This window comes from Plectropomus leopardus, chromosome 15 (genome assembly GCF_008729295.1).
Source record: "Plectropomus leopardus isolate mb chromosome 15, YSFRI_Pleo_2.0, whole genome shotgun sequence".
NCBI lineage: Eukaryota > Metazoa > Chordata > Actinopteri > Perciformes > Serranidae > Plectropomus > Plectropomus leopardus.
In genome coordinates, this window is record NC_056477.1 from 15,429,001 (window position 1) to 15,573,179 (window position 144,179).

General features: G+C 40.6%; 5 protein-coding genes and 2 long non-coding RNA genes across 7 annotated transcripts; 3 read left to right on the forward strand and 4 right to left on the reverse strand.

The window, feature by feature from the left end:
• The first annotated feature begins 20,831 nt into the window (after positions 1 to 20,831).
• Positions 20,832 to 37,196, forward strand: golga7bb (golgin A7 family, member Bb). The gene is given in 7 exon segments (XM_042502595.1): positions 20,832 to 20,868; positions 21,563 to 21,608; positions 21,610 to 21,673; positions 27,887 to 28,012; positions 28,893 to 29,045; positions 33,216 to 33,317; positions 35,017 to 37,196. Coding segments are annotated over 7 exon segments (615 nt in total). The 3' UTR covers positions 35,104 to 37,196.
• An 11,306-nt stretch (positions 37,197 to 48,502) lies between these two features.
• On the reverse strand, positions 48,503 to 70,257 carry crtac1b (cartilage acidic protein 1b). Its single transcript, XM_042502812.1, has 14 exons — positions 70,073 to 70,257; positions 67,270 to 67,466; positions 66,754 to 66,890; positions 63,611 to 63,767; positions 60,435 to 60,569; positions 60,190 to 60,332; positions 54,238 to 54,374; positions 52,166 to 52,248; positions 51,832 to 51,932; positions 51,556 to 51,724; positions 50,088 to 50,233; positions 49,163 to 49,205; positions 48,911 to 49,054; positions 48,503 to 48,630 (listed from the first exon to the last, which is right to left on the reverse strand). The coding sequence occupies exons 1-14, from the start codon at positions 70,255 to 70,257 to the stop codon at positions 48,503 to 48,505; spliced, it is 1,905 nt and encodes a 634-aa protein (XP_042358746.1).
• LOC121955028 lies at positions 60,293 to 116,220 on the forward strand. Its single transcript, XR_006106585.1, has 4 exons — positions 60,293 to 60,345; positions 60,487 to 60,603; positions 101,063 to 101,136; positions 116,142 to 116,220. It is a non-coding gene; the product is annotated as an uncharacterized LOC121955028 (long non-coding RNA).
• Positions 89,737 to 117,699, reverse strand: loxl4 (lysyl oxidase-like 4). Its single transcript, XM_042502810.1, has 15 exons — positions 117,625 to 117,699; positions 116,155 to 116,498; positions 113,854 to 114,149; positions 113,557 to 113,771; positions 104,903 to 104,941; positions 104,437 to 104,650; positions 104,161 to 104,338; positions 99,255 to 99,409; positions 99,007 to 99,174; positions 98,431 to 98,593; positions 98,091 to 98,334; positions 96,978 to 97,093; positions 96,518 to 96,654; positions 93,598 to 93,709; positions 89,737 to 92,511 (listed from the first exon to the last, which is right to left on the reverse strand). The coding sequence occupies exons 2-15, from the start codon at positions 116,465 to 116,467 to the stop codon at positions 92,441 to 92,443; spliced, it is 2,421 nt and encodes an 806-aa protein (XP_042358744.1). The 5' UTR covers positions 116,468 to 116,498; positions 117,625 to 117,699; the 3' UTR covers positions 89,737 to 92,440.
• Positions 117,700 to 124,782: 7,083 nt separating this feature from the next.
• Positions 124,783 to 134,030, reverse strand: zgc:123010 (uncharacterized protein LOC641500 homolog). Its single transcript, XM_042502813.1, has 16 exons — positions 133,845 to 134,030; positions 131,456 to 131,538; positions 131,289 to 131,369; positions 131,111 to 131,167; positions 130,834 to 131,022; positions 130,523 to 130,636; positions 129,195 to 129,240; positions 128,900 to 128,990; positions 128,660 to 128,801; positions 128,438 to 128,542; positions 128,140 to 128,233; positions 127,967 to 128,000; positions 127,708 to 127,785; positions 127,392 to 127,494; positions 126,582 to 126,703; positions 124,783 to 126,446 (listed from the first exon to the last, which is right to left on the reverse strand). The coding sequence occupies exons 1-16, from the start codon at positions 133,900 to 133,902 to the stop codon at positions 126,311 to 126,313; spliced, it is 1,533 nt and encodes a 510-aa protein (XP_042358747.1). The 5' UTR covers positions 133,903 to 134,030; the 3' UTR covers positions 124,783 to 126,310.
• Positions 134,031 to 135,582: 1,552 nt separating this feature from the next.
• pyroxd2 (pyridine nucleotide-disulphide oxidoreductase domain 2) lies at positions 135,583 to 142,874 on the reverse strand. The gene is made up of 16 exons (XM_042502811.1): positions 142,741 to 142,874; positions 142,315 to 142,334; positions 142,120 to 142,213; positions 141,654 to 141,727; positions 141,409 to 141,564; positions 141,015 to 141,168; positions 140,838 to 140,899; positions 140,659 to 140,756; positions 140,048 to 140,189; positions 139,807 to 139,941; positions 139,630 to 139,702; positions 138,560 to 138,713; positions 137,267 to 137,418; positions 136,905 to 137,011; positions 136,413 to 136,533; positions 135,583 to 136,142 (listed from the first exon to the last, which is right to left on the reverse strand). The coding sequence occupies exons 1-16, from the start codon at positions 142,856 to 142,858 to the stop codon at positions 136,072 to 136,074; spliced, it is 1,731 nt and encodes a 576-aa protein (XP_042358745.1). The 5' UTR covers positions 142,859 to 142,874; the 3' UTR covers positions 135,583 to 136,071.
• LOC121955029 lies at positions 137,390 to 142,127 on the forward strand. Its single transcript, XR_006106586.1, has 3 exons — positions 137,390 to 137,457; positions 140,549 to 140,583; positions 142,047 to 142,127. It is a non-coding gene; the product is annotated as an uncharacterized LOC121955029 (long non-coding RNA).
• Positions 142,875 to 144,179: the final 1,305 nt, after the last annotated feature.

Genomic DNA, 144,179 nt, shown 5'->3' on the forward strand with positions numbered 1-144,179 from the left:
TCACATAATTGGATATGTAGAATAAATAAATGTGGGGCTTTTTGAAAAGCTGATTTATTCAAATAAAGGATGTCGAGTGTTTTGAAAGCTCTCCAGGTTCCTTCTTTGACCCCAACTGTTTGACTCACAATCTGTATTCAGCTACTGTATAACTGAGCATTTTAGCACTGCTCTTAGTTTCTGGTGTTGTTCCAAGTGTTACTGTTTGTAATGTGAACCCAACTGTGAGTGAGTTGTGTGTTTCGGCCGTGACTGCGAGATGTGCTGTGATTTATGAGCCGTAGACTTCATTGTTAAACACTTTCCTGTCACTTGATCTGTTTGCTGTTTCTGTGTGTGTGTGTGCATGTTTATCCATCCATCTGCTTGTCTTTCAACGTATAATCCCAAATATGTCAGTGAGGACAGTGAGAACCCATTTTCCTCTTCACACTATCGCTTCATCTTTGTGTGTGTGTGTGTGTGTGTGTGTGTGTGTGTGTGTGTGTGTGTGTGTCTACATGCCCTCTGCTCGTGTTTGTAATGGTCGGGGTCATCAGTTAAGGATCAGACCTCACCTCTGTTGAGAAATAGGGAGATAGGAACAGGGAAGGATTTTCCCATATCTCAGTGAAAGATCGCATGATAACATTTTTGGCTGATGGGAGAAAAGGTCTTTACATTAATGTCAGCCTATGGCTGTCATTATTTAAAAACTTTGAGAAAGGTCTCCCACACTCTGGCCTACTGAAAGCCAAACAATCTATCACAGTTTGGAAAATATTTTTTTGATTATCCTAAGATTTATAGCATCATGTGTGCACCAAGAATCTGATGTTCTGCAGACAGAAAGTTCATAAGGGTCTCTTTCTTTGAGGGGCAGTTAACTCCAAAATCAAACATTTATATCTCTTCTCTTACCTTGAATGCTATTAATCAGTCTAGAGTGTTTTGGTTTTAGTTGCCGGGTGTTGTAGATATCAGCCGCAGAGATGTCTGCTGTCTTTCTAATGTAATGGAACTAGACGGCACTCAGCTTGTGGTGCGTCTCATTATATTGGAGAGAAGGCAGACGTCTCTACGGTCGGTATCTCTCAACACTCAGCAGCTCACATCAAAACAATCTATACTGATAAAAAGAACTACAGGTAAGAGGAAAAATATGTATTTTTGTTTTGGAGTGACCTATTCCTTTAAATGAGCCGGAACAGTTGAATGACACCATCTGAATGCATCTGATAAAACAAAGCTGATGGTTGAAATGAGTTTCATGTGGCTCACTAAACTTGGCTCAAACTTTAGTTATCACTTAACAAAGTTTTTATTGTAATGGTTTCCTGTGAGAACATCATTTTGGAAATAGTCTGATATATTGCCCAGGCCAGTGACATTGTGTAACTGCGTATTTCTAATTTCCTCCTGCACTGTTTTATGAGTAGTTTGTTATATAAATTGTCATCTGCAGAGCAGTCCTCACAAGGTTATTTTTACAAACCTTCCACATTTATCAACATGAACATTTCTGACACAAAGTTAAAAACAAGAGCGTAGGAGCTTTTTTTATGGTGCCATCACAATAAAAATTCTGGACGTTCTCCAGCAATCAATTTTATGGACGCAGGGACACCACTCAGGGTTATTCGGGTTCAAGATGACACTGAAATGAAGCTCAGTTAGATGAGAATAGAAAATGTCAAGAAAGTCAGATTTATCTCTGGCAGACAAAACATTTAGGTTGACTGAAATGTTTGTTAACACTTTATTTGAACCCCCCTTTTATTTAGCATTTATGAGCAGCATTTTAACAAAACTTCCTCAAATAACATACATGTGGCAGATGCTTTTGTCCACAGCAGCCTAAGGTCCGGACCACCTTATCTGTTAAAGCCTTACCTTATCAGACAGCACTTTTTGCAGCTTATGGCATCTTTTTTTATTGTTGCTGGGCAACCACTTAATCACCTGCCCTTAGCTTTATGGCTACTTTGCTGTGAAGTAAACTCAAATCTGTGCCTTCTGCATAAAAATGCACAGGCAGAGGGCATTTTAAGACTGGACACAGGGAAGCAGAGATCTGTTTGGGTACATTAGACCTTCAGAATGAGGAGAAATCATGTGGAGTTCCATCAGCTGGTTCAGGAGCTTCGTCTGGATGATAATAGATTCATTTTTAGGATCAATCAGGGACAGTTTGACAATCCCTGTCAGTCATCAAGCCTAATTACAGTTGGTAATATGTTGAAAGAATGGTGGTATTAGTAGGCTACAATTAGTTCAGATATGTACTGCAGCTTGCATAGTAGGGCGACAACGAAAGTGATCTGATGTTAGCTGATGTCTGCTTTGCTTTTTAAGTTTTCTCAAATTGTGTGGTTCCTGAAAAACAAAAGGCGCAGAGAGAGGAGAAATGCAAGGTACTTAAAAACGCAAAAGCAGCAGGTAAAACGTTCTCACTAAAAGTGGTTACAAGAAGCTGTGCAAGACTACTATCACATCCTGCGTCTGATCGTGGTTTTAAAGAAGCAGATTCAAACTTAAAATGAACAAGTGCTGGTTGTCATCAAAAGTTAAAAATGCAACCCTCCCACACTGACAGCATTGAAGCGTTAATTGTCTTTGTTAACAACTATAACTCCACCTATGAAGCATTATTATAAGACGCACACACTCTATAATACAGTTTTTGCTGATTCATACTGTATGTCTTTAGTATTTTTTAGACACATTTATAAATGTTTTGAACGAACCTATGAATGATTTGTACACGTGTATAAACAGTTAATTTGTCATCTAAAGTGTTACCATTTTTTCTATTCCAGTAGTCTGATGTGTGAAGTATAAAAAATAACGTGCCCATTGTTTTGACAGTGGGCAACCATGCCTGGGATTAATCCATTACTTACGTTCTTCCATAGCAACTACTGTATATTTAAGCTCTCCTTGAGAGAAGCACATAATTGGAGCTGTTAGAGGCCAGCAGCAGGAGAAGTACAAGTGAACTGGGCATAACTGAAAGAATGTGACATATTGCATAAGACCATGTGTCCTGAACAAACTCTGCCCAGATAAATGAAAGTAAGAACAAACTAGTTAATTGTTAAGTACAATGGTGCTTTTCACTAATCCAGCAGGCAGACAGGCTACTGTACTGTGTTAATGGAAGAACAGCAGTCTCACATTGGCAGCGAGGCGGCTGTTCCAAACCACTTCATCTGTCCTCTTCCAGTCTGGTTACCATACACCTATGCTGGTTTTGGACAACACAATCTTTGGAATAGGAAAAGCATAATTCTCTCCTCTCTTTCTTTCACTTACTCACTGTGGCTCTGTGTCTCTCTCTCATGCACATTTACCCCACACATACCAATTTGCACAGATGAAAAATGTCAAGGGCAGACCACCTGGCTATTCCATGCCTGGTCAGAGGAAAATCTTCCCGTCTTCATCAATGAGGCGCAGTGTGCAGAGCGTGCTCTGTCCCACTCACATATCACAGCCATTAGACAGGCATGTGTTGGGCTGGCTCCAGGGCAGTGCCTGCTGCTCCGCTCACTGAAGTCCCATTCAAGGTAATCTACACCAACCCAACCAATTTCACAGGTGCAAAAATGTGTAACAAGGAGAACTTAAAGCATTATTGCGCCGTTCAGGTGATCTTTGGGCGAATTCAGCTGTGCGGAAAGGTCTGTTTTGCAAGCCCAGAAACTGTTGTGTCACCTGTGAAAAAGCAATGAAGGACATCAGAGGTTCTTAAACTTTACACTCAATGACCTGACACCTCGCCTCATTCATGCTTCTGCCATACAAGAGAGGCAAAATAGAAACAGAAAGAACAGCTGTTAATTATATCTCCTTCCAAATAATATGTTGTTACAAAATTGGTGATTCAAAATTATTTTTTTCATTCTGGTCCTCTAGAATTTTATGCTATATACACACACCACATGAAATGAAGACAGAAAGACTGAAACAAAGCATAGTTGCAACAGGTCTGTAATTGAACTTGTGGGTTATATTGGTGGGTGAACAGATGTTTGTTATTCGTTACAAATTTTTTTCGTTACAAAAAAGTTTAATTTGTAACCATGTTTTTCCTTACTATAAAATAACCAAGAAGTTTCCCTTTCCGTAACCCATAACTTGGCAATTTTGGAACCCATTAGCTATCAGTCTGTTGACAGCAAGTCTCTTGGGGCAAAAGCCAGCACAGGAAACAAACAGCGGCCTCCTGAGTACTCTGTCTTTTTGACCCATCTATCCACCCCGACGGAAAGTTGATTTCAGTAAATTTTATGAGATCTTGAGTTTTATGTTGCCCTCTGTGTGGCCGATGATCGGCCGTCTGTTTTAGATCTTGTCCCAGGTTAGGAATCATTGCTACACAAAACATTCATAAGATATTTGCATTAAATGTGTATTTTATTTTGGAAACAACTTTTTCATACCATTTTGTGTCCTGTGACTCATACTGCCCACTGTCAGAGTTTGATTGCCTTTTTTGTGGGCACACACACATGCTCATACTGACAGACACACTAACATTTTCCTTTCCCCCACTAATTTTTGATCTACACTGAATCATGGGTGACCTGAATAAGTCCGAACCACAAAGAATAACCCCCTAAAAAATAATGAAAACAATTTAGTTTGGCAAGAAAATGTGTGCTTTTACATGCATGAAAATGTCTTTGTGTGCACGTTCTGTAGGTGCGTTGATTTAACACGACCCCCCCACACTGTATGATGTTCTGCCCCAGAGCTTCTACATGTGTAGATGTAGAGAAAGAGCTGCCGGCTGTAGTGTGTGTGAACCAGAAGTCCTGGTTGTAAACAGACCTGTCTCAGTGAGGTGAGAAAGCAACCTGAGCAGCTGTGGTTCCCTCTACGGTAGAAACAGACTTTTTAAAGCGCCAAAGATCATACAGAATAAGCTGGTTTGCGACGGAATTACAATATAGCTTTTATTGGGGCGCTGTTAGCATTTCCCACACAAAAGTTAAGAATTTCTCTTTCTCGCTGTCTCTCTACACCGTGTCATTTTAGATTAGCAGGCTAAACTCTGTACTTATAGTAATTAATCTAAATCCACCCAGATGGGGAAAGGTTTCACTTTCATCTACTACAAGAAAGAGCTATTAGATGTTGTATCCTTTGGGTATTTACCCTCATTTTCTTTCTTTTTTAGTGACAGTACCAGTGTCCTTCTCATGACAGCAGATTTAAGTACACACTCGGAGTCACAAGACAGCTGTTCTCCCAAAATGTATTCAATTCCACTGCGGGTGCTGACAGATACTCTCCCTGTCCTTTCTTTTGTCAGGCGATGAAGCGCTCTCTTGATCTTTCTCTTCACCTTCATCCCTGACCCCATCCCTCTGTGATTGTCTTTGTTTCCTGTGTCACTCTTTTGATTACCGTTGCAAGTCTGGTTACACTTTGTGCCATTTGAAAGTTATAATTTCCAGAGTCCTCCCTTCCTGTACCCGACTGCTGTCATGTTGCACGTATGGCTTTTTTATGGAACTAATTGTTTCCATTGGATACGGTATATTACACATTAGCCATGGTACTGTGGAGCTATGAACATACAGTAACCACTTTGTCCTGTCTTTACCAAATGTCATATGTTCAGAACCAAACCCATTAATACATCAACATTTCTCTACCTGGAAATAAACCAAAAATGAATTCTAATATGGGTTCGGTTCTTTTTCTTGATGTTTTTCAGTTGCGCAAACTCGACAACCGTCTGGAAAAGCTCATCGATTAGATTGATCATCATTGCTGGAAAGCTTTCACCTCTATAAAAATTCTTTCAACTTGAAAGTAGAGTCTTGGCAGAACCCCTGCACAGCTACAGGAGCACATTCAATAACCTCCTTTCATATTCTGCAAGATCCCAGACAAATTTATTAAGGTGTGTTTGTGCTTCCACATGAAAAGGTCTCAGTGTTGGATCCAAAAGTCAAACAATCTGCCGTTTGTAGCATCGTGCTGCTTCTCTTGTCCATATAAGATGCAAACCATGTTTGACATGTGGACACTGACACTGTGCTGCCAAAGTATTATAACACAAATCTGTCTCCTTCTCACTATAGCTCCTTTCTTTTCTCACCCCCTCACTCCCTCTGTGGTCTTACCTCTCTCCCTTCCTTTACTCCCCTAAAAATGTCAAATGGATGTCTGCTGATGGCTGACAAGTGCGCTAGTTTGTCTCCATCACTGTTAGGTGATGGGACATTTGGAGGACAGTTAGAACTCATGTTCCTTTGAGTCGGAGAATAGGAGAAGGTGTAATTTCCTGAGTCTAAGACCCAGGTGGGCTCTAAAAATAATCTGGGCTCGCTGTTACAGTTTGGAGAATGACTTGATTAAAGGTACCCGAGCCAAGAAAATCTGTGATCTGGTCTGGGGCCACCATGTGCAGCTCGGCGGGCAAACCGTGGCACTAACACGGCCAAGTTTATGGATCATCATAACAGAGCCGCCACAGAAAAAAATCATATGTTAAAATACTTTTCGAGGATGATCACAAGGAGTGGGAAGTGACAGGAGAAGACATGACATGGTGTAATTAGACGTAGTGAGGCTAGGGAATTGATGATGAGACACATGTGCAAATACACACACACACACACACACACACACACACACACACACACACACACATTCACTGCTGTAATTAGCCTTATTTCTGTGTTGGCCCTTCGCTGTCAGACCCGGGCCAGAGCTCAGCACAGGGCAGGAAGGCTGTCTCAATGTGGAAAGCACAAAGCACTTCAAAGCAACAGAAGACTGGCAGAGACAGCAAGATGACTGGGGAGATAGAGAGGGAGAGGCAGCACATGAGGAGAAACAAGGGAAGAAAAATATCACTCTAAATTGCACTCCAGAGAGAGAAAGAGAGGAGACGGGCAGAAAAGTGAATACTGAAGCTCTTTACATTTGTGCTCAGCCAGAGCTGATGTTCATATGATTAGGGGAAGCTTTCTGGTAGATTATTCTTGTGTCTGCAGTGAATTTTTATGAGAAGAAATTATTGAAATCACAGATAATGTTAATGCATGTCTGCCTCTGTCTCTCACACACAGTTCAGCTCCTCTGATTAAGCTCGAATAAAGTAGCCAGCAGTTCTGGGAAGAAGTGGGCAGTGTTCTGCTCCACGTGCCTGTTTCCAAGTATCTGTGATAATACAAACCCCGTGTGCATATGAGTGTTTGCGGGTGTTCGTGTGTGCACTTATTTGTTCCTTCGTGTAATGATGTCTGACATTCACTTGTACAGATAGTGTTCATTATTTCACCTTTAAAAGCCTGCAGGCTGTTGAGAGTTGCTTTTACTGTGCTTGTCATCTTTGTTTTTTTTTCCCCTCGTTATCTTGGATGAGAGTTGGTGGATGAGTCTGAATCTGTTGTTTTCTAAATCTCTTTTTCTGACTAGTTTGATAAGAGCTTCCTCAGGACTGTCTCTCCATGCAGGTGTACGACAGAACAAAAGTTATAATCTATCATCCCTGTTTCCTTTCAGAACGAGTTTGATAATACCAATGTGCCGACTTGTCAAACAAAGTATTCAGTGTCCTTGGCTCACATGCTCAGAACTGAGGCACTGTTCCCCTGGTTCAAAATGTATGTTTTGATTAAATCATTAAAACATTAATTGTGGCACTGAAACAGAGGATGGCGGTTTATTAAAAACAGGCAAAAACAATCCTGTTGGCCATATTAAGTTCCTTCTGCATTTTTGCCCAGATGATAGAACAATATGAGCCCTTCTGTTCTTTCCGTTATTAGTCTCAAATTCTGCTCTTTTTCATGTTGCTCATTTCCCAAATGCTGATGCATGGAAAAAGAAATACAGATATTGTATATCAGATGATCAATCACTGATTAAGTTTTTCTTTATCTGAATGATTTTTTAACAAACCACATCCCTAAATATTAGGATGTTTCCTCCAAGGAAACAGGATAAACTTCCATTTATTGTATCTTCTTGTCCTCCTTTTCCAACTTTTGTCCATTTTCATTCGTCTACCTTCAGCTGTGGGTGTCCACTAGAGGGAGCAGTGGACAAAGTTGATCTTTGGCCTCTGGCCCAGCTGTCCATGGGCAGATTTTGAGACAATGGGGCCCTGGGCACAGACATGCAGAGGGCCCCACCACCTCTTCTGTATAGACACACCAGATTTACAATTGTTGAGCCTATTTTTGTTGTTGTTTGCATCTCTATTCTGCGTCTGTTAACAGTTTGGCTGTGTGACTGTGGTTGTTTTGCCCTGTATTTTGTAGTCGTTATGAGTCTGTTTGTAGTTGCTTTCTATCTTTTTGTAGTCATTTTAAGTCATTTTTAGGTGATTTTATCTCTTTGTTGTTATTTTAAATCTCTTGCTAGTTGCTTTGCTTCTCTCTGTGGTCATTTTGTGTCTCTTGGTGGATGTTCTCCCCTATTTTGTAGCAATTGCGAGTCTCCTTGTGTCTCTTTGCAGCTGTTTTGCTTATCTTTTTAGTCATTTTCCCCTCTTTATTATTAATTTGTGTTTCTTTGGCGTATTGAGTGTCTTCACAATCAGTACATGTTAATTTGAGAGACATTTTCTTGGTGAAAGAGAGGTATCCCCTGAAATTTTGGGCATCATGGCCTGGGCCCTATAGGTCTAGTCAGTAATTCATCCATGCACCTGTCCTGCTCGCAGGACCGTAGATCAGTGGCGTGACTATTTCTTACAATGCAAATTCACCTTGATACCTCTGAGGCAGTGAAACAGATTTTCTTAAGCATGCCAGAACTGAATTACCATGCCTGGTGCTTTATGAAGCGAACAGACCTTGACCGGTATTGCATGTGTTTTTGTGTGTGTTTGTAATCAAAACACCTGAATTAACACCTTGTGCTGTACCTAAGCAGTGCTAAGTCATATTTGCTGCCACTAAATGATGAGGAAGTGAGTGTCGCTGATGTAGAGTTGGATGACAGGCTGTATCATTGGCCCTCGGGACACTCGCCATCTGCTCCGCAATCTGAAGGCAGGAAACTGGCTGGCTTCATCTTACCTTCTACTATAGACTCCACCAGCCTGTTCTGTTCTTCGGCCACAGCAAGAAATGAGCTTCCCAACAGGCTGAAATTCTGCTCTCACTGTGGGCTACAACAAGGCGCACTTGGCAACTGGCCCGAACCCTCACTTTCATTTATGATTACAGTCATTTTCATATGGTAAGAGTGAGAGTGGTGTTACTGTCTGATTTAATGTTGGAGACGTGCATTAGTCTATTTCTCTGGAACCTGATCACATGCAATTATGGGGCTCATTTAGTGAAAGGAACATTAGCATGACGGTAATAAAAAATGTCTTCTCTTCTACCAGCTGTGCACCTGGTGTTTCTTGTTGTCTGCTCTCAGTCCTCATTGGTAAAGAGCTGGATTCTTTCACCCTGTAAACAAACAGCAGCCAGATAACTGGCAGGCTGCTTCGCTGGATGTTTGATGGAATAAGTGCATTTTAATCTGTGCAGAGACTTGGCTGCGAAAAGCAGAACCACAGCCAAACAGCACATCAGAACTTTGAGGGGGGATTTTTTTCTTCTTTGTCTGTCTTTTTCTTCTGTCTTTTTCTTTTCTTTCCCCTGACAGGCTCATTTTTCTTCTCTCAGTAGGACGGCTGCTTGTGGTGGTATCATTACACTCCACTACATTATAGAGCACTCTATCATGGGGGCTCAATCCTACAGCTTTCACACTGGTTGCTGTCAGTATTACTGACAGGGGTTTACTGAGCAAAGTCCTGAAAGCTCATAAATTCGGTATGTTTAACAAGTCAACCTTTTGTGTCTGGTGTGTCTTTGTGAGCTGCCAGTATTATCAGAGCACCATACCAGGACAGGACCTCTGTGGACACAAAATGCTTTAAAACCTTGGCTGTCATCAACCGAGTGAGAGCTCTTTTATTTCAGTTTTTGTGTCCTACACTCACCCCAGCATCTATTTAAGATGGACTGGACATAGGAGACTTGATACTCTTAAAATCACACATTATGTAAGAAAAAGAGAGACTTCTCTCTTTTCTCCCCCTCTGTCTCTCTCTCTCTCTCCCATCTCCCCCTCTTGGCAGTGAAGACTAATGCAGCATCATCTGCCTCCTGGCAGGACCCTCTCTCTTCATTATTGGAATAAGGCTCCTTTTTCCTGTCATGTTTTCGCTTCTCTGTGAGTGAATCTGCGTGTGTGTCTGCATAATTTACTCACTTCCTCTCATCTTAATCAATACAGCAGAGCATAATCTGGGTTAATACCAGCAGGCAGAAAATGGTAGAAGCTGTAGTATTCGTGGAAACTCAAGCCCTGTTAACACATAAATTGCACTATAGCAGCTAAAGTCCCTTTTTTATACCACCTTTGCATTTTTTACAAAGAGCCAAATAACAGCAGCATTGTGCCACTCCAATGTGTGATTTTAACAGCATCCCAAGAAGCAAACAGGCGTGACGCATAACACAACAGTGTCTGCTTCTTGTGTGACATATAACATGCGTCAGCAGCACTTTATAAACAATAACAATGGCATTACATGGCAATAAATCATTTGCCATCTCTGTTATATGGCGGCTAATCTCGTCTTCTGCTCAGAGGGTAGAGAGCTCCCAGACCTCAGTGCTTTCCCAATTTGGGACCATTTTTGGCCACTGTTTTTCTTCTTTGAGTTAGCCACTACCTGCTATTAGTGGCTTTTTGCACATTGCCAAAACATCGTCAAAACACCACACCCGTTCGACCCATAATCCCATCCTGCCCGCTGTCCCTTCTACACAGATCTTAATTCGTCACTCTTATTACCCCCCATGCCAGCTTATCATCATCATCATCATCATCATCATCATCATCACTATTTATTTTCACATGTCAAGGAAAATAAAATAATGGTACAGAATAGAATGCAATACAATATAAGAAATGTGAAGGGACACCCCAAGTAAGCTACCTAAAGCTTTTGGGAGGGGGCGCTGGCATAGAGGCAAGGGCTTAAAGTGGGACAACTCTGTCACACGTTCCATGACTGTACCTTTTATACAGAACAGCGAGGCGGCAGAACAGCGTGATATTCCCACCTTGAACAGGCAGAGTAAAAGACTATAGTTTTAGCTCTATTGGAATCAAATGTGCTTTTTAATCTGTAAAGTCAGTGTGAACAAAAAAAATCCTGAGGAAAATAAATCATATTGATACAGTAAAAGTGTAAGAAACTGTATTTTGTTGGGCAATGTTTCACAAGTCTTTCTCCACATCTAGTCTTAGTTCTTTTGTTTCTCGAAACCAACTATTTATAACCTCACTTCTCTGATCCAGAAGACACAGCACAGAAATTTAAATCAATCCGACCTTACTAATTTCTGTGCAACACTTTATACACGGCAGATTTAGCTGACATCATTCGTGTAAGCAAAAAGAAAAAGCAAATTTAGCTGAATCCTCAATTAGCACTTACAAGCTTAAAAATGCCCCAACCAAAGCATGAAATCACATCATGGCATTACAGCCATTGATATGGCTTTTGGTGAGTCCATTGCTGCTGTTTAATAATCGTGCACAGCAGCTTTGATGCTCGGTTCTGAGGGATGTCAGTGTAGCTTCTGATCAAACAGCACCGCACACACAAAGGATTTATTTTGGTTCCTGTGGCTCAAATCAAACAGTGCTGAAAATATTGTAACATATAGACAACAAGAAAGAAACACTGTAGCAGAGCAACACCGGAGTGAATGTTTTTCTGAGAAAGTTAACTCATTGATTATTCATTAATATATTTCCACTGCAATAGAAACTATTTTAAAAGGAAAAATCCCCTCATGCCTGGTAATAACTTTTATTTTGGGGACTTTTTTTTTTTTTTTTACAAGACACAGTAGCTAAGGTGAGTGAAACCATGGCAACAAAGCAGACATGTACGTATGTAAGCGTGCTGTGAGTTCCACTAGCTCAGGGGGAAGCTATGCGAGCAGGCTGGGATGTTTTCTCTGCTATAAAAGCCTTTTCCACATGTGTCCATCTCTGAGCTGAGAGACCTGTGGAGCAGTTTAAAGAACTGTGAACAAAGTCACAATAATAATCATTAAAGAGGTACTTTGCTGATTTTCAGCCAGCTTTGTATCAAAACAGTGTGGGTAGTATGTTTAAATGAACTGTGTTAAACTTACCTCCATCTAACCAGTGCCGAGAAACTCTGCCAGATTACGCAAATTGGTGCAAATAATTTCATTCGGGTGCATACTTCTGCATTTTTGTATTGGCCGCCACCGCAGACACAAAGAGTATAGAGGCAGATCAAGAGACAGAACCCTTACTGTCTTTCTCTCAAAAAAACCCCATAAAATTAGGCACCAAAGTTATGACATAATTGAAAATGATGCATCTGCACTGCCTATTTCTGTCTAATGTGTTTAAGAAATACATTTTAGTGCCCCGTTTAGCTGTAATAGCGAGTTTGTGAACAGGAAGTGGGCGCCATACTGCTCCCTGCACAGTAAACATTTTTTTGTTTTGTTTTGTTTTTTAAGATATTTTTGGGGTGTTTTTGCCTTTAATTGACAGGACAGCACAAGTGTGAAATGGGGTGAGAGAGAGGGAATGGCCACCACTGTGTCACATGTACGAGTTATTTGGTCTGGTGCGGCGCAGTGCATTCTGGTAGTTGTAGGTTTTCAACCCCTTGAGCAAAAGTGCCTTTTTCTGTGGGGTATTTCTGGTCATGTAACACCAATTTCAAAAGTATTTGCATCTTTCTACTGCATAGACATCCTAGTTTTATTAAAAGGGCAACCTTCCAGCATTGAAATACTTCTTTAAAGGGCTCTGAAAAAAGTCACATCGTTTATATCATTATGGTCTTTGCAGTTATAGTGAGGTCATCATCTAATTGGAACCGAGAGAACAAGTCTGGTGGATTTTAGGATTTCACTCCACTGTGAGATACAAATCTAGCTTCATGATTTTACAAAGCTCCAGATTAAAGCTGGATAAACACAGGCACTGAATAACAATGATCCAAGACTGGCATGTTGTGACTTTCTGCAGAGAAGAGCAGCTATTCTCTTTGTGTGTCTCTTTAAACAAAACTGAATGTGTCTTTATATGGCAGTGCGGCCGCGTGCATATGAACCATCGAGGCAGGAATCTGTTGGCTCATCTCATTTCTCTTATCCCTTTCCCTCTGGCAGTGGCTCCACTGAAGGACCACAGTTGTCACCACAGCATACAGTCAGTATATTATTATTCAGTAAGACAGTGGAAAGCCTGTTTGCCATCACTTTAATGGAATTGCAAGAATACAATGGGTGGCATTTTCAAGTAGGAACAAGAAGACATGTTTGTGTCAGTCTCAATGAAAATATGGAGCTGTAAAACCATTGCTTGTCATTTGTCATTATTAAAGGGAGAAGCTTATAAATCATGCCTACATGGTGCAGTGCGCAACAAGCACTAAAGTAATATTTATGCTTAGAACTGAGGTCACTTCATGACAAAAGCATTTAAATCATTTCTACCCCTTAATCTACTCTATTTATTCCTACAGAATTTGCATAATGTCGTTTCCTCCTAACTGGCAGTGGAATTTCATTTGTTGCGTGTTATAATCTTCTTTGCCGCTAAATGAACAATATAGTCACTCACAAGGGATTACATGCAGACAAATCACACCCTCCCTGTGTTTCTGCATCTCTGTTTTTATCTATCTTTTTCCTCCTCCCCCCATCTTTTATCCTTTGTAACCCCTGCCTGTGATGCCCAGAGGAGCTAATCCTGCTGATATCTCTCCCTTGATCTGAAATTTATTAGATGAAGATCTGTCTCCCTCCGGCATGTCACTGTGCCATTCCAGGTGTCCTATCCAATCATGTTTGTAATATCCTTAGCCTGGCTTGAATGCTTATTTGTATATAGCTGGATTAATACAGTTCAGTTGTTTCTTCTGTGCCTGTGAGAGCCTAATTTTCACTTCTCTGCTGTTATTGGAGAGTAGTTGTGAAATCATGTTTGGATTATTACAAGGAGGAAGTTTTTCATCACTTCTGATTGTGTTTTGGCCCATGTAAGACATAATAGAGAACATACAGAGATGTTTGGTTTATCTGTCTGCCTTAGCTGCAGCCAACTCGTCCCTGTTATTTCTCAGGCACTTAAATGTTTCACTTTTATGTAACTCCTTAATCACAGGTCTTCCTCTTCTCTACTGGTGTCCTACACTCTTTTCTCTTTCAAATATCCTATAATTAGCTTCTTTCTTTCTTGCCATCTGTTGTCTGTCTTTAACTGTTCTTTGCTTTTCAGCTCTTTAGTCAGTATGGGCCGATTATTCTCCTCCAAATATCTTTTTCGCTTCTCCAAAGTTTCTTCCCTGTAATGACGTGTGAATCGAGATGATGAGGTTGCTTTGTGCAAACCAATATCCCAGCTGGTATGCAACTTTTAACCAGCCAGAATTGATATCTGATACGAGAACATCCGCTGGCTCGAAAATAAAAAGTCTTCAACTCAGATTTGATTGCCAGAGAAGAGGGACAGATCATTCCTGCAGGACCAGGCCAACTGTTGACAGGACACACAGACACCAAATAATCCAGCCTGTATTTATGAGAGATGGAGGATGTGTGGCAGACAGATCCGAAATGCAGACTCACCGAAAAAAAGATGACTTGTGGAGTTCTATTTAGTCCGACTTTGCTATCCAAAATGTTGGAAGGCATTTGAGGAGATGTTTATTTGCTTTTAAAGATTCCAAGTTAATAAATGTTTTTGGTTAGAGAGTTCTCATTTCCTGTCATGTTGGAAGAAAACAAGATCTCTTTCAATGTGCTCCTCTGACAGTATCTGTGTATTTGTGTGTGTGAGAGATTCTCAACTTGTGGTTAAGTCAATAGGAGGAGGGTGTTTGCTCTGGCTTAATGCCTGGACAACTTGGAGATAGAAAACACGGCGCGCACGAACACAAATCTCATGCATCACTCCCTTGTACAGGTAGCATGTGCATGCAAAAGCAGAAGCTGATGACACCGTGAGACACGTACAACCTGCACTGCATAAACAAATGTGCTCCAGTCCTAAGACCTCGCCAGCAGAGGATCAGTTAGACTGTCTGCAAACCTCCCAGGAAATACAATCTGTGCAAAAACTTTTTCAGCACTTATTTGATCGCCAGTAACACGACAGGTCAACATTCCAGGCGAGCATAGTCACATACGGAGACAAGAGTTCTTTGTATGACGACCAAACATACAAACAAACACATTGTTACAGATACATTAAAGGTTCAGTGTGGGGAGGGATTCATTGGCAGGCATAGAATATAATAAGTATGATAAGTACAATAAGTATGGTTTCTTTACTGTGTGATCACATGAAAATAAAAACTGTTGTGTTTTTGTTACCTTAGAATGAGCCATTTATATCTATATAGAGATTGGCTCCTCACCCATGGAGTCTGCCATGTTGCAGCTCCATGTTTCTACAGTAGCCCAGAGTGGACAAACCAAACAACAGCTCTAGATAGTGCCATTCGTATTTTGGCGTTTTCGTGTTGGCCACAGTAACTAGTAGCCCCAAAGCAATGAGCAGCGTTTGAAAAATCAGATACACTTTTTTTTCAATGTTTTTACTGTTTTAAATAACCAGGTCAGTTTGTTTTGTAGAGAAAGAGACCTCTTTTGATAATTAAGCTTATAGAAAAACCTCCTGAACGTCTGGATCTTAACTTATTAGAGAAAATGGATAAGCATTAGCAGGTGCTGGGCTAGCGGCCTGTCTCTGACATGCCAAACAGCATCGCAGAAACACTGATCAGTAACGTGAAACTTTTTTATTCAGTGTTTTTACCAGTTTTAATCACCTTGTCTGTTTGTTTTGGAGAAGAGGAGACCTCTGCATGAAGTTTCAACTGATTGCAATCTGCAGTCCGCACCATTAGATGCCACTAAATCCCCCTAGATTTTACACACTGCTTCTTTAAGGGACACACAGGCGCAGGGTCATTTAAGCTGCAGTAACCACCAGCTGTCCTGATGTCTCCATTTTGTTCCTTGAAAACGGCCAAAATATCTGGAATCTGTTGTTCTGTGTGGTCACATGCAACTAAAAGAAAACTAAAATTGACAGTGAACAGGAATATAATAGCCTCATATGTTTATCAGCACATGTGGATTTGTTTATATAAGTTTCCAGCACACTTCAACACAAAGTAAAGCTCTCAGAAATATATGAAAAAAGGCAACATTTGCTGATTAGAAAATAAATAAATAAAGAGTAGTATATGGCTTTAATCAAAAGTGAAGAAAAATGCCAATAGTTATCCAAAGTATCATCAAGTTAGGATTTTTATTATTGTCTAAACATGTCTAAAGGATGCAAGCAAGAATATATTTAATGTGTTTTTTGAAATGTAGGGACACAGCACAGGTGAAAATTTGATTAACCTGACAAGTCAAAGCCACGTTAACCCAGAATCCCTGACAAAATGCTTAATGCTACCTTAACATTGCGAGTGTAAGGACATGAGAGCAGAGAAACCACACTTAGAGTTGGTGTTTTCTTTAGGTCTTTTTTCCTTCTCATTGCAGGGTCAGTATCACCATCTTCAACATTTCACAGCACAGGCTTCAAATAGAAACTGGCAGTTTTTGGAGTGAAGCGGAAACCAAGAATGTTTTGCTGAAATAAATATTTCATGAAGTATGAAATGTGAAAAAGGCAATATTTGTGTGGTGTGTGTGTGTGTGTGTGTGTGTGTGTGTGTGTGTACAGTGCTTTGGGTCATTATGATAATTTAAGGCTGCGGCAAAGTTATTATTTTCTGCTGAAGTGCAGATTCAGACACGCTGGAACACCAGAATGAGATGTAATATGAAGGCATCTTCTTTCATTACATTCTCAATATGAATAGGAATGCATATGTTCAGCCATGATGGAAGTTTGACTGTAACAACCCAGTAATTTTCTTCAGTTTGCTTGCATCCGGAGGAAACCCAAAAGACAATCAAACCCAAACCAAGACCCCAACATCTTTCCTATTTCAGTCATTATACTGTGTAACCAAGTATACATTTCTGTGTCAGTCTCATGACCAAATATAAATATCTGTGAAAACCCTCCATACACATACATACAAATATGCATACACACTAATTAGCTGAAGTTATAACTCTGCCATATACTACTGTCCTGTAAAGCACTTCCTTCTCAGCCATGGTAGCAGCGTGGCTTTGGGGATGCTGATGTCAATCTCTTTGTTCAACTCTTTGGTCCAGAATAAAATTATCTTAATAGCTGGATGGTCTGTAGGAAATTTGGTAAAGAAGTGGTGAAACCCCAGTGACTTTGGTGACTTATTTAACAAGATACCTCTAAACTTAATGAATACATTCTTGGCAGATTCAGCTGCTAGCATTGCATGCCAAAATACTGTCTTTGCTTACACCAAGCATTTTAACAAGCTTACTGTGAGCATATTGACAGAGGTACATGTTGTGCTAAGCCATATAAACACGGAGCAAAGCCTGAGAGGCTGAGTTTGATAAGTTTTGATAAGTGAGTGAGTGTATTCAACAACATGGCTGAAGCTGGCTCACCATAAAATTGACACTTTTTGCTCAACCTGCCTCATCCCTACCCATCATGTTTTGGCAACCTGGGCTAAAACCCTAGGTGTTTTTATAAGGATGCCAGGGGCAGTCCTTTTTGCATCTTGTTGCATCTTGATGCAAAAAGATTACTGGTAAGTTACATGAGTGGACTCATGTCACTAAGAAGGCTTGTGGTTCGGATTAGGCAACAGAACTACTTGGTTGGGGTTAGGAAAACATTGTGGTAGAAGTTAGTCATGTCAGATGAATAATGTCAATAACTACTTTTGTGACTAAAAGTTGACTAACTACTCACGCTGATTAACAACTGACATGAAAAAATAACTCACCGTTGACTTTCACTTTCACATAGGACACCAACCTTCGTCTCCTGGGTCGAAGCCCTGGCCTTGTTGGACCCATCCACTTATGGCATGTCCCTGGTATAGCTACGTATTTTGATGCCTTAGGAGTGAGACCAGACTGTTTTGCTGAGATTGCTCTTCCAAAAATAGCAGCAGAATACATATTGTGTTCAATTGCCCAAAACCTGACTTCCTGTATGTTCATATTTACCTGACAAGGAACTCTAGTGGCTGTGTGAATTACTATTCTGTATGTCAGGATTAAACTCAGATGAAGCATGACATCATACTGCTGCAAAACATTGTAGGAGATGGTTGGGATAGATAGGTTTACAGAGTGGGCTTTGACATGGGACACCACACATCTGGTTTCCCACCAACAGTCAACATGGGTTTCTTTAAACATAACAATAATCATTGTCGACCCAGAATCAAGTAGATCTTCTTTGACGACCATGAAAATTATTTCTTAACCTTACTGGATTTCTTATGCTTTTCCTCATTTTCTGTCATATAAGGTTACAATATTAGATGTTCTTATTAAATGTGACCAAACTTTTAAATAATTAGGTAGATTTATGTCAGTGTAATCCCTTTGAAAAAAACATGGCAGAAAAAAACCTCAGGCTTCAGACCATTCTAAATACTCTGTTTTTAATCTTTCTTTTTTTGGTTGTTGTTTTTTTTTTCTGTTTTTGAGACAAGCTGATGTCAGCTTGTGTAGGATTTCCTTATATGGTCATCTGCAGCTACAGACACACTTCTGCAAATATTAACACTAGCAGTTTACACTTGTAGTAACTATTACATCTCCTACACACTGCTACATCTAGCAACATGTTAATGTGTTGCTGCTAATGTGTGTGATGTTTTTAATTCACATTTTTAAATCAGATTCCTACTGGAACATGGCAGGTTGTGTTTAGAAGCTTTTATCTGTAATATTTCAAGGTAGAAAGTGTAACTGTTAAAGTCATTCCTCAGCTGCAGTGACAGTTCAGAGATGCAGAAGACCCTGGGAACATGGACCACTCAGAGAAGACTGGGCTTTTTCCGAATGGGGCTTAAAGAGACAGGCACCAAAATAGTGCATTTCCAAAAGGCTCTCATCCCAAGTCGTCACATTTCACCGCTCTGTCAGTGGACTTACGGGTCTACATATAACGCTCTCAGTATCCTTCTGTGTCTGCTGTTGGCATGCTGGGATGCTGCTACGGATGCCGGGATGTCAACAAAAGCCCATGCTTAGGATTAGGCAAAAAAAAAAGGCACATTGTTAGTTGCAGAAAAAACATCATCACGTTCAGACAGAAGGCAAACACCAGACTCCTGAATGAAAGTCTCGGGTTTGTTGGATTTGTTCGACAATGTTACTGGCAGCATTTCAACCTGACACCATCCAGCGGCATATTATGTGCACGTAACAGGTTCCATCTTTCAGTGTTCTCATCTGATGCCAACTGTCCACGTATCATGCTGCAGCAGCAAGTGCCGTCCAGCGGAGTATCATAACACCGTGAACGTTTCTGTTGGGCCATGTTCTCAACTGACGCCACCCGGTGGCGTATCACAGCTCTGGAGGGTGGCTTTTGGTGTCAGAATCTTACACTGAAATCACTGCGAAAGGCAGTGAACAGACTGGCATTTCAAACAGAGGGTGAATACAGGTGATCCAGCACAGACAGGGGTGACAGATCAGATAACACTCATATTAAATATTTTCATGGCATGTCGTTTGTATCGTTTTTGGAAGGCACTGACAAAGATGTCTTCCTGATAATATGGGCATCAGATCATGTATCATATCAGATGTATTTTTGGAAGGAAATGATGAACTTTTGTTTTGTTTTGTTTTTAGGCCCTGCCATAGTGGCAAGAATCACAAGGTTTAACATCAGTCCAATAGTTCTGTTTTCTTGTACGTAATGAGCATTATAGCCTCACATAGTAGAGGTTTTTAGTTCCACTTCCTATACATTATGCACATATAATGAACACTGATGATGAGCTCTAGCTGCTGAATAGATTCCTCAGACTTAGGTTTATGTCATGTGGTTAGTGCATACTGTGTGTGTGTGTGTGTGTGCGTGCGTGTGTGTGTGTGAGACTGAGAGCCTTGAGGAGAAAATACACTGGAGAATCTGGAATACACACACATGCATACAAGAACATGTGAGTATAAATACACACACCCCAAAGGGATCTCTGCCAGCGTGTGATTAGATACGCATCTTTTCAAGCAATCTGGAGCAAGCAGCAGGATCCTGGCAAATAATATTAGTTCTGCATAATTCTCATTTTGTTAAAGCTCTTGCATCTTATTTTTGGATTCTGTTTCCATTCATAAGAGCTGGATGCTGCCGTGCATTTGTGGATATATTTGTGCGTACATTTGGGCGTCTCTGTTAGAGTGTGATCTGAGCATACCTCGGGGACTGTGTGTTGTAGTGATGGAGAAAGTGGCTAATTTCAGCACATCATGACTCATGATGTCAAACAAGTATAAGAAAATGAGAATTTCACCCCCAAAATAGCCTCATCAAATTGATTTCCCTTGCTATCTTTCTTCTGAGTCTTTTCATCTAATAATCAAAAACAGTTTCCTGTCCTTGGAAGCGCAAAGAGCACAAAAACATGAGCTTTTATCTTAGCTGCCACATTTTTTTTTTCCATAGTCATTTTTATGAATTTTATGTCAACCCTGTAAAAAATTCAAACCAAGTAAGACTTTGATCTGTGCATGAACTTGAAGAATTTTGCTATTCTTGAAAGGATTTTAAAAAAGCAATATATAACACACCCAAGTGGGCTCTGATGAATGTTTAATATGAGCACTCTCTAATGGTGCATTAACTATATAGAGGAGAGTATGAGTCCCTGCAGCATGACCACTCTGCAGAACCAAGGCAGTGTTGGCTACAGTAAACACCTACTGCATGACTGTACAGCATTGCCTAAATGTGAAAACAGGCTTCCATTTGAATAAATCTGAGCTGCATTTGATGCTGGCAGTAACAAGTGATTCATGCTGAAGAATAAATTCACTGTAATTTTTCCCTGGGGACTTACATTGTCACTCACTGGTGATTTAATAATGACATAATATATTTTTATCTCATGGGTATCAATATTGCACTTCTGTATTCCTATAGAGCTGCCATAGAAATATAGATTATAGAGACTGCTTATGCACAGGGCCCAGTATTTGGTGCGATGCCCCTGGTCAGAACATTTATTTCTGTGCCTGTTTGTACACTCACCTCCTGCCTTTTAGTGTAGAAATGTGAGTTGTTGTTGTTGTTGCGCTTGGCTGGTCGCAAATAGAACCAGAAACCTAGGCACTTTATTTGAATTATTGATAAGCAAAGAAATTATTAATATTTCACAAAAAAGAAACAATAAATGAACCGCAAATAATTGTGAAAAAGTCACTAATTTGAGCTTTGATAGTCTGACCTTCAGCACTGAATCTAGGGCAAATGATTCCCGCTTTATGAATTAATAAAAAATCCTATTTAATTAGCACAAACCCCCTTTTTGCCCATCGCGCGATAACACTCGCAGGGTGCGCGCTCAGTCACGCACTCGCACGTGCACGCGCGCTCGTGCCTCCAGTCTCCCTGCCAAAGCTCTATAGTCGCGTTGTCCCGCACAGCACGAGCAAACGATTGTCGTTTTCAGCACGGGACAGATCCTGCACCCTCTCGCTGCAATATGGCGACAGAGGTAAGAAATTCACCTACTCCGCTGCCTTTTTTGTAATATTTTATGAACAAAACCCGGAAAATTATTCTCTTCTTCGGTTTTTTGTTTTTTTGTAAGAAATGCAGGTTGAGAACTGCAGTCTTGGAAACTGAATGTCTTGCTTCTCGTGCCTCCGATTTCTGTTTATCGTGGTTTGTGTTGCCTTAATTTAATCAAATCAGCCGGCTAGACGTGGCTCAGTGTGAATGTGAAGTCGAGTATAGAGAGGCATGTCACGTAAAGAGAATATTTTTCATTCGGGGGCTTACTTCCATCACACTTTGTGAGCTCTGTAATCACACTCAGACATCCTCAGAGTTTTCTTTTCATTTTCTTTTACCATACATAGTGTTTTTTGTTTGTTTGTTTTTTGTTTTTGGTTGGTTTTTTTTTTACATTTATTGTCTGGTAAGAAAACAAAATGTCAGTCGTGTAGAGAATATCCAGTCAAAGCTGAGGAGCCTGATGTGAGTGTTGGTGATGATGATGGAGCAGTCAGCACCATGGACAGGGACAGTCTCTCTCTGTCATACTTTTAAATTAGCTTGACATTGCTTTACTCTTCAAATGAGCTACAGATTGAATCAGCATTCCATACCCGGGCTCTCTTCATGCCTGTAATCAACACAGTCAACACGATTGGCAGATCTATACATCAAGAGTATGAAGCGAGCCCATCACGGACTGTATTGTTCTGGCAGTGTCACATAAGTAGTTACTCCACAAACAGCATCAACAGTGTTTGCTGGAGTATTTTTAGCCCTAGTGATGCCTGGAAGCTCTCAGGGCAGCAGCACATCTCCCCCTCTCCCCCCTTTCTGTCCTTGGTGATGTCACCATAATGCTGAAGACATAGCTGCCTTAGTTATCATAATAATGATCCCACTAGAGGAGACAGGTATTACTTTGCAAGTTTGAGCCAGCATATTATCATGCAAGCAATGTTTGCTTGTGTGTGTTAATTTGGGTGCTACATACACCTTAAACTATCCAAATTATGAGTGAGTGAAGTTGTATTTCAAGCCTAATGGTGCTGCAGGTAAAGTTGCAGTGGACAGTAAGTTGGACAGGATTCTTGATTATGTTTAGTTTTTTTTTTTCCGTCTGAGTCTGCAAGATATTGGCAGAGTGGCCCTGATTTCCTCTGGTGGTCTGCCAGTATCCCTGTCCAAGCCCCATCAATTACACACACACAAACACACACACACATGTGCACGCAAACACATCCAGTGTGTGCAAACCAGGACAGATTTTATGTCCAAGGTCCATCAATTATCCATGGCATATTTAATGCAAACAGGCTGCTGCAGTTTGTAACCATCAGTGTTCGGAGTTTGAGATGAGCAGCACAGTTTACTTCCTCTCTGTGCTTTTATCCACCTGCCTCTCTCTCTGTCTCATATTATATTAGAACTCATTTTGTGACATTTATTGTATGCCAAGTCAGCAAATGACTACGTACGTTAAGTGACTGAGTAACACACTGCAGACTGTTTGTGCTGCATGGACTGTCTCTGGATCCATTAAGTCCACTACTGCCAGATCCTCCTCTCAGTCTGTAGGCTAGCCCTGGCTCCAGTATTACACTGTTGACGAATAATGTGTGGAAGCACAGTAATCATCTCAGATGCTGGCAAAGGCTCAGCTCTTTACTGAAACAATGCTCCACCTGCATCCAAAAGAGATTTCCTCTTCCAGCTTTGGCCCTATGCAGTCGCTGATCTTCCACCTAGATGTCATGGAAATTTGACTATTTTGTCAACACTGTACAAACTTAAATGATTTATAGACCTCTGGCGAGCTCAGCTTGGCAACAAACATGAAAAAATGCAGCTCCCAATGGCAGAAAACCCGCTATATTATGAGGAGATGAAAAGAAGCTGAAAGTAAGAAAAATGCTGAAAGAGCTTTGAGACGAGAATGAAACTCCTGAGTGTATTTACTGTGCGTGCTGTAATTGTGTGTGTCCTTTGCAATGTCTGCCCACTGGCAGCACTCACCCGGGCTGTCGCTATGTGTTCCTTGAGTCGGGGTGACTAAACTATGAAGCATGTCAAGGCAATGAGAGTAACACACACTCACAGATTCAAGCTGGAGGAAATAGAAGGAGTGTATCAGAGTAGGAAAAGAAAATATGTTCAAAGTGGTGTTTTCTTTTTCATTTTAGGGACATCCTTGGTAACGAGATGCATCATGTGTCATCTTTTACTTCTGGTTTAATTTGACATAGGTCTTTTTTGATCTTTACCTTTCATTTTTTTGGTCAGCCAGGGACTATTTCCTTTCATAAAATATAAAATGCATAATTTTTCATACTTTGCTGTTTTGTTCCTTTATTTATGTCTTTTGTTTGTTTTAATGAGCTTCCTAACTGGTGAATATCCACCTTTAAGTTATTTTCACTGTTTTTATTTAACTTGTGTTTAATCATTATGCAAACAGATATAAACCAAACCAAAAGTAACACATGTGTGGGTGGAAGGAGAAATCAGATGGTGCTGCATGATGCAGAGCTTCTTAATAGAGTCTTGTGTGATCCGTATGACATTTTAACTTTGCTGTCTGCTTGTGTACTATATTTAGACACAGTAATAGACTGAATTTGAACCCTGATCTCCCACGCAGGAAAGTAAACATCAGCACTCTGCCAACAGAAAACATTTATCTTAAGGGCTTAAATGGACACAGACACGACCCCTCTGCCAGAAACATCAACACCATGTGACTGAAGAAATATTTTATTATGTTCTTTAGTATCAAAGTAGGATAACTGTTGGAGGACTTTGGTGATTGTAAATAACTTGTAACAACGTACAAGCTTCCTGGTTAATTAGGGAGAAGTTGGCTGACCTAAAAGGAATTCACCCAAAGGGATCGTTTGGATTTTAATTACCCATCCCATGTTATGTTGAATTTGTTCAGATTTTTTTTTGTCTTGCATGCTTCCACAGTGAACATAGAAACCAAAAACTGCGAAAACATTTGATGAATTGGAGCAAAAAGGGGCTGCATTTAACAACAGCAGAACTATATGAAAACATCTGTTTACCTATTTCACAAAACCTGTGAAGTATTAGCCCAGTTTCATTTATCCAGTGGTATGCTCAGCACTTCCCAAACACATTCAACAGACTAGACTAAAACATGAACAAGTATCTGGCCTAAGTAAAAGCGTGCATCTGAACGCTGCTCAATGGAATACGCAAGCAGAGTTCAAACGCACGTCCTTGTCCAGGCGCACTACTTTTATTTAAATTCTTTGTTCATTGTGGAGGCATGCAAGAAAAACAAAAAAATCTTCTAAAAATTTAACGTAACATGGGTTTGATATTAATAGATATATAAATGATCCTTTTGTGGATGAAGTATTCCTTTAAGCAACAGAAAAATATATATTTGAAGTTTTATTTCAAGTTCCATGTTGATTTAGTTACTGCTGCTACAGTTCGGCCCACATCTACTCACCACACAATGACAACACAACATGAAATGATGCAGAATAAATTAACTGGCACAACATTTTTTAAGAAGCATCAGTTTCAACATTCAACCACGACATCCCCATTAGACCAATCACTTTAAAAATCTGGAAAATCTGTTTCCAAGTTCATTAAAATCAAGGGAGTGGTGGGAGAAATGTCCTCTAAGATCCTATGTCTGGACAAATAAATGGACTCAGTGTTTGACAGGCTGCCTCAGAGACACATGACTCCTGCCTGCTTTGCTCAGCTGCAAGCTACATGCAGCACAGAGATGTAAGACAGAGGTCAGTAGGTCACCAACAAGCCAAAACACACCGTGATGTCCCACTGGCCTGAATGCAGTGCATGTGACGGTGAATGGCAAGCTGGCGAGGTTTCACCCTCTTTTAGCTGGACTTCTGTCAACTAAAATGTCTGCATCCTTTTTTTCCTCTGCCTCTCTTTCCCCAGCTCTTTCTTTCAATACTTTATTATTTTCCTTTCCTCAGATCTTGTCTTATCTAATTTATTTCCCTCTTTTGTTCCTTACTTATTTCCATATTTCCTCCTTTCTTCCAGTACTATTAATCTCTTTTTTCCATCCTGCTTTTCTACTTTCCTTCCCTCTTTGTCTTTTTCCTGTCCCCCATTTTCCATCCTTCTTCTCCTCTTCCCTTCCTGTTTTTTTTTTTCAAGAAACCTGAAAGTATTAAAACCTTAAAAACTGGACATTTGACGTTTAAATTTGGCAGCAAAACTCCTACGTTGGATCCTTGATTGCTTTTTACTGCCAACATCTGTTTGAAGTAAACAAGTTTAGCCCCTCTGGTCAAATTCTGAATGCAGAACTTCTGCTTTTAAAAGAGTATTTCCCCCTGTGGTATTGCTACTTACACATGTACTTTCATATTATACAGTATGTGCACGTATACATACAATGGCATACACCCACACACATTCTCACTGTGACATCAAAGAATCTGCATGATCTGAATGAATCCACCTCGGCCAGCTGATCCTTACTTGGATAAATGATTCTCAATCGTGTGCTGATAATTGCTTCTATTAATAGAGTGACTTGTTGTTCATCACGATGGCCTGAAGATAGGGAGGAGGAGGAGGAGGGAGGAAGAGAGCGGGGGGCAGTGGTAGAGACGGAGAAGGCAAAAAGAAGGATATTTAAAGCACTGGCAGACAGAAAGATCTAGTGACTGTGAGATGATTTTGGCTTTTGGCTGACAGAAATAGCAGCTTGGATGCTATTCTTGGTTGTGAGTGATATACCCTATATAGAGATGAAAGCCTGGCACTGTACTGTGTCTGCTTACTTGGAAATGACTCTCCCGGGCTCATACATGCAGGTAACCTCATAAACAGAGACTCTGCTTGCTTTCAATTATAACAACATTGCAGCAGCTTGCCAAACTCTGGCTGTGATATCCTTAGATTACAATAGAGTGATTATAAAAAGGCAACAACTGCACAAATTCTGTGGATTTTATAACATGATTCAAGGCTCTGAAATGAATACATGCATGTATTTATTCCCCTTCTCTCTCCCTCTCTTTATTGTCCTTCTGTATCTCTAATTACCATCCTCTTGAGGAGTAATTTAGATCAGCAGGGGGTAAGTTACACTGGCCCACTTGCTTGGGAAATGACTGTTTGGGTGGAAAACACACCACTCAGCACCAAAGTGCTGTAAAGGGGTGTCTTTCAAAGTGTTCGTTATTGCTGCAATTGGGCCTGTTGACAGTGGAGGAATGCTGTGGGAGCGCTGTCTACACCTGCAAAGCTGTTGACATAGTAACAGAGTACCATTCTCTCACTGTGTAGCCCCATAAACACCTGCACGTAAAAATACAACTCAAAAGTAGCAGGAAATATTAGATAATTTTGTGTACTGAGATCAAGACCGTAGCCATGCAATCAACATGGACCAAATCTGGTCCCCAGCCTCCAGAAAACAATGAAAAACAAATGTCCATATTATTATTATTATTATCCTTCTGTATTATTATTATTATTATTATTATTATTATTATTGTTGTTATTGTTGTTGTTGTTGTTGTTGTTGTTGTTGTTATTGTTGTTGTTGTTGTTATTACTATTATTGTTATTTACAAAGAATTTTTTTAATTGATTTATTTTATATAATGGCTGTACCACAAAGGCCGTTCAACATACCCTGGCCTAATTTTGACTGAGCTGACTCGACAAACTCTTCTCTGTATCACTGATAAACTGTAGGTTCCTGTGTAAAATAACGTTAAATGGAATTAAACAAAACATAATGGGATGCATATAGTAAGCACTACTGTAACTGCACAACTTTGTTTGGTGACATTTATACAACATTAAGGCGCTGCAATTTAAATAGAATGAATTTGTAATGTTTTCTCTCAGCTCAGAATCTGTGTGGCTCAAATACTGACACTCATTACAGAGTGATTACAGCTGTGAAAGGAGCTTCTCAGCTGATTTCAGATTAAACTGAGAAGATAACCTGCTCCCGACCGGATTATGTTTTCCACATAAATTAGCATGGTGGTCTAGCCAGGTTAAAAGAGAGCAACTGTCTCAGGAAGGAAAACCCTGGCTTTAGACTCTTGCTAAGACACTAATCTTGCTCTGTGGTGCAGTCCTCTGCTATTCTTGTACCTGCATGAATATAAATGTATTCTGGACCACAAATTTAACATGTGTGCTTCTCCCCTGTTGTGTAACTGCTCAGTTTCATAACCTCCAGGAGCTGAGGCACAATGCGTCGCTGGTTACAAAGGTGTTTGTGCAGAGAGACTACAGCGAAGGAACCGTCTGCCGCTTCCAGACCAAGTTCCCCTCAGAGCTCGACAACAGGGTGAGCACAAACACACACTCGCATATACACATCCAGGCAAATCATATATGTTGGCAAAATCCCAGCTCACCTGAAACAACACTCTCCAAAACAAAAAGACTGATGGCTCAGTATATCTTAATAAGATTAAGCACCCTGGATGACAAAGCACGTGTGAATGATGGATATTGGCTTGCGCATTAACTTGAAAGTTCTTGCTCCTTCCATAAATGGAAACAAACTTTTGCAGCATGACCTCTAATATCCTGCAGTTCTAACTCAACAATAGCTGAATAAGATTTATAACTATATTAAAAATATTTTCACACTTCACACTTCCTGTGGGCAGCGGGAGAGAAAGTGCTGTTTATTTGCTCTTTTCATCTTGCTGTATTAGCATCTGTGAATGCTGTTACAGTATGAGTATTACTGTAGATTTGTCCTGCAATTAGCATCTGAAGCAGACAGTTCACACACAGAGCAAGAAAGAAACATAAACACAGAGAGAAACACACAGGGAGTCGGTGCAAAGGGACCATTAGTAAACATCTTCTTAAATCACTACTCTGTAAATGTTCTCCGTCAGATGTTCAAACCACTGCTGTCACACTCATGATTAATTTTTCATTTTAGCCTCAAGTTTATTCTTATTCTTCAACTGAGGTGTGTTGATGAATTATTCGACAAAGTAGGAGTAATTTGGGTTGAGCAGAATGCAGCTGATATTTTTGGCAGGCTGTTTTATAGCCGAACAGCTTGCTGCCACAGTTCTGCCAGAAATCTTTTCACTTTTGCAATCCTTATGGTGTATTCATGCCTTCATATCCCTACCTGGATGTTTGTGTGTGTGTGTGTGTGTGTGTGTGTGTGTGTGGGTGTGGGTGGGTGGGTTTGTAAGTAGATTGAGCGAACCTTACTTGAGGAGACGGTGAAGACCCTGAACTCATATTATGTGGAGGCTGAAAAAATTGGAGGTCAGTCGTACCTGGAAGGATGTCTGGCTTGTGCAACAGCTTATATCGTCTTCCTCTGCATGGAGACACGCTACGAGAAGGTAATACACCTGTGCACACCTAAATGCAAGCACACAAAATGATCACATGTGTATCAGACAGATAATTTACCAATACAAAGAGGTTTTATCTATGCAGCAATGGTTGCTAATTGGGGAATAAACACATTGGATGAGATCATACCTCAAAGGAACAAAATGCTTATTAATTTTTTCTAGAGATTGGCTTGGTTTGGTTACTGAGGTGTGTCTTCATTCTGCAGCTAAACGAGACCTTCTGCAGAAAACTTTATCACTGAGCAAAAGGCAGGGTACAGGTCACAAATCTTTCACACAACTGTGGACAAACAAGCATTCACAATCACATGCATGTATATGAGACAGAAACAGCAACACCTGAAAGAAACTCAGACAGGCCCTAGGAGGACATGCAAATTCTAACACGAAAGGGCCCACAGTGCTGCCACCGTGATAAATATTTCAACATTAAATCATTTAATATTAAATGCATACTATGCAGGAAGTGTTAGTTAGGATTTGTAATCAGCATCGCCTGTGAAAGTGAAAACCAATCCTAGATTCACTCTTGTTAATGGAAGACCTTTGACTGCTGAGTTTTTCGCTAAATTTCCCTAAATCTCCATCCCAAAGATTTATTTACTTCCATATTTGTCCATTTTACAAAAGCTAGCTCTCCCTAAAAAATGTTCCAATGCAGTTGGGATCTCTGAGGACAGAACACACAGTTATTTACACCCATTGACACAGGCCGGCAGAGCGGGAAAAACTGGAGATACGATCTTATTCTTTCTTGCACAGCTGTCCGTTCACTAGTTTTTACAACTGGCTCAAAAGCCCACACCTGTGTGCCGCTGGGCAAGGCATGGCACGTCAACTGTAACATATTTACCTTCAGTGCAACCAAGATGTCCATCTCAAAAGGGGCAGGTGATTAAACCTCCGCATGTCTGTGTTGCAGCTTGTCGCTCCGCAATCACATCCACAGTCACATACGCAGTGATTAATGCTCTTGTGAGTGTGCGCCAGTGTTTTAGATGAGAGTGAAGTGGCGTAAAGTCCCAGCATGCCTCTGTGTTCTGATCTCTGTCACCCACAACATTCATCTCCCCGGTCTTGTTGCGTTTTGTAAACATTTCTTTATCAAAGCAGTACAGAGGCACTGGGAGCTTGACCAAGAAGCACAAAAGGACTTGTTGGTGTGTTGATGCCATACACGAACGTCCTGCTCTGAGGCTCCTTTCATCTCCCTGTCAGCTGGGTGCCGCTCCATTGGGACGCTGAGAAGCTATCAGCCCCACAGGAGAGTTGTTTATTCACTTGTTTAACTTTATCATCTTGGCTGAATGACGTTTACGACTGGCGATGATCAAATATACCCACCCAAGTTGATGCTGTGTGTGCACATATGTGTGTGTGTGTGTTTGAGTGCTGATAAAGAGGCCACACACCAGTGAGCGTGGATCAGTGTGCAGATTCATTGAAGCCCTAGATGCTTACATCTCACCCTATCAAAAGACACTGATTGCTCCCAGCATGTCCGAACAGATCCATGTGCGCAAAAGCATTCATAAAGCTGCCCTCACGCATACTATGTGCCCTCCATCTCCTGCTTTTCCTCGTCTATTATTCATTAGAATGTGCCTGCACATATGGGACTCACTCAGACACATGTATACACACATTTCCCTTTATATTGCACTCTGTGACATAAACAACTTTCATTCTAGCGGAGGAATACACACTCGTGGCATGCATGTGAAACAGACTGTGACACCTTTGCTTCTTAGGCGATATACACACACTCACAAAGCTTTTCAGGGCTGTCACAGACATGACAGTGCAGCAGCGGCACAGCTTGTATGCTTGACTGTCATATTGTTACGCTGAAGAGGACTGAGCTGCCCTGAGAGCTCGCTAGCAGTGAAAGGATCGGCCTTTTCCCTGGACCACGCTAAACCTATTAGTCAGGCCTCTGTGTGCCTCTTCTCTGTAATGCTTCATTCTCTTTGATGGAGTTCATAACAAAAGACAGCTTGTATTGTGTTTTTGGAGACACTGTCACTTTTCAAAGCCGATTATTGATTGCTTTCTGATTAGGTGTACTTGACATAGATCTGACTGATTTAAAACAGTGCAGTGGAGCAAACCACTGCATTTTGATGGCTTCGTCAATGTTTTTTAACTGAGGAATTTCTTGTTGCTCCCCGATTGTAATATTTTCCAGACGTTTCATTGCAAAAGTCTCTTCTTCTTCTACTTCCAGTGGGAGAAAGAAAGAAGTATTCTTCTGTGGTTTAGTTACCACTAGCAGGGGTCACTATATTAGCAGCTGTGCCCGCAGCTGTAGCAGGCCTTTGACATCCCAGAGGAGTGCTGCTCAGTGTGTTGCTCTGCAGACTCTATTGTTTTAATCTCTCAAGGCTGAGTGCTGCAGTGACCTTTAGTTAACTCACAAAAGAGGAAGTGAATCTGTCATGTTTAATAAATCAGACAGAAAAATGTTACATCCCAATACACAATACTTCAAAAGATAACTGTAGCTTTCAACTCAGGTCAGTTTTTTGTAGTTTTAAATGTCCAGTGAGTAGGATTCAGGGGGATATATTGGCAGATATGGAATATAATAACTATGTTTTCCTTAGTTTATAATCACCTGAAAGTAAGAATCTTTATGGGGTTTTTTTTACTTTAGAATAAACTGTAACTACATGCGGAGCAAGTCGTCTTTCACAGAGATGTTGTTACATATTTGACAAGAACTGACAAATAAAACACCTGCTTTAGACTAACTGTTTGCTTGTCACTGTGATCTAATCAGATCTAAAAAAAAATTAAAGATGCAGTTGGCAATTCTGGAGCAAGGCAGCTGACATTTGCGTCTTGTTCCCATGTTGTCAAATTAAGAATTCTTTATCAAGAATTACATACTGAACCTTTAATTTGGCTACTAGAAGCAAATGCCAAAGCTTTAAAACAAAGACTTTCATCTTTAAGTGATACAGTTGTTTTAGTACAGGTTCACAGATGTGCTGAAGATTGTGTCTCCTTTATTGGGAGCTGTGACAGCTCTCTCAGTGTATATGAGGCCCAATGGAGCATGCTTTAGCTGATTGACATGGTTAGGCAGAGTTTCGGAGACGCATGGCACATTCAGCATTGTTGGTGTCCACAGAGGCATAGCTGAGGCTGAATAAGCTGCTCTAATGATGCCACTTTAGCAAATATCTGTCCATTTAGCATCGGCACACATCAGTCAGCAGCCATTTGGTTGCTATCAGCAGCAACATGGGACTACATCAGAGTGCTGAGGCTTTCTTAAACACTCTGCTTGTCTCCAGGGCAAACTGTGTGTGTAGTTGCAAAGCGTAGGAGGATGTGTACAGTCACAGGCATGCTTGTTTGAATTTGTGTGCCAAGGCATGGTCTGAACGTAGCGCTCAGCTTCACTCCGCTGCTGCTCTGTGGTTTTTAGCACATTTGATGCAATACTCACTTGCAAAGCTGAGAAATAAGTCCAGTGCCAATGCAATCCAAATAAACTGTCCACCTCACATTTTCGAGTGTTTCCAAATTGCCCCGACAGTTAACCAAGGCATGACATTTAGCCTGAGAGAGCCATCTTTGGAATTAGGAACTAAAGCTTCCAAATGGAAAACTTCAAAAAGAGAAAAGCTCATGCTCGTCAATTTTGGTAATTCAATTCATACAGCCTTGCTTGACATGAGTGGCTTGGAACTATGTATGAAAATAACTGCCGTACTTAGAGCATAATGGAATTACTTTGAGTTTAGATTATAATGTTCAGGAAAAATAAAGACGGGCAATGACTCGATAGAGTCAGTATCATATGCCGTATGCTAACTATGCGCAGAAGGACTGCAAACTCATTTCTTCCATTTTTCATTTTTTCCACCCAAGACAGCACAGGAGGAGGTTAAAGTTGCTGCAGCCCTGCCCTCACTCAGCCTCTTTTGGGCACATATTATTACATCTAACACAGCATGCACTTCAAAAAATAACATGCAGGGAATAGATCCCTGGTTGGAATGTGTGTTTAGATTATTTTGTGCTAGATCACATGTTCTGCTTTTGTTTTTAGGGTTTCATCATGCCTCCAATGGTTCTAATCAAATCTGGATTATCTCCAAATGTCCTTCTCTAACCCCTCTCCGCCCCCCTGTTTTACTCCAGGTTCTGAAGAAGATATCAGGATACATCCAGGAGCAGAACGAGAAGATCTACGCTCCTAGAGGTCTACTGCTCACAGACCCCATAGAGAGAGGGATGAGGGTTGTATCCTTTGCTCATCTGCTGCTTTATGTGCATAACAAAAACAGGATAAAGGCCCGAACAAGACAGCCAGACATATAGAAGACTGACAAAAGGTGGCACTAGTTTCAGGGTTGTAGAAATCAGCCTCGAAATCACCAGTTCAAATGACTGGAACTGCTATAAACATCTGGACTGGATAAATGAATAAGTTATACCCCTCTTCCTTATAAATTACCATCAAGGTGCCCTTGAACAAGGCACTTAAACTCCAGCTGCTGCAGAGAAGTCGTCCAGCGGCAAAACTGTCGTTCCCAAGAGTAAATCTTAAACAGAACAGGGCTGAAAAAAGCGTGTGAGCTCCATCAAATGTCCTTTGATAAGAAAAGGTGAAAAAGTAACAGCTTGATGTGATGAATCAGCAGCCTAAGGTGTGAACACACGTGTGACGTTGTGTTTCGTTTGCTAAGGCCTTCTTGTTCTGTTGTATCATTCCAAAATAAGGTGCTTTATCACAGTCTTTTCAAATGTTTCCAGTTCATCACATGGCTCATCACATATTCTGGTACAGTTTTTAGAAGTGGCCAGATGTGTGTCTCTCTGTGTCAGCGGGAGAGATCCCAGTTCAGGTCCTCATGTAGTTAAAAGGCAGCAAGAGAGAGAGAATGTGTCCAGTAGACCATCACACAGGCCTGGCCCCAGACGGGCTCAAAGAACAGGCTCCAAGTCACAGGGCCAACCTATTACCAACACTTATTAGTCAATACACTCCTATACAATATGGTCTGTGTTTGTGAAGGCTGGTTGGAGACCTCATTCTTCCAAATTACAGCACAATATGTGTCTCACTCACATTACTTTGAGATCACCATTTTTAGACACACTTTAGAGTGGGCAAATCCACGCATCTAGTTGGAGCGGTATCTTCACCTCATCACAAGCGCTTTTACACTCTTCCAACTCTTGTCAAGCAAAAACAAGAAGCAGTTATTTTCTGAGCACCTTGGAGATGAGTCAGTCACAGGAGATTGCACTTTTTAGGACTTGAGACTTGATTGACTAAAATTAAAAGCTCCCATCCCTTAGACTTAGACTTCAGATAAATGACTTGAAAGGACTTTTTAATAATATTTGCAATTTACTAGGTATTGAGAAGTTATGTTTTGTATTTTTAAACATGGTCAGACAATTTCTAGTGCAATTCATGCAAATCTGGCAACCTGCAAGGTGTTACCAGCCTGGCCTCTCCGTCTTAAGTATGCTTGCTCATTGTATGCTTCACTTACATAAGGGACCTGACTTGACATGCTCGATTTTTAATACAGTAACTTGGTCATTGCTTGAGTCTTGAAGATTGAGACTTGAGAGTTCCCTGTGACTCACATGTGTCTTACTCCCACCTCTGGTATCCAATGAGAAAGCAACAGGGACACAGGGAGCAAATACACAAACAGTCAGTTCTTGAGCGTTGTTGTTGAATTTTGAAACTGTTTATACCAGTTTCTGATCCCTCCACTTAGAAAAATCTCATGAATTGTTTGGGTTGTGCACCCCCATGTTAACATGACAACACTCTGGGACCAAAAGTGTAGTGTCAGCAGTCCAAAAGCTTGGCTGGTTTGGGGGATCGTTGACTTGCACTGCTCTAGGATCTGCCAGCCCTTTTTTCAACCCTGTATTTTAATACTCTCTCCTTCATGATGATCCTTGACCTTCTCTTCAGCTAGAGATCAGTGTGTTTGAAGACCGGGGCTCGGGCAGCTCCAGTCCCAGCAGCAGCATGTCGTCGGCAGGCAGCAGCGCTCGGTGACTGGAGGGGCAGCGCCAGGCTTACGGGTACCACCACAGGGGCAGCGGGACTCTTACCAACATCCGCATGCTGAAACATGAGAGCACCAGGTTCTAAGACGAGTGGAGAGCAAAAGGCGAGGAGGTGATCCACAGCATTCACACTCTCCCTGCTGGGGCCTACAACGTACCACCACGAGAACAGGAGCTGTCTTACACAAACATACTGGATAACCGAATAAACACAACAGAACCCACACATAGGCAGTAGACACATGCACAAGCCAAAATCCAGAGTGTCTGTGAGGGAATATCTTTCATTCTCCAACAGTCATCCAAACCAAAATCTTTTGTTCCAGTTCTTTCTTTCACCATTTCTCTCATTCCATCACGTCTGTTCCATGAGTCACACCATCTCTGTTGTATAGCTGATGCAGCGGGCTTACTCTTGATTAGACTGGATGTCAATGCTTGATTGTTTCCAGGGGGGTCACTGTCACTTTGTCTCTCTGCTGACGCATATGCAGTGTAGTCTGATGTCTGTGCAGCAGCTCTGACAACTTAAAGGAGGAAAACTACTAACCTCCTGGGAGACCCAGTGTTCTCCGGTCTTGCTGAATGATTGCATTCATGTCAGGTGGTTGGGGTCAAGCTGCTTTGAATGCTGGCAAATTGGGCCTGCTGTGGGATCGCTCAGTTCTATGCTCTGTTCACATGCATTTGGCTTCAATATCAAACAGCTAACAGAGAGCACCTTGGATTATTTATCCCTCTCATTCACAGCAGTGGATACTAGTGATCCACATCGCAGCTGCAGGTCACACTCCTACATGCACGCACGCACACACACACATGCATATCATGTACACAACCCTGCCCAAGTACTCATGCAGACCTTAGCGAGGAGACATGCACGAACATGCATACTGTATATACACATAACTGTGGCTAGTGGCCATGCGTTCCTGCACACAAAATTCTGGCAGACGTGGAGTTGGAGTCAATCCTACAGACAATATTCTCTGTGGTCTCAGCTCATTGGGAACGCAAGCAAACTCAGGCCCTGTAAGACTATGCTTGTTTCCCTGGTAGTGTGTACGTATATCTGGTCTAAGGTCTAAAAATATCTTATATTCAATTTTTTATAAATATAAGCCTTAAAAGTCTTTGAGTAGTGTTAAACATGATAGACAGGAATTCGATCCAGGCACACCAAAACACATTTCAACCACTACTGGCCTTTGTCAGGGTTTTAAAAACAGTTTTTAAAGGCCTGATGAAGACCTTCAGTGGCCGAAAAATGTTGGCTCTTTTAAAGATTTAGCCAATACAATAAAGTCTTTTTAATCTTTCCCTCCTTGTTGATATATTTTTGGAGTTCCTGGATTTCTTTTCTATGTATCCTTTGTTGTACCCTTTGTTTCCCCATGAGCACTCAACATAAGGTTCTGATTTATGTTTGATCATACAGAGCAAACAGTCATCTTTTTTTCAAGTGTTAAATATTAATTTCAAAGTCTTAATTGCCACAAACACTCTATCTAATTTGATACATCCACCTTTTAATTTATTTTTGTCAAAATGAGTCGAGCTCTTCTGCATCAAAGTGCACATTTCTGATGTTGGAAATCTTAAAACCCACCATTAAACCTAAATTGTGTCTTTATACTTGCACTTACGTGTTTGTAAAACATAGATTAACCTGACTCACTCTAATAACCATATTCCTACATAAAACCGATATCTACACAGAAACACATAAATGCTACTTACCTTCAAGAATACCTGCACTGGTTGAATTGGAAAAAGATTTACCCCCCAAAAGAATTTTAAATTTGGTTAAAAATTATTTTGATAAGGTTTTAGAAAGCATTAAAATGAAGGGGCTGATAATTGTGTGTGTGTGTGTGTGTGCGCCATTAGTCTTTGCCTTACCTAGTGTGAGATGAAAGCTTGCTAATCATGAAGGAAATGTCAAAAAGCAAGGATTGGTGTCTCAAATGACCAAAATGAAACACACAATGTATGTTAACCACTACCAGTACTACCAGTGTGGATGACAGGGTTGTGTGTGTGTATGTGAGTATAGGTGTTTGCAGGAGAATCAGCACGCACAGAGCTCAATACCTGAACTTCTATTAGTCTGTTTACACTGCTCATGCAGATGCAGGCTATTTCTAGTTATACAAAATAAAATGTATTTGACATGCACACAACGACATTAAGACACACTGATGTTGATGCAGATGATTTCAGATCAGTGCTGTCTGTCATTTGTCAGTTGTGTATCATCAGAAATATGAAGGATCAGATGTTAGTCATTTTGACAGCTGTAGCTCCCTCTAGGGTCCCACTGAGGAAGTTCTGCACTTCTGTGAGAAAAATCATTGGAAATATTTGAATGTAAGGGCAAAGATAATAATATTCAACCCTAATAATCTCCTTAATTTAACCTAATATTTCTCTCACACTTATATTTACACTGCTGCACTGCCCAGCAGGTTTCTTTCAGGTACAATATCTTCAGCTCACACAATGCAGCCTGAGGAGCATGAAATCTGCCTCTCTTTGTGGGAAATTATGCGCCCTGTCTGGCTTGTGTGTGTGTGGAGTCTGATGAGACAAAAGATGATCATTATGTAGCAAAAATGTTGATGTCAGGAGACAGCACGCCCACGCAGCGACCTGAAAAAACTTAAGCCCTGTTTCAGCGTCTGCATATTTTTATTTCTGCTCCCACAGTTTCTGTCTTCTTCTTTCCTTTACCATTTTGTTTTCTTTAACCTCGCCTCATAACATGATCTCTGCATCAACCCCAGGAGTGTGGCCCTTTGCCTCTTCATCAGCCACATCGTTAGTTTCAGAGCAAAGCCCTCAGCAGAGCCTCTGTATCACAACCAGCCTTGTGTACTTTTACCAGAGCAGTGTCAAGTTGAAGTTAAACTGTTCATGGGCTTCAGTCCAGTGGACAGTTTGATTCCAACTCAACATTTTGAGTGAGACGAACCTGCAAAGATGTTTTCCCACAGCGGTTGAGTTGTGCTCGTGTTCTGCCTCCAGTTCTTTTTGATGCCTTCATGTTTCATCCCAGTGGAATGGATACTCGACCTGGGGCTGATGGACTGACCAATTAAAAACTGACTCAACACTGCCAATAAGCGAAAAAAGGAGCTCATTGGACAATGTATAAAGAAAAAATGATGAGTGTGTATGAACTGTACAGAAGAAGAACTGTACATGCTTGTCAATGATTATCTATGCTGAGTTTGTCAAGTGTAAAGATGTGGATGGAAGCACCATAATGCTATTTAATTCCAAAACATCACTGTTGCCCAGTATTTATCCCTAAAGACATTTTTGATGTTTTCGATATCCTCTCTAATGTGGGCATCAAGTGACAGAGCAGCTATTAAGCATATCGTCTGTACAGCTGTGAGCTGCTGTGTATTATCATTTGTAAAATGAAGATATTTTTAGTTTTGTCCAAAAAAGAGTTGATAATGTAGCTTATGATATTGTTAGTAATAATAACAATGTCAGTTATTATTGTGGAGGTAAACAGATGGGTGATGATGATGATCCTCAGGGGGAAGTCTGAAATGTGCCATATTTAAAGGGTGGAGTTCTTAAAGGATAAATTCACATTTTTAGTCAAGCTAACAGGTGTAGGGATTGCGTTGTTAGTCGCTCTTCAGACTGAATACAATATATCTCATCAAATATTGGATGGATTGACATGAAATTTGGTTAATATATCCATGGTGCCCAGAGAAAGTGCTTTATCTTGCATTGCTATTTCTCTATCGCAGCTATTCTGTATCCAAGCAACCAAAACGTGATAAAACGCTGCACCTCCAAAGCGCTCTCAAGCACTCCCAGCTGGGTATTACCTGAGAAGCACCTGGCATTTTCACCTGGTAAAAAATCTGCTTTTGTGGACACAGAACCTTACAGTGTTGACCAAACGGTTCAGAGGACTCCCTGAGAGGAGCTGAGCTCCCCTTGGAAACTACATATGTTCAGTGGCTTTATTTCTGTTTGCGTTTACACTGCCAAAAAGATCCACTGTTGCATTTAGGTTCAGTGAAGTCTGGACTTCACTGTCGGTGCATTTGTGCATGTTTTCCTCGTTCTTTTGTTACAAGCTGTTGTTTTGGTCTTAGGTTCTCTGTTGTTCTCACAATGAAACACTTTTCAAAAACTGTGTTTGCCAGTGCTGAATTACCCCATGTGTTTGACCAATCAGTGTACACTTGGGACACTCGTAGTTCCTCTTGTGCTAGGAAAGTACTAACTCTGAAATAAGACATAAAAAAATCCCTCAAAACAGCATTTTACGAACTAATATTCCTACTTCTTGTGGTGTGGATACAATAAAGAGGGTAGTTCTTAGAACCGTGAAAAAGTTACTCCGGTTCAAAAGTGTTTTAGTCGTATTTTAACTTCCCCCATGTCATTGAAAGAGCAGAGAAAGTTACAGGAGAAGTGTTTACACAACCTATAACTCTTTCAGTGTCTCTGTTAATGAATAAATTGTGCGCTTGAGTAGTGTATTTAGACAAACTTTGAAAAATTTGAACCTATCCTTTGAAGCTGAGGTGAAAAAGCATCGTGCCATATTGTAATGTGTTATGTAGCTTGTTCCATCAGGAGCAACATCTGTGATTAATGAAGACAACCAAGGGAGTGAAGATTATGATATTAAATGTTTTCTTGTAAAAAGATGTACATTGAGATATAAGAGTACATTATCACGCAGCAGATTAAACCCCATGTCCTTCATCGTCTATTATGCTTACTATCGAGATGACCTCCGTGCCAAAACTTGCCTTTGGAGGAGAATCAAAGATAAAAAACTTGTTGGACAAGTGATGATGTATAGTCCTTATCTGTTTGTAAATTCCCACATGTCCTATATTTATCTTGTACTGTATTTGAGAGTGCAGCAAGTTTGTTCAGACACGTTGAGTCACGAGTACTGTATGTTGTTACAAATGAGAGATTATTCATGGTGCAATATGATGTCTTCCTGAAAATGTATAATGATGATGTGTAAAGTCTTGTTACCAGCCTCTTTAAGATGCTCCGAGTCCTCAGAGAGACTAGAACTGCATTGATGTTTAATGCTGCATGATGTGTGTATAAACAAAGCGAGATGACAAGAAGTGAAATCCCTGATCAACAGAGTCGCTCGGTAGTGCTGCTAAGAGAGAGGAATTTATATCTTATCTTGATGCTATTTATGTGTTTACATCAAAATATTTACATATTAATTCAGATGGATTCATGTATTTTTTTCCCCAAAGCTGATAATTATTCAAAGCCTGCGGAGACGAGTTTCAGCTGTCTCCTAAAGGTGAATAAAGTGTCTGATGAAGTTGATGGAATAAGAGTTATTGTGGCTGCAGACTGTTTGAATCTATCAACGTTTAATTCATGTTGTTGTTTAGAAACTGGATCCATGCCATGTGTCTGCTCTGAGTTCATGTGAGGTAATGCCAAGTCTCTCTCTTACACACATTTCTCAGGATGTCCACAGACGGGAACTCCACAATGAGGCTGAGTCACCTGAGGCCAGGACGTCCAGGTGGTCGGATCTGGAAGGTAAACTCTTCAACGCAATGTTAAACGCTTCATCTGCCTCAGACTTTGGCAGTGGTGAAACCTAGCTAGGTACATTTACTGAAGTACTGCATAGAATTTTGAGGTACTTCAGTACACTTTACTTGAGTATTTCTATTGTATGCTATACTTTTGGTACTACACTATATTTTTGAAACCAATTTTATGGTACTTTTTACTCAACTACATTTATTTTACAATATTAGTTTACTTTGCAAAATCAGGTTCTTACTTCAAGGAAAGGTCCTGCATTCAAAATCTTGCTTCAGTAAAAGAAATTCTGTTACTGGTAAAATACCATCATCCATAGGTCTGCCCAACATATTCATGGGGGGTGTTGCCTTGTGTCTCATCATGACACAGAGAGACAATGTCTCTTCCTCTCCTCTCCTCTAAATAATTATTCCAACAGGTTCTCACCCAAGTCATCACATATTGTCTACACATCATGCTCTAGGTATCCTTTTTGCGTCTGCTTATTGACATCCAGAGATCCCGCTACTGATGCCAGGATGTCAACAAAAGCACGTGGTTATATTTAGGCAGCAAAAGCACATGCTTAGCATCAGGTTAGGTGTAGAAAGAAAAAAAAAAATCACATTCATGGTGGTGGTAGTATGCAACCTCAAAAGCAACAGTTGTAATCTGCCAAAAAGCAGAAGACTCAACTATGCACGACTGAAGCGGGAAGTATGTAGACATTCAACCACAAATTGATGCAGAAAAGGGCACAAATTGGTGTATCAAAATCCACCAGAATGCAGGAAATGAAGTGTTTGGAATTTGCTTTTTTCCAGGGGGGTGAATGCCCAGACCTTTGGCTTGACGTGCATGTAGTTGAAATACCATCTCTATGTCAGTGTCAACAAAAACTGACTTTATAATATTCCTGTACTGTATGTAGAATTTGTGGCAGATTTGTTGTATTGGACTGCATTAAATTTGACAACTGTGCCAAAAAAATGGCCAGCGAGTGTGTGTTAAAGGAGTTTTGTAAAGAAGTATGAATAATGATAATAAGCGTTACACATATAGGCCAAGACTAATTAAAAGCTTTTTAAGCCCTTGATCTCCTTTGCCCCTTTAAACGGCCCCTGTGACCATCCAAACTGCTCTCTGTACCCATGTGTATGTGTGAGCATGTGTGTATAAGAGGTGTACAGTAGATCCGTCATAGCCTGCTCATAAGGCCAAAAATTAGCGATAACATTCTGGCAGATATTGAGGCTTAGTGTTGATCACAGGAGTGGAGACAGAGGAGAGCGCTGAGAGTGAACTGATATTTTCTCAAAGACAGCAGAGAAGTGAAGCAACATCTCAACACCTGTGGGAAAAGGTCACTCTCCACGCTAACAAGCTACTCTCTCCCTCTACACAGACCTCCTTTGTTGCATAAAAACCCCCCCCCCCCCCACAACACCCCCCCCACACACACACACACACACACACACACGGCCACACCTACCTCCTGCTACAGGTTGTTGCTACAATTGGTTTTGACTTTCCAAGTTTTAAAATTCCTGGTTCTTTGGCTGCACGACACTTTCTCTGTCCGTTCTACTTCCTCCATGCCCTTTCTGCTCTTTCGTTCCTTGTTCTCTAAACAGGAAAAAGAAATAGTTTGCTCTACCTTTTCCACAATTTCTTCTCAGTCTGAGTCACGAACGCCCAGAAGGGGGGAAAAAAAGTCACTTTCTGGTATTGATTGTTTAAAATGTTTATTCCTGCAAATGACAGAGAATCAGTATCCCACTGCTGCCTCTGTGTTCCAGAAATATTTTGACTGGCAGCGGTGCCTGGCAAACACAGAGCAGTCATTATAGTGAAGTTTACAATTGTGTGCTTGCATGTAATGCATCAAACATGAAACCCCTCAGGAGAAGCACTTGGCTTCGGAGAAAAGTCATGCCTGTGGTGACATTAGAGGAGGATGTTCACTCCTATATTCGGCTTTGACAGTCATCTGACTGGAACCACACACAGACACACATTTAGTTCATTCCCCTCAATAAAAACTAACAAAACAACAGGAATTCAGTCAAATAGAATAATTTGTTAGCTCTGGCAGTCTACCACAGAGTCTCATGAGGCATCAAAACTCTGGCTGTGCTCACTCAGGCCCACCAAACATTTATCCACATCTGCCCAAATTCAAGATCACGGTGAGTTATGATTGTGCATTAAACCACTGTGATGCAGCAAACGGAAAGATTCAGCGCTACTGATCCCTTCAAAACAGTCTGTACACAAAGTGCCACCCACACACAGAGCCTTTGTGTACGGATGTTGTATCTGATTTTCAACATTTGTTTTGAAATTCTGCCGTGAAAAGCCACAGCGCTGAGTCGCTCTTTGAAGAGACAAAGAGGTAAAACATGGTGGAAACTGCAGGATTTGTTTGTCTGTGTTTTGGCCACACTTGATTTACTGTGCTTAGCCTGGTTTTGGAGACTCTCCTTTAAATTGATTTTTTCCTCGCTGCCCTGCGTGTTGGCTTTGGCATGAATATCCGCTTCGTTTATTTAACCTCAGTGTGACTGACAGCCTTTGTGTTGTGTTTGTAGCTGGACCTCCCCCAAGTGCAGCCCATAATGCTACATAAAAACACAACGTTAAGCATCCGAGGCTGGAAACGTGTGGTTCCAGTTAAAATGTCACTTCTGATCACCTTGGTTAATTGTGAGACAGAGGTTATTGTGTCCTTCTTCTTAGATTTGCTGCTGCCGTGCCAGTCACTGCCCTCCTAACTGCTTTTAAGTGCTGAACAGAAACAGAGAAGAGATCTAATGGGATATAATAATAACGTGATGTCAAATGTCAGCCTCACTGTGACATAATAAAGTTCTGCAAAAACTCTTTTCTGGCCATTGTTAAATGACTCAGGAACATAACAGGGACATTTGGTCAAGTACTGAATTAGTGACAATAATAATGGGTGTCTACCTTCAAACTGAGCTGAGATTGTTTATGCTGGGGGGGAAAATGTATGTGAAGCATTCATGTTTGTACAGACATGGATGTAAACTCTAATCCTCCGCGAACATGTTGGTTTGCTGAGACTTACAACAGCAAGGCAGTAATTCTAGTTTTCAGTCAGAGTAAAATAAAGTAAAAAAGCCTCATCCGTGGTTAGCTCTACTGCCTCACATCCAGACTGACCCATGCACTCCAGCTTGTGCAGGCATTCATGTTCATTTCTTTGTAAATTTGGGCTTTTTCTGATCAGTCGTAATACCGTGACAGTCACCAGGTTCATTGTTGAGATCTGCAAACAGCAGCATCTCTAAAATTAAATCCAACAGGGCAAGAAACACAGCAGAACAGACAACCATAGATGTTAAAAACAACTGTTTGTAAATATTCATTACAGACTGACGTCCTGGTTCAATTCTGACCTGCTGTATTTGCCACATTTGTGCTTGCACACAGCTTTTCTGTGTTGCCAACATTTTGGATGGTTTAGATATAATGGCCAAACTGTTTGCTTGGTTACAGTTCATCTGACTACTCATGTGTCTCCCTTCATAGCTCCTTAGCAGTCATTTTAGTGAGTACAGTATTATTATAATGGGTAGAAATGATTGGCAATAAAAAAAACGTGTATGCCTTTTTCCCCTTGAATACTGAGATTTGTTCCAGCCTCTGGTGACCCTGCAGATAAAGGAAATGAATAAATTACAATGCATTTAATAATGTGTTATTATCTCTTATGTAATTATCGTTGACATGTTGAAAAATGGCTTGAAATTAGCAGCAATTACAATAAGATACAACCTACTTAACAGCCAGCTGTTGTGTGTGATGGCATTCATGCTCAAGTAGTTGTTGAAGGATTTTAATCTGTAATGTCATTGACTTGTTTTAGTGCTCTGGCGCGGTGAAATTAGTCAAATAAATTGAAATCAAACGACTTGAGATGTGCAGAGGCAATTGTACTCTAAGCAAGGATGATGAAGGATTACTTTGATCGCAGGCTGCAATGAACCACAATGCATTGCTAGAATTAGGCCTGCACTGGCCTGAGGACACAGCAGACTTTGAACACTGCACCAACCCAGCCTGCTCAGTTGTTTGCATCAAGGACAAGGTCGTTTTCACCAAACTAAAGAGAACATAAACATACTTTACTTTACTCTCTGGCTGCGACTAAAAAGAAATGGCCACTTCAGTGTATACATCCACATTCATGCAACTTTTTCTTCTCGTCTCCTTCCGCTCCTTTTTTTCTGCTCATTTCCGTACAGTACAAATATTTTCTTAACATATCCCTCTACTGTATATCTGATCTTATGTCATTTTCGTAGCATGTGTACATTGTGCAATTGCAGTTTATGGGACATTTTGTGATTAGTGGTCTGAAGCATGCAAAAAAAAAAAAAGGCATTTTGGGTTATTTTTCCACTATGAGCACATGTCCACACACACACATGCCGGTCCAAATTTCCCTGAAACACACACATTGAGCATTGTGTTCCAGGTTTTATTTTATAACAGGGACATCTCCACTTTGCAGTTCATTTCAGCAGAAAGAAACACAGCTGGAGCCTCTGGGACGCTGGCAGTGACCATGCCAGACACACACACATACACAAAGCACCCATCCTGCAGGTTGTTGGGCATCATTCAATGACACTGTTAAGGTACATTACACAATTTTAGAGTCACAGAGTGAAAAGCTTACCTTGCTCTGAGTGGATTCTGTTTAGATGTTGTACTTACTGATAATAGTGTCAACCTTTCTGATACTTCCACTCTATTCCAGAAATGTGTATGCTGCCTCCAGCTATGTCCAAAGTGGTTAAGCTAAGAAATCCATCACTGTAAATATTGTTTTCATTAATTATCTTCAGCATTGCCTCATATTTTGAATAAACTCCAGTTTCAAGCATCAAATCTAGTTTAGTATGATGACCTGTGATTTCAGAGACCCCCTGCGTGTTTACATGGGCAGAGTAGATGCTGTCAACAGTATGTTTGATTGGGTATTGCATGTACATATGGTTAGGAGTTGTCAAAGAGTCAACAATCTTTAGTAGTATTCTTTCTTTGCTTACAAATGTCAGAATTAGCTGAAATGCCACCATTTCAACACATGTATAGGAAAAGATACAAACTTGATTCACACAACCATGTCTTTGACGTACGATGACTACATTGCTATATGGACTGCGGCGGTTAAGTAGAAGAATGTGAGCAATAGGGTCCTTTTAAAGCGTGCAGTTTTGATAAACACTTGTGGATCTTATTGTTCATGCAAACTGTGAGCTCACATATCAGTCCAAGTCTGACCCAAGAGCAAAAAAGTTTCCAATCTGACCTCATAATCTTCACAGCAACCTCTGTTGAACCTCTTTGACTTATTTGTTTATGAACACTTTGATTCAAGTGGATAATCTTGCTGAACCCTAGGTCTCTCTCTCTTCCACAGTCTTTGGCTTACACAGAGAGCATGACAACATCGCCGACATGGATCCAGCACAGATCCGTGGTGAGTAATTTTAATTGCTTTAACACATCCATTACTGTTTGTTTATTAGTTCTTCATGCTCTGATGCCTCTTAGTTTTCATTAAAAATGTCTCAGAGAGAAATAAGCTCAGTCTCTAAGTCTCAGCTGAAATGTTTGATATTTACAGGTGGCATCTGTGGTTCGGGTCCAGCTCATTAGCAGGCTCTGGGACTGATGTCAAGGGCCCTAGTTTGGTGCTGTTTCTTAAATGGAATGTGTGAGGGCTTTTTTGGCCAAATATTTCCAAAATATATAACACTTGCCTCAATGAGGGAATAGGGAGAAATCCATAAATCACACACACACTCACACACACTCACTACTCTGGAGGACGGTACTTGCCAACACTTGATGAATCTGTCCTCTGCTATGACAGTGATCGCGGTCTAACTCTGGATGAGATGGTTGTGTTGTGCAGTTTCTGCAGTGGGATTGCAAAGAGGACAGGGATTGTCCCCTGCAGAATAAAGTGGGAGCAAAAAAATCTGTCCGTCAACATGCTGTCAACATCTTGTTAAGGATAATGTTTTCACTTTTTGGTCATCTTCTCTGCCAAAATATTTGTTAATTTCCTGAAATGTTTTAAGAAACATGTGGCAACGAGACAAATATTATGTCTCTAGTGTTGAAAAAAAAAAAGAGTTTCCTTGTGCTTTATGCTTTTTACAGGACTACATCGATGAATGTTTTGCAAAACCTAAAAAAAATGAGGTTTGATTTCATTTAATTCAGAAAATACAGCCCCTAAAATATCCTATCAAGGGTGCCAAGTTGAGATTAAAAACAAATGTTTTGATGTTCATTTAATATTCATTATTTAAAGGATAAGTCTGGTGATACTTCAGATCTTCCTATTGCCAACCAGAAGTGTAGACTCGAGTCACATTGCTTGGACTCGAGTCACAATTTGATGACTTTAATCTGCAGTCGACAAAGTCAAAAAAACATCATATCAAAACAAATTATTGATTTATGATTTGACTTGGACTTGAGTCGTTTGACTGGTACCTTCCCCAAAGCCCAAATATTAAGAAGTAAGTTTTGTAAATTTAAGACATTATTCAGTCTACTCCTTTAAATGGCATTACATTTGGTGAAGAGCACACCTGTCTCTGAAAAATTTAATACTTTGGCCATTGAAGGGTCAAATTTTGTTGACCGACCAACAAACTGACAGAGCGAGCAATAGAGCTGCTGGTCCAACTTCTGTGCTTAAATATGAAGAGACATCACCAGTGCTACATTAAATCAGCTGCTGAGTTTTGTTTTAGGTGTTTTTTTTTAGATTATGAATTTATTTTAGAAAAAGTCATGTTCCATGAAAATCCATAAGCTCTACCATTTGTGTTCTTGTTATTAGCTTGTTATATTATTTAAATTAGAAAATGAGCAATAAACACTAAGTTACTGATTTAATATTAGTAGTTGATGTAAGCTGATGCTCATTTAAAATTTACAGTTCTGCATTATGCGGCTAATAGTTAAGAATAAATCACTCAGTAATTGATGTTTCAAGGACACCTCTCAGTTAGTACTGGACTTATAATGTTTTAATTTGTTCCTGCCTATTCTTGTGTTCACACACACTTGCATGTGTGTTTATATCCTTCACTGTGCTGCTGTATTATTCAGAGGTAACAAAATGTAACCTACCATCGGAGACAGATGGTCTGGCATATGTTCCTCTCCCCGACTGCCTCTTTGGATGCAGTACACTCTCACACACATACACACACACTCGCACACAAACACAGAACCTAAAGCTGGAGACCTGGTGTTCCTCAGCATCTCAGTAAGCCCATAATAAGAATGACGGTGACATTGCAAGGATTAACATCGTGGCATTATGGAGATACAGATGGGGGTCTCAGCGTGTCTCTAATGAATGTGGTCTGTGGAGCCAGTAGATCTGTCGGCTGGACTGTATGTGCAGAGGGTTACACGCTGCAGCTCCACTTATTGACTTGGCCTCAGTTCAGGTCCCACTAAGATAAGTGCCAGGTGATGACGTGAGGGCTCTGCGGGTGTGACACACTTAGTTCTGAACCCCGTAGCTCCCAGCGAGCATGCTCCCTGTGTGTGTCTTTATAGTCCAGAGGGGGCCGGGAGCCAAGAGGTGACACATAGCAGCGGTGAGGAGGGGGCAAGGCTGTAAATAACTGATGGAAAAAGATAGCAGAGATCCACGTAGGAGAAGAAGGAGTAGATGTTTCAGTGAAAAGTTTGCTCGTAGAGTCTCTGTACATCCCCATTTAGCAGAGAGAGTTAGGAAGGGGAGAAGACAGTGATGGCTACAGTAGTCCAGTCTGGAGATGGGTAGAGATGAGTGGTAGCACAGAGACAGGGAGCATCCAGAAAGAAAGACCTGAACGCTCACGCTCCCCAGACGACCGCGTCCCCCCAAAATAAGCCACCTGGGCTGCAGAGAAAGAGGCGAAACAGAGGGCAGAGAAAAGTAAGCCAACATCTGCGTCTTTATGGCTGAAAGAGAGCTCATTCACATGGGTGAGTTAGTCATGCAAGACAGCGGGGTACAGAGAGGGGACACGGTCAGAGGAATGTTAGCACCTCTAAGCCTTTACTCCAAACCAGAGTAATTAAGGCAGCTTAAGGCATCTCGTTCTCTGGCAGTGCTTCCTTTGTTCTCCTGAGCTTGGTAATCCAGCTAAGTCTACCCTGACTCTGCCAGGACCACTCACCCACACAGGCTGACCCATCATCGTTGGGCTCAAAGCCCTGGTTGCATCTCCTCTTGGCGCGGCACTTATAGCTGCCATAGGTGTTGGTGCAGACGGGGCGGTCAGAGGGGCACACAGTGGGGAACTGGGTACACTCATCTTTATCTGAGGGAGGGGGAGGCGAGGGAAGAACAGACACTTTTTGTTTTGGTTTTAAACAAGGATGCAACAAGCACAGAGTGGTTAATACACACATGCACCTTTGCAACTTACCTGTGCAGCGGCCATTCTCATTCAGAGCAAAGCCATGACCACACTGAAAGACAAAGTCAGTCTTCTTAGAAACAATGTTGAATGACAAATCTTTTAAAGGAGCTCTATACAATATTCAGAGCATGTCCTTTAAACTCACTACATGTAGAATTTATGTGATCACACAGACAGTTAAAAAATAATGCTTCCAGATGGGGGGCATTTGGCTCTCATGATTTGGATCCAGTAAAATCCTTAGAGAGAATGATAATTGCTAATCATCACAAAATTATTCTGAGTGAGACTGTTCATCTTTCCATTTGACTTCCTGAGATTTATATAAGCTGTGCCAATGAACATGGGAGCTGTTCTAGGCTTGTAGATGCCCAACACCTAACTTATCACGATACTTTATGTTGTTTTTTCTTTTATCATCCATCTGTAGCATCTTTAAGTTATTGTTTCCACTCTCTGTGCAAAGTGTGCAGTCTTTCATTGCTAGAACACTAACTGACCTCAAGTTTGTGCTGCTGCAATTTGACTAGACACAACTTAATTGTGAAATATGCAACGTATAAGCACAAAATTCAAGTAATCTTAAAACTAGATTTTGAGGTGAGTTTAGGTCATGAAGCAGATAATGCATGTATCGTATCAGTTAATAATGTGCCTCAGTGGTGCTCCTACTCCCAAAGACATTTTCACTTTAACTTACACAAAGCAGGTCACAAACTGACGGCCATCATTGAGTCTTTGTGTACCTTTGAGCCCTCTCATCTCAGTGCAATGCTTAAATTACTTGTTTGACATAATCTCTAAGAACCTGAAACATTTTCCAATTCTACACCTGGTGGCTAAGACAATTCTACAAAATCTAACAATATTATTTTGAGATGATGAGAATTGAGGACTTGCACTAAAACTACTATTGAGTACTATGCTGTACCTCTATTTCCACAGTAGGAGTGACTTCCTCCTCGTCTTGTGGATAATGGATTTCCAGCACCGTGTTGACGTCTGAAGGCTCCAGGGGTCGGGCTGATGAACGACCATCTGGCCAGTACACCTCGACATTGGTGGCGACGTCCTTACCTGGTCAGACATACAGCGCACACATTCATATGTCCTTTAGTGAGTCTCTAGGTTTCATAAAGCTCTCCTGTCTTTTTTCACTGACAGAGCAGCACTCTCCTCTCCTCTCTCCATTAACTATTTTAATCAGGCATAGAGAGAGCCCCTCTCCAGAGGGCCTCTGCAGCTCTTAATTAAAGTGGCATTTCTAATGTAAACAGATCTTGAGTTACCTTGCCAGACAGTGATCGCCTCAGCAGGTGTGCTCCCCGAGAGCCAAAGAATATTTCACCTGTTCTGCACCCAGGGAGCGCCCTCTCATATAGTGGCAGGGCATGTATCTCACATTTTAACATGCTAACAGTAGTGCTGCTGTTTGTGGAGGTCTGTCCTGAAGCTACAGTGGTGTGGAAAGTTTGCTTTTTGAGTTTTAGTAATCCTGAGATGATCTGTGTTTTGGACAGTCCTGATCCAGAACAGAGTCAGGAAGCAGCAGAAGAGCTACCAGGCCTGGATGACCACCAGCTGACACTCCTGTGGGGGCAGAAGGAGACAAGGAGCTGGTTCCTCACCAACCAGGCCGGCTTCCAGCTGCTGCACCTGTCCGCCATCTCTCCCCACTTTGTCCACCAAGCTCCCTCTCAAAGTCTCCCACGGGTGTCCAATCAGGCTGGAGGTATTAAAACAATGCTTTCCACATGGAGCTTTCTTTTTTCTTCTCGCTGCTGCTCTGTAATGCTCATTCTGTCCATTTCTCTTTGTCTATACATCCCTAACCCAGTACTGAAATCAGTCTAATAGCAGAATAGTCAGCAGAGGGTAAATCAACAAAAAGCTCTGTTTTCCAGGAAAACTGCCAAACATTTGCTGGTTTCAGTGACTTAAATTTGAGAATTTGCTTTTCCCAGATTTATATGATTGTAACGCATATATCATTTGGTTTTAAGCTTTAGGTTAAACAAAAGATGCAATCTGAAGATGTCACTAAGAGGTTACAGCTTCTGATATGATAACTGAGATGATAACTAATAATGATATTACCGTTACATCTACAGGAAATTGAAAGTAATATTAATAATGCTATCAGTCAAATTCTTCTTTATCTTTATTGATTGTATGTTTAGTAACTTTTTTGGCAAATAAATTACAATAAAAATATGAGTGTAGGCAGGTGGAGAGGGAGACAAAGCAAGTACGGATTTGGGATATGTGTATTATTAACATGATATCAATATCTCTTGTTTTAAATATCAAAGCTATGGTCAATACTGGTATATTGAGACCCCCTAGTTCAATCCCTGCAACAATTTTTATTTCTTGTAATTGCTGTAATAAAAATGTACCAAGGCCAAAGTGGGCGACAGGCTCCATCTCACACAGATACCCCGAGCCCCCGTCAATGATCCGTGTATGTGGGCCAGTCTTTTTAGTGTACAACACCACTTTAGCTCCTCTGGCAAAAGCACCAAACTTAGTTCGAGGAATCACTCGCAGCCAGGCATTAGTGGCCCCCTGAGACACAGACAGAATGAGAAAAGCAAGGGTTTGGGTTAAGATTACAATAAATTGGGTGTCAAACTGATCTTTTTAAGCTTTTATGGTGTCTCAGAAACACTCACCTGGTTGACTTTGTATATAGAAAGCGGCTGTGCTGCACTTTCACCATGAGATATCAGCAGTTCCAGACGACCATCGCCGTCAAAGTCTGTGGCTACAGCTCCTGGTGATTCATCACAGTAATAATGCAATAAACACTTCAGGAAACAGTCTACGTAACATTTACTATCCTCATGCAGGGAAACATAAAGCCTCAACAGTCATAGAACTAATTATGTGGAACAAGTCTTTTCTCTTTATGAAGCGCATGAGGAAACCCCAGTGGAGCTCTGGTGCCATCTAATGGTGACATGTTGGAACAACAGATATAAGACTAAGCTGTCCTTACAAACTCACCGGTTCCTCGTCCTTCAGGCTCTGACGCCTCGCCAACATTCAACTCTTCTATCTGGGGGTCTCCGTGCTCTCTCCTGCTCACTCTGTCAAATCAACATCACAGCAATAACACCCCAAAACACTGTTAAACATTAATACCAGTGACACCATAAATATATAAGCAGTGCTGAAAAGAAGTTCATTTACTCAAGTTCTGCACTTAAGTACAACTTTTAGGTACTAATATTTTACTTGAGTATTTCCATTTTTTCCTATACAATACTACTACGCAACGATTCATAGAGAAATACTGAACTTTTTACTCCACTAGATTTATTTGACAACTAGTTACTTTTTACTCTACAGGTTAAGAGTATATAAAGAATGTAATCAGTTTATAACATATGATAAACCATGAAAAATTAAACCGCTTACCAGTATGTAAAATAGGCCAAGTTAGCTCCCCCATAACATTATAATGTTGCTTACATGTTTATGCATCTGTGATAGTTATCCAATCATGTAATATACAATAATATTTTAACACCATGGGACCAGTGGGACCCATCCACTGTTAACTTTTGATAGTATACTTAAAATACATTTTGCTGACAATACTTACTCATACTTTAATTTGCATACATTTTAAATAGAGACTTTTACTTGGAATTGAGTATTTTTTTGCAGCGCGATATTTTATTTCCTCTCAATACTTTTTCCACTATTGTATGAAAAACAATAAAATATCATCTTATGTGGCTTTCCAAGTATACGTATATAAGTAATCATTTTTTTATTGTAAATTCTATATACAACAGAGATGCCTCACATAACCTGCACACAAAAAAACAGAACAAATCATAGTACACACACAGAAAAAGGGCATTATTATACAAAATTTCCTTTCATCAACTCTCTCTTTTCTGTTTTCCACTATGTAGGTGTAGAATGAAATCATTAAAGTAGCAGAGGACTTCTACATCAGAGGTGTTTGTGCAGTTATGCTTGCCATAAAAATGCTTGACAAACAATGAGCCACAAGTGCCCGACTTTCTTTTCCCTCACCTCAGAAGTACATTTACTTTGTGTCCCTTTTGTATTTAATATAAGAGGGAACCAAGTCTCATGTGATTTTTAGTTTTTGTTGGGACTTACTTGATCAATAATTATTGATTTTCATTTTTAATTATTATTATCATTATTATTATTATTCAACTCGTTGATATGTGGATTAAAAGTTGTTGTTTCTAAATGTGCCCTTGAGTTAAAAGACATTGTGCACATTACCTTTAGTGACAAAGCATCTTGATATCCAAGTTTCCTCAAGTTATAATTTCATTTTACAGCGCACTAATGTGCTGATCCTGGCTGTTAAACCCCTCAGCTCAGCTAAATATTGATTAGCTGTATTGAATTAATTATCTTGGGCACAATAGTTTTTTTTTCAGTGCCAGAGAGCAGAGTTAAATTAGCTGATTCATCTTCACACTAGACACCGGCAGAGCCAAGGGCTGTGGAGCAGTGACCCCTGTCGGACATCCTCGTGTCCAGAAAGACGAATTCTCCTCCAGTGACCTGGCCTGTGGGAATACTGTGATCCAGGAAACCTTTGGGGCTTACACTGATTATTTATATTCAGTATGAATTGACCCACTAGCTCATGGCAACATTCATCATGATGTCTGCATGCTGTTCGGAAAAATATGCCAGATCAGATTTTTATTCAGACGGGATGGGTTTATTCTACTATTAAGTCCTAACAATTGATATGTATCATATATTGCATTTTGAAAGCTGAGTTCATTAATATTATCTAGAGAGGAAGCCAAACCGTGAGCCAAAAAGAGACCTAAAACTGTCTTAATGAAAGATTCATTCATGTGTGGAGGAGGAGGCGGGATGCCAGACTAGATAAGTATCCTTGGCTGGGAATTTTAAATTCTTCTCAGCTTCCAAGCCCAGTTTTAGAATATTAAATCAAGACGCAAGAGTAGTCTATTAAGCTCTTGATCAAAGTGCTATTAAAACTTACTATCATACTTATATGTGTGTGTCTGTGTGTGTGTGTGTCTTGTATTTTTCAGTATGAGTACCTAAAGATTCTGTTGGCGGAGGGGCCCCTGTAGGCGATGTTATTGAAGAAGACCTCCAGCTCGTTGTCATTGTCAAAGTCAGCAACCATGACTGTGCGAACCGGGGACGGCATAGAAAACTTCTGGGATGCTATGTCCTGAGGAAAAAACACACGGTAAATCAGTGAAACACAAACACATGCATACATGTGCAGAAGTCAAATATATGCATAAAGAGGTTTTTTCTGTTGGGGGGAAATATTTGAGAGCCCTTTTTATAACTAAATTGTGATCACAGACTTGACCTGTACTACAGGTGCATTAATCACAAAATGTTTATTTTTTATATAGTTTATTGTAATGTTTCTTTAAACATCTTAAAAATATTTTGTACAAATGATTATGTCAAGTGCATTGCATAACTTTTGCTTTTTGTGTAAATTAAAGCTTCGTACATAGAGACAAGCAACCGTAGATGAGTACATGAATAAAGAAAGGATAAAGTGCAAAAATATTAAAAAATGTATTGCCCTCATCATTAATAATTATAAAAATATAACAATAAAAGCTATAATAAAAAGGAAAAGAAAGTGGGAAAGTGTTTCATACCTGTCTAAAACAGTATGAAAGTTAATTTTTCATTTCAAGATTAAAAAACAAAATGTTTCTTGACTGCCACACTCATCACATATTGTATGGGGACATTAACTGTTCGTCACAAGTAAATTTATTTTTTTTTCTCATAAAAATCTGTTTTGTTTTGGGTTTTTTTTTCCTTTTTGGTTGAATTTAATAATTTATTATTGACATTTTTGGGGTTAGGGCCAGAGACTGAATGAAATATGGATGAAGCTATTGTGACACCACCCATTGATTTATGGACTCCTGTTTTAAAGCCTCAAGTTTGTCATTTTGGTCGCAGAAATGCAGCTTAGCCTTGCTTCCATTTTTTTCCCAGTGGCCACTCAAGATATTGCACCAAAAAAGTCCCATCTGACCCAAAAAGCATTTTCCCCATAGATCACCATGATCAAGGAAATGTCTGCAAAAGTGTCACAGGACACCTTGAACTGCAAGGTCAGTTATGACTTTTTTGATTATGAGTTTCTGACCATTGAAGTTTAATATTTGTAAAACTTTCCCCAAGAGAAGCAATTTAAAAATCTTTGACATCATAATGTCAAGTCTAAGAGCTGAGCAGGAATTCGGGGCCAATGGGAGAAACACTACAGCACATTTTCAGTGGGCCACATACTGTGCAAGTAAACCCAACAACTAAAATCTTGTTTTTTTGGCTTGTTTGCCAGGCAAGCAATTCCACTGGATTGAATGTTTTAATAGACGCCATCTCAAGGTCTGGTATCTAGTTGTTATATTACATCTATGGATTGATTTGCATTTGCTGCCAGCCTCAAGTGGCCATTCAAGAAAATGCAGTTTTTGGCACTTTGCATTGGCTTCATTTTTCAGCCCTGAAGGCTGCCACCTGGTTAGAGCAAGGTTTAGGGTTATTTAGTAATAACCCAACACTTCATAAACATATCGTAAAAGTCTTTTTTGTTACTCTATATGCTGATGACTGCCTATTGGAAAGATGAAATTGATGAACTTTTCTTTTTTTTTGGTCTGTTTTGTTGGTTTTAATCTACAGAGTAGACTGTGTTTAAGTGTTTTGCTCATGGGCATAACATTTTTTTTGCATAAAATCAACAGAAAAAGATATTTGATATCACAGATCACCACAGAGACCACCATACATAAAAGTCATGTACCTAGAACCTGTCGTTATTACAGCTTGCATTATAGATGTGTTCAGATCAACATGTCAACAAGTGATGGGTGCTGAGTCAGTGGCTAGAGGGCCTGTTTTATAACCTGAAGGTCACAAGTTCAATCTCCACAATATGCCTATCAGTAATCAGTCCCTGAGTTAGACGCTGTCATCTGCTCACTCACTCACTGTCACTCTCGCTCAGAGTGTCATCTAAAGCCTAAAGATAACAACAAAGAGTCGTCTTCCATCTTCCGGCATCAGAAAAGTAGACTGCAGCTCTCCTGCCCCCCAAAAAACTCTCCTCAGCAGAGGAGTTTTTGCACGAGAAAGTAACGGATATCTCCCCGCTTCAGTGACACGGTGATAAGTCGGGAAGAGTTATAGAGCAGCCCTTCACTCCCTCCAGTATTTACTCCCTGTTTTAATTATAAGGCTCATAAAGCTGGGGGTGGGGAGGGCTCACAGTGACCTTCTGCCTCTCAGGTGAAGGAGAGGGGATGGCCAATTGAGGGCCACAAGGGAGGGAGGGACAGTTCTGCATTTACTATATTACAAGGTGGATGAATAGATGTGCCATAAAGAGAGAGAGAAAGGGACTCACCAAAATAATTATGGAGCACAGAAACATGAGTTTATAGGATCAAGGGAGAAAGTTTTAGGTTTAGGTTTGTTTCTCCCAATAAGGATTACTTTAATAATAAATTAATATTATAAGTAATATTATAAAAGTATATTTTTAACCCTACAGTACTTTGCTATATTGTTTGATTAGAATAATAAAAAAACAGATAAATTCTGCTCTGAATTTTGTACACAATTACCAAACAAATCAAAACGTATTTTACATCTCTTTAAATACCTATTATATATTTGTGGGTGAGTTTTTGCACGAGTGCAAAACCTACTACAAGGGAAACCTCAGCAGTGGATTTTAATTAAAGCACAAACAGGCCTAATCGGCACTTTCCACTACCCAGGCAAGCTGCTGTTTCAGCCCAATTTAATTAGCGGTTTACTGGAGTGATACAACAGCTTCATTATACATGCCAAAGGTCAACACGGCTAGTAGGAGTGTCAGTTTGTGTGGGGGAACGGGGTCTAAGATGTGCTGTGGGCTTATGATTTAACAATCTGGGTTTAAAAAAACATCAGCTAGCTAATTCAATTTGTCTTCTGTGTGTTTGTGTGTGTATTAGAGTGTATTGTGCGTGTGTGTGTGTGTGTGTGTGTGTGTATATGTGTATGTGTGTCTATGTATTAGAGTGTATTGTGTGTGTATGTGTCCCGCTGATTGAATTGTCTCTGGGCTAAGCATCACACATTAACCCCTTATTTGACCCCTATAAAGATGTCCGTTTTGACGTTTATCTCTTTGGTGAAAGATGCAGTCGCAGGTGCTGACAGATAGATCACCAAGTGCAAAACCCTCCGCAGATTTACACGCGGCGGAGCCCGTCTCTGTCTCTGCCGCTATTAACCCACCACACAAACACATGCACACTGCTGGCTGTCATGCAGGAGGAGTCTGCGGTCGTCGATTGAGTAAATCATTGCCCGTTGTCTTTGAATTCCACTCAATCCCAAAGTGGGCCGGCACTGACTTGTGCTAATTCACTAGACATCCATTAGTATTGATAACTCTCGTGATTCACAGAGTTAATAGGTGAGAATTGCTGTCTTTGTGCTGCTTGTTCAATAGACATTGACTCTGGAGAGAGAAGAAGAAGAAAATAGAACCACAACCTCCATCTGAAACTCTTATGCATCATTTGCAGCGCCTGACTTCCTGATAGGGGCATTTCTCCACACAGAGGACTAAGACTAGATTAGACCACTACTATCAAAAGAACTGCTGGTCACTCTGGATCAGTGCTGGACAAAGTACACAACTTAAAGTCAGAGTATAGATACTTCAAATATTATTCTAACACAAGTGTAAGCTGCTGAGTCAAATTATTACTTTAATTTAAGTACCATAGTACTTGCTTTTAAAAATACCGAAGTACTTTTTTAATCTTAATGCATTGGTGAATCCACAACTAAGGTGAAAACACTGATTAAAAATATTTGTAACAGTGCACATCAACTGTGCATGCAAATCCATTAACATTCATTTGACCAAAAATTGCACAAAAACTGCAACTACTACAAGCACAGACAACTTTGTTTAAAATATTTATCTGGGGCACCTGGTGGCTTAGTGGATAGAGCCAGTGCCCCATGTATGAAGGCTAAGTCCTCGCTGCAGCGGCCGCAGGTTCTATTCCGACCTTGACCCTTTACTGCATGTCGTCCCCTCTCTCTGCCCCTTTCACGCTTCACCTAGCCTATGCAATAAAGGCATAAAAAGCCCCAAAAATAATCTTTAAAAAAAAAAAAATCTATGTGGAATGAAGCAAATGCATACCTCAGTATGCCACAATGAAGTTCATGTGCAGTAAACAGAGCAAATATTTGATCATTTTTCATCTCAGTAACTTTAAACATGTACCGTACTTGAGGTGTTGCCATATTAACACCACATAACCAAATACAGCCCCCTACTGATGACCTCTGCTCTCAGCCAATGTGCTGCCCAGTCTGAGTGGTGCATGTGCGAGGTGGAGGTAGAAGAACACCACTTTGACAAACAAACCACATGCAGAAGTGCATGATCACAGCTTATGAACAAATGCAACAAGTAACGAGGCCCTTCATATAAATGTAGTTCAGTCGAAAGTACAATATATGTCTTTCAAATGTAGTGTCAAAGTAATAAGTTTTAAAAAATAATAATACTCAAGTAAAGTGCAGATACTCAAAAACTGTACTTAAGTACAGTACTTTAACTTTTAAATGTACTTTCCACAACTGCTCTGAATTATCCACAAACCTACCTGTGAACACTTTTCATTAAAGAACTACTTTCTACAAAATAACTTGTCCAAGCTATTGACTGTTTTAGACACCACAAGGTTTCATGATCCTGGGTTTTTGTCCGTTTCCTGTTTTATTTTGTAGATTCACTCCAAATGTGGCATGCCTTGTTTTACTTCCTGCCTTTGTGTGTTTTCTGCCTGCGTGATCGTCTGCCCCTCCCTGATTAGTTTCACCTGTCCCTCGTTAACACTCTGCTTCTCCCACACATTTAGCCTGTGTGTTTCCCCTGTTTCAGTGTCAGGTCAGTTGTTTTTACTCCTTGTTTTCAGTGTTATTTCCCACTGTGCTGCTTTTTCCACTTGTGCTCCTCATGCCATCCCGGTTTGACCCAGCTTAGTTTTTCTTTCTTTGTTTTTGCTTTTTTGTTTTCAGCTTGCTCCTTTAGTTTTTTTTTTTTTTTTTTTTTTTTTTTTGCTTCTTGGTTTTGTTTTCTGTCACCAGCTTTTACATTTACAGGCTTTTTGCTGCTGATATGGAGTAATGCTATTGGATCTTCTTTTAAACTGAAATCTGACAACAAGGTATCTAACATATGCATTTTGTCATTTGGGTCAGCTTATATTAAAGGCCTCAGTATGTTTCAAAAAAGAGCTGTCAGACTGTCTAATGGTTCTGTAACATTCTTCATGGCAGTGAAATCTAGAGGGCTGCATCTGATTTTTTTTTAACTTTTAAAAACCAACAACCAGATGATTCATCCATTTTTCATGCAATTAATTTGCACGTCAGCATAATTTTCCAAACTGTTGTCATGATTACTTTCACACCCATCATGAATATTATGCAGAAAAACTGTGACATAAACCTTTTTTGGGAACATCTTTCATTTTTCTGAACTTTCGCACAACAAATAACCAAGCAACCAACCTGCTGTGCAGAACAGATGACAAATCACAATGGCAGACCTGTTAATAATTTATTTCTTAGCACCATAATATTACAATTCATTATCAAATTGTTATTGTTATATGACATCCTAAAATATGTCCAGAATCTGCCGTCACAGAGCTTCAGCTCCTGTATGAGGCATATGAACTCCCCCTTTCTTTTTCTGCCTTAAAAAATTTTTTATTTTTTTTTTACTGTTCATACAACTACTTTTGTCACTTATTTTTGGGTGTGCCCACATTCACATTCCTTTTGACTTGCCTCTCTCTTCAAACTTACCTTGAGTGTGAACATTTGGAACAGGTATATACACATGTGACGCATCATATTCATTTAAAGCGTATAGAGTGATTAAAGTGTTGGTGTTTGTTTGCATTTTGAGTTGGACCAACCTTGAACTTCTGTTTGCGATTATTCAGCTGCATGTACAGCCGATGAGGTCCATTCCAGTTCCCGTAGACGATATCTGTCTTTCCATCACGGTTGAAATCTGCCAGAGCAACCCCTCTGCCGTGCTGCATGGGGTCCTCCACACCTACAGGGATAAGGTAATACACTCAAGCTTGGATGTTGTGTTTGTGTCTACAATTAACTGATCTAAGGCTATGATCTGTTTAACTGCACTTGTTCCTCTCACCAGCCTGCTGCGCCACATCAGTAAAAGTTCCATCTCCATTGTTCCTGAACAGGAAGTTGGGTCCGTACTCGTTGTCGCAAAATACATCTGACAGGCTTTGGCTGACAATGGGCCCCACAACGACCCCTCGCCCTCCTGCACAAATGGAGACGGAGAGACGACGCTCAAGGTAAGAGAAAATTAGTCAGTTAAAAAGAGGTTGAATAGACTGTTTTAGACAGAAAAAATGAAACTGGATCGGTGAAACAACAGAGAACGGAGGGAGAAAGATCAGCACCATAACAAAAGTGAACGGCGAGAGATCATTACTGTCTTTCCAGGCCATTTCCTCTAAGCAGTGCAGGTCTTTCTGCTGACACAGACACTAACTCTGATGGGCTACACACACACACACACACACACAAACACACACACACAAACACACCTAAGCACAAAAAAATACAAATATGGACACATGCTGAGAATCTTTTGCGTTAACCAAAAGCTAACAGTAATTTTCTTATGAAAAGATCTTTGCGACTGTTCAATACGCTATCAATATCACCCCAGGATTTTCCAATGACATTCTATAAAGTGAAGTGTCTCACTAAAGTGTCTCATCTGAGACCAGCGGAGTCTAATTATGGAGCTGAAAGGGCTTTGATTGCCCTTCCAGTATGCAGAGTCAGTGCTGTGAGTCAGGACTCGCTCCTGATTTACTGGCCCGCTCCATCAGCCCAGACAAATATCACTCGCCCCCTATGGCCATAAACCACTAACGTCTCTCCGGAGATATGTAACCATTAGATATACAACTTCACTGCCTGTCCCTCTGCTCTGATTAACGGCAGTTTGATGACAAAGCCATCCCCCGTACATCATTCACAGCGATTCTGGGCCGGCTCACCCTGCCCCTTCAGTGGCTTAGATGACATCCTGCATGTAAAAAGAGCCGTAGATGATGAAGATTGATTCTGTTATGCTCAAACACAAAGTCATCTCCCATTTTCTAAACTTACTTGGACATCAGCGCCAAGGACTTTTCAGTGGTTACAACGAAGGACCATAGAGGCGCCGCTATTATCAAAGAAACAAATCACGGTGAAATCATTCATTTTGGCATTTATTGTTCTCCTCTTCTATACCAAAACAGGTATCCATCACAGGGTTAAGTGAAGTGTTGATCCAAGCCAGGGAAGAGAGCTGAGGTGCAGTGATGAATTTCAGTACTACATGTGAAGCAAAAAATCCATTTCAAGGTCATCCATTCAGTTTCAAAAGCGTTTAAATGGCAGTTCAGATGTTTGTTTTCCTGCATGAGCTTATGCAGCAATGCAGTTTGAGAAACAATAAAAACACATGCAATATTTAAGACATCGGGAAGCATTAAGTAGTGAACACAATAAAAATAAAAGAAATGGTCAGTGAGATAAAAAAAAAACAAGAAATAAAAATATATTTTTGCAGCAAATAAGATACAGTGCTCGGCTTCGGTAGGACGTGAGACTAGCTTTGGGGAGTTAGTACCATACCTGCAATTGAATTATTGGTTTAAATACATTTTGCAGCTGTTTACTGGCAGTTCAACTACATTCATATTTGTGCAGTAATTAGTTAGTTAATTAGTTAACTACTAAGGCTATAAACAATGTTAGGCCATAAAAACGAAAGGAATGATTTTTTAAAAACAATTTACCATCACTTTCTTCTGAAATTGGGCCCTTTTGATCGCAATGAGTCATAAGTATTGATTATTGTTTTTTATTTGCAAATGTTCAGAGAAGTTGATGCATGCTTTTTTAGAAGTTGTCTGGCTAACTGAGTAATCCTGACTGACGGACATCGTATATAAAACCAGAGCTGCCATTCCTCGCATTTTCTCATGAATTGTGGGATATTTTATTTTTATCTCTCCTTGCTGACATCAGCTGTGGCCAGAGGCATTATGTTTTCGGAGTTGTCTGTCTGTTCATCCCATTCTTGTGAACACGACATTTCAAGAGACCCTTGAGGGAATTTTTTCAATTTGGCCAAATGTCTACTTGGACTCATCAGTAGGTTAATTAGATTGTTTTGGTCGGAGGTCGACGTCACTTGGTCAGACACTAAATTGGTGACACTATTCTTGAGAGTTCTTGAGTGGCATTTTTCTGCTGGCATGTGACTTTTTTGTATTCTTTATAATTTAGCATCACACGCATATTGTCAGATTGAGTTTTTTTTATTTTTTTAAGAAGTTTAAACTATAGTAGCTTTAAATAAGTAAACTAGATTTCTCCATTGAACAGCTTTGGTAGCTTGTTAATCTATGCTTTCAAAGCTTCCCCAAAACTGTGTGAGAGGCATTTTATGGTATATATGCACATGGAAAACATGAAACCGCTCAAACTTAATTTTCAGAAGTCTAGTCTTTAAAGGGAGGATGATGTGGAATTGTTAAGATGGATTTGGCTTTTTATGTGATTTGTGGAAGGTGATTTGGGAAGGCTGCTTCTCACTAGTGATTTTAATGGCCACTTACATCCCCTTACAAACCAATCAGTAGGAGGGTCTGTAGTGATTTTAAGACAAATCTGTAAGATAACACCAGCAACTTCCTGTCAACACTAACAACATTTTACCTCTGCAGAAAACACAGTTTCTGTTTCCACTTCTGGCATGTGCCGTAACAATTTGATCAGAATGACTGAGCCTTTTTTGCTGTAGTGACATCCGTGCACTTGTATTCACACCTTCAGACGTCTGGGGGAACCACACCTAGCTGTGATAAATGCCATCTCTGGGCTGTTGAGCTGCTCTGATGTATGTGTATGTCGCCCTTTGCCTGTGCTTCCCTGTGACTTTGACTGGAGTAAACAGCTGACAGAGCCAAAAGAGCCCACTAACACTACACTCTCTCTCTTTCTTCCCTCACACTTACACTCATCATGTTCTCTTTCATCTCCTACTTTTTCCTTTTTTTTCTCAGCTGGCATCTCTCCAGCTCTCCCTTACTCGCCTCCCGTCTAGCAGCCTCTCTATAGTGAAGTCCTATATTTCAGACTCCATGGGTACAAAGAGCACATGCTCCTCTGAGGATGTCTCTGTAAATCAGACTGAAGGTCCAGTAGTGCTGGATGATGGTCTATGTCATACACACACACACACACACACACACACACACACACACACACACAGAGTAAGTTGTTCATACCCACCAGTGAACTTGTTGACTCCAGCCTGCTCTGCCACGTTTGAGAGGGCAATGACGCCCTGTGAAAGATCACTTGCTGTCTCATCCATTTCAATGAGAGCGTGAGGAGCCACGTTGCCACTGGCGTAGTTGGCTATGTAGATGGCGTAACGGCCTGTACCCTGGGGAAAAAACAAATATGATTTACATTAATTAATATGCTCTACTTATTTATTTAATATACTTTGCATATTGAGAACCCCAGAATGGCATGTGTAGCTAAATGTGAGTTGATGAATAATTTGATGATTCTGCAAACTTCCTAAAGGGTTGATTCTCCCAATTTCTCAAAAATCAAAAAAAATCTCAAATCTCAAAAAAAACGCATTGCTGCTGATAATTGATTTGACATAAAATGTTTTGATGGCTCTCAAACATTATTATTGTCTGCAAAGACAAATCCCAGCAATCTCTTATCAGCTCTTGCGTGTGTAAATTTGGCCACAAATATATTAATTGAAGTCTGAAATAACCAATTTTTGGGCCACTTGGGGGCAACGGAAACAATTTGTGAACTTTTAAGGTGGAATAGTGAACTACATTAACAGCTGATTGTTTACACATCCAGCACAGATCAACATTATCATTCATTTGGAGTCAGTTTTGTATCCACCTGATGTGTGTAAGTCTAATATTCACTCTTTTAGCTCTGTTAGGGTCAGGTCTCTACCCATTCTTAAAGGAAATATCTAACTTTTCAGCAGCTAAATGCTCCTAATCTTGTACTTTTGTTACATAAACCTAAGGAAGCAAACCTAAAAAAACTTTTTTTAACTAATGTTCTAAGTTAGAAAAGCGTTAGTATGCCTTTAACGAGCAGAAACTTTACATATCCTGTGAAGACAGAAGTTTATTTTGAAAAGACACAATGCTTGCAACGAGCATAAATTGACACGCCGTCCCAGAATGACCACAACTGATGCTGGAGGGGTAAAAAGACCACCATAGTTAGACATATTAGACAACCGACCAAGTGTCGAGATCTGACTAGTTGGGAAAGAAACCGTGTGGGTATAGTGAATTTTCCAGAGCCTTTCCAGTAAAAAACAACTGCCTGCAGACGCTGAATATGATGCTAAAAGATCAGTGAAAGTGAATCAAAACAGTAGACTGCAGTAGAGAGCCAAACAGCTAAGCAAATATCTGAAACTGACTATAAATTTCAGTAAAGCCGAGTGGATTCACTTGATAAATCTCTTTATTCGTCATTACGAGCAACCTCTTTAAAATCTGTCAAATTGTTTTCGCATTATCATTTGATTTGGAAATTATAGCTGCTTTGAATAAAAAGCACAAAAAAAAACTGTTCGCATGATTTTTAGTAATCTATAACAGGAAAAAAAAAGGTTATTGTAACAACAAACGTTTACTCGAACCTGTGTTTTAATTGCATTTGCTATCTTGTTGAATATTATTTCACCTTTTCCCAATCAGACCTTTTTCTTTCCCCTTTATCTCCCTTTCCCTTGTTTCCTACCCTTTACACCCTCTCTTGCAGCCTCTCTCCCTGCTCCTTCCTCTGCCTCCCTTTGGAGATTAATTTCACACTCCATTATCAGTCAGAGTCCCTGCAGACACAAACTCACAGACGGAACCACACTAATAGACTACACACTGGATTTCAATGAGCTTTTCCACCAGGCCTAACATATTTCAATCAATACAAACACATGCACACATGCAAACACACAAGCCATTTTACCATTTGTGTTAGCTTTACTACATTGTTACAAGACAGGAGAAGCACGTGGGTGTAGTTGATGTAAATGTCATGAAGCATGGTATTATGGCCCGCTGTGGTGGAAGGAGTGAGGCACACTTGGACATACATACACACACACACACACACTTGACAGAATGAGAATGAACTACAATGAAAGACCTGAAGGCCACTGGCAGTTACTTAACAAACTTAAAAGTCAACGATTTTCCAATAAGTCTTCACCCAAGGCTAATTTCTGTCACTGAAATTGGCATTGTGAATAGTGTGACATGCATGCTTGCAAAGTGCATGCCGGTGCAGGGATATGCGATTGCATACCCTCTACATGAGTCTTTATCACTAAGAAGCCTGAATGAGTTACAGCCTCTGATGTAGCATTTTCATTTATTTTGTTTTCAGAGGTGCTTTTTATCATTTCAATTACTCTAGCTTTTAAAACCCACTTATTTTCAGGAGCTCCATCCTGCCTGCCAAATGCAAAGTGAGGTGATCCATCAGTTCAACATGAGACCCCTCAATATGTCACCTTCATCAGTTTGCATAAGACTAATGATAGGACGTCTCTTTCAAGGAGACTGGGAGAGATGAAACAGTTGGATGACTAATTATCCCTCTTTTTTCCTGAATGATAGCACTTTATTTATGAGTAAACAAGACACTTGGGTTTCGGCCTTTGTAACCTTCTGCTGTCGTTCCAGATCTGTTCTAATAAAACTTGTTCAGCAATAGGAAAATGAATTCTGCTGCATGGAAGAACACACATCAGGGCTTTGGCTTCCTCTAAAAGCATTATGCCATTAAAAGCAGATATCTTTCCAATCGGTTTGGCAGCTGCACAACCTATCAGTGCTCACTGAGATGGGACTGTGGTTAAAAAAAAAAAAAAAACTATTGTAATCCCTACTGTCCTCTTCCACTATTACTTTCTTTATCCTGTCCCCTGATTGGAAGTGAGAACTGTATGCGTGTGATAAGAGACAAAGAGAGAGTGTGAGCGTGTCAGTCAGAGAGAGAAAAAAGGAATAAAGGAGGTGGAAAAAGGGAAGAAAACAATAGAAGAGGGAGTGAGAGAGAGAGAAAGAAAATGCTACGGGCAGAAAGCAGTAGTGTGCAGTCATCACTCCTCCCCTCGTACGATGTTCTATAAAACAAACGAGCCCTGGCTTCTGTAATTACACTGGTGCGATGGACAGAAGAGAGAAAATGGCACACCATTCCCCCAAATGAACTGTCATAGCACATGCTGAGAAGGGCGGCGTAGGCAGGGCATGAGTTATCACTGGTAAACAAACAGAAGCACCCATGCATGTACGCAGAAAACACTCTGGGGAGTTTGTGTGTGTGGTGTGGATCTGCATACTCTGCTGTGTGTGTTTGTGTAGTACCTTTCTGTCCACACAGGCCACTGAGCGCCCAGCCATACGGTTGGCCACATCTCTGTGTTCGTTAATGTCATCGTTCAGCAGATCTTCAAAGCGTCCATTACGGAACTTAAACAGCTTGTCAGAGTATGTTGACCGACCTTGATGCGGAGAGAGTTCAGCAGAGGCAAAGATTGTGCGGAGAGTAAAGAGGTGTTATGCAATACAAGAACCGTGGGTGATTGGAGACAGAAGAGGCTGAAAGTGACCTCTGTCATTTTTATAAAAATAATAGGGGTGAGGCGTAGTAGTTTTGGCAGTGTGCGCTCCGTAGCTCTCAGATTGATTAATAGCAGCACAAAGCTTATCTGTTATCTGATGAAGACTCAGATGAGATAAGCTTAATATCTGCATACTGATTCTCCCGCTTTGTCTCTGTACAAGAGGAGAGGCACAACCCCTGTGTGAGTGTGTGCACAAACACATTTGTCAGTGTGTTTTTGTAAAGTGTATCCGTGTGTGTAAAAGCATGTACTGTACCCGAGAAGGCGTTATTGGTGTTGAGAACATAAATCTCCTCCCGACCGTCTCCGTCGATGTCACACGCTGTCACTCCGATGGCGTTGCCTTGACGGTCTCTCAGGGCGTAGAAAGGGGAGCTATGGTTGTCAACAGCTATGTTGAAGAGCCTTTTCTTCTGCTTGTCATACTTTAGCACCAGGTTTGGGCCATTGTAGCTGTCAACAGGCACCAAAGGCAAGCTGTTACATCTTCATTACATGAGACTGTCTGCAGGAATTTTGAAGTTTAAATCATATTGTGCTGTTTATGTTTGTAGGTGCACTTTTCAAATATTATGTTAGATGGTATTAAAAAAGTGGACTTTTAAAGGCCCTGAGAGCTTTCTAATCTTAAAGGGATGGTTTACCCCAAAATAAAAATACATGTTTTTCCTTACCTGTAGTGCTACTTATCAAGCCGCTTCGTGTTGAAGATGTTGGCCGTAGACATGTCTGCCCTCTCTCCAGTGTAATGGAATAAGATAACACTCGCACTTGTGGTGCTCACAGTGCCAATTTTTTAATTTTTTTATTTAAAAACTCAACAGCAATGTCTCTTTCCAGAAATCGTGACCCTGTTACTCAAGATAATCCGAAGAACTTGTTGTAAGCAGTTTCATGTGGAATTATTCTTTCTGAACAACACCAACCAACCTTATCACGGAAGGAAGATATCAAGGAGGTGCATCTTCCGCTGGCTCTCCTAGCTCTAAAGTTGTCCTGAGCACAAAAGGCTCCTCCATAGGTTGATGCCATGGATGTGTAAAGAGACCTGGATACAGAGACAGACCCTGTTCATTCCTGTTGAAGTTACTCAGTGGTGCATGAAGCCAAAAAAGTTTAAGTACAGGGTGTAAAATTACCCAGATTCCCATTATTGGACCCATAGAGCAAGCACATTAGAGAAAACACTTGCTGAGCGATTAACTTCTACCAGCTTGCTGCTTCCAGTTTAGCCCCCTGCTAACTTTTTTAAAGGGCCTATGTGATAGAGCAGCTGGAGAAAGTGGAAAGAGGAGGGGGGGATTACACGTAGATTCAAACCTGGTTTCTGCCAAGGACTTTAGCGTACATGAGGTGCACGCTCTACCAAGTGAGCCAGAGGTCGCCCCTGCACTTCACTGACTTGAATGAGGATAAAAATCGTGTGGCTCCTCTAGACTTTAGAAATGTTTTTGGACCAAATGAATTAAAGTTGATAGTGAAACAAGTTATTTTGCAGGGGTTGTGATGCTCAAAAAAATGCATCCACTGATTTACAGACATCTCTCTCCCAGCATAAGTCTATGGGCAAAGGTATTTTTTTTATTTCGACCCAATGGTATCATGTGACAGACTCGTAAGTTGTAGTTACATGGTTTGGCCACTATGTTAAATTGGCTTCAAGGTCTGCCGCACTTTGAGGGTGGTGAAACAGTTGGTGAGTGAAGTTACGTAAAAAGAAAATAGTTCCAACATGAAACTGCTTACAGCAAGATCTGTGGGTTATCTTGGGTAACCAGGTCATGATATTTGAAAAGACACATTGGTGTTGAGTTTCTTAAATGTATTTTTTGGCGCATTGAGTACAAACACAAATCTCTACAGCTGATATATCCAACACTGCAACTCACACCAAAACATGTAGACTGGTAAATAGCATAACAGGTAAGAGGAAAAGTATGAATTTTTAATTTGGGGGTGAACTTTCCTTTTAAAGGGGAACTTTGATTTTAAACAAGTAACTTACTGCAAGTTAGAAAATGAAAGAATAAATGAATAAATAATCCTGGGGTGTAGCTTAAGTTTACAGATCTGCACCCTGTTGCACATTCTTGCTTGCGGCTAGCAGCTCAAAGTTGCATAGCCTCTGCTGGCCATAGAAACATATGCAAAAAAAACAACAAACAAAAAACTACCAAATCTATCAATTTAAATAATGTCTGCTGAAAAAATATGTATTCAGGAGATTTGACTACTGTAATTCTAGATTTTCTGGGAACCAATTAAATGAAATCTATGCTATTATTCCACTAGGAAAGGAGAAGCAACAACTTGCAGTCAAAATCTAATTTTACCTAAAAAATTACCCCCCCCCCCCCCCACAAAAAAGATATGTTTTTATGTTTTTGACATAATCTGTTCATGGCAATAAGAGAGGCACAGACAAGAGGTCAGCAGAAGAACCAAAATTTTTAACTTTTTTTTTAACTTTAACTTTTAACATTGTCACACTGTCTGATTCTGAGTGAATTGTCAAAGTGAGACCACAGTGACTTTACGTGACTCGTCCCACTGTCATCTACTGTATAATAGTAGTGTAATGTACTTTAACCATGCTATACTTCAGTACTTTATGAGGTTTTGTGATGCCCTCCTGTCCAGGATACCTGCTGAATATGGTGTCTTGGCTAAATGACATTTACTAAGCAGGGTCATTTCGGCCCATCTATACTCTGTTAAGCATTGGGAAATTCATTGCTGCTCCACTAGATAGAGGCAGGCGTGCCAAACTGTTCCCATCAATGACACTCCATCCAATCACATTCATTCTCATCAGCTTAGTGAGCCTCAGGGCACTCTTACCATCTCTCGCCTTTTTAGTTTTTTGCCTTTGTCTTCAACCTTTAGCTTGGAAAAATGAAAGTGTACTTTTATTTTAGCCTCTGATTTTGTTCTCATTGCACAAGAGGAAAAAACATTTGTGCTTGTAACACTGTGAGACAGGATCGTCGAAGATTTAAGTAAAACTAACTTTGAGCAACTAAAGACTGTTTTACAGAACTTCCTCCCCCCTTTCTCACCCGGCTACAAATATCTCCAGGTCTCCGTCCCCATCCACATCAGTGACGGCCACGCCATAGTTGAGCTGGGTGGGGTTGTTGTCGTAGTCGGGAGGGAGGGTGCTCTTGGTTATAGCTGAGAACATGGGCTCTGATCGCTGAGCCAAGGAGATGGCAGGCAGGAACAAAACCAGCCACAACAACATCCTCACCTAAAGGGAAAAACACACCATTTGCGACAGCTGAGTTTGAGTAATGCTACCATCAGTGCTGCTCGTCTTTTTTGCTGCTTCTGCCACTTTCACTTGAATGCATTTTCCAAAGAGCAAAAGTGCAGCAATAATACGTCCAAACACACAATTCCCATCCAAAAGATTCACACGCAAAACTGCAGCACACTTTTGTCCCGCCAGTTAAGGCAAATGAAATAAAACCTGTAATTCACACACTTCTTAACTGCAACACATGCCCTTGCTGCTAATTCTCCAAATCCATCGCGGGGCAAACATCAGCGGGTTCGTTGGCAGAGCTTTCTCCTATACTCAGACATAAAGATGAAGATATACCGCCGCAATCAGCAGTGCTCCGCAGGGTTAGATCTGAACGACCCATCACAGGCAGACGGGCTGAAGAATCACAGGACAGAAAATCCATACATGGAGCAGGGCATTAGCCAGAGGCCAAGTGAACACAGGGGAAACCAATACGATCTGATATAACAGACCTGAGGTGCTGTTTCCTCAGAGACAGTGACCAACTCTAAATTGGGGAAAGCTTTTTTGGATAAAAGGGCTGTGTGATCTGTAAGTGTCCTTTCAGTAGTCAGTCAGTAGATAAAAGGTGAACATTGAGGAATTGATCCAATCGACTTGTGAAGTGCAGGTGGAGGCTTTCTGATGCTCAAATTGAACAGAGAGAAAGGAAACAAGACTGAGGGGAGAAAGTAAAGGTCACCTCATTAAGGCTAAAATAAAACACTCATCTTCACACACAAACACACACACACACTAAATGGAGTTTACAAGCTGACAACTTGATTTGCTCTGCTCGTGGATTTATGAACGCAGCCGTCGTCATATAGTGCTCATTCCATCCGAGCTGTTCCCATCTCTGCTTCTGCAGATTCTCCCTTTCTTCTCTGAGTTTCCAGGTGATGTATGGCTCTTTAACATCTCCCTCAACAATTCAATTTAAGATAAAACCGCATTGCCGTTTGAGTTATACTCTCAAGAGCACGTCGGCAGGGAGAGGAAGCACCTCCGCTGACACCTGCAGAAATATGGCCAGGGCTAATGCTAGTTGTGCTGGCAGGCGGCGAAGTGATAACGCTGGCAGGAGAGCTGGTAGCAGTGTCGACTGGGGCTGTTACCAACAAGGGTTAATTAACAACAACCAGGAGCTCGGGATGAGGCAGTTTCTCCACATTAGAACGAGGTGTAATGACAAATGGGCTGAGCAGTTTCAGACCACAGAGGGAAGCTTTACGGACTTGCTCATATACTCTGTGTTAGATAGGAGCGGTGAGCTATAAATTAAAAAGAGGAGTGAAGGGAAAAGTAAAAAGAAAAGTGTGGTAGAGTATTTTTACTGTGAAGATGCACTTGGAGAATAATTTTAAAATAGAAAACTAGAGGACATAAGTACTTTTACATATTACAGTCACAGGTGGGCAGCCTAATGTCCATACAAATGAGGATGAAATATAAGACAGGGCTTTGTTCCCATACTGCAGCATATATCAGTTAAAAAAGTCTGAAAACCAGAGAAAAAGTCAATTATTCCCAATAATTCTACATTAAAATAGCCATGCGAAGTAATAACTGGAAGAAAGATGTAGGAAAATGGGAGACTGAAACCATTGGGGACTGGCCTGATATAATGGAGGGGTACATTATCCAGTCAAGGACACACAGTCACTTTGCCCTGCATTCACTGCAGTAAAAACCAAGACACCCCACTTGAGTCGCCAAGTAAAGTTGCGATGTGACTTTTCCACGAGCGGGAACCCACAAAACAATCGTTGGGGTTTAAGGATCTGCGGTGTCACCAACAATCTGACTATAAGAATAAAAAGCATCAAATAAAGTTATTTGTAGTAAAACAGCCATGAAATAGCAGTGGGGAAAAGAATAGTCGTTTGAAGCAGAGAAATGTTTTCGATTTGGTTATTTATGTTGGCATTAAGAGGCCATTACCACAGCGTGCAACATCAGCATGTGCTTTCTGGAGCGTTCAAGCCCGAGCTCTGATCCTGATAACACTGCGACAAAGAGCCAGGCAACATCTTCAGTTTCAAACACACAGCTTCTCCAGAGGCTCTTCTCTGTGAAGGACACCCTCACTGCAGAACACACACACACACACACACACACACACACACACACACGCGCACACGCACACGCACACACACAGTGCTGTACCAGTCCAAGTGAATTACACTTAGCAGTACTTCTGAGGAATCAACAATTGCTATTAATTTTAAGCTCCAATTCATCCGTCATTTACCACAGTGGATAGCAGTCAATAAAAATCTAATTCCAGCAAAGACACAGAGTGCAACAACTCACTAAAACGCCTCATCTGCTTTACAACAAAACAGTCATGTCATTTAAAGCATTTCTATGAATAAAAAAAAAAAGGAAGAAAATGCTGAAAACGATTTTGACAGTTGTAAGAGTAGAAAGTGAATAAAAGTTTCTGGAAAGGGTCACCAATATGATACATAATAATAATAATAATAACAATATGTACTTTTTCTGTAATGTATTATATGTATTTTTCAAACATAAAGTTAGATAATATCCATAACTCTTAATTAAAATAAGCACCCCACAAAAGCAAAAAACAACAAGAAATTGGAGAAAAAATAACAAAAAAGAAATCTTTTTAAAACTAGAATAACTGCTGCAGTTAATAGACTATTAACAACAGAAACCTTGTGTTTTCTTTACTATCTGCTCATCGGCTTTTTTCAATTCACTTTGTCAAGCAACATTTAATCCGCTGTATTCACTGCAGCTGATGATAAAACAATCATGCGGACTATCTGACTGGAAACTGATGATCAAGCGTCTAAAGTTATGAATGTGCTCTGAGCAGAAAGTTGCAGTCAAACCCGGACGGACATCAACTTTCTATCGGCTCTCATCTCTGCAGCAGATCCCAGCGGAGCGCTACAGTCATCCTGAAGCCAAAGCAGCAGCTTCAGCAGCAGAAAGCAAACTCAGGTTACTCACAGATGCAGAGACGCTCGGAAACTCCGACAAATCCTCCAGCGATTGACAGCGAGGAGAGAGAGGGGGAGGGAGAGAGAAGGAGATCCAGTCAGCCAATTGTGCGGTGTATGCCGCAGTTATCTCAAGGGTTTTTCCCACTTATTCCCTTTACACAACTTCCAAAAGATTTGCTTTATGAAATCACTTGTGTGATTTTTGAGCCAATCGACGAACAGCTTGCGAAATATTTAAACGCGGAGCCAATGAGAGAGCTGGGAAGCGGTGGGTGGGCGTGTCCCCAGGTGCCCATTATGATATGGCAGTGAGGCGCAGCTGGATGAGGATGCGGAGCCTCTTCCAGTTGATGCTCCGACTCCTGCTCCATCCACGTGCGACCATACGTTAAGCGTTTTATTTATTTATTTACTTTAAGTATTATAACATGCATGCCGATTGACCTCTAGTTTGATAACAATTTTTTTATATATCAGATTTACTCAAATGATGCTTATAAGTTGATTAACCCTGTTTTTCCCTTAAAATGTATAAAAATTGAATACCTAATTAGTAATTAATGCTTGAATATAAACTGTTAGAGCAACATTGTATTTTGGGCTTATCACAATAACTTCAGATCAAAAATCACGAGGGTAAAATCTTGATGCATATGCAACCTGTGCTGTTTATATCATCAATAATAGTCATGTTATCACTCCATACTCCATGCCTCCCTGTCTGAACTCTGGCCCCACCCTACAAGCACTGCCGCTGCAGCTTGTTAACAGAACAGGGTCAGAATACGATTTATTATCATGGTTTTCACTTTTAAGGAATTTGCTTTGGTGTTTGGTGCATATATTAAACATATGATAAACATATTAAGAGGAACTGCAACCAGTGCTGCACTCAAGCACACAAAATGTGGCAAATATTCTAAAAAAAACACTTTATTATTAAAAAATATAAAGAATATTTGCAGTATAGCTGTTTCAGAAAACATGAACAGTTTTGTGCAGGATGCGAAAAATATAAGACAGTGGATGGGCAAAAGTTCACAGTAGAGCATTGTGAAGACACAGTGTTTATTTCTATCCTCAAAAATTTTATTTGTGAATATACTTAATAATATATCCAACAATATATATAACAACTTTTGGCACTTTTAGGTTTTGAGTTTGATGGATCAAAACCCTGACTGAGGAAGTAATTAAAGTAATTAGATGCACTGAATGCACATGAGAAACTCTTTTACATTATCTAAGAACAACAAGAGAGCTGTTTCAGCCCTGTGTGAGGAGTAAAATGAATAAAATAGCATCACATTTGCATCGAGCAGAGTAACAAGCATCAACAGCAAATGATCCTCAGAAATAATAAGTAATTCTTTCTGAGAGTGATGAGCAAAAAGTTAGGGTTTGTCTCTTCACAGTCACAAGTGTGTGTAAGAAAGAGAGGGGGGGGGGGGCAGAGAGAGAGTTTGCAGGTTTACTGCTGCCAGATGTATAATTCTTATGTCATGCTCCACTGAGTCCAGCCTCCCAGAGACCCCCAATGAAATGAGTTGTGTGTGTGTGTGTGTGTGTGTGTGTGTGTGTGTGTGTTGTGTGTGTGTGTGTGTGTGTGTGTGTGTGTGTGTGTGTGTGTGTGTGTGTTGGTGTGTGCGGTTGCTCACAGCCTGGTGAAATGAGATGTTCACATCCCAAGGACGTCTCCCACCATAATTTAAACTCACTGGTGCTGGAAGGCTTCAAACTGAAAGTGCTGAAGTCATAAACCAGTGCACTTCTGTCTTTACTGTTATTGTCTGTGATCTACTGGTGTAAATCCACAGGCAGGTGGCTGTGACTCAAACAATGCAAATACTATGACAGAAATGTTAAGCGTCTCCATGCTGTGATTTCTGCCTATTGTCTCCGGGCTATAAAATTAAGTTAAAGACCCAAAGTTAACTCTGCTTTCACTTATTTTGATCTTGTGTTGTGGTTCATAAGCTTGATTTAGAGGTTGCAGAGTTCTGGGACATGGTCGCAAAATCTGAAGGGTTAGAAAAAGAGAAAATCCTCCAGGCTTGACGTACTGCAGCGCATGATACCTTCAGCTATTTACAACCTGATCTACAGTCTCTCACACAGCAGAGACCAGAGTGTTTTTATTTATGAGGGGACAAAGAGACATCTATCAGCACTCAGCTGAAGCCAGTGACAGTGTGTAGTGTGACTTTGAGGCGGAGAGTGAATTGTATTCCTTCCCCCGGGGCACACTGGGACAAATCCCAGACAAGATGTTGTGGTTTGTGGCTCTCTACACACACTCATCCGGCGCTTCCCACTACCTTATTTCACCCTCACCCGTCGCCAAGGTCGTGCCACCCCTCCCTCCTTAGACGCAATGATCTTAAAATAGAGCGTCTTTAAGGGAAGATGAGGAATGTAGAAAGCTCAGGGGAAGAATGGAGAAGGGAGGGGTTTTTACTACAGCATGAAGAAATGTCCCCTTTCCTCTTTAGGGGCTGTTGAAAGATGTATAGTGCTACAGCATCGTGATGAATCCCCTCCGCGGTGGATAGGAGAACACTTCTCATATCATTAAGCTTTAGTAATGGTCCCAATGCCACGTCCCCGCTGGCAGGGTTGCCTGGCGTTCACTCCTCTGGCTAACAGGCCTGCTGGCTACTGACGGAAACCTCAGATAGCCTGTAGCTGTTTATACATTCCTGGAACTGCTAAATACATCATATGTTCGTAGCAATTTAATATCATATTTGAAGCTTTAATTCTACACAAAGAAATGTTGCTTTTAGATGTTAGATCTTTCAAAAATATACACCTCTATGCCAGGGGTGTCAAACTGATTTTAGTTCACAAGCCACCCACAGCCCAATTTGATCTCAAGTGGGCCAGACCAGTAAAACCATTGCATAATAACCTATAAAAAAAGCGCCTCCAAATTTTCCCTTCATTTTAGTGTTAAAAAAAAAAAAGTATGTTCATCCACTTACAAAACAGATGATGAGCAGCCCAAAATGTTTCAGGAAAAATGAGTTAAATTTGAAAAATATGTCAGTTTTTTCACATTCAGTTAGTCTACTACTCATTGTTATTATGTGTGTTTTTCCATATATTTCCACTCCTTGTTAATGCTGGCATCATCACACTAAACACTAAAAGTACAAGCTATGGAGGAAGCAGGTTAAGTTATTCTCTACCTCACAAAACACTTATAAATCTAAACATAAAGTTATGGAGGTTAGGATTAGGCAAGTAAAGTAACAATGTTTAGGTTTGGGAAAAGAAACATGGTGAGGACGCACATCAAAGTTCACTCAAAGTCTACTCGGTTTTGAACACTGGTCTCCCGGGGGTCCTGTTTTTGTCTGTGACCGTTCTCTTCTTTACTCCTGTCAGCACATTGGTAAAGTGCTTGCAGCCTTCCAAAATACAGTTTATGTAAGAATTAGTAGCTCAGCCTGTTTCAGGACAGAAGTCTGATACAGATTCTTTTATGCTGAAACTGCTGATTGATGATATTTTTCACAATATTAAGTAAATCTTTAAACACAATGCAAATAAGTCTTGTTTTTTTCAGAGAACTGTATTCTGCTGGAAAAGTCACTGAAGCAGCATTTTATAAGCAGTAGGCTACTCACCTTGGCCTGCTTCTGAAATCTGACACCTCTTAGTCCTCACATGCACACCAATATTTGGTGTGCAGAGTCATGAAGTGAGCTGGATTAGACGCCAAGTTCTGGTCCCCAGGCCCCAGTGTGTAACACCTGTGTTGTATACTCTCAATTAGCAGAACATTAAACCGTATTTGCTATTATTCATAATGAGCAGCTCAAGCACTTGGTTGACAAAACACACACGCACTGTGCACACACGTATACAAGGTATCTTATTTAGAATCTTTGGCAGAAGGAACAAAACTTCTGCAAAATTGGGCTGTCTTTTATTTAAGAGTCCTGTGTGAAATGTTACATGACAAATTGGTGGAGGTGAGTGCCCCTTTAAATGTAACCAAAGATCCTGATAGTGAGCAATTTTAAAAGGTGGTATTCTTCTCTCTAGCTATTTGAGGTTGGCAGATTGAAAAATATTGTGGAGGAAAATAGACTGTGTGAGCTGTTACTGGAAGTGGATCCCATTTTCTGTTATATTAAATCTCACCTTAAGTCTGCTTTGCCTCAAAAGCAACAAAGATGAACTTTTTAATCAGTTTTGACATTGGCTGTAATTATATTTTCTTTGTAATTTAAGGGTTTTGTTGTTGTAGTCTGTGATCTGGTTATGTAATTGAAATGCTTTAATTAATCACTGTTGTGATTTTTTTGTGGCATCATTGACAAAAATGTTAACTATAACTTAAAACTAAACACCTTTTTCTGTTTCATATACTTTTTTCCCGGAAAACAAGCAGTTTTTTACAGTTGAACAGTTTATTTGTTGTTGTTTACCCTCCTACAGTTTTTTATACTCTGTTTCATCTCATGCTCAGAATACACATTTGAAATCATTTGATTTTCTGTGTCGATGAGCTCTATCTGTGATCTTTGAACCTGTGCACTGAGACTGCTCTACTATACTCCCCCTCCAGGGTATGAGCGCATGTGTTACAGCATGCGTTGGTGCGACTGCACTTTCCATCGCACACACACATATCCTCAGATGTGGGGATATAGGTTTAGCCAACAGGGTCCTTCATAGATCAGCCTTCCCTGACAGCTCTCTTAAATGTCCTTGGCAGCCCCCCAACCCCCAGCTCCCGTCCCCTCTCTGTTCCTGCACCTTTTCCTCTCTGGCCCAGCCTCTGATGGATGCTGCCATATTTCTCTGCCTCTCTCCTCTGGAATGCTCCCATAACCACTGGGCCCTGTAATGCATGACACAATCTGTATATATCCCATTAAGTGTCACTTTGTGAATGAACCTGTTTCTCTACACACACTTCGCCTTGCAGAGTGGCATGCACAGGATTGTGGCTGGAAGCTGACCAGCTCCTTTAAAGTCAAGATAAATGTCTCTTGGACCCTATTAGCCTTTTTGCTATTCTTCTTACAGCCTCTATAGTGGAGCTGTACAGTAACACCAAGTTTATATTTGATGCTGATAATTATTTACATGATCTGCTTCTGTGGCTACAGTTTTACCAACTGTCAGTTTTCCAACACATCTCCTGAACTCAGACGTCCTCACAGGACTGTGAAGAATTACACTTGAAAAACAGTGTTTGTTTTCTCTTCACCCTCCGCAGTCCCCAACTAATATTTGTTTTTTTTTACATCATGAGGTTTTGTACACACTCTCTGCATTGCTATCAATCACATTTTTAATTTAATGTATGAATATGTGATTTATGTTGCTCAGGCAGAAGATATAAATCTATTTTGTGGAGAGAGGGGGGGGGGGGGATAAGAGCACTGATGTCCCTTATTGATTGGCTGGCTTAATAGTGTTTGTTCTTTATAGCTGATCTCAGGAAATAAAGCAAATAAATAGTTGAGAATGAGCTCAGTCACTGCGATGCTCACGAGGATGCGAGAGAGATGAAGTAAGGAGAAAAGTGCAGCAGCAAAAGAAATGATACAGCAGGAAAGACAGGAAGTCATTGTGATATGTGAAGGATATATATTGTTGATTGGTTGTATGCATATTGTCACATTTGAGGTGGTGCAGACAGTTAAACCAGGACACAAGTCACATGACGTTTTCATCACTTTTAGATGAAGCTGGTGACTGCATTGAGCTATCATACACTTTGCTTCCAGGTCTGGCTGTCCTTTGTGTGTTCAAATGCTAACCTTTATTGACATCTCACCATAAGAACATGCTGTTTCTGTGTAAACCCAGGAGCCACATGGAGTTGGATGTCAGTCTTGAGTCATATCTTTTCTGCTAATGCAGAGTGTCAGGCCATTATTTGCTCTAAGACAGTTTTACAATTCTCAGAGGATTTGTCAAATTGATTTGAAAACCAAACTGTGGTTACTGCCCAGCACCGGGCTCCTTGGAGGAGTGATGAACGAAATTTGTCTTGACGTGTCAAGTTAGGGGGAAAGGAAAGAAATTACTTTCGGAAAAGTACTTGTTATATAAATGCATTAAAATGATAACACTGCCCGGATTTAAGATTAGATTTCACACAGGGACAAATCATAATTTTTAAGTTTCTCCAAGGCGTAGATCTTGCATCAGCTCTCTGTCTCCACACCTTAATCTAAAACCATTGAAGAAAGCACTGAAAAGACCTCAGATCAGTGACTTAAGCTTCTCCCAACTTGGTTCACACTGAGAGGAGGAGAGGGGCGCATAAATCCAGCCCATTAGCCCTGAGGTCTTCTGATGACAGTTCCCGCCCCATGGCTGATGTAAACCAAACTTCCTGTTTGGAGATGAAGAAGCCTGTCAAGCAGTTGCAGCCACCTCGACCCCCTGTCACCCTCCCTCTGTGATGCTTGGGCATTAATAGCAAATCGATTCTAAATGAGGGACACGGGAAACAAGTGAGAAACAAAAGGATGCGTCCATCTCCGGTGGAGGGATGGGCAGAGGCGAAGATGCTGGAAGAGCAGGCTGGTTTAAGAGAGCTACACTAGGCGTCTTTGAAGCATGAAAACACTTCCCCTGACATCCCTGTCCTCTCTCTGTAGCTCTGTGTCAGTTGCTTAGGATAAATAGCAAGTGGTGTGGACAGCGCAAGACAGATAGCAAGGTGGATACAGTCCAAAAACAAAGAACACTGCAAGTTTTCTATTATGCTTTTTGCTTTCCAAAATGACTGCAACAACTGGCCATTAAACTGGCCATAATCTCAGATTACAGGATGCACATCTTTACTACACCTTTTTAAGGAACCTTTTCTACTTCCTGTAACACTCTTCCTTTTATGGTTCTTTTGAGCATTCTCCTAAACTTCTTCTGCTGTATTCAGACACCTTTTATAAGCACATAACCTAAGAAAAACTGGTTTGATTTCCTTCAAAAGTATGGAAAAAAAACATAATAAGAAACTTGCCAAGAAATGTCTGGCAAACTTTTTTCTCTTTCTCTTTTTTTTTTTTTTTGTACTTTTGGGGCGAGGGGTTATTGTCAGGTAATGTTCTTATGTTTTTGGATTTTTTTTCTAATCTCTTGCTACTTTGGGGGGCTACTTCTTGTTCAGTTGCTTGTCACCATCCTCCCATGTTTTTGAAAGAAATCAAGTCAATTTGCTCAGGTATCAAAGGGTTAATTACACCAATCAGCCAAAACATAAAACCACTGGCTGGTGAATTGAATAACATCGCTCATATTGTTTCATTGCAATGTTCTGCTGGGAAATCTTGGATCCTGTTATTCATGTGGATGCCACTTGGCGCACTTCACCCACCCAAACACCATTACAGACCAAGAACACCACCTCATGGCGACGGCGCTCCCTGATGGTAGTGGCCCCTGCAGTAAAACAATGCATCATGCCACACCATAAAACTGCTCAGGAATGGCCCAAGGAACGTGGCAAAAAGCTCAAGGCGACTTCCCCAGATCCCAATCTGATAAAGAATTAATGGTATCCCACTTTACAACCCACAGGGCTCAATGGATCTGCCACCAACGCTGTGGTTCCAGAAACCAGAGGACACCCCCCGAGGTCTATTGTCCATGCTTCGACAGGTCAGAGCCAAGTCCGATATATGGGAGCCCCACTGTTGATCACAAGTACCTCTAGGGTACTGGCACACCCAACAAATGCTTTTTCAGATTAGGGTCGGGGTGGTTTAGAGGCCAGTGCAACGCCTTGAGCTCTTTGTCATGTCAGGCCATTCCTGAGCAGTTTTTATGGTAAGGCATGGTGCATTGTCTTGTTGGAGGGCTGCTGGGTCCTGTGGGTTGCATCATGGCAGCATGTCCCATTGATGCTCAATCAGATTGGGATATGGGGAAGTTGTAGGCCAGGTGGAGACCTTGAGCACTTTGTCACATTCCTCAGGTCATTCAGTGAATGTCCTTAGGTTTCTGGCAGCAGGGTGGCATTGGTGGCAGATCCTTTGAGTCTTGATGGTTGTGAGGTGGAATATCGGCACGTCCCATCGATGCTTAATCAGAGTAGGATCTGAGGAACTTGAGTTTCTTAAGCCATTTCCGGGAAGTGTTTGCTGTGTGGCATGGTGCATTTTCATGCTGGGGGGCCACTGTCAGCGGGGAGTTGCAATAAGGTTTTTTTTTTTTTTTGGTTTATAACAGTGTTTTGGTGGGTGGTGTGTATCAGATGGCATCCACATGAATACCAGGACCCAAGGTTTCCCAGCAGAGCATTGCATTGTAACAAGATGATCAATGTTATTCACTTCAGCTGTCGGTGGTTTTAATGTTTTGGCTGATCGGTGTATTGTGTTGTGTTTTTCATCAGTGGAGGTCTTGCCATGTGACCAAAATCTCCTGGTCCGCAGGCTTCTCCGAATGACCCAATGATAGAAGTTATGGGTACTTTTTCATCTCATCATGCCTAATAGTGTATTGATCTCAGTCCTGAAAAAAATGACTACATCATCTCCTTAGTTGGCCTGTGTCATCATGAACAATCGCACTTGTTACATTGCAGACATTTAGTATTAAATCTCTCAACCTATTCAAGCTGTAATATGGGATATCGGATAGTGTTCAATGGTCATATGAGTGCAACTAGTCCTGCTACAAGAATTCAGATGTTTTGCTGAATTTATATTGGTGTTTGAGGGTTTGTTTAAACAAAGTTTTAACACATGTGCCATGTGTTTTGTGGTCTGTAGCTGTAAAAAAAAAAAAAAAAAAATGCAGTAAAACTATCCTCGCATTGACTGCCAGCCACAGTCAAGCAGTATGCCTCCTCCTGCGTTTCTGTCGCTGTCTCAGTGGGATAATCAGCCATTCTCCTGCAAGGTAATTCCTGCTCAGGAGTGTATGTGGCCGACACTGCGGAAATTCATTTTTTGGTTTAATTTCAGGCCTATTGATCGTGGAGCGCTTTACGGCTGCATGACATCCATAATCACAACAATGGTGTGACAGCGGAGATAAATAATGTGGCAAAGGCACGGAGAGAAGGAGGGATGTAGGGATGAAAGGGACGCAAATTGAAAAAAAAAAAGGAAGAGCCAGGTTCCATCTCTTACTGCATTCTGTATTAATTACCGAACGCCACACTTTTACACCCTCCCAACCCCAACCCCTTCACCTGATTGATCTCCCCTCAGAGGCCATAGATTAGTTTTCTTCCCAAACTTATCTGAAATCTGTTTGTTTAAGCATCCATTAAAAGATAGGAGCCAGTGCTCTACAGTAATTACCAAGGATACTGTAATATCTATAATTATTATGATTAGTGGAGCAGAATTAAGTCACTGCCGTAGAAACCACAAGGGGCCAAAGCCGTAGCATGATTATGAGGTTTTGCATATACTAATGCTGTCGAGTGCAAACCAGAGTGATGTCGCTGAAATGAAAACAAGTTGATTCAGGGAACAGTGGATGCATACTAAGAGCAAAAATTATCAGACCAAACATTTAAGTTGTAGGAGCATGAAATGAATTAGTCCTGGTGGAGCATGTTGACCAATATACAACATGCCACTGGCTTTTTCATTTAAAATTAGATACTTCCACGTTATTTGACACTTTTTTATAGGATTTTTGTGGAAATATGCACACATTCCCAGCACTCTATTGAGTCATTTTCTTCTCAGTAAGCATAAATGGCTATTTCAGAGACAGCAGGGGCCAGTGCGGTCAGTGTTTGCGTGGGCAGAAACTTTAAGAGAGCCCAGAGAGCTGGTTTAGGCTGGCAGCAGAGGCCACAGCAGGTCTTCTGCCTCAACTAGGTGTGTACACATGGCTGTTTTTATGTTTAACTTCACCACAACTTTGCTCATTTCTACCTAACCCCCCGCTCAGGAACAGCTTTAAAGCTGCATTATAAATATATCACATAATGAGATGTGATAAATTGAAGTCCAAAATGTGACCTTTCGTAGTGTACATGCCGTTAAATGATAATAGTTTCTAGTAAACAGTGGTGGCGGTGATGCAGCAGTGCGTAAAGCATGGCTCTTGTTGTTGGAGTCTGAGGGGACTGAGGACTCCCGCTCATAAAATGTCTCAAGTCAGAAAGGTGATAAGGATGCAGAGTTAATGCGGCTTGGCACACAATTTTATTTGTGCAGAGGCGGAGAAGTCCCGCTACTGGAGAGGCGTAGAGCGGAGTGGATACTGTAGCAGGATGGGAAGCAGTGGGGCGATGGAGGATGCTTTGCTGAGGCAGAACTGGTAGGCGGGAGACAGGAACTGACCATTTTTATTACAGCCATATGAGTACTTTGCAGGACTGAATCAATGTATGAAATGTCAGAGAAACATTAAAAACTAATTTTTAGTTTTAAGTTTAATAAGTATTATACAATGTAATGCAAAACTGTGGAATACAGTTAATGGCATGAAACACCTGTTTGAATAATGCACAAGTTTTTGCATATATTTGACATACCATAACAAAAACAAATACAAACCATGCTAAATGATGTCATCTTTGGCAGTTTTCAAGTGACTGTTTTCATTTCGGGTCGCTATCTCAAAAAGCTGCAATATGTGAAGACTAGGGATGCGAACATGCTAAGTGTGCACCTGCTGTTCAAACATGATTGGTCAATACTCCTCGGATTGAAAACGGAAACAGAACAAACTCTATCCTGTCCTCTGCAGACTCTGTCTTCTAATTAGGATATTAAACTGTGGGAACTGTAATGTTCTGTCCATTGCAAGGGCACCAGATTTTATAGAATCCAACTCTAAATCACTAGACTACACTGATTGAAATATTGACTTCAAAATCCCTGATAAAACTGGACATACTTATGTCCTCCTTTCACAGCAAATCACTGTTCACATCAGTTATGTTGCACTAAGTCACTGCAAAAATATCACCGCTTGGTGTCTTTCTCCTGAGCTGCAGGAATTCTCCGCTGCTCTACATGCATACATAATGAGACAAGGCTTGGTAACAAAACAGTTTCTTGTTGGTGTTAGGGATGAGCGCCACTGGGAGTAAATTGTACAACAAGGCTGCACATCACTGATCAGCTATAGCTATTTGTATGTGAGTCAACACTCAGCCTGCTGTCTTTTTAGGGAGGGCCAGTGACCCTATCATGGACAAGACCTGTTAAGAGAAGCAGCCTTTTCTTATCTGCATGCCCTTGGAGTACGCGCCCATTGATATGCCACCTTGACTCTATCTTCATGCCAAGATGCTTCCAATTATGCGAGCCGCTGGAGTGAGGCAGAGCGTGGGTTTCTGTACGATGAAAACTGGTCCATGGGTAATATGATCCTGCTGCTTTTCCCCCCACAGGGATGGTTTCTGCTCATGGAGGAGGGGGTTGAAAGAACAGCCCATTCTCTACTCAACACATCCCAGTTCAACTCTTTTCCCACAGTCTCATGACCCCATTAGGTAGGCTGATCTATTTAGTAAATGGCTCATCACCGGGGCCTGAGCTCTGCAACAACTGGCATCTATTATATACAGCACTTCCATACATCATACGTGGGAATTTTTGCTGTGGCATCAGTTCCCGTGTTATCAATCTTTCTTGAGATGCGGCTTTTTATGCAGCTTGATGTCGGCAGACAGCCGGGCGGAGGTGACTGCACAGTCGGGGCAGCCCTGTGACTGACAGCAGCCTGTCACTCAGCTGAAGTGACGAGCTCAGTGTTGACCGCCACTGGAAAAGTGAGAGATAGATGCAGAGGAAGTATGGAGGCTGACTGCTTGTAGCCTGTGGAAGTTTCTTCACATTTGTGTCAAACATCTGGCCTCATGCAGGAGCTGTTATAATGTTCTCTTATTTTTGTTTGTAGCTAGGATTTGCTCTTATTTTGTAACCCATTGATATCTGGGATTTACCTTTGTTTTCTTGTTTTTACTATTCTCTTAGGTTGAAAATTTTACTAGTGGTTGATAGCACCTTTACCAATATAAGAGAAAACATCTTATTTTCATAGTTCACACATTGCTCGTGTAGTGCAGAAACATACATTTTATATTTGAGGAACCTCTTTAGAGAAAATTTAGGTACTTTTACTTGAGTGTATTCAGGGTTCTCACAGTTTTGGAAAACCTGGAAAAGTCATGGACTTTCACAGTCTCATTTTCCAGGCCTGGAAAAGTCATGGATATAGAAATAAATGATTTTTTTGGGAAAGTTGTAGTAGTAGTAGTGTGATGTGTGGCAACGTTTTGAATGAAAATGTGTGGGAACCCTGTTTATTGATATCATGCCACTTATATTCAGCTACACTACAGAAGCAAATGAAGACCAACAAGATTAAGAAATTAAAATCTTGTTCCATTTTTTGTTTGTTTGTTTTTTCCTGAAACACCAGTGCTGACACTTTAAGTTAAACAGTACATCAGTTTCACTGCTGTAAAAGATCTTATGACAGCTTTTTTTTTTTTTGGTGGCAAATCTCAAAGGGACAACAATTGCCCTTATATTGTGTTGAGGTGGTGTTACGAATATTAATGGTAAGAGCAGATTTATATTCTGACAGTTTTTGTCACATCTGGAGTTGACTTGACACTCCAATGGATGGTTAATTAAAAAAAAAAACCTGAGTAAGGTATGAAGCTTTCTTGTGATATTTTGACATGTATAAGTAAAATAATATCATGTGTTTACTTTAAAAACTGTTTAAACACAAATATTCTATTCTAACAATATGTTTTATAGACTGACATGTTTCTTGCACTTCCGCCTTTCCTCAAGGGCCGCCATGCTTGTTAAAAAAGGGGGGCATGTCTTCACTGCAGTCTACTTCAGATGATGTGCAACACCGTGATTGGCTTAAAGACATCCCATCAAATAAGTCTGCGCATTTGGGCGGAGTCAGATAACAGTAATTATACATAGAGGCATCCAAGGAAAGCTGTGATCGACTGAATGGTCGGGGGATCTGAACGGGTTCAGAGAAATTACAGGAAGAATTTAGAAAGGTGTTGCTGCATGAGGTCCTTTATTCTCTGCTTTTGTGTGTATTTACTTGTCAGGCTCTCAGAAATCTATTTGCTTTCCTATCTCAGTGTGCACTGTGGACAATTTATACAACAAAAAAAAATGATCTGCATGTTGTTTTTTGTTTGTTTTGTTTAAAAAGAAAATCTGAACATTTTTGATATGGAAATGCTCCGATGGTCACTTTTTCAACTTCTCCTTGATATTCCATTTATTTTTCTTCCCTCATTTCCAGAAGAGGGCAGCACCTCTTTACCAAACGTTATTGTAACTGGTGCCATGTACAGTAATCTTGCATGTGAAGCTGTGTAATTTATCGAGGAGAAGTATGCAGACAGAGGTCATCATCTTCAAAGTCAAGAAGATGCTGCTCATTCCCTGCATGCTTCTCATCCCTTTAATCTCATCCCTCCCACTTCACTATTTCAAAAAGGAAGCTGTTCAGACTAAAGCGTAGTGTGTCACACACACTGTGATTTATGAAAAGTGCACAATACAATTTACAGCAGACTTCAGCCACTTCCACTTGTATTGCCTGTCGCCCTTCTCCTCTCCCTCTCCCTTTTTCTCTCAACTTGCCTTACTTTTTCGTCCCCCCTCCTCTCTCCCTCTTTGCTCCTGCTCCACCCTATAATCACGCCGGTTCATGGCTCTCATTTGGAGCGGTATATATAGCAGTAATTGTCAGGGTGCAGTACGGAGACTGGGCAGAGCATGTGTACTCTCTCACAGGGCTGTTTTGCAATAAATCTCATAGTGTAGAGGAGAGGATTGGGGTGGTGGGGGGTAAGTACGTGCATAAGCACACACACACACACACACACACACACACAAAGATACATTCACCTCAATGCTCGCGCAATAAGCACATAAAGAAGAAGATAACATTTTACTAGCCCCTATGAAAAGGCATTGTACTAATTTGCAAGCGCTCTCTTTGCTTCTATAAGTCATTATATCTCACTGACTATTCATTTAGTCTCTCAATGGGCCTGACATTAAAATTGAATGTGTCTCATAATGTGTTTTTCACTCAACTGGATGGGGCAATTATGCAAATGCATTCATTATTCAGGAGAGCATCTCCTTATCTGCAAATATTAACAATTGCAGGTGATGAGTTACATCAGGTGTTCTGCTTATGATCCATGAGCACATGGAAACACACTCACATACTGTACACATGCAACATAACAATCAATTATAAGTGGGAGAAAGCGCAAATGAGCATTCTCATCAGTAGCAGCTCATCATGCGAACGTGATATAAAGCACGTCATCACAAAGATGGCACAACAGTTCGTATTATCAAAACAGCCATCAGTGAAGACAGTCCTGCTCAATAATCTGAAATTTGATCACAGAAATCCCTCTTCATATCTGTCTGCCTCATAAAACTATGGAACACTGCTTCCAAAAGAGATGATTGCAAAACCTGTTATGCACTGCAGTTGTTTGTGTGTGTGTGTGCGTGTGTGTGTTCGAAGGGAGGGGGGTTCCTTAGCTTGTATGGACAGGTCTGTCATTCAGGGAGCACACACAGTCTCCATTGTGCAGCCGTCTGTGGTCCCCATCAGGTCAGGGTGGGGTGGCAAAGGGGGCCTCCCAAATAAAAACACGTGCGGCAAACAGGAAGTGGGCCTGTAAGGATAAAATGAGAACTGCAGAGCAAAGGGTTTATGAGTGGTGTTTGGTGGTATGTCCTCAACTCTTTTTTTAAAAACTCAAATTGCTTTCTTTCTTCTATTCTGATTCATTTCGATTGAGCAATTTGGTTTGCTTGGGTTCACTTTGGATGTCCATGCTGCGCTGGAGATGTAATCTTACAAAATCACATTCTCTTGAGGCCAGTCCCAGACACTAGTATCTAGTGCAGGCATGTCAAACTGGTCCACAGGGGGGCCGGTGTGGCTGCAGGTTTTGTTTCCAACCAAGTAGCAGCACACCAGACTTGACCCATTTAACAACTGATCTCCGTCTTCAGACAGTTGATTGGTCAAACTGTGTGCTCTTGGTTGGTTGGCACAAAAACCTGCAGCCACACCGCCCCCCCTGTGGACCAGTTTGACATGCCTGATCTAGTGTCTGCAAGTGTGATGAGATAATTTGAGCTTCCAAGGTAGTGAGATGTTCCCAAAGAACAAGAGAAACTGCACGATGTTATCTCTACCTTGCATTTTCTCTGGTTAAAAAGTTCAACAGAATAAAAAGATTTTAAGACCTAATATTAGTTCAGATAATCTGTGAAGTCCGCTATACTTGCTCCCAGTATGTGTGCACCTCCATGTGTGTTTATAGAAATACAGTATGCTGAAAGTGCATGAAAGGATGCTGAATGTGTGTGATTACACTCTGTGAACCCAGGTGCTTTCAAGTATTTCTTTCCTGTTTGCGCAGCAGCTGTTTCATCCTAGCGAGTGACCACTTCACAGCTTCACTGTTTTCTTTCTGGGTGGACTTGTCAGCTGTGATCAAATCAGACTTTTGTTAAGAGTAAATTTCCTTTCCAGACATAGCTGATTACTCCACCCCATTTCTACCATATTTGATATGCTTGAATTTAGTCATTAATTCCTGGACACATTTTGTGTATTTTTGTTGCTGAAATAGTTAGGCGATTTCTCAGTTCCCATGAGGGGCAGTGTTTGCAAAGGATTGAGTCACAGAAAATCTAACGGCTTGAAAGGGTTGTCTTTGGGCTGCCTAGTTGTTTTCGGGGAAACCTTGTAAAATAAGGCTCCAGTATTTCACAGGGCTTTAAGTACATAAAAACCAAGAGCAAAGTGTACTTGAGTAGCCAGTTTGGAAAGATCAGATCTTACCACAAAATGAATGTCATGTATCAGAGCAGGTGGAAGGAAAATGCTGCATATAATACAGCATCTATGATACATTATGAGGGCATTCATAATGAATTATAAGGCATTCATAATGCTTTATGACTATATTCATAAACACAAATAATGCTTACCGATGCACTGTATCAACACTATAGATGTGACTTATGATAAATTATAAGCATCAAGTGTCTTATGGATGCTCTTGACTGATGGGGCTTACAATGCATTATGAATACTTATACTCACCTATACACACATCAACAGTCAACTGTAAGGACTCATGGTATGCTACAACAGTCCATACAGTATCATAGTTTATAACTACTCAAAAGCATCCGGAAGACATTTATACTTACTTATAAGTCACATCTGTAATGTTTTATGGTTATTGATATAGTACATCAGTAAGCATTATATGTTTATGAGTGTAGTCAGAAACCTTTATGAATGCATCATAATTCACAATGAATGTCCTCATAATGCATTATAGATGAGGTCTACTGTCTTTTTGATGCAGAGAAAAATTGCTGTTTGAGCCACTTTCGCATCGACAAATATTCTGCAGCGTCATGTATTAGCAACAAGAAGGAGGCAGGAAGCGGAGGACAGCTTAGTATGTGATGAAGTTTTATTGATTCACAGTAATGATGAATGAATGGATTGTGATTTGGTCTTCTACTGAAATTTGCCTCTGATTCAGCCAGTGTGTATCCACAGTTATGTCCACTTTCCTCAAGGAAAAATGTTAACAAAGCTTATCATCTTCATACCTTCAATTTTTACCTAGAAAATAAACATGTGGGTATTTTTGTAAGAGTGTGAATCACAGCTAAAAGCAACCCTAATCACATCACATGAAACTTTTTTTTTCTCTTTAGATGAGGTTAAAGTCCCTGAGAGCACAGCTTTCTATGAATATGATTATAGATAAGCACCATGTAGCTCACACTCTCAGCTTTAAAGACAAAATAACTGGCCATGGAAAACAATGTCCCAGTGCTATGCACATAGCATGGGTACAATACAGTAATGTGAGAGTGATGAATATGAACCAACTTAAGATATGGAATGAAATATTATTTTAAATAACACAGAACAGACCATAATATGTCAACAGCAACTGTACACAAGCACGAAACAACAGAAAAGCAGAAACTCATTTTAGACTTTCACATCTCTCTGCTAACATCTCCAACAGTTTTTAGTAATAGGGCTGACTCTGTTCAATCAGGCGATTAGAAAAGGTTATTCTAAAAAGCTGCACGTTCTTTTTAAGCCTGCTTTGTGTAATCAAAATCATGAAATTCCAGCCAAGAGGGAAACAATGTGCTAAAGAAATTAATGAAGTCTGCAGTTGTCTTTATGAGTGACTTGTCCTTTCCACGACGAGTCCTGGAAACTGGCCATTAGAAAAAACGTCTTAACAGGTTTAACCACTAAGACATTAAGCCAAACACATCAAACACATTAATGGAGTAAAACTACATGATTAACACAAGTTCCATGTTGTAAAGAAAAAGGAGTTGCATCATGGTTTGGTGTGGAGCTAAAATGTTAGCAAAGAGAGAAATACAGTATATTTTAGAAGGCCCAACTTTAGTAAAAAACAAGGCCACTGTTTACTGTGTCAAAGCGTGAATTGAGGAGTTTATTTTTTCTCCGAGACAAACATGTTGTTCTCATTGGGGAGCTGAAAATGCCAGCTTGTGGTCTCTGTATGGCTGCCTACAAAAAGGCAGCTATGATAGTAAAAACTGTATGTCTGCTTAAGCCTCTCTCCAAACTTCATCTCTCGTTCTGTCTCACTTTCTCAATCTTTCTTTCAAACACCTTCTGAATTTCTAAGAAACTCAGAATCTTTCTCGAAGTTTGGGTAAAGATGGATTCTCGCTTGTCCCGTTATTCCCTAAGTAACAATTCCATAGTGTTTCTTTATAAAGCACATGCTATAGCCCTAACCTTAACCGTAACCTTAAGTCTAACCCAAACAGACGTAATTAAAAGGCTTTTTATACGCTCTCAAAACCCAGCCTGCATGCCTGCCACAATACTGTGGTTTCTCCCTCCCATCACAGAGGCTGGAAGAAAAAACTGTACAGTTACAGTTGTTTTAATAACAAAAATAAAATAAATCAACAATTATTCATCTGTATCATGGAAACGTTCTAATATTATGTCCTGTATTAAATAATTTTCTCTCCCTGGTTAATGATGTCAGAAAAACAAAAAAAATTCAGTATTGTTAATTGAGCGCAGGCTAACAAACTCTTTACTGAGCATGCTGTGTATGTGTGAAATCCATGAATAAATAAAGTTACAGTATAAATAGTACATTGTATATGAAAACTAAACACAAACCTTATGTTTCACTTTTTGCAATGTAAAAAACAAAAATATGTTTTTTAGATAAACACCCTAAAAAGTCAATTTGAAGGCTAATTTTAGAAAGGGGGCAAAAATAGAATACTGCTGTTTAAAAGATAAAGTGCTTTGTTCCATAAAAATCATTTGAGCTCTTCTTACCTATTCTAGGTCAGAAGCTTAATGCTGAAGCACAACTACACTTTATAAAATAATGATTTTGTTAAAACCAAAGCAATGTTAAAATACCTAATTAACTGTCAAAGAAAAAGCTACCCAAAATGCATTGTACAACACTGTTCACCTGAAACGTTCTGAGGTTAATACAACATATTGTTAAAGAGCACCAATATTGAAGTAATGTAAAAGCACAACATTTTCAAAATTCAGTAAGGAAAGAATTTGGATAAAATAGTACTTTTGCTGAATGTGCATTAAATCAGCCTTTTGCAACAGAAATTACGCAAACTCACCAAATTATTATTTTTTAGAGAGTTTTTCATATTTTGTGGGTTGGGAATAAGATTTCCCAACTGTACCAGCCTCCCTGTTGTCTTTGTAACGGATTAGTTATAGAGATAGTTAGTAATTTCATGCGTATACATTTTGAATAACTAATTTAAGTTACTAGTCGTCCACATTCACAAAACAAAAAAAATCTGCATAGTTTGAATCCAATATCTTCTTAATAAACTAAAGTAAAAGACATGTTGCACCGTCGGGCACCTGTTTCACTCTCGTTGTCAGTGAAGTCTCTGCAACGGTCGCTACTGTGATACAATGCGCTTTTGAATGTTTTATCCATATCGGCCATGGAAAGAACAGGCGCCATTTGTGTGTTGTCTGTTTTTGTGGGTCCTAAGGTCCAAAGGGCCAGGGGCCATCGACCTCAGCCCATCCTGAGTAGTCTTTTGGCCCCACTGGAAGGCCTTTGCGCTTGGCCCTGGGAGGGGCTACACAAAGTTGTTGGTGATTTGCCTCTGGTGCTCAAACAGGTCCTCAATCTCTGCACTATATGCATCACCTATAAGAGAAAAAAAGAGCAGAACTATTAGTGACAGACAAGGCTAATGGCAAAAACATGGAGAAAACGTATCACATAGGTGGAGCGGAGCGGGTGTTTTCACCTGCTACACAGACTTTGTCTTAAAAGCTTGTGGTTGCTGCCACCTTCACTTTTATTGAGTTTTTCCGAGTTATATTGCAGTTGTTACGCAGGGTTTGGAAGCACAGGTTAGATGAACTGCTGCTGAATTGATCAACTAAATGACTTTGATAACATGATTGATTCCTATGACATATTTATTTTAATGTGAAATGTTCAGACAGCCACTTGGTTGCTCTTCTGTGTCGCATTACCTATGAAACAATGAGATGTTCATTTTTTCAGATTGTAATCCTTTTTTCACAGAAATAGACTGGAAGTGTAAAAATAACGTTGAGAAGCGCAATGTACAGTACCAGTACTGCTCATAAAGTGATACTGATGCCATTAGAGTACCTCATTTGATACCCTTAATATAAATGTAGTAGTGTGTAGTGGTACCATATTTTAGACTGTTTTGGTGACATCTCAGCATACTGAACTGTCAAATACATCACACTTAACCTCACTACACCTCGAACCGTATGGGTTGTAGCTGCTGCTGAGGGAGTGTGAGCCCCACTCTAGGGGACAGTTGGGAGAGTCCATCTGGCTGCACACACACAGCGACAAGGCTATCTTTTACCATCATGTGGCTAGTACTACCTAACCGAGGTAACAACAGACTTGTGTCAAATTCAGTGTCAGTGTTAGTTTGGTGGGTCCATATATAGACTTTGGTGTTGGATGTTAAGTGCTGCTGTGTAAGCTCATGCTAGCCGGGCAGATTTTGACCATTTGCTTGGAGGAGAGCCACTCTGGTGAGGGTTGCAATAGAAAGTTTGCTGTTCCAGCGGGGAGTCAGAATAGGACCCTAGCACAAAAAGGATCAAATGTCTGTATCCCGTTTGACTGGCGTTGTTTCGATACATTAAATGCATCGCATACCACTACCCAGTCCTAGTGACAGAGGGAAGAAATTAAGATGAAGTGAGAATAAAAACAAAAAGTCTTTTCTGTTCCCACCTGCATGACATCCGTACATGTAAGCTCTGTGGCCGTCATATTTGCACCGACATCTCATGACATTGTTCATAAAGTCAGACTCAGCCATGTCCATTGAGGGGTTCACTTCCACCTGCAAAACAACATACGCAACCTCTTTTTAAAATAAAGACCAATTAGATATCACAAGTCTGATCTTCAGATCATTGCAATCATTGCAAAAAACATTTTTTAGGAAATGTGGAGAATTTATCATCTTGTTGTTCTCACTTTTATTAATACTGTATCCCCAGCCGTGGCCATGCACGTGGTCAAACAAGGAATAAGTCTCCTCTTACTACACACTGAGAAAACCATTTGAAATAAAGAGCAGTTGGACGGAAAATTGTTGGAGGGCCTGTTATTAAACAGCACTCGTGGCTGGTATTGTTTTTATAGTCAATCCCTTTCTCATCTATAAAAAGCTGGATTACTTCTCCATACTGTATTCTTATTTGGAAAGATAAATACTTTCTCACAGACTTGAAGTTGAATGATGTGCGCTCGGTAGCCTACAGCTGAACATATGGACTGAATAACATGCGGCAGTAAAACTGTTGCTTTTACCATGTGTGCTGCAAAGCACGAAACACACTGGTAGATCTTTAGGGAAAGCTCATCGTAAAATACTTTATAACTTGTATGAAAACATGTAACAAAGACACTTCTGCCCACACAAAACATGATAATTGGTGAGGTTATGCAACTTTACAGTTGAAGTTCATGGAATTTGGCTTTACCAGTGTAGTCCCCATGGAAAACTGCTCCTCACGTCAACATAGGTATGCAAGAATAAGCACTGAATTAACTTGAATTTAAAGTCTGCTGCAATAGTGTTGTAATGCATGAGCATGTTTATGTGTCTGAAATCAGTCTGAGTGCTGCCATACACTGTGCTAATAGTCTGTCATTTGCAGAGCAGCTCCATAACTGCTGATACAACCTTTCTCTTAATCTGGTCTGGTGATAATACTGAGAAGCCATTTACTCTAATAGCTGCTCTGTAAACTGCTACACCCACTTTAAATACATGTTACAAACAGCTACGGGGGAAAGAAGGCAAACTACACTAAAAAAGGCAGAAAACTTTAAAAAACTTAGTGAATGCACAAAAGCTGTCTCTTAATTTTTCAGGGTAAATTACAGAGTTGGACCGGAGCGTACGGGGCTTCTGAAGAGGGCCGGCTCAGTGGCAGAAAGTGTTGCTCAGTGAGAAAGTGGCAATAAAAATAAAAACAGGGCAGGAGGAATTCCTTGGTGGCAAATTAGCCGTTCCTAATGGAAGAGGGGACTCGCTGCTGTTTGACTAAAGGGAGGCAATAGTTAATTTGGGTAATTGGTGTGTTTCATTAGCAGTGGGTGGTTCAAGGGTAGGCCTGCTGGATCTTTGTGTAAAGCCCAGGATCAGGAAAGTCAGGCATCATCTGCACTTTACTAGATAAATGAAAGAACACAGCAGAAAGAAGGAGAGCTGCTGTAAAAGATGCTTGTATTTTTGTCAATTCTGCAGCCTTGGTGGAAAAACTTACTCCCTGCTTGGCTGCTTGTGCTTTTCACACTTGTTCTTCTTGTTTAAATTTGTGCTTTTTCTCCTCAACTGACCCTGACCTTTTCACCTTCAGTAGTTCTTCTAATTTCTTTCTCCCATTTATCTAAACCCCATTTCTGCTCTCTATCATTCATTCCTTCTTTCTGGCTCCATATTGTACTGCAGCAATGTACAACTTTATAATTATACCCCTCTCAACATGCTTAAAATACATCCAGTCAGCACGCGTTTATATATATGTGTGTCACGTCTATTATGAGTAAATTAAATAAATCCATCTTCAATAGAGAGCAGAGAAGTGTAATTAGAAAGACTGAGAGTGACCTCTCAGACAAACTCGGTGACAGCAGTAATTATCAGACAGTGAGTTACACTGAAACCAATCTGCCACAGCTGGGAGGTAATTGGCAGCATGAGAACTGAGGACTTCTGCGTACATGGTGGGATCAGTAGTCTGAACTGGGAATGGACGGTAATGGGAGACAGAGTCCTTGATGTGTTTTAGTCTAGTAGCCACAATGAGTCGACTGATTGACCCGTGTCAAAGTAATGACAGACAGAGGAATGGTTGAGTTGATGACTGTGATGAGGGAGCTCGAGAGGTTTTACTGAAATAGACAGAAACCCCAAACAATCATGAGGCAGTCTACCTTAAGATCCTGTGAACCTCTTTTTCATTAACGAAATACTTCACTCCACAAATAACTCACATTTGTATATCAATTACTCATCCCATGTTGAGTTAAATTAGTGAAGAAATCTTTGCTTTTCTTGCATGCCTCGAGTGAACAAAGAACACGTGTTTATAAAATCTGACACAACTTGTGCAGTATGATCCGAGTCTCATTTATCTACTCGTTTGCACAGTACTTCTGTACTTCTCAAAGACTCTTTTCAGTGGTAAACTGAATTTAAGCAAAACGTATCTATGCTCTCTTCAAAACCTTTTCATCCATTGACAAAAACAGTAATTTTACCTCACTGAACATGGGAGCTGCTTGAATTATGTTTAAAAAGAGTTTGAATCTGATGTGTTTAAATGAGAGATAAATAATGTGACTCCCTGATTTAACATTTCGGGTCATGAATCACAACGTTTTCTCAGCTAAGCCCCAGCTACTTTTAATTTGTTCTTCATTTTGAGATGGAGCAATGTTCGTGTTATACATTGTCAAAGGTCATGGAAATTTTATTAATGGGTCCGTGAAATTTTGTCCATGAAAATGATTGGGATCCCTGTATTCCTTTAAACACAAAGTTAATGATGTTTGATTTTTTGTGACATGAAAAGAATCTTGCAATGTAACCAAACTGAAAAAGTGTCGAAGTGAGCGAGATAAAATGACCTCTGACCTGGAAGATGTAGTCTCCTGGTCGGACATCAGTCACGTCAATCCACTGACAGTCGATATCGTGTCGATACGTATCCCAACAGCCCACAGAGATACCCTGATCACCCATGTTATAGCAGGAGAAGCGCTTCTGGAGTCCTAACACACATACACACACACCAGCATCATTATCAATCACAGCATCAAAGCTCATTTAATGCTCGGCACTCCCTGTTATTTTTAAGAGCCTTTAGCTTCCTGAATTGCGTCAGACAACATATGAACGCTCCTTTTTCATCTGAGCTATTTCATCCATGATATACCAAGTAAATGGAGAGTGAACAAACAACAACAGCAGTGATCTAACACATTAACCACAAAGTAAAAATCTAAATAGCTCTAGCTGAAATATTGATATTAATTTCCTGTCACTAATGGAAAAGAGTATTTTCCTGGGGCTCATGAATAGTGGTGAACATTACCGTCGGGGCAGTATGTGTCCTCCAGACAGAAACTGGCCTTGTGTCCCTCTGCAACCCTCGTGCCATTCAGAGTCAGCAGGTCGTAATGCGTGAACACCTCGATACTGTGGTAGTGCCTGGGACGACAGGAGGGGAAAGTCCAGGTGAGAGTGTGTACATGTGTGTCTGTACTTGTGTGAGTGTGTGCATTTAAGCTAACTGAACACTGGCTCCCTATGGCTGGTAGCCTAATGACCTCACTGCTTGAACATGAGTGTGGGGTGTCACCGTAACACCTCTCACAGAAGCTTGTTTTAGTGCCAGCTTGGTCGAGCTGTTTACTCATTCTAGAGTGAATGGAGGGCTTTGAAACACACATCCATAGCGCTGATGTGTTGTTGTAACAAACTGAAATGGACCTGACCATGCTCGGGCTACCCTGTCCTTTGTATTACGCCAGACCTGTGGTAACTGGTTCAGCCGTCATTTCCACAGACACGTGCGGCAAGGCGGCTAATGAATCTGGAGTGATGACAACACTGTTTGAGGCCACCCGTAACTCACTGGGACACATGTCACACAGCCAGTACAGTGGGCTTCAAATGACTCCTTTTTTCATGACGATGGGACTGAAAGTACTCTCGCCATCTGACAAAACTAACTTACTGAGCTGAGAAAACTGAGAGGTAGAGTGGAATCTGTTAAGAGTGGACAATACTTAGTCTATTTACGACTAACAACGACTGACAAAATGTCTTGTGTTTAATGCCTGTGTTGCACGCTACCTGCAGCCCCCATGTCAAACCTGTGCCCTAGCACAGAGATCACACTTGAGCATGTTTTCTTTCCTGGCAGCAACTGAATGCAATTAAATCAAATTTAACTCAAATTACTCAACATGGAGGGAGCTGTGTCATTATGCATGTAAAGGCAATTTTGTGCAAAGAACAGGTGTTTGTCGGAATATTTTTGACCACAGCTCACCTGTATCCAGGACACTCTAGACCACAGTTTCACCACCCCGAAAAACACTTAAAATTACCAAAAGGGCAACCACAAAATCCCACATATAGTAAGTATTTAAATAGTTCTTTCCACTGCAACACCTCCATGAACTCCTAAGGGATGCTCTACCTGTGACACTGGTGCCATGTCCAGCTCTCTCTTGTTGCTTTGGGTCTGAAATCGGACCGACCCAGGTTCATAATGCGGGAGGAGAAGCGTAGCAGGCGTCTGTGGCCGTAAGGCCAGTTCATCCTGGCAGCAGATGAAGACAGACAGTTCTCCTCGTTGGCACAGGTCAGCAGGTGGAGGGGTCGGTCTTCCAGGTAGGCTGTCTCCTGGACCAGCTGGGAATCCAGGACAAGGTCAGGTGCAGCTGAAGTAAATCAGAGTTGGGAGATTGTATTAGGATTCAACCACATTTAGAACCAGTTGAAAAGATGGGGAGCTACAGGAAGTTGGCTCAACTCACTATCTGAACAGCTGACCCCAGCGGCCTTTGTTCCACCTCCTCGAGGACAATGAACATGGTTGTTCCGGCGGCACTGTTGAATTGAAAGCTCTGTGCCCACACAGTGAGTACCACTGAGAATAACATCAGCTGCATTTTGGTCACCTGGCCAGTACCAGGTCTCCTGTCAAAAGAAGGGTGTAGGAGTGGGGTCACAGGGAGTCAAAAGCTTGTCAGGTTCTCTATCAATGAGAAGCATCGTAGCTCATAGTCCAGCACAGTGATAACAGGGGCTGTGACTATGGATTTGCCCTCATGAGTTCATTTGTTTAAACATCTGTTTGTTTGTTCTGTCATCAATAACTCAAGACATTGCTGATGGGATTTTGATAAATCTTGGAGGACTGATGCCTCTGGACACTCAAAGATGAGTTTTTCATTATTTGTGACATCATGCCCCTCATTTAAGACACTGATGATCAGACTTGGAGAAAAGTTTTTCAGATTAAGGGGTGGCATTACAATTAGAGATCAAAATGACATTCTTGCTGACACCCTGTCAGTTATGGATGTAGTATTGGTCAGGGAGGTTGTTACCTGATGAGCGCTGGCTGCAAAGCCCAGGCCGAGCTGTCTGCATAACACCATGGCCTCATTGATGCCCCAGTTTTCACTACAGACTGAGCCCCAGCGCTTACGACCCCCAACCTCCATCAACACCTCCACACGGCCTTCTGATGGGACTCTACCACCAGTAAGCCGCACCTGAAAAACCATAATAAATAAGGGATTAGATGTGTCATCAGTGAAAGCTGATAAGTCTTTCAATAGAGTAGCTTCCATACCGTGTTTTCTATGCCGGTTTTAGGGACATTACAGCGTACAGAGGCGTCCTGGCTGTGCTTAAATGTCCACGGTTGGACTTCCTGGTAGTAGCAGTCTAGGATGGAGCGCTCTGAGCCCATACATTGGACACTGTTCATATGTATAGGTCCTGTGCCTGAAGAGGGAAGAGAAGACGAGATCGATTTTACCCAACGTCGACACAAAGGCATCAGGAGATTTTATCATGCAAAGCAGCACACACTCATGCAAGGCTCTGTAATCCTTTCACATGAATGTGCTTTCTCTATTTTAGCATCAAACCAACAATGAAAAACTCCTATCTGTCAAGCAGCAGCACCACCAACATCTACTTTAGGGATCTGTCACACCCCATTACCACCACTCTGTTGCTTTGGGCACAACAACAACAACATTGTGTGTAGTCCACCACCCTGGGTGAGCAAATGAGGCCAAATCAGTGGCAACAAAATAAAAGTCTTATGTTTGTTGTTTAAAACCAGATAATTTCCAGACAACATTGAAGATGGTGGAAAAACGCTTAAGATTTGGTGAAAGCAAACTGATGGCAGTATGTGAAAACAAACTATGGCTTCAGTGTTTTCTTAAAACAAAAGGCACAAAATGCAAACTTGCAGCATTGAAATAAACACAACCAAAACCACAGAAAGCGGGGGAAAGAGGATAAAACCAACAAAGAAGGGCGAGAAGAAGGATGACTAAAATGGTAGGGACCAGATTGCAGCCTAACCCAATCTGTCTCTGTGTTGGTTTTGGTAGATTGTAGCCCTGCTTCCATACTGGTCACCATGCGTATGTATGAAAAAGATCACTTCTAAACCACTTCCGCCTCTATCTGCATGGTAAAGGCCACAAACTAGATCCAAACTCCCACTGTTTAAGTTATCAAGACAAACATGGGGCCCAGTTGAGGGATCCTCAAAATGAACAGTGACACACTCTATTTTAACCTTAGTTTGGGATATCCGCAAAATCCAGAAATAAATTCCAAGAAACTCGGCAAAACACACTTTATAGGCACACACACGCACACACACACGAGCACACACAGGCAGTCAGGCTGTTTTACTCCAATGTAGTACTCCATATGTATGTTCTTCACGGGCAAAATTACACAGTGAAATCACAATGTTGGTCAAGACAGGAAATAGAAGCATTGTCCCTGTAATTTAACTCACTGATGGTGATAATGATGATGGTTGTTAAGAGAGTTTGCAGATGGAGTCTGAACAGAATATTTTCTTCACTTTCATTTTCCCCGACATCACTTTCACAAACGATCAACTTCAACATAAAATGTCAAAGATTGACAGCAGATGCAGCTATGAGAGCAGCATTCAGGCATAATATAAATGCGGTAGCTTAAATTTAGTATTTACAAGAAACAGGTTGAGCTTGATTACCATGTAATTAGAATTGGCAGATGCTACAGATCATTTGGACAGATTAGAAAATTGACTCTGGGGAATGGAAAGAGGGTAACATCGGTCACATTCTTGTTGAGAATAGCATAAATAGTTGGTTAGTGGTTGCAAGGGAAACCCTGTTCTTTTCCTCTCTGAAATTATACTCCGTTTTAGGCACATTAATGTAGTGTGTGAAGTTTTTCTTTCCACGAAACGTCTCTTTCTATGCCTCTAACAAAACCTTTCTGTCATCAGTTTGATCTGTTTCTTAGCCAAGTGCTAAAACCATGTAAGTCTGTAAATAGATTACTCTGCATGTCGGCTTTTAGATAATGGAAGACTTCCAGCATCTAAATAATGTTTCCTTTTTTCTCTCTCAACAGTTCTAAGCCGGTTAACAAGTTTTGAGGTTACAACTTCACTCATCCTAGAGAGGGATACCACCTGTGTACCACAGGTAAGTGCATATTCAAGTGTTTCATGATAAGTGAGACCACAATCGAAGCAGAATCTCTGACTGGCAGACTGTCTACGTGCCGACCACAACTGTTATCACATTTGATTATCAGAGGCAATTCAGCACTCTCCTGTGGGGTCCTGTTGCTACAGGAGATTGTTTTCTCACATGTTGACAGAGGCCAAGTGTACCTGCCTGAATGCAGTGTGATGTGAGGAATGCATAATCATCTGTCTTGAAATGTTGATGCTTTTTGGGGGGAGATATGTGATTTTACTGTGTGCACAACTACATTTTCAACAATTCACTCTTTTAGGAACTCTTTCTCAGTGAGGGTTTATTATATCAAAGAGTCTAATTTAGGCCTTTTCCAACGACATATGGCCCTGTGTTTATGTGGCCTTTGAGCACATGGAAAATTATATGTCATAGTAAAATGTCTAACAGGCTGCATGTTATAGAAAGGAAGCTGTGAGAAGACTTTGAAGTCCAGTCGTCCTGCATGTAGCGTATATGTAGGTGTATGACAGAGACGGACGAAAAGGGAGAGTTCTGTAGTGTGTGTGTGTGTGTGTGTGTGTGTGTGTTAGAATGTGTGCGCGCACGTGTGGGTGTCTGAAAAGAGACTATGTACTTATATGTATGTGCACTAAGTTTATGTGCCTTATTTTAATCGTGCAAGCATAACGACAAACGCAGAGCGGTAGGTCTTAGGCTCAAAGACTGTGTGCCTGTCTCTTAGTGCACCTGCTATTTTGGTTCATGTGTGTGCAGCAGGGAAAGGTGTGAATGGCTGGGGGAGGGTGACTATAGGTCTGAGAATGTGGTGATTATTTAATACAATCTCAGGTAGTCATATGATTGGTCTCATTTCTCTGAAAAGGCTGAGCCAATCACAGTGACAGTAGCTCATCAAATAGAAAAACGCTTCTCCATGAAATCAAATTGTTGTCTGGATGGTGCAGAGCAGCAAGATGTGAACCTGCAGCACCACAAATCTGCAGCCAGATGCGGATAGTGAGAGGTTTTTTTTAACACTAATTAGTACAACGACAGGAAAATAATTAAATATAAATTTTTTGATGAAGAAGTTTAAATGGTTGCATCAATAAGATGCTATTGCAGTTGCAATTCGACCAAATTTCATGTTGTAACTTCTTTAAAAAGTTGTAAAGGAAGCTGTGCCAGGCAGAATCCATGAGCTCCGGTAATTATACCAACAACCAACCAGTCTGATGTGTATAGAGATGTGTGTGGTTGTTTTGTAGGAGCCTGGAGTAGCTTACATGTTATTTAATCAAGAAAAACACAGTGTACGCTGTGCTTAATGGTACTGCACTCTGCTGCAGTACTCAAACTTGATTTTGCCCTCATGGCTGCAGTGACTTAATGAATTGAAAGGGAGGCATGCAGTATAAAGCAATATACTGTACAATACTCAATACTATTATTATTGTTATTATTATTATTAGATAAATGCAGACTGAGCAACTGGCTGGAAAGTGTTTAATTGAAATTGTTTAGTTACATTTTCAAGCATTATTGCCTTATTCCTGTGTATTTGCACCATATATTTAGTGTTGTTGGCAAAATTACCAGACTGGCAGCTGAGTGACAGAAACCTACATGGTTCTGACATGTCTGTTCTCTATGAAATATTTTTCAAAAAGACATCAACCACTCACTTTACCTACCTGTGCACTACACTGGGCACCAATAGATCGCACAGACAGACAAAGCCAAGTTAAAGGCGAAGAAATACAAACAGTTGGAGCCTTGCCTGCTCCTATGACAGCCACCAAGAGAAAAGTAAAAAGTAAAAATAATAATAGTAAAAATAGGCTTTGAGTGAATTAATCACTAAGTCAGGAAATGTGGTATACAGTAGGACACCATTATTTCCTGGAGCGAGACAGGAGTAATAGGAGGTAAAAGATGGAGTAAATCTGCCATTTGTCAAACCAGAGACACATCTCAATGTTATAATTCTAAGAAAGGTTTATTACATACACACAACCATAGACATGCTAGCACTTGAACATACACAAATGTAGTTTTGTGGTTGTTAGATCAAGAAAGAACTATTTAAAGTAGAAAATTGGAAGCTTTTTAGTCCTTCCTGACAATTAAACACCTCTGCATCAGACTGCTGGAACCATGATGAACCTGAAATCTGCCCCAACGACTAAAAGTGGTGATTGAAACCAGACGACAAGGGGTGTGAAGCCTGGAGCAATATAAGTATCCCAAGACGAGCCAACTTAACCAGATTTTAGTTCTGCTAGACTCATCAAAAAGAAAGGTAGAATAATGACATCATCTACAGAAAACCCAATTTAAGACGTTAAAAGGTAAAAGAGACCAATCCAACACATACAAAAATACCCAATGTACAATCAAGTGAAAAGCTAAACCAGCAGGCTGTCATCCCACATTTCATCTCGATCAGCATGATTAGAGACTACACCCAAGCCTGAGGCATGGGGAAGCTGTTCTCACATCTCGTAAGGGTGGGGACACCACTGGCACAGCTGGATAGTGACTGAAACTGTGCATCACCAAAGCTGGAAATTTGAAATCGAAGGGAAAAGACCACAGCACTCAGTGAGTGAATCAAAAGCTTGCTTGAAGCTAGCAAGATTGTGTCTGTGGCTTTAGTTACCAAATGCCAACAGAAACCACCGTGGCTCACAGAATTACATTTAGTATGTGAGTGAGGGTGCAGTGGTGCATGGTGTTTGGGCAGCTGGTAGCCCTGGCACAGGACTCATTTAATCACAGCTGGAGATACTGCAATTAACACATTTTCAGGTATAGTGACAGACACACATGCCCGTGCATCATTTGATCAGTCAGGGCAGACGGGCGCGGCGTCTAAGATAAGCAAAAGGCTGGAAAAGTCCCCCTGTCTTCTCTGGAATACCATGATGCATGATAAACACATTCAAACACCCAAATTGCAGACTCAAAACATCTTTCCAGTATTTTCCAGCCTAAGTTGTGTGAAAGTAGCAGTTCTCTCACCTTGACCCATAAAGGCTCCTTGCAGGGCATCCTTGGCAGTACCAAAGCCCAGTTCTCTGCACACCACACTGGCTGCAGTTCTGTCCCACAAGTGGTCCACGATTGTCCCCCATTTTCCATCTCGTAGAACCTCCACACGACCTTCACCCAGCCTGGGGCCGGCCTTCAGACGCACAGGCTGTACAGGAAAGTAAAGGAAATACACCTCAGCTTACATGCAGTTCATAAATGCTCGGCATGATTGTGCAAGTGTAGGCGTAACTGTATTAATCTTACCACAACTGGATAGGGGGCCTGGGGTCTCCCTGAGGATATGCGTGCAAACTGAGGTCCTGGCACACACTTTACCACTGCATGTCTCCCGTTCTTACAGGGACTGGGACTACGGGGGATAGACAGCTGAGCAATGCACTCTGACAGGCTGTTCTCAGTGCCGAGACAGTTAATTTTCTCTACCCAGAATCCCTTCTTCTTTGACATCATGCTCAATCTAGAAGGGAGAGAAAGTTTTTGATTAAAGCTTTATTATTTCTCTATAATATTAAAGTATTTCACCAATATAAGAGTCCTCACATAAAACTAGACTGCCTCTGCAGTAGAAAGATGCAAGTACCTTGAAATTGGTGCTACATATGCTACAACTATCCCTTTAAATACAGTTTAACTCAGGTCTGCAAGAGTTGTAAAATGAGTGAGGTCATACATAGCTAAGAAACATGAGGAATTGTTGTCTTTTTATTACCTTGTTGAAGGATCTGCAACCTTTGTATCCCATATTTTCCTGTAAAAGTACCAAAGAACAGATGTTAGTTCCATTACATTTGTGTGTTCCCGGTCCCCAAACACACATGCACACATCACCCCATGAGGTGTCCTGGATCACAAATTTCTTATGTAAAGAGGTAGTGACTGTAGCATCTGTTTTTTGTTTTATATGTAACGTGGCCACACAGCAGGGTTTTCTGCCACAGCTAGTAGCAGCACAAACATATGCACACCCACTGGGTTATTACTAGAAAAGTAGTCTGATTGGGGTCCTTGATGATTTAAAGAAGTTACTGCTCAGACATTAAGCCTTTCAAAGGGATGACTCATACAGCCTCCATTTATATCTTCTGTATATAAAAGCAGAATGAGCAATGTGTGCGGCTTTGTGGTGAGTGTGAAGTTACATTGATGGCAATGACTTGCATAGTTCAAGGAAGAATGCAATGTTCTTGTTCTCATTCAGCAACTTCACTTCCTGTCTCTCTTTGTTGCTTTATGGGTTCAGCAGCATATATTTCCATCCTGAAGGTGGGCTGCTTGCTATTTGCTGTGTTTATGTTTAGAGTAAGCGGTCAGTGTATCATATGCTCCTGAGCTACAAGCCATCAGTACTTCCTGTTACTGAGTAAGGTATGTTTTATCTGAATTACCAACATGTACATTAAATAAAAATGTACTTGCCTTTTAAATAAACATAGGCCCTTTGAATATACAACTTCAGCATTCCTTGTTGCAGTACAACAGAGATTTGTACATAACTACAGGATGTAAGAACTATAAAAGGATTAAAAAAAAAACAAAAAAACAAAAAAAAACAAAGGTATTTTGAACATGCTGTTAACCTCCGAAGCCACACACAGTCCCAAAAAATCATGACATTCAACATCAGCGATGTACAACATTTCTGGGAAAACAGGGTTTGACCAAGCACGATATCCAAACAAAAACTCTGGCAGTGTGCAGTGCTGCACGTACGAGAATTTGCCAGAACCAAATAGAGATTTATGCACCAAGTAGGCTGGCTGACTCGGGCGAGCGGTGGAGAGGAAAGCCTTCTGTTCTCTTGGCAGACATGCAGAGCAGACATGCCACACAGACCATGCCAGGACATCCTCAAACCACTGTAAAGTGCACGCACCATCGCAGACATTCACATAAATTACACCAAAACACTCAGATACTCACGCCACAGCCTAACTGATATTTTAAAGGGCTCATTATCAACCAATTTTGGCACATCACAGATATCGTGGTGGAGCTACAGGCAAAAAAAAAATACAGTTCAGCATGCATTAGACAATTTAGAGACTAACATTGCTATATACATCAGAAATGGCAGCATTCATAAAGGACATTTATCCAAAATGCTGCTCACAGAGTCTCAATCAACCATTCACACTAACACCCTGAAGTAAGGTGACCTGCCATCTGGAGCAATTTGGGGTTCAGTGTCTCGCAAGTGATCAGTGGACAAGCAACTCTACTTACTGAGCCACAGCTGCCATATTGTCCCCCCATTGTCCAAAATATATAGTCTGTACTGTTTACTAGGCTCTAAAATGTGAACACTTATAATTGGCATTCATCAAAATGAGCTGGTGAGGTGTAGTTTCCATTAAAAACCTTTCACAGCTAAGCATGAACATCTTTTCATGTTTAATCTCTGTAGAGCCATATAATCAGCATGGCATCACAAGCGTGGGAGGCTTATGATTTTAGTTTTTTGTGGCTACCGACAGTAAAAAAGAAAATACTTAATTGAATAATACTTGCATGCTGGTTTTAGTGGCATTTCCCTCTAAAGAAACAAACATGTCTAAGGATATTTATATGAAAGCACAGGTAGATAAATATTTGAATTTCTAACATGAACGCGAGACATTCCCGTAAACATAAAGCAAAAAAGCAAGCAAGCAAGCAAGCAAACAAAACAAACTGAGGATGTTGGAATCAAGAGAAGCATTGTTGCTGATATGATGTTATGGAGATGGTTGTGTGAGGTCATGCACTGCTGACTGAACACTTTCCAGAATCACATAACAACCCGTTTCCTGATGTTGCAAGTACTCAATGGGCCAGAAGAGACCTCTCACAAAAAATATTAGTATTTGGTGAGGAAAAATACTTGAAAAATGTGCATATGTTCATTTCAGCAATCATTTAGCAAATAGAGGTACAAATTACAGATGCTATTTTTGAACAACATTCTTCAAATAGACTTCAGGTGGTTTCTATGGCCCATTTGAAGCAAAACTGCAGCTCTGAGGAGCTTAAATTATGAACATCTGTCAATGAAATCTCAACAGTTTAAATAACATTGCTTGCTGCCTTTCTATGTTAAAGATTTGACTTGATGAGGTGGAAAATTCGCCTAATTTTAAATTGTGTGCAGAGCTCTAAATAAAGCTGTATTTGAGCTCACGCGACCTGCTGTAAATTGTGACTGACACATTGTATAGGATTTAACACTCATTCTTTACAGCGTCTTGAATTACACTTGTAAAATATCTTAAATGTGTCTACCATGTGGCTCTGCTGCAGTAACATCTCATCGGGGATAGACAGTGAGGAACATGCACACACACACATGCACACACAGTTTCCCATGAGGCAAACATGTCTGTGACTTGTTTGTGACCTCACCACAGACCAATCAGCTAACCATTTTCCCCTCTTCAGAAACCAACAGGACTACTACACACACAGGCTATAAATGATACCTTCAGGTCTTTTATTTGACTGAATTACAGCAGTCTATTAATGTTGAACATTATTCAAAAAAGATAAAATGCATTAGAATCTCCTTTTTTAATAGACAGAAATCAAATAATAAACAGTTTTCTCTTCGTCATGAACTATAAATGCATGTAATTGTCATCGGTAGTTGGCTATGTGCAGCTTTTCACATGCTGTGTGCTGATGAAACAAAGTCTCACTATTAGTTTGTTTTCCACCTCCATAGCATTCATCGGCCTTGCATAAGAATGCCAACAGTGTATCCAGCACTTGTTGTGGTGCCAAGAGAACAGCGGCTAATGATAGGGAGTCCCCACCCGCCTGTTAAAACACAAGCATTACACCACTGTTTGGGTTTCATCACCCTCACATTGCTCATTGGCTTCATTTCTAGGTCTTTGGTTTAGATGTTAAAAGTGAAATCATTATGTCTTTTTTCAATTTAAAACTGCTTGACAATCTGTCAAAAAAATCAGTAATACAAAAATCAGGTTGCAAGTTAGATGTTAAAAAATAGCATTTGCATTGCAAACAAATTATTTGGGGTAACTGTTGAGTTGTTCTTCCCTCAAGGAAACCTTGTTTACTGTACACTGCAGTGTATAGTTTGAACATAGTCTTTTAATTTGAAGGGACAGTTCAGCCCAAAATCAAAAACACTTATTTTTCCTATTACCTGTCACGCTCTTTATTAATCTAGATTGTTTTGGTATGTTTTGGAGTGCTTAAAAAAACAAAAAAAATACATTAAAAACCCCAATAGCAATGTTTCTTTCCAGAAATCATGACTCACTTATTCAAAATCATCCAATAACAATCCTGCTTGCTGTGAGCAGTTTCATGAAGGAACTATTTTATTTTGACTAAACCACACCCGCTAACTGTATCACTTTGCAGAATGCAGCGTGCCTAGGTTTATCTAGACTGATAAATAGTACTAAATGTAAGAGGAAAATATGTATTTTTGATTTTGGCATCAACTGTCCCTCTAATCTGCTTCTTTAAAAAAAATCTTGCAATTCCTTGCCTTCAGAATTGGTAAAAAACAACCCAAAAAAGTTATGTAATACTTATTTCGTTCATCAGGTGGCATTAAAATGCTTGAAAATATTTTTTGAGGCCAAGATGAAATGCGCTAACTCTCGTACATAGCATATCGAAGCTGATATGGAATACATAATCATAAAAATGTATTTAATTTTCCCTTACTAAGTATCAATGAAAAGGATCTTGCATGTCAAATATTTCCATGCAGACCAGACTGAGCTTATACAAATCACTATGCTTCAACTCAGTTTTGAAAGCCAGCTTCCATTCTGTTCCAGATCACATAAATAGATGCCAGCATGCAAACAGGAATTAAAAGATGGTTAAATAAATTAGAGAGGAGGTCATTGAGGAGGATCACACAGACATCAGACAGGAAAGCCAGACTCGGTCACTCAAAAATGTCACACAAGAGCCTGAAAATGATACCCTCATCTTAAGGAAATTTCAGCTGAAACATAATTAAAAATAAAAAGCCGGTTAAGTCCCCAAATCACTATGGTGACAGAGGAAGACAGACAGCTGCTGACACAGCGGGCTGCGCTGCAAACTGCAGCTGTAATTGAACATATTTCACACGAGTAAGCGAAAATCTGGCCTGTCTGACTGCTGCTCCTGTGCTTTCTCCCCATCTCCTCTTTCTCTTGTTACTCTCTTCCTCCTCGTCCTCCGCCAGCTATATCTTACTCTCTCTCTCTCTCTCTCTCTTACATACACACACACACACACACACACACACACACACACACCAAACACACACAGCTATAATTGGGGGGTGTTTTTTTTCACTCTCAGCAGAAACCCCGGAGAGCCTTGGTCCTGACCAACCTGTAATTATAGCATCTTCAGAGTCTCATCCAAAGAGACACAGGGAGCCCAGAGACATGGCATGGTCCGGGATTTCTAAGAATGGACTGAGAGACTTGGAGCAAGGTGGAGAAACGGCGGGGGGGGGGTCACTGGCTAAATTTGGCCGAACCATGTAATACAATCCTAAGCTTTTTTGGCAAACGGAAAGTGGAAGATGTTACATGAAAACTCACCCAAACAATTGCACCCAATTGTTTCTCCATGACTCTGCTCACATTTTGTACAGCAATTATAATTACAGTGGCAATTTCAGTCAAAGCGCAATCCTTACAATTATCCATAAGTAAAGGCTGAAACAGCATTACCTGTATTTCAAGTATTCTTCTGTTTGTAACGTTTGATTGTATATGAAACATCCCAATACAACAACAAAGATACAGTTTCATCCTGAAACCCAAATACTGTAAAATAACTTCACCAAATATGATGTGAAAAACCTCTTATATCACTAAAATAACTTATCACTGGCAGCTAAGATGCATGTGTACACCTTGAACCAGTTTGAAGTCAAGAAAGCATATGGAGAAAGAACAAATACGCATCTGTGGAGATAGAAAACAGGTTCAGATTTGGAAACAAACACATCATCGTGGTTTAAACCAGTATAGCAGCAAAACACCAGGTCATACCAGGGACAGGCACACCAAGATGTATCAAGTCACGACCGCATCCAAGCCAGAGCCTTTTAACTTACATGCACGATAAAAAATTTTAGCATAATGGCATACCACTGCCCAAACTTTGCATTGTACATTTAGAAACAGATATGCTGGATAATCCGCTTAGTTGTGGCTTAGGTCAAAGACTAAAAGAGCTCATAGAGTGCTATTGTTTAAGTTCTTTTCCTTGACCTCAGAGGGAGATTTAAAAACAACATCCTGAAACAGCCAGCGAGCAGATTCCCTGCAGGCTTCAGTCCAAGCCCTTCAAGCTACAGCAGCCCTGTCCTCCTCTGTCATATCTCCCTCTTGGTGAGCAGCCAAGTCTCTTATGTCGCAGCATTACAAATCTATGCATCTAATTCCTCACTCATTTATAACTTGTACTTCTCATCTCCAGTTCTTTGCATTAAGTGGCGAATCAGTACTGCGATAGAAAATCGAACAGAGCCATGAAAAGCATCACACCTGCAATGCGGGGAAGCCGAGCTCTAATAAATGATCCTGTACAGATCGTGTACAGAGTCAGGTCGGGCTGTTTGACGACAGCTCATCCGGAGGACCTTTTATTACTGAAGATATGATGCCTGATGATGCCCTCCTCCCAACAATAGAATCCAGTTATAGCGTCACTGTGTTCCCTATAACAGAGTTCAGTGGAGATCGCTTCATTCAAGGGCAATGCAGACTTCCAGTGAGAAAGCGTGCTCCAATGTTTGTAAAGTCAATAAAAAGTTAGAAAAGTCTATAAAACAAATTAGTTACCCCCTCAACAGCCTTTCAGTAGACAGAGGAATCTAGCACCTGCAGTACAAAGCAGATGTTGCGGTCTGTCGCCAGTTGAGTCAGAATAACTCGGGCCAATAGAGGGAAGGAATAGCTAAACTGTGAATCACCTACAGCCGGCAGCTCTCCAGGAATCAGATCCAACTGGGTCCCCCTTTCACTGATGATGGCGGATGGTCAGACACTATTCATTCTTATAATAGCAGTGGAGTAAGTCTCTGCTAATGTGTGGTCCTGCTCCTGTGGTTTAAGTGCAGAACCTTCCCTAAAACCGCTGTCAATGCTTTCTTTTCAGCAGGAGGAGAGGAAATGTAGATCAGTGTCAGAAGGCAGGAGGAGACACCTACACAGTAAATTTAGTACATGTCTCACTGGAACTGTTTGCACAAGAGGATGTGTACAATACGTGCTGGGGCTGGGTATCGAAACCTCAGGACTTTAAGCAGTAATATGATATTTTGGGAAACTCACTTTCCTTTCAAGAGTTAGATGAGAAGATTGACACCACTCTCATATCTGTCAGTTAAATATGTAGCTGGAACCAATAGCCAGTTAGCTTTGCATGGAGACTAAAAACAGGAGGAAACTGATAGCTAGTTAAAAAAAAAATAGCTTACTCAAACCCCCTGTAAAATGTTGATTTTTTTTCAACGGATTGAAGAAACAAAAATAACATGTTAATTTGTGATCTTTACAGATTCTGACTGATGTATTTTGTTACATTCAGACAGAGCCAGGCTAGCTGTTTCCTCCTCTTCCCAGTCTTTATAATAGGCTCAGCTAATGGCTGCTAGCTCCAGCTCTACATTAAAAGCCAAGTGGTATCTTCTCATTTAACCCTTAGCGAGACAGCAAATAAGCATATTTCCGAAAATGACCTACTCCTTTAAAGGTTTAGTGTGTTGTATTTGGGGGCATGTGATGGCAGAAATATTATATCAAATTCATAACAATGTGTTCATCCATAGTTGAAATATGAAGGCAGTGTCAAAGTGCCAAAAACTGCAGTTCCTTTAATGGCCATTTGAGGCTGGCTCCAAAGCAAAGTAAATCGCCATAGAGCCCCATGTTATATTTTTTTTTTATAACTCACCCTTTTACATTTCATTAAGGCCCAAAGGCATGTGCATTTAAGGGTGGGGACACTTGATTGACAGAGTGCCTGTGAGGCGCTGCTACAGTCAGATCCACAATTCACTCCTCTCCAGCTCCAACCTCTTTTTTATTGTCACCTTTGGCTCTAAAAAAATTTAGATGGTAACGGCGAAACTCAGGGCTTCAAAAACACCAGTTCTAAACCCAATGGCTGACGTCATGGTAGCTGCATCCATTATTTATACATTTATATATTTTTCATTAACTTAGAATGAGCACTTTGTATCTACATACAGAGTGGGCGCTCTTCCACAAAGTCCCTCATGTTGATCTTCAGAATTTACAAATCAAACACTGGCTCTAGATAGGGCCAATTATGTTTTTATGTTTTCATGTTTTGGTGATGGCCACCATAGTTCTCCTACACGCTTGGCACAAGGGAGAGGTTTTAGTTCTGCAACCTCACCGCTAGATGCTACTAAATCCTACGCACTGGACCAACATGAGGCTGTAGCAATGAGTAAGGCTTGGCATTGTTGTTTAATCATCATTTATTAGGTTACTTTCTGATTTTAATATTTTTCCTCACTTTAGAGTATGCTTTATTTAGGAAAGTTCTCATTTTAGAGACAAAATTAAATATTGATGAACTACAAAAGTTTGGGTTATTTTGTGAAATACACAGTGAACACATTTCTATTATCAGCAACTTATATTCTTATATCAGCAACAGTATCAAAACAATTTAAAATGATACCCAGCCCTAGTACAGGCACACTCTCAGCATGTCACACTGTTGAAGTGAGATGTAAAAGTGAGGAGCTGCATTGCTGACCAAAGCCTTCAGAGGAAGCCCTGCCAATAAGATGAGTCAGGTCACAAAGACCCTCATCCCGCTCTCCAATAGCCACCTCTGTCCCACACATGGCATCGATGGGACAGTCAAAGCACAATCAGCAGTGATATTACACCTCAGCATGGGAATCTAAAAGTTAAAGTGGGACTTTTTGTCTGAGAGCTGCAGGCTGAAGATAGCATCGAGGAGAGAGAGTGAGAGAGAGGCAATGAGGTGAGCAGAGGTGATTTGCCAAGAGAGAGGTGTAGAGAAAGGGCAGTAGAGAGGGGACAGGGATTCCTTGATCATCATCCTGAGGCTGAGGAAGGGAGGGGGAGTAAAGGGGGACATAGGGCAGGAGTGGCTGGGGGAGGAAGATAAGCCCAACAAAAGGCTTTTACTCAAAGTGTCTCTAAACGGGATGCCGCTGTTGTTTTTTTATTCTTCAGGATGAGTTTTTATTCACTTAACAATGGGATGAATGACATAGCATGTTGCCCTCCTGAAGTACAGTCAACAACCTGGTGTAATTCAATATAATAACATGAGCTCATAAAGGTGAAATGTGATGTGCAGCTAGCGGGAACGATTCATACTCACTTGTATGTTTTGACATTGTGCTGAGTAGCCTCTGGAAAGCCAAGCATCCCGCACACCACTCGACTGCTGTTGAGACTCCAACCCAGGTCACAAACTTGCCTCCATCTCCCAGCATGCTTTACTTCCACTGCACCCTCTGTGATCAGGCTCTTCCTCTTGGTAGCCATGAGGATGGGGCGAAGTCGGACCTCCTCAATTTGCACTTTACTGTGACCCTTAGGGACGATGCACATCAAACCTAGTTATTACATGCATTTCTAAAAATAAAAGACATTAATCACAAGAAAACTGCTGTACCTGGTGGTGTCTGTGGAACCTGGGGATCTCATTTTGATGCCCATTTCCATAATAGCCATATCCCGGATGCCTATGGGTGGCCACGAGGCCCTGCCACTGAGGTGCGGGGTTGCCATTGGGCCTGAAGGCAGTGGTGTGGCCTCTACTGGCTGTCTGATCAAGCCTGCGCTCAGCAGTGCAAACCACCCCCAAGTCTTCAGAATGTTTACAATCATTCACACCCCAGCCGTTGTGTTTGCAGTCCTTCAAGGACTTCTCCGAGCCGTCACAGCGTACGTTATCCATCCATATTGGGCCTTGTGAAAGGATAAACAATTCATTACTTCTTTCATTGTGACTTTCATTGATTGTTCAATAGACAGATTGAGCATTGCATCTACACAAGGGCCAGGATCCGTTCCTAAACACCTAACACTTGACTTTTACTGGCACGCTGATTTAGGGTTGCACCTTAGCGGCGTGTTTAGCGGTAGATACACAGTATTTTACAAGGCAGGGTGCTGTAGATCCTGCTCCTTGAATCCACTCAACCTTCTCTTTAATTTGAATTTAAAAGCAGCAGTAAAGAATGTCCATAAACCACAGCAAGTGTTGCACAACTCTGGCAAGCGAATGCTGTCATTATTCTGAAACAAATGCCCTTTTTTGGCCCATATACTTGCTCCGCCAGCCCACCAGGCGTCCTTAACGAGATGTAGACTCCAATCCCACAACAAGTTATCTTTGTCACTTTATTATGTTAGTTATTTTGGATGTCTTAATTGGTGGTCTTTTCATGAAGCCATGCATTAAGTATGTTGTGGGAAGGGGGCCCACTCTAGCACGGAGGAGACAGGTTGCGATAAACGGGTCCAATATGGCTGCCTGCCACTGAAGACATCTTAAATCTAGTAAATGACAATGATAATCTAATGGACCTTTTTCAGAGCAGACAGTTTGACTTGTCATGGCAGGAAAAGCACAAGTGTAATTAAGACCATTAATGCTGGCTCTGTTCCAATTATGTGTGTCAGCGAGTCTTGTCAGTGAGCCAGCATGCACATATTGGCAGCGCTGTGAACTACTAAAGCTAAATGGACTGCGGCCCTTATTAATAGCCTCATCATGAATTACCTGTAGTTTCCCAGCTATGACATGTCAAAATGTCAAAACCAATCATAACTTGTTTTATCACTCACATCCAGTTATTGGCTTTGGCCATGAAAAGACTACTGGATGGCCCTACCAGGCAGGGGCCCAGGGGCCTAAAGTGTCAGGTCTGCAAAGGTTTCTGCAAAAGGTCCATATTATAAACTGACACCACCTGGCAGCGTATCATATTGCTGCAAAAGGTGGCTTTTTGTGTCAATGCCTGATGCCAAAATCACTAATCTAGTGGAATAACATGACAAGAAAAAGATGTACAAAGACACAAAATTACATCTAAAAGACACCAAACAACCACAAGGAGAGACAGAATGACTACTAAAAGGAACAAACCCACAAGAGGATGCAAAATGGCCACAAAAAGACGCAACTTCAAGTGAAACCGCCACTTCACTGTAAAATCTGACAAGTTGGTCTTACTTAAAATGATCTTGGCAAACGATTGTCTTGAAAAGGGAAAGTAAATATAGTTATAAATCTTAATTTATATCTAAGTGTCAAGTTCACTTAAAATTTAGCTGTATTTACTTAATTCTGTAAAGCTGTTGCACCTTAAAAATGACAAGTGAAATTACCCTTTTCTGTATTACCTGTTCTTTAAAAGTGACTTCAGTAAACAAAGTTAGTCTGACTTAAATTGATCAAAGAGGATTTTGCCAATGATGAAGTTAGGAGATCTGCAAGTTCTGTTTTCCTAACACGTTTAAAGATGTACAAATATGACTGACCAGTTTGCAACCAGCAGAATACAGATATGTAGTAAACTTTGTTTACTTAAGCTGCTAAAACTTACAAAGAATGATTTAATTAAACTTGACATTTTTATGTTACAACAACTTCAAAAAATTGTGTAAATACTTATACATATGAAGTACACATACATTAAGATCAAAAGTTGTACTTATTTACATTTTACACAGCACTTGCCTTCTTATATTGTTAAGTAAAATCAACTTGTTAGATTTTACTGTGTAAGTCAGTGTGTCTTTCTCCTATGCAGTAGAGGTGTTGGGGCCCTTTGGGTATCTTTGCACAGGTGTCTATAGTCTCATAATCCGCCCATGGCTGTAGCCCACGACAAACTTGTCATTTGACCTTTCCTCTGTAAAGTTAACATGTGGCCTAATTGTTATTTGTTACAGGCAGTGCTCTCACCCGCTCCTTCTCCATACTTGGCGCTGTGTGCCCACGTTACACCGTTCATGAAGCCCAGCTCTCGGCACACCACGTTGGCCAGCTTGATGTCCACTTCATCATCGCAGACGGTCCCCCAGGTGTTGTTGTGCAGCACCTCCACGCGCCCTTCGTGGGGCTCTCGCGCATAGTTGCCCGCCAAACGCACCTTGGCTGCCGGTGCGCGAGGCTGCCTGCGCTGAGAGGACGTGGTCCGCCGGGGTTCAGCGCGCGCGGGACAGGACAGAGACAGCAGCAGGAGGAGGAGGAAGCTCAAGCAGAGGGCGCGGGTCATCGTGACTGAGACGAGGGGGGCTGCAGGTAAGCTAAAAGTCGAAACACTGCATGATTTAATTGTTCTACTTCAGTTTACGATGTTGCAAGTTATTTCATTTATGTTAAATTGAGCAGTGGAGTCATTTAAATGGCTTGTCAATTAGGCAGCCAATTTAAGGGTTCAGGCATCACTTTTAGTTACATCCTGACGCTTAAACTACCCTGCATAAAGAGTAATTCCCTTCAACACAAGTCAAACAGGCAGCCAGGGGAGGCCCAGTTATCAAACGGACCAACGGTGACATCCTCTGGACAAAAAAGTTCAGGTAGTCTACTCAATGGCAGAATGCATCCAAGAAATGAATGGTGCTGTGGGACTGTTTAGGTTATCTGCTCACAGTCAGTGAGATAAAACTTGACTTGCTTTGTACTTGCATTTGATTTAACTCACTGGTGCAGCATCAATTTTCTAGTGATGCAACGCAAGCCAAAGGGCATAAAATGAATACTTTTCACTGATGTCAAACATAGGCATATAATTAGAGATACACAAGAGCACTTTTGTATTGCAATTCACGTGTAATAAACATCCCCCAAGGCTAACTTACCAGACAAAAAACACGGGGCAGGTTTTAACTGGAGGTTAACAAGTGTCACAGCCAAACAAGAACGCAGTGGTGGAGACAGACACTAAAAAACATTAAATCACTGTATGCCACAGATCAACACTGAGCAGAAAATACACAAAATCTGTTTGCCTGAGTGTGACGGTAAAATTATAAAGGACCAAACCAACAGCAAACAAACAGACTTTGTAGACATGGCCTCAGTAAATCATAGTGGGAAAAAAACAGTTTTTATTGTATAGATCCTGTAAATCTCTCGTAACTGCTTATTATTCAGTAAGAACAAAATGTAAAACAAATATTTCATTTTAATGTGTGGACTTGGCAGTATTATAGCTATACTGATTTAAAAAATGACTCTTATTTGAGTAAGGAATCCAAAGAGGGGAAAAAACATCTCAACCGTTAAAACACCTGTTATACTTGGACTCAGATGCATATAAAATATATAAAATTAGTTAAAATATCTGTTAAATCAAGTAAAAATAAAATAATAATCTATGACAGATAAAAACTGTAAAAGGAGAAGTTAAGGTGACAGTTCACTCACCTGGCAGGCAGCAAATGTTTGCAGTGGTGGACGTCACCGGCAAGGGGAGAGTGACTGAGTGAAGGAGTGTGCCTACTAAATGCTACTCCTCAGTCAAACCTCCCTTCTGCCCTCCTTCTCTCTATATCCCTCCCTGCCTCCCTACCTCCCTCCTCCTGCGCTCTCTTTTCCTCTAGGTATCTTAATCCGATGTAGAAGTAATTCAAATGCTAAAATGTAAAGCTCATTTATTAGATTGCAACTTAAATGTCTGCAAATAAAATCTAAAAATATCAAAGTAGTTGTTTTCCTCCGCTGATGGAAGATTTGTTGTTTTAACTTATTCTGTTTCTTTGCTGACATTTATGTAATAATAGCAGAATACTTTTAAGCACTGATGAATAAGCTCAGAGTTTAATCATAGATTTAAAAAAAAAAAATGACAGTAAATGTTTCAGAAATAATCTTCCAGCAACTACAAGTCAATTTCAGAATGAAATGTTTTATATCTTAGCAGAAAATTGAGTTCATATAACTCATTTTCATAGTAAAATCATACTATTTTCTCTGATTGGACCTCTTTTCGCCGACCTCCTGTGATAGGCTGAAGATGCTTTTACACAACTACATGCGCAGAGTGTTACAAAACCCTCGCGTGAACGTGTGTGAATGTAAACGCTTTACGCTGACCTCCTGTGATAGGCTGAAGATGCTTTTACACAATTGCATGCACAGAGTGTTACAAAACCCTCGGGGTGAACGTGTGTAAATGTAACCCACAGGAAGGACTCTGGTTCCAGAATAGTTTCAAACATCAAGCTTCAAGTGTCTCAAAGAAGCTCCCTATACCACAGGGTAGATATTTCCTTGTTGAGATGGCCGCAAACCACGGGCTCTAAAATAGGCCCAGCCTCACCGTAGCCGTGGTGCACGTGACTGATGAGAATATGCCATACCACCCCTGCCCAGGAGTATGTTACTATAGTCTAACCTATCATCATGGCATAGAGAGCATAAGGATTTGAGTCATTGCTGTAGATCTAGATTATAAAAACGAGGAAAAGTCCTTTTTATGGCTTTCTAGCTGGGGTTACTTCAGTCCTTGTCTGGATCCCTGCTAAGGCCTTTCTGCATGTTTTAAACTTGTTTATTTATTTTTGAGTCATTTTGGGAAGATTTGGGACGAATTTAGCTACATGGAAATTTTTGGCCTTGGCGTGTTGTGTTGATGAACTGTATTCCAGTTTTTTAAGTAAACCTCAGTGGGCACCTTTTTTGAGGCAACAATGTTTATTCATAGACATGAAGAATTACAATCATGACAGGGTAAGCAGGAGCCGAAACATCAACCAAGACTGTAAAAACACTTCCTCGTATACAGAGCAACAACGGGTGAGAAAAAAATCATACGTTAGATGTGCGTGTGTATTTGTGCGCACACACGTGTTAACTTTGAAGCTGTAATTGAGATGTTTGTGTGTGCGAGTGATGGTGTGACTGGGTGGCAGGATGGTGGTCCCTCCCTGGCTGGTAAACCTAGAACAGGAAGAGCAGACCCCCTATTAGCGGGGCCAAATCAGAGGGATCTCCAAGGCCGACAGGCAGAGGAAGGAGAGATGTAAAAGAAAAAAAGAAAAAAAAAGAAAGTCGAAGGAGGGTGCTAAGGTTAAAAATATAACTATTGCTGTGTTAAACATTCTTCCATTATAAGTTGTACTGCACTGTTGCATATCAGACTAATTAAACTAGACCAGACAGGTGTCACTGCCTGTGTGCCAATACTTAGCAGCTCAGTGGGTGTGTGTGTGTGTGTGTGTGTGTGAGTGAGAGTGCATTACAGGGCTCTCGGAGGGCTCACAGGGTACGAGTATCTGAGCGAAGCAGCTCTCTGTGGCAGAACGCTCTCTCTCTTTCTCTCCACCTCTCTAATTACGCAGACCGAGCCGGCTCTGCCCTTACCCACAATCTGTGGAGGCATGAAATAAATACATGCTCTCCAACAATAAACAAGTGCCTTTTCAAACGACAGCACCTCATGCTCACCCCCACTGCCGTCTCTCCAGACTGTCATAATGCTTTTACTTTGAGCATGCAGGCACATACTGGATAGAGGACATGCTGTGCAGGTCATGAGAGGGCAGAGAGCTGTGCATAGATCTTATTAAATCTAGCATTAAAGGCCATCTTTGCCATAATAAAGGTGTGCTTAAATTTGACTGGGAGGTAAAAATGTATGAAACTGTGCTTAAATTTAGTGTAAGCAGTCTAGCACCCTCTTCAATCTGGTAATGGTTGAAAATCTGTGGCAGATATAATTTCCGCCCTTTGTAAAGGCCATGCATGCAATTTTTACGGGGTACTACATCAATTTAATGTTTCACTTTTACATAGTAACAGAATAACGGAATAAAAAAAATTAAAATCAAAGCAGCAGAGGCCATCCAGATTTTAGTGCTTAGTATGAATTGAGTTTCAAAGACATGCCATAATGCAAGTCGGTAGCATATTGTAAGACCACCTAGGGATTTCAACAGTTAACCGTTACTCGTTTACCTGCCGAGAATATATTTGACAGGTTAGTTTATAGCTTAACTTTGTTACTGTTCAGTAGGGCTGCACCCAACTCATAATTATGTCAGTCGAATCGGATTTGGCAGTTTAATGCAAATATTTGATGCTTTTTGTTTTCCATTCAAAGATTTTAAGTTTGAACATGGCCCAGAAGGACTTTCAGCGTGATGGATCACAAATGTGCAACAACAATTTTTGCAGACAATAGACATCAAACAAAAGCCAGAGACTGCAGCGTAATAACTTGCTATGAAATGTAATCTCACCACTTACAAGTAGAAGGGCAGTCTCTCTCCCTTCTATCAAGTGTCTCCTCTGTGCTGCTGTCTGCATGTCTGCAGCTGAACCAAAGAGTAGCGTAAATGTCAAGAGCACTCACTCTGCAGCAAATTCTGATCCAAAACATCCCTGAAAGTACACTGCAGAAAACACTGACTAGCCAAAAAAATAAAAAAAATAAAAAGATAAAACCGGTGGGACGTACCGGTGGCACGTCCCACCAGTAGGAGGCCACGGGGAAGACCCAGGACACGCTGGAGAGACTATGTCTCACAGCTGGCCTGGGAACGCCTCGGGGTCCCTCGGGAAGAGCTGGACGAAGTGGCCGGGGAGAGGGAAGTCTGTGCTTCCCTTCTTAGGCTGCTACCCCCGCGACCCGACCCCAGATAAGCGGAAGAAAATGGATGGATGGATGGAAAAAGATAAAAATCAACTGCTTGAATTGAAGCAATCTCAGTCGACTGAGGGGTCTCTGACTGATGATTCTAATCTCTGACTTAAAGGTTGCAGCCCTACTCTTCAGTTTACTGTACTGCGCACCACCTTGCTCTGGTGAGAGCTTGAAGCATCGTTCATTTGGCAATTACTGCTACCGTCCTGATCCAACTGTGTCTCTGTTTAAACATTGTGCCCACCCTTCAAATTTCCCAGGTCGCCTCAGCGAGTAAGGGGTTCAGTTTTGAGGCATAAAACCCCTTTTTGTGTTTATGTGACCACCCGATACAACAGCACAAGTGCACATCTCCAAGCTTGAACTCTTGCGATACTACAGACCACAACAAATCACAGGATCTCCTAGCAATACTGCCAATGTCACTGCAGAATAACATGCTACATTCACTGACTGTTGGAAATCGCAGAACTAATGCATTACCATTACTTGAACAGGATAACACTGAACACAATCTTCAACAAATCAACTACAGGGTTGCTACACTATATTAGCACAGTTAGCAGTGTTAGCAGTGTTAGCACAGCTAACACTGCTAACTGCCGCTCAAGGTGAAGGGGCTTACACGCTAGGGCTACCAAAAAGATGTACACCATGTTTCCATTGCAATGCCATTCCAGTGGCAGGACAGAGGTAGTGGTAATCTTGAATAAGCGATTACCATTAGCAAGCTCCTACCCGGGCCGGGTTGTGCGCAGTGCAAGCAGAAGAGCCAGCAACTGAGATTACTCTGAGCAGCATGCATGGGAAAGAATTACAATATAACGTTGATATATATAAATATATCTTTCTCTGATAGTCTTAATAAGACACTAAATTTATTCTTTGTTGCTTTTAAGAAATAAAGTTGTTGAGAGGGTCTGAAAAGTAGCTAATTCTAGCAAGAAAGACGGCAAGTTGACAACACTGAACACAGCTAGGCAGCTGTCTGACAGCATGTACGACACAAAACATTACACCTCCTCCAAATGGACACTTAGCACTTTGAAATGTGATGCTAAAACTCAGTGGGTCATTGGAGGACCTCATTAAAAGGAAGGACTTCTTCACGTCATTTTGAAAATGAACCAGTTATTTACCAAATTATGGGTGTCGCACTATCAAAAACAAAATTAAGTGAAACTGACATCCCTAGCACCTCAATGCCTTCTTTATTAATGCCTACTTCCCTCAAATTCCACACCTCTAGTACATAATGCAGGCTTTCAGTTATTGGATTATTCTAAACCTTGGAAGGCATTACACTACTGTTTTCACAGGCTGTGTAGTACTCCTTTTGAGTAAAACTCCATGTGGAAATCTGTGGCGTGCCCCTTTAATTTTGCAGCACCATCGTCTGTCACACTTGCATGGACTACGCATGCATTTGCAGGTGGCAGAAGGCCTCAGTTACGCTCCATTCAAGACGTAATTTGTGGGATAATGGTTGCTTTTCCCACACGTTCTCAGTAGTGTTAGTCATGTCTCCATCTCCCACTGGTCTGGGTGGTTACAGATTCCCTACTGCATCTTTCATGCTGACCACACAAATGTCTCCTACTAGTGATGACAGGGTTACCATATTCCCCCCACACCAGCCTGGCCTGCTTTGATTTACTTCTTCCGGGTTTTGAGCATCAAGAATGACTTAGAGCAGCGCTGTGGTTCTGGAGATCAAAAAAAGATGAATGTCTATGCATACGCTGGTTAAGTTGGTGACATATTTTAGTACAAACTTTTCATGTACAACACTGCCGCCTTGTGGAAGGCAGGAAAACCACACATCACAGCCAGGAAATTCATGTTTATGACATATTAGCAGAATAAAAGCATATCTCAGATATTTCTTCCCCAGTTTGTGCCACTACGCATGTAGAAACTCAGAAATAGGTGGTTCAAATACATTTATTAAATATAAAAGACTTTTTGCAGTGCAGTAACGATAATACAAAATATTTGGAAGATTAACAGGATTGCAGTGCTCTGGTTATCAAAGTGTACATAATTATTTAAAAAAAATGCATTTTCCTGAAATAGTTTAAAACAATATATGTTAAAAAAAAAAAAAGAAAGAATAAAAACATACCAAATAGCTCAAATTAAAAACCAGGGAAATTGTTTGTCCAAGTTTGACAATATCCATAAGATGACATCAAAATATACGACGGCAAAATCCAGGTCATTTTATTAGTCTGGAAAATTAAATGCACTGTGCAACCATAGTTAACAGCACCAGTCACAAAAGAAACAAGTGAGTTTGTTAAATCAACAAGTGCAGCCATCCTTAGGTTTGGTGTCCAATTCCTTTTTCACAAGTTTTAGCCACACGACAGAAAGTAAATACAAGAAAAGCAGAAGTGCAGAATGTGACTTTGTTTGCACCAGATGGTTCTTTATAATGCTTGTCTCTTAAAGCCAACGGGAAACAGAAGTGGAGACTTAAAGAATTACTAAAAGGCCATTAAAAGAGAAGCTGTATTCAGCTCCCAAGTTCTGCTGTAAAAATGAAATAGAAAAAAATAAAGTATAAATAGGAAAATAAATACTCTCACTGTGCTGTGCGAAGTTTAATAGTGAATGTAGTGTGGACTTAAACCAGGTGTGGTAGCTGTAATCGTTATCTAAGGGGTGATGCAGGCGCATGCTGATGCATTTTAAATGTAGTCTAGTGTTGAAACTAATGAAAGCTGTTTTCAGTGCAGAGCCATCAGATGAAGCATTCTTTGGTTCACCGAAATACTGAAATGGAGGTCCTAAAGTAAAAAAACACTGCTTTTTAAGATTCACAAGTACTGTGAGTGGATCAGGTTACACATGTGGCCATTAATGTGTGCACACGTGACTGAACATGAGTAATTCCAAGGCACTGTCCTGTAGTATGAACTCGTTTATGAATGACATTGCCTTGTCACAGAAATTAACAACCTACGGAAACAGGCTACTTCTGCCAGAGGTGGTTGGTGCATGTGTGTCTGACAAGGGAACTGACAATCAAGTCGGCACTTTTCTTTTGCATAGACATAAAGCACTGATGTTTACTATGCAAATGTGTATTCTAATGCTGAGATAAAAAGGTATCTGGCTTATCCATTTGCATTGGGCACAGATCACTGCCTCAACTAGCTCTCCTTTAAGTCCCCAAAAACGGGGAGAAGGGTGGAGTTTGAAAAATGTTACACCTGACATTTCATGCAATCCAATACAGCAAAATGTATGGACTTAAATTTCCATCATATTGAAATAATACCTCTCTGATACAGTCTCAAAAAAAGATCACTACAGCCTTCATAAAGGTAGTATTTATTCTACTGGACTGCATGAAATTTAAAGGTGTTTCTTACCCTCTGCCATGCCCTATAAATCTGGTTATGAAGAACAATGAGTCCTCCGTAACTTTTCATGACAACTAAATGCAATGTGTGTTAATAACTTTTAAAAAAACAGGGCAGCCAATGAGTAAGTAAAATAGATGCCTAATCCACTCATTAACGGCATTGGAAACAAGTTGAAATCCCTAAACCCAAATTTGTGGTTCTTATTTGTGCTCACCCATGAAGATCATAACTAAGGCTACATAGCACAGTATAAAGGCACCTCTCTGGGTCTCTCTAGCTTATTGGCTAAAAGAAAACATCATCTGCATAGGGGAAGTACCGAAATGTAAAGTATATCTGTTGTTAAGTCTTTGGTGTGGTGGTCAATGTGCTCATATCAGAACAGGAACAATGACAGGGAAATGGAGTCCTAGTCTGAACCGCAGACTGATGTCAACCGTCATGAGTCATGTATTAAAAACATCAGTTTCACAAAATTCAAGTTAAAAGAATACTTCATCCAAAAAGTTACATTTTGTTCATTAGTTTGTCACCGTGAGTTACCTCAAAAAAAAAGCAGATGTTTTTCATGAATTGAATTCACTGTGGACCAGGTTTATCAGTGTGCCAGCAAAACTATATAAAAACATCGGTTTACAAATAACTTTTGCAGTAAAATCCAAGTCTCATTTATCCAGCCGTATGCTCAGTGCTTACCAAATGCAAGGATTTTCGCTAAAATGTTGCAATAAACAGGGTGATCCCATGATCATGGGAAACCTAGAAAAGTCATGGAATTTCCCAATCACAAATTCCAAGCCTGGAAAAGTCATGGAATCAGTATAAAATATTCAACATTTTGGAAAAACTCTATAATTTCTTGTGTGTAATGAAGTTGTTACAGTAATCTAATGTGGATAACCTTCCATGTAATGTAACATCGGGACAAATTTCTGTAGGTGTCGATGTAACGCAGCTCTAATAAGCGTCGGTGTGATAACATTTTGTTTCAATCACATACATTTCTCCATTCTCTCCCCACGTTTGTCTCTCCCTCTTCTCCTCATGTGTGCCAGCTTATATTATGTTTGAATCTAATATTTTTTAAAAACACCAGACAAAAAAAACTAGGGTCCTTGAAAAGTCATGGAAAAGTATTAAAATTTTGTCCATGAAAGTGTGTGGAAACCCTAAATATAAAACACGTCTGCCTACCAGTAGCGCACCCTGACATGCCTGAGCATGCGTGTGCATATGAGCTCTGCTGTGTATGAGGCCGTTTGTACTGAAGGTTTTAAATTGATTCACTTAAGCAAAAACGCGTGTGTTTGGGAAGTACTGAGCATATGACTGGAAAAATGAGACTTGAATCATGATGCAGGACTTGTGTAAGACTTTGTAAAAAGACATTTTGATGTAGTTTTGCTGTTGTTTAACATGGTCCTGTACATTTCAATTAATAAAGTTTTCTTCACAAATTCAATGAAATGCACACTGATATACACATGGTCACTTTGTGGGTGAAGTATTCCTTTAAAGTCGGCTGAGTTGCTGGAATTTAAAAATAGGAAGGAACATTTGATTTGCAATGTTTCTAAAGAAGGAAGGTCCCCTGGACCATCACCGAAGAACCTTGGCCTGAAAGTCCTTTCATTACTGCCGTGCATGACAGAGCCGTTACTTTTTTTCCGTAGTGAACCAAAGCAGTTGCACTTTCTTCTTATGTTGTATGCCTGTGACGTTGTATCCCTTAAAGCTGGATAAGGTCACCATGTGCCATGGAAGGCTGCGAATGTGAACGTTTTCATTCAACACAAAGAGCGCACAGAGTAATTTTGTTGCTCCCCTCAGGTTAATGTTGTACTATTGAGCAATATTATTGAGTGCAGTCGTTTAAAAAACCCTCACACTCCCAGTCTTTTGTGACACATGTGTAACTATCCCTGCCTTAGAGCCTTAGAGAGCTGGCTCTGATCCTTTGACTATTCTGGTCCATTCTGCTACAGTTAATATTTTTAGCCCGGAGAACGTGGTCCAGTAAGTACCGGCTCCTTTGGGTCAGTCTGTGCATCCCAGTTTCCTGCACACTACTGAGGCAGAGAGTAAACTCAGTTCAAGGCTGCCAGGGCTTCCTGTCCTTGCCTTTCTGATCAGGAATGTGTTTGTAGCGACATTTGTCCCCAAAATGGCAGCCGGTGGTTCTCCAGAAGTAACACTCGTCTCCATTAACTGGGCCACGTCGTCGAGGTCTGGGCAGAGAGGAAGGTGACATAGAGACAAAAAAAGAAAGCATATTCATTTTTAAAGCAAATAAAACTGTATTCTTATTATATAATTTCACTAACTTAGACAGTTTTTTTAAGTGAGGCTGAAGTGTTTCTTACCCAGCAGCTGTGCCTGCCTGCTGTGTCACCGGGAGACAGGTCTTAAGTGGAAACGGAAGGACCCTCTGAGTGCGTCGGTCAGGATAGCGCACCACTAAACGTGTGTTCTCAATACAGTAACCCTGTCAGAGGAAACACACATGCAGCCCCTTTACACTTTCATTTTAAGGCAGGAATGTCACACTGTTAATCCACCTCGCTGTTCTGTATGAAAAGCTACAATAGCAGAATAAGGGAACAGAGTTGTCTTCTCTTTAAGCTGGAGGTAGTAAAAGCGCAGAATCGCGTGTTTAAAAGGAACAGTCATCAGGCAGGGACAGGCATGACATTTTGATGAAATGTCATGTGTACAACCCACTTCTAGGGGATTTGAAAAGCAGTTAGCAGCTAACTCAGAAAAAAAGAACAGCTACCGAAAATATCCACATATTGGGCAGACAATGAAATACCGGAGCTCTTTAACCTCTGAGCAGAGGACGAGATCAACCGCCATACAACAGGGACACTAAATTATTGTTAAGGCCTTGTTATGTCATTGTTGTTGTTTTAAAAGCGCTGCGCGACTCGTATGGTATGTCACACTAGGGACCGACGCTGTTGTGTTATACGTCATGCTTCTGTTTAGAACGCCCACATGCTATCTAATCAGGAAGCAGAGTGCTATAATGCCTGCCCTGTTTGGTTCAGTATAAAAAAGCAAAGCCAGCGAGATGAAGGGTCTTCGTTGTTTATCTCTGTATAAAAATGGCTTTAAAAACAGATACAAGATTGAAAGAGGCCAAGCACATAGGTACACATACACACACTCACATTTAGTTTCTCCATGGCACGAGCTGCCATGTTTGCATTCTTGAAGTTGACAAAGGCACAGAATCTCTCATGCAGAACACGAATACTCTCGATCTCACCATACCTAGAATGCAAAGCGAACAACAGACAATTCAATAACCACTTTAGTTCAATATTAAATTTTTGTGTGTCTGTGTTTAAATGAGGTCCACTCACAAATGCTTGCTGAGATTTCTTTTCAATTATTGAATTAGGAATAGGACATTGTGCTTATGGAAGCTGATTTTAGGTCATGGATTGGGTTAGTATCAAATATTGCACCGTAATAGGGTCATACATTTTAAAGAGGTCCCATAGGTGTTTCTCAGTTAGCTCAGTGGTCACATTTCCCACCCACAGAGACGGGCAAGGGCTTCTGAAGGAACGACAAAGAGAGAGAATGTGACTGACAGCAATACAATCACAGTTCAGATACATAAACTGCTGAAACTTCTCCAAATAACATTGAAGGTGTTTCAACCTATTAAGATAAATGCATGAAAAAAAAGTACATTTTCTGAGCCCTAGCTTTGATTGGACTAACTATGGTCACCTACCCTGGCTGCACAACTGATGAATCTTGGCTCCCAGCTGCAAAACAAAAAGAGCTTTATCATTAAAAGACTGTAGGCTTTTAACATTCAGCCCATTACTGCTTACATCACTGCTCTCCAGTGTTACAAAGAGAACATGCAGGCCATTTTTACAAAACATGTGCATGTGATCTTACCTCTGGCTGCATCAGAACAAGATGCCAGGACAGCCTGTACAGTTGAGAATCTCTCCAGCAGTAGGACACTTTGCACTTCTTCAAAACCAAGGTCCTATTGAAAGAATACAGAAAAATGAATAGCCAGTCATGAAAACACAATCAAATGAATTCAATTTTTCCATTTTTTTCAAGATAACTAGTTAGCAAAATGTTGCTTCTAAAAATGAAAATCTCAAAGGAAGCTCTGGTTATTTTTATTTACAGCTACCAAGCTTACAGGAAGCACCTTTGCTGCTTTGTTTGCGGGTGTATTTACCATTAACTGCAGCACTTTACAGTTAAAGAGGTCATTGACAGCCTCCTCACAGTCTTTGTCGAGTTTCAGCACCTGCTCCATGGCTCTCTCTGCCTCACTGTACCGCTACAACACACACAAAGAACCACAAAAATGAGTTAGTAATGCCTAATCTTGTCGCACTATAAGTGTGAAGTTTCTAAGCACATTTCTTTGATTACGTGCCGTATCCCATGTGCCCACCTTCATGCCCATGAGAGCACTGCCCTTGCGAAAGTATCCTTTGGGCCAGTCTGGGGCTAGCTGAATGGAGCGTTCAGCATCTGCCAGGGCCTGAGGGTACTGCTCCAAGCAGTAATAACAATAGGAACGATTCCCGAAGAACCTGCAGGATGCAATTTAATGTTGATGCAATAGGTTACACATGTCTAAAATATACATACTCCCTTTGTAACAGACCAGTCATAAACACAAATGCTGTACCTGTAATCCTTTGGATCACATCTGATGGCTTCTGTAAACATGCTGACAGCTTGTGTGTACTGCCCCTCTTGCACCAGCTTTATGCCTTTTTCTGCAAGAAAGAAAAAATGCTTGTAAATAATTGTCTGGTGAGTCGGCAGTCCCAGGCCTCAACTGGCCGCAGCGCTGCATGCTGATATGCTAGCACAGAGGAATGTGTAATCAATAATTTCCTTGATGTTTTGGTTTTTTTTTTAAATGAATAACCAATTAAAAGGTTCATTACGTAGCCTGGTATACAGAAACCATTCTTTACCTGTTAGTGACGCACTTTTCTTAGTCATGGTGTCAGTTCCATTTGTCTGAAAGAAAAATATTTTCATTTGTGTGATTAATAAGTTCCAAACATTTTCAACAGGAATTGCTCTGATTTGATTCGACTTTTCAAAACAGATGCGTAAAATTATCTGCATTTATGTAACAGAAATAAACATGTACATACAGCTTTGTTTAACCTGCAGAAACAATGAAAACAGCTTTTACAAGTTTCTAGCAGCTGGTTAAGTATGTTTGTGCTATGCATCTACTTTATTTTGTCATTGTTAGATGCAAATATAGGCTGCCTTAAAGAGCTGAAGCAATTCATTAGCCTAATTCAAGATACAAATAATCAAGGTCTGAGCTTCATCCCACAGCTGGTAGTAGGTCAAAAAGTACACATAATATCAAGTGTTGTAAGCCCTTTCATGGTCCAGAGTCCACTTTTTCACAAATCAGACTTTGGAACTGCCTGAAGAAACATACTGCTGCCACTAGAAAACGAGTGCAAAGTCTGACTTTTTAACACCTACTCCCGAACCATAGCTATAACATGCAGATCCACACATATGACCAATTACTTTCAGAATCCGAATCGCTGACACAAGTTCCGCAGTCCAACCCAAAAACGCAACTCCTATAATAACCATGCGTTGTTTAAATATATCAGTTAAGCAGCACATATAAAGTGATCAATTTGGTACATTTCGTACATGTAAAACTAAGAAGTTTAATTTACATAAAAAGCTTTTTTTGATTTTACAATGTAATGTCACAAAAATGATTCACAAAAACCTGCTTCCCATGTCTTAACATTTTGAATGACTGATTCACAACATTTTAACACCCATTAGTTTAGATAGTTGAAATAAGTTGAAAAAGAGTTTTTAAGGGTCCACTGGAATTGTGAAATATATTTGTCATACACTGGCCACAATCTGACCCGCGTGTTCTTTTTTTTGTACCAAGAACGGAATAAAATTAATTAGACAAAATACCACCCGTGAATCACCTTTTTTGCCCCCAGGCAGGACTCTGGCGTACAGGTATGATGGCAGCTCTTGCTATACCTCTGTATCTTACATTATGTATAAGTATTCAGTCACATATCTCCTGGCCTTGCACTGCACTTTCAAATAGAGAGGAACAATGATTTGTAATGTTTCTAAAGAAGGACAGTCCCCAAGATCATAACTAAAGAACTTTGGCCTGAAAAATCCATAGGAGTCTTTTTATTACTGCTGCCCCAAGAAAAATAGTGCACGGTTATGACAGGAGCTCTTGCTATACCTCCTCATCTTACATTATGTATTAGTATTCATTCACCTCTCTCCTGGCCTCGTTCTCCTTGTTTTCTTTGGACTTGCGACCTGATCCTTTGGGTTTGATATGGCTAGCAGCATTAGCAAAGAAGGCACTGCTCACATCCCACTCTGGCTCCTGTGGGACACAGAAAGTCAGACGTTGGTGTTCAATCACCAGGCCTTTATCAGACAAATACCACCCCAAAAAATTCACTCACTTAAATTAGAAAAGTGGCGCTTAATGTTAATGTTTTCTACTGTAGTGTTTGGCTGGACCTCCAACTCTTGAGGCAGAGGATTCATACATGCATACTACTAGTATCACACCCCAACCTCTTCAGTGGCTCTTTCTTGGCTCTTCTGATGTCCTTTGATTCCAGACGGCACCGTGAGTGGAGTGGCAACATTTGAGGCAGCCTCCTTTTTCTCCTCCTTTTGTTTCTCCTCTTCAGCACCAACTTCTGCCTCCGACTCGCTTTCATCCAGTTCAGACTCGGCACCCCCGTCCTCATCTTCATCATCCTAATGTGTGGGGCAATATCAACATACAGTTATTTACAGTGCAGGCAAATGTAGAGTGCATTCCTAAAAGGAATCATGTGATTATTACCCGTTCTGCACTCTCGTTTTGCTTAACTTGTTCCTGCTTCTTACGTTTTCGACGGCGCTGAAACAGACGCAGCACTTGACACATCAGAAAATGCACATCTCTATCAGCCACACAAAGCACAACAGACTTAATTTATTACAAGTGCAACACGTAGGATCTTAAAGATTTGTGTGCTCACCTTCCTCTTGGCTTTGCGTCGCTCTGCCCTTCGTCTGACCTTCTCGTCCTCACTCAGATCCTCCTCTCCATTTAATGCATCCTAAAAAACACACACACAGTTGAACATTGCACATTGCACCCTTGCAGTCCTGACAATGCCCTGTCAGTCTGACACTATTTGTTTACCTGTGACAAAGTGGCGTCATTGCTTGGGTCAGGGGTGGCGGCACTACAGTCCATCTGCTCCTCCTGCTGCTGGACAGGAGGGCCTGTCAGGAAATACACTGTCTTCATTTTGTGGGAACCAGATATGTTGTCAAATAGCTCTCGTTCCTAAAATGATACAATGTCCAGTCCACATAGCAAGTGTTCCCACTGTGTCCTTTTAGACAGTAATGTGTGACATGGGAGCCGTCGGCTACACATGCCTTAATAATAACACACATCTACAATCGGTGTGACCTTTATAACCTGACAACCTAAAGAAATATTGGTCATCCGGATGGCAAGTAAACATGCTCCATCTTCCTTATTCACATTCAAGTCTAACCACAACGACCTTTGATATAACCAAATGCAAAACTTTATGACACCGGGCCAAGACAGGAAGCATGATGTAATGCTTTGTTCTTTAAAAAGAACCAGGAAAGCTCAACATGGGACAAAAATGTGCACAGAGTTGTTGATTCAACTTGTTTCTTCTTGATGTTAAGCAAGGGATGTTTGCTCTGAATTTTCCATTGCCACAGGAACAACATGCAACACACAGCTGCCTCAGGCATGGATATTTGAGAACACGGTATCTTTTCTCAGATACTTGCTTGAAAACAACCATTGCCCTCAAGGTGGGATGTGTGCGTGTGTTGGGGAGGCATGGATGAGATCAAAACCAAAAACCTGGAGCTGATTTAGGCTTAATGGCAGCAAACAAATGAAAAGATAAAAAGAACCAAACACTGGGGCATGCATGTAGTGTCAGATTTCCATTTGTTCAGCAAAGATTTCCAGAGAAGTGACAAATTCATACTTGGTCTGTGACTCATGTTGTGACTCGGGAGGAATTGATGGGAGTGATTGCAACTCTCCTCCTGCCTAATGCTGTTTTGCTCTATTGTACTGCTTTTTTTTTTTTTTTGCATCTGTCAAGCGCCAAGTCTCATTGCCTTTGGTAAAGACTCTACCATCTCACCAGTGCAAGGAGTTACTGTCTCTAAACATACATAGAAAGTAGAAGGAATTTCAGCTGTCCGTGTCTGGCTCACTACTCAAATGTCAAGAAACAACCACTGCTAAACTGCAGCTCCATCCCCTTGGCTGAATCAGGCTTTTTTGTTGAATCTTAACTATAATGGAATGTCCTCCTAACATATAAATGATCCAAGACCAGTGGACAAAAGCAACAAAAGAGTCTCTGTCTCTCTCCTTCAAGGAGGCTTGCTTAAATTAGTGTTGAGATGAAAGGTGAGCTCTTTCTGCAGGAATGTAAAATAACAGTGTATCATCATGAATTGGGAGCTTAAACCCAGAAATAAGGCTGTTTTTCTTTACATGGCATAACCGAGAGAGGGAGAAAAAAAAAAAGAACATAACCTTATCATTAAAAAATCATTACTAAATCAAGTGTCAGCTGTTTTAAGTGATTTTGTAAATGCACTTATGACACATTAAAACGATAATGAACAGTGAATCATCAGTCTTTAGATAAATTGCAAAGCGGCTGGTACAATTGTTGTGAATGGATTTGAGTTAACATGGCATGGCCAGTTTCAGTTTGTGACAGCCAATCATCATCAGAAATAAAAAGCAAATATTCAGTGTGCTATGTGCAGCTAGTTTGTGCAAATCATTTCTTGTGTAATAATCTGTAAGAAAACGCAGATTTACATACACACTTCGTAATCATATCCTGATTAACATCTCTTGTTGAGCCGACTCTGATGTGGTTTCAACAGTAAATCAGTAAACTAACCTGCTCTACAACTATTTGGAAACTAAAACACACATGGAGAACCAAGAAGAGGAACAAAGTGTGGGCACACGACATACTTTTAGACTATTTAACGTGATGCTCATCTAAATATACAGCTGCGCAAGTTCTGGGCTGCAGGGTTTTTACCACCTATTTGAGGCATTGTTATCATACCAACATGCACCCGGGAATGTACTTCTAATCTGTATCGGTTTTCGCCTTTTCCGCACATTTCCTGCTTTATAGTGCATACTTAGGCTAGTGAATTATGCTATTATGCTGTTATGCTGGGACGGTGATGGTTAAAAGTCTGTGGAAGTGCGTTTTATTACAACAACTTTATGGCACCGACTGCGCAAACTTGGAAGTGGTGCAAGCAAGGGTGTAACTGGCAAGAGGGGAACCTTCATTGTTAGACCAAGAACCCAGTTTGAACTTCACGGTAAAGACAACAGCGAAATACTATCAAAAATACATAGTTTAATAAACCGCGTGTTCGATAATATCCACAGTTTCGTTGTCGCACGCGCTTCCCTATCGCGTAAGGGATCGATTTAAGTTGTGGTTGAGTTCAGAAAGTTTTGAAAAAGTGGGACGTTTTCTTACCGCTCCCGAGTCCCAACAGCCTGCATATATCCCTGGTGAATTTCATGAGTGCAACCATCCAGCATTATCGTCTCAAATATCCCACAAAAGTGTTTAAACAAATGTTTAGATCAGGGGTGGACACGTTTGTAACATTGGGACAATCGATATCGAATCTGCGGGAATCTTTGGTGGTTTAGTCCACTTCCTGAGCGTCAAACGCCGACGCTGGGTCCACCCTGAGCGGCGTCTTAAAGCGACAGGACACTGTTATCGATTATGGATAGGTTCACATTATACCAGAATGAGTAAGTGAGTAATGACGAAGAATGACATTTATAGAGATGGAAGAAGTAGTCATATATTTCACAGGCTAAAAGTACTAAATTACAACTAAAAGACCCACAACGCCTACTTAGCCCTTTTAGAGTGAATATATATATATATATATACACACACACATACATATAAGACGATACATACACATATACACACACACACACACACACACATATATATATAGCCTATAACAAATCTCAGCAATCATTCAAATGTGCCATATTCACAAACAGATATTGTATATACAATTCTTACTTATGTACAGCTTATATCTGTTGTACATTGTAGCATCAGACACATTTTATATTTCGTACTTTACATAGTAGTTTTATACATTATACATTTGAACATACACTTTACACACTCAGCACATTGTATTATATACATAAATATTACTTTGAAATATTTGCATAGTAGTGCTAATTGTTTTTTTATTACTGTATTTCTGTTTTATATTTTTACATACTTTGTATTTGTACTTTTTTTTTCTTCCTACTGTGCTTTTCAGAGTAACTGTAGTGAACCACAATTTTCCCCCAAGGATTGATAAAGTATTTCTGACTCTGATATTACTAGATCATAATTACTAATGCATTAATGTGTTCATCGCTTTCCTGTGCAGCTGGTAAAGGTGGAGCTCATTTCAATTACTATATATACTACCGGGTAGTGTAACCCATGGTACTACATCTTGTATTATTGATCTGAATCTGCAAAGTAACTAATCTGCATCTTCATCAGAGTCAAACAATACAGAGACTCCCATTCTCCTTAATATCCTCCCCTAACAGAAAGCGGATACTAAGCTTCATGTAGTTGCAAAACAATGATATATAGCAATATATTGCAATATACTGTATGTTATTGCAGTACACGGCATATCGCAAAGCATTTAAAATCACAATACTATTGTACTGATTCAAGTTCAGGGTCTGGTGATTTGTACCCCGAAATAGCTGGTATTACTTGACTTAAGGCTATAAAAACAAGTCAGGCTTTGCTCCTTGTTAAGTCCTGATGGTTTATCAGTGTTGCATGCCAGAAAGCTTATTTCTGTAGCAATCTAATAATATAATATAATAATTTAATATCTACACCTCTAAGGGTTGTGTAATTTTTATGTCCTCCAGAATTTGAAAGATACAGGGGAGACTATGCTGAACAAGTTCTTAATTTGTGCAAGTTATTTAGGAAAACTGTTTGACTCGGATGAATATGCACAGGGCATCAAAATGTTAGTCTTCCATTAAAGTTTGTTGTCCAAAGTCCATGAGCTATAGTATACTTTTGGCCAAATCTCTGAAGTCTTTGCTGATAAAAGAATGCAGTACTCTGAGTGGCCTGCTGTTCCTGTGAGGCGATTGGAGTGAGTTAAACCTTTTGCTAAATCATTATGCATGATATAAAGAAGTGAAACATATTTGCTTGAATTCATGTAAATTTATTCATACAAAATTGTAAAAAGTCCCATTGTGCTTCATTTCCTTAATTACAAAACAGTTCATTTCATTGCCAGTTAATCTAAAAATGTATTTGTCCTCAACATTGATGTTTTGGTATCAGTGATTTTCTGCTGGCTCAGTTAGATGACTTCATAAGTGGAGCCGCTTATGGAGGGAGGATTTACTATGACAGTATTGCACTTGTGTTTCACATCAGCAGTGATTGACTGGTGGACTTTTCACATGGATGATCCATAAATAAAATGTATTGAGTCTCTCCTGAGCTCTTTCATCACATGTCAGTTATAATACCCTTACACACACAATGTGGTAGATATCACTGATCAGATACATAGTTGGAGTGAGTTGTTGCAATTCATTTCTGGAGTGAGTCAAATTCACATAAATGAGACAGTAGAGAGGTTGAGTACTGATGAGCGGACCACAAACTGAAGATGTCCCATGTTTCAGCGACGTTTCAGGTCGGCCATGGCAGTGAGCGCTGCATTCCAGCCAGGAGAACCCATCACACCACCACCTAAGAAAAAAACAACATATAAAATGGGCAAGAGTCAGTCAGTTTTGTTCTGTGTTGGGAAATCAGAAACAGTTTACTCAGCTACACATCATCAAGTGACATCATCACATGACCTAATTTCTTTATCACCAACAGTGAGGAGAAGATTTCATCCACAGGTTCTGTGCTCATCTTACACAAGACAGCATGATATAAACTATTGTATTTATACAATATTATATGCAACAAACAGTTCGGTATTCAGCTGAGGGCTAAGCATTAAAAGCAAACCTGGATGAGAGCCGCTGCCACACAGATACAGCCCTTTAATTGGTGAACGGTAGTCTGAGAGAGAGGGCAAAGGTCGTGCTAGGTAGAGCTGATCCAGCGACATTGATCCATGGAAGATATTCTGTAAAGACAAAACCAAATTGCTCACATTTCTTTGTGTTTCTTAATGTAAAATATGATGTTATTGTGATAAAAGTACCCTGCCATTTGTTTAATTTCTCACAGACTCATACGCCATGAACAGTGAGTTGGTGTTACTACTGTTGTTACACAGCTGGTGAACTTTGACTCTGACATGCAGGTTGCGGTAAAACTGTCTGTAACCATTAACTGTTTATACAACAGGGCTGTCCCTGAGCTGATGGTCAACACTGCCGAGGAAGCAAATTACTTCCTCAACCAGTGAACTGTTGATTGTGTCAACCAAATCAGCTGTGGATTGACATTCAAATTGCTCCTCAGCTCTACAGTGTGTACAGTCAATGTGTGTACCCCTCCAGTGAGCCCAAAGATCCTCTCCAGGTCAGGTGGAGCTAGGATGTCCCTCCCCACCACCGACTTTTTAAATCCAGGGGCGTATTGCTCCACCCAGTCAAATGCTGAAGAGACAGGAATACACGTAAAAACAGCTTAATCAGTGTCGTTTTAAAAAGTGTGCTAACTTTAAATATTGTTTAATTATTTGGAATTTTAACATTTAAAAAGAACAGATCATTACTTTAAATTTGAAAGTCTCATTCTGGGACAAACAATTTCCTTTCTAGTTCTGCCATCATATCATTAAATAAATACATATCAGTTTAAGATCAGCTTTAAACACAGCATGCTCTAACTCTTGGATAATTTTGTGTTACCAGTGTCTGCATAGGTCTCCCTGTCTTGATCAGTCCACTCTCTGCCCTCTATGTGGAAGGGGGTGAACTGAGTGAACAGTGACACCACGTGGCAGCCAGGGGGGGCCAGAGTTGGATCCAACACAGAGGGGATGGTCATCTCCAGCATGGGTCTTCAGGAACAGAGAGGCACGATGAGGGAAGAAGGATGGGTGAGTTGTTGACAAAAAATTAGAATCAAAATACGTACTGATACAGTTTTTGTTACAGATACATTGCAAGAGCTAGTCCTCATGCTGAGCTGACAGAAGCTTATCCATTCAAGGCTACGTGTTATCTATGAGATAAGGATATAAGAACATCCCAGCTCACTCTGTTGTTCAGTCATGTTGACATAAATGTGTATAGAAAAAAATATACCACAGGGCACATAATAGAATAGTATTAAGACGTATGCATTATAAGGAATTTTGCATTTTGATGTTTACCTCCAGTAGTTTCTTTTGCATGCATTGTCAGCTAACCAGTGGAATGATTTGGTTGCTGAATGCAAAATGTTGGATCTTACATGGCAACATAGGGGGAAAAAGGTCTGGTCTCAGGCATAAAAAGGCCATAAAAAAAACTTGCTGATCACTGCTTGATCAGTGGCCCTCTGTCAGATATGGAAGCACAATTTATACTTTTTTGTCAGAATAAGACACACCAGACTTTCAACTGACTTCACTGTAAATCCATCCACATCATTGGTAGACATGCGGAGCAACAGACACAGTATACAGAGCGAGAAAATTCACTTTGGATTGGATGGTAGGTGGATGGGTCCAAAAAGCTCAGGGCTTTCACCCAGGAGACTTGTGTTCATGTCCTATGTGAAACTAAAAGTCAACGTTGAGTTATTTTTTTACGTAATTTTTTTGTCTTCCAGGTTGTTAAGTCACCAGTTAGTTGGTCATTATCAAAGTAACATTTAGCATCAAAACTACTTAGTTAGGGTTAGAAAAAGATTGTTGATGTTAGTCATTAACTACAATCTTTTACAATTTTTGTTTCCTAAACCTAACTGCCAAACACCCTGTTAGTCACACGAGGACTCCAGCACGTATCGTCAACCTAATTATTTCCTAGCCGTAACCAAATAGTGTTGTTTCCTAAACCTATGTAACTGCCGCCCTTCTGTGGAAAGATACACCACCAAAGGACGATGCTGGAGACTTCTGCATACTGGTTAAAATTTGACAAGTAGGAATGAGATTACATTGGAAAATGTGTTGTGTATAGGAGTGTTCACTTGGAGTGTGAAGACATATGTACCTTGCTGAAGGTCGTCCATTCATGGCCTCTTTGTATGCAGTCTCCAGTAGCTCCACACTTTCACAGTTGAGATGGATGGAGCACTGATGGTGAGGTCCAGGTTTATTATCTGGTGTGGGAGATGCTAGGAAGTTTGGTAGCTTGTCCACTGCCACTGTAAAAACAGGTCAGAGTAAAGAAAATGACATTGAGTCAGTGTTTGCTCTAAGATTATGTTTAAGCATGTGCTTCACTTTCCAATTTTTAAATATTTGAATTACAATGAAGACAACTCTCAGTGCAAGGAATATGTTATACCTAACACTCAATTCCCTCACCATAATGCCAAAACTGTCAAAATTAATTCTGAAAAACAGAGTCTATCCTTACGTCTAAGAAGCAATGCATTGAAAAGGATCAGTTGGGAGTAAAGACTTCCTTTTTAATAAAGCCCTACAGCCCAGACTCACTGTAATCGACAAGCAGGAGCAACAAATGGCACCACGCAGTAAGAACTCTAAACATCCTCTTAGCTGTGTGTGTTTCCTAATACCCCAAACTTTGAAACTTGTGTTTAGAGTAACAAGAGCTTAGACAGTGAACTCTTACACTGTAATGACATACAGCACTAAATTGTGGAGGAATAAACACTGATCCCTCCTGATACACTACATCTGTCTGTGCCTTGTTGCCTTAAAGCTTCCCACTTCCTTGTGGCTTTCAAAGTGTGTATGTAGTTCAGTGCAAAAAAGAGACCAATTGGTTAAGTATGACTAAAAAAGGGGTTTCATCTAAACATTGTAAACATCTGGCTACAGACACAATGCTTGCATAGAAATAAGAAAATGCACCCTGCAGCTAGTGGCATGTTCTTTTAAAATCTGTTTTTTTAAGGATTACTGTGATAGTAAATGTGATCATGCTCTGAGGCAGCTTTAAAGAGCAAAAGGTCTACACTGCATCTCAGGAGTGGCAACATTTTATATTATTTTGACAGTGAGCACCGTTGGTTGATTATATCTATCTTTATTTTTAGCAGTCAAAACATAACTAACAGCTAAAGAATGTTTAGCATGAAACAGCAAATTTACCATTAATCTTGGTAACAGGGGAGGTGTAGTCTATCTGATCTATGGCCTTGATGAACTCTGGTGGAAGGGCTGCCTACAATGAAAACAGGAAGCCAGAATAAATTATATTGTCTGGTGCCATGGTTACATATGTGTTGTTTGTTTTTTTTTAGATGTTTTTTTATTTCTCTATATTACCTGTGGCGTGAGGTTCTTGAAGGTTACATATGGGGTAGCATTAGATAAAACAATTTTACTTTGGATCTCTGTGCCATCCTTTAACACCACTCCTTTGGCAGCACCATCTGAACCGACCAGAACCTGTCCTACATCCTGCCAATGATACAGGTTGTATTTGCATAAAGACCAAAATACAGAATAGAATTTCCACAAAATAAACTGCATCAAAATCATAATCAGTTAATAAAAAACATATTACCTTCTCAGTGAAAATTTCTACACCATATGATCGAGCAGAGCTAGCAATGGCCTGAGACACGCCTCCCATGCCGCCTTCCACATAACCCCACGCTCCTTTCTCCTTCTCTAACTCTCCCATCACATGGTGCAAGAGCACATACCTGAAAGGCAAAGTTGGTTTTAAGTTTAATGCAGTTAAAGTAAGTACTTCACCCCCCAAATTAACATAAGTATATAAGTTACACATCCCTAGTGACATTAAATTCAGGAAATAATCCTCCCACATGCCTCCGTCACTTGTCCCTGCTAGAGACTGATTATGCGAAACTGCTTGAAATATTAAAGCTTTTGCTAAAATGCATGTGTTTAGCGTGTACTGCGCAAATGACTGGATGATGAGATTCAGACTATGCTGTGTAAGAGTTTGCAAATGAATGTTTTGATATAGTTTTGCTGTTGTTTCACATGGTCCCCGATGACTTTGATTCATCAAGAATAGAAGAATATTCTCTGTTTTCAGATTCTTCATTCACTATGGAGACTTAATTCAACAGGGTGAGTAATTAATATACAAATTGTCATTTTGGCGGTGAAGTGTGTGTGCCACAGGGTGTCCTAAAAGGTCCTCACCCACTACCAGGATTACTTGGACTGGTCATAGCTCCTATCACAGCATCAGTAGCCAGTGTTGCTCTCAAAGGCTCCGACTCAAACCACCGATTGAGGATCTACGATACAAAACACGAGTTAGTCATGATGCAGTCAAAAAAAAAAAAACAGCAATTACCACCAATCTTATTGCAACAAACCTTCATTATTGGTGCAGTTATAATCTCGTAAAAATCTGGAATGTTTCTGCCCAGTTTCAAACCTATAGTCAAAAACATAATGTCATGACTCAGTAAGTGCAAAACAAAATGAGAACATGATGAATATTTTGCTGTTCTGGAAATATAAATTTCTCAAGCCCACGTCCACCAACGAACCACATTTGACAACAGGCATCAGTGTTTTAGCTGCAGCCAGCCTCTTCCTCAGTGATCCAGCGGTTACACCTGGGATGTCTACAGGAGGAGCATCCAGGAGAGGGTGGATAGCTCCTGCTAGTTTATCAAGGTGTGCAACATAATCTGGAAAAACCTGGGTACATGACAAAGAAAGGATGAACATGAGTAGGTAAGTGTAGGGTGTGGGATTTTATGAGAAAAAAAAACAGAATAACTTTATATCTATTGAGGAAAAAAGGTTAGAGAGAGAGTGACAACTTTTTAAATTCTAATTACTGTGACAAGAGTATAATAAGTCAGCAATAACGTGTAAAATGCAGAAACACGCAATACTATCAACCATTTACTATGGCTATCATAATACTTCAATCACCTTAGCGTCCTTTTGTGAGAACTTGCTGATTTCCTTCTGATTCATGGCCAGATCTGAGCCCAAGGTCAGAGACCTTGGTGGGGCACCCCCCACCCCGTTCTCCAGCATGGGGGTGAAGGCATGGGGGTCCCTCATATACACCTTCAGCCCATGTTTCTGAAGATATAAGCACAAAAAAGTTGCAACACTTTAGGCTGTCCCAAAATTAGATGAATTTACGTATTTTACTACTTTGCTATGTTTACCTTAAGCTCCAAGTCTGCGTAAATGTGAGGTCTTAGTAAACTGAGCAAATAGGAGCACCTGGAGAAGTGGAAACCTGCACACAACAGACTTGTTAGGCTATTTAAACAAAGTCATAATAATAATAATAATAATAATAATAGGCTACATTTATTTTAAGCATGACTCCATACAGGTTTTATTCACAATGCATTAATTAATTTACAAAAGTTAAAAACAAAACTGTGTAATTCAACATTAATTTTAGTCCCTTTTAGCACATTTGTTTACAGTTTACAAATATTGAACCTACTCTACCGCTACAGGGAAAGTTAACCCAAATTACAGAAAACCTGTGTATACAGTGCCTGTACATTCATTTAGACATTCACTTGTAGCAAAATTTTTTTTTGTAGTTTACTTTGGGGGAACTGGCCCTCTGTGATCTGGGTCAAGCCAGGATTTTATCCCAGCCAGAGGCCACCCTACCTGGAAAGATCTCCTCTGAAACAGCTGCTCCTCCCAGCACATGTCTGCGCTCCAGTACAGCTGTCTTCAGTCCTCCCTTCTGAAGATATGCAGCCTATACACACATACACACATCACCTTTACCCTGTTTCCTTTAATGGCCTTTAATGTCTTACAACATACTGTAGGTGTTAAGGAACAAATGCATTAACTCACTGCCACCAGTCCATTGTGTCCTGCAATGAAATGTAACATATGTCAGTCAAACTCCCAAAAAATATATAAATTCCCCAATAAAAGTTACTTGAAACTCTAAAATTAAGCTTCATTGGCAGTTATTTAGGTTTAAGTTTACAAAAGGGTTGCTGGCCACTTTGTGCATGCTCTGCAGAACGTTTTACAGTCCAAACAATGAGTCCAAAGTTGAACAATTCAGATGAAACGTTGATCTTGCAAACCACTTAAATATATACTAAGAGACGGAGCCAAACAAAACTCCTTGTCTCAGGCGGAGTTTTAACAAGAAATACACAGTTGCAAATTACTTTTGCGCACTTAGCTGAAACGCAGGCTGTTAATGATACGCTGCAGCATAGCTCCTGTGGTTTCTGCACTTTTTAACCTGCAGTCCACAGATCTCACCTCCTCCGATGACCAGTGCGTCATACGTGGATTTTACAGCCGTGTGACTGGATCTCGTCACTGTCCCCACAGCAGTCACAGCCCTCCGTCCTCGATCGATCCACACCGCTGCAGCCATGGCAGGAGTTTGAGGCAGGAGTTTTCCTCAGTCCCTCCTCCTCATCCTGCAGCTGCGTAAAGCGTATCCGGGTTTCCTGGGGACGGTGCGACCGACCGCACTTATTTAGTGGTCCATGGTCGAGAAGTTAGTTATTGGGGGCGTGTGTTCGTGGTCAAAGTATAAATGAGTGTAGTCAAGATGTGGATGCACTGATTATTTAAATGATACTTAATTTGGAGTCAGGATGTTTCCCTCACCCGCATTTGATCACTTTATTACTTTATTCGTCGTGTGAACCCATTACGCAACGTGCAATTTTAATGTCAAAAGCTTTTTAACTAAAATAAGGAAATGTTTATGGAAAAACACATTTGTTGAATCTGATAATCTCTGTTTATCAAATTATTTCATTTATTACAAAATTTAAGAATAAATAGACTTATAGTCTTACCTGGTAGTTGTCCGAAATTCATGGTGAAATGCAAAAAAACGTGTCGAAAATCAAATAAAACCTAAAATGTGATGTGTGCCTACACAATATATAATATTAAATTTTATGCTTAAATGTTATAAAATATGACATCCACTTGATTAAATGCATTAGGGCATTCTGTTCCAAAACTATCTACTAAGTACAAGATATTTTCTTGTGGAAATATAACTTGTATTTTATAGCAGCAAAGCAGGCCCAAGCAAACAATTACAGCCAATAAAAAACAATCAGACTGCGCATTGGTCTGTCTAAATTGAATTTTATTTGATAGGGATGATGCAATTTAATATGATTACAATATAGGGTATGAGACTGCTGTGTTGCACAGAGTGTATAGCTATTGCTAATTTTCAACTCTTGTCCCTAGTTGGGCTTTTACATGTAGACCTACACGTTATTAAAAAATGTCTGTCAGTTTGTTATTATCAAGCTGTCCACTTGGTGGCATAACTGTTCCATTTAATCCAGCTCCAAAGCCCAACGTCGTGGTTTTCTACCAACAGTTATACAACAACTTCAAACTTGATGAAATTAATTCATTAGCAGAAATTACAGCAAAATCATAATTATTCAGTTCATATTAATTATGCAGCGTGTCTGTGTGTGCACTATAAAATCGTATAGCTTAAGAGATGGGTAATCATTTCATGAGTAAATACCTCAATGGCTGTTTCACTGTAATTTCCACTCTCTCCAGACTTTCTTATCCAGACTCTTTCCAGATCTTAGGAATGTACAAATATGTCATATAAAAAATGTCATAACCGCCCCTTAAAATACAAAGTGACAAAAATGTCTGCATGTGAAAAACAACATTTGTTACAAAGCACATGACTTGTTTGTGAA

Coding starts and splice junctions, on each gene's coding strand:
- zgc:123010 (XM_042502813.1), bottom strand. CDS start 133,902: ATGGTTGCACTCATGAAATTCACCAGGGATATATGCAGGCTGTTGGGA. Junction 128,001..128,139: donor TTGTTCTGATGCAGCCAGAG/GTAAGATCACAT, acceptor TTTGTTTTGCAG/CTGGGAGCCAAGATTCATCA. Junction 127,495..127,707: donor CTATGGGACCTCTTTAAAAT/GTATGACCCTAT, acceptor TTTGCATTCTAG/GTATGGTGAGATCGAGAGTA.
- loxl4 (XM_042502810.1), bottom strand. CDS start 116,467: ATGACCCGCGCCCTCTGCTTGAGCTTCCTCCTCCTCCTGCTGCTGTCT. Junction 98,594..99,006: donor TTGCAGCCAGCGCTCATCAG/GTAACAACCTCC, acceptor TTCTTTTGACAG/GAGACCTGGTACTGGCCAGG. Junction 92,512..93,597: donor CATGTACGGATGTCATGCAG/GTGGGAACAGAA, acceptor TTTCTCTTATAG/GTGATGCATATAGTGCAGAG.
- crtac1b (XM_042502812.1), bottom strand. CDS start 70,257: ATGTTGTTGTGGCTGGTTTTGTTCCTGCCTGCCATCTCCTTGGCTCAG. Junction 49,206..50,087: donor CTCCTACTGTGGAAATAGAG/GTACAGCATAGT, acceptor TTTGTCTTTCAG/TGTGGTCATGGCTTTGCTCT. Junction 49,055..49,162: donor TGAGAATGGCCGCTGCACAG/GTAAGTTGCAAA, acceptor CCCCTCCCTCAG/ATAAAGATGAGTGTACCCAG.
- pyroxd2 (XM_042502811.1), bottom strand. CDS start 142,858: ATGGCTGCAGCGGTGTGGATCGATCGAGGACGGAGGGCTGTGACTGCT. Junction 141,565..141,653: donor ACGCAGACTTGGAGCTTAAG/GTAAACATAGCA, acceptor TTATATCTTCAG/AAACATGGGCTGAAGGTGTA. Junction 139,703..139,806: donor TCAAGAACCTCACGCCACAG/GTAATATAGAGA, acceptor TTTTCATTGTAG/GCAGCCCTTCCACCAGAGTT.